The 144,179-nt window shown below is 43.7% G+C and overlaps 2 long non-coding RNA genes across 2 annotated transcripts; both read right to left on the bottom strand.

The window, feature by feature from the left end:
- Window positions 1-5,674: 5,674 nt before the first annotated feature.
- Window positions 5,675-14,157, bottom strand: LOC140191046 (uncharacterized). The gene is made up of 2 exons (XR_011883746.1): window positions 13,545-14,157; window positions 5,675-9,212 (listed from the first exon to the last, which is right to left on the bottom strand). It is a non-coding gene; the product is annotated as an uncharacterized lncRNA (long non-coding RNA).
- Window positions 14,158-29,279: 15,122 nt separating this feature from the next.
- On the bottom strand, window positions 29,280-102,137 carry LOC140191144 (uncharacterized). The gene is made up of 6 exons (XR_011883762.1): window positions 102,109-102,137; window positions 78,147-78,286; window positions 66,572-66,647; window positions 44,401-44,511; window positions 30,384-30,610; window positions 29,280-29,737 (listed from the first exon to the last, which is right to left on the bottom strand). It is a non-coding gene; the product is annotated as an uncharacterized lncRNA (long non-coding RNA).
- Between the last annotated feature and the right edge of the window lie 42,042 nt (window positions 102,138-144,179).

The raw sequence follows: 144,179 nt of genomic DNA, 5'->3' as shown, positions 1-144,179 counted from the left end.
AGGTGTCAGGTCTCTCAGTGGGAGAGCATTTTGGAGATAGTGATCACAATTCTATCTCCTTTACCATAGCATTGGAGAGGGATAGGAACAGACAAGTTAGGGAAATGTTTAATTGGAGTAAGGGGAAATATGAAGTTATCAGGCAGGAACTTGGAAATAAATTGGAAACAGATGTTCTCAGCGAAACATATGGAAGAAATGTGGCAAATGTTCAGGGGATATTTGTGTGGGGTTCTGAGTAGGTACGTTCCAATGAGACATGGAAAGGATGGTAGGGTACAAGATCCGTGGTGTACAAAGGCTGTTGTAAGTCTAGTCAAGAAGAAAAGCTTACGAAAGATTCAAAAAACTAGGTAATGATATGAATCGAGAAGATTATAAGGCTAGCAGGAAGGAGCTTAAGAATGAAATTAGGAGACCCAGAAGGGGCCGTGAGAAGGTCTTGGCAGACAGGATTAAGCAAAGCCCCAAGGCATTCTACAAGTATGTGAAGAGCAAGACGATAAGATTTAAGAGAAAAGGACCAATCAAGTGTGACAGTGGAAAAGTGTGTATGGAACTGGAGGATATAGCTGAGGTACGTAATGAATACCTTGCTTCAGTATTCACCACGGAAAAGGATCTTGGTGATTGTAGGGATGACTTGCAGCGGACTGAAAAGCTTGAGAATGTAGATATTAAGGAAGAGGATGTGCTGGAGCTTTTGGAAAGCATCAAGTTGGATAAGTCACCGGGACCAGACGGGATATAACCATATAACCATATAACAATTACAGCACAGAAACAGGCTATCTTGGCCCTTCTAGTCCGTGCCAACCGCTTACTCTCACCTAGTCCCACCGACCTGCACTCAGCCCATAACACTCCATTCCTTTCCTGTCCATATAGCTATCCAATCTAACTTTAAATGACAATATTGAACCTACCTCAACCACTTCTGCTGGAAGCTCGTTCCACACAGCTACCACTCTCTGAGTAAAGAAGATCCCCCTCATGTTACCCCTAAACCTTTGCCCTTTAACTCTCAGCTCATGTCCTCTTGTTTGAATCTCCCCTACTCTCAATGGAAAAAGCCTATCCACATCAACTCTATCTATCCCCCTCATAATTTTAAATACCTCTATCAAGTCCCCCGTCAACCTTCTACGCTTCAAAGAATAAAGACCCAACTTGTTCGACCTTTCTCTGTAACTTAGGTAATGAAACCCAGGTAACATTCTAGTAAATCTTCTCTGTACTCTCTCTATTTTGTTGACATCTTTCCTATAATTCGGTGACCAGAACTGTACACAATACTCCAAATTTGGCCTCACCAATGCCTTGTACAATTTCAACATTACATTCCAACTCCTATACTCAATGCTCTGATTTATAAAAGCCAGCATACCAAACGCTTTCTTCACCACCCTATCCACATGAGATTCCACCTTCAGGGAACTATGCACCATTATTCCTAGATCCCTCTATTCTACTGCATTCTTCAATGCCCTACCATTTACAATGTATGTCCTATTTTGATTAGTCCTACCAAAATGTTGCACCTCACATTTATCAGCATTAAACTCCATCTGCCATCTTTCAGCGCACTCTTCTAACTGGCCTAAATCTCTCTGCAAGCTTTGAAAACCTACTTCATTATCCACAACTCCACCTAACTTAGTATCATCTGCATACTTACTCATCTAATTTACCACCCCATCATCCGATCATTAATGTATATGACAAACAACATTGGACCCAGAACAGATCCCTGAGGCACACCACTAGTCACCAGCCTCCAATCTGACACACAGTTATCCACCACTACTCTCTGGCATCTCCCATCCAGCCACTGTTGAATCCATTTTACTACTTCAATATTAATACCTAACGATTGAACCTTCCTAACTAGCCTTCCATGTGGAACCTTGTCAAAGGCCTTACTGAGGTCCATATAGACAACACCTACCGCTTTACCCCTGTCAACTTTCCTAGTAACCGCTTCAAAAAATTCTATAAAATTTGTCAAACATGACTTTCCATGCACAAGTCCATGTTGACTATTCCTAATCAGACCCTGTCTATCCAGATACTTATATATACCATCTCTAAGAATAACATCAATTTACCCACCACTGATGTCAAACTCACAGGCCAATAATTGCTAGGTTTACTCTTAGAACCCTTTTTAAACAATGGAACCACATGAGCAATACGCCAATCCTCCGGCACCATCTCCGTTTCTAATGACATTTGAAATATTTCTGTCAGAGCCCCTGCTCTTTCCACACTAACTTCCCTCAAGGTCGTAGGGAATATCCTGTCAGGACCTGGAGACTTATCCACTTTTATATTCCTTAAAAGTGCCAGTACTTCCTCTTCTTTAATCATCATAGTTTCCATAACTTCCCTATCTGTTTCCCTTACCTTACACAATTCAATATCCTTCTCCTTAGTGAATACCGAAGAAAAGAAATTGTTTAAAATCTCCCCCATCTCTTTTGGCTCCACACATAGCTGTCCACTCTGATTCTCTAAGGGACCAATTTTATCCCTCACTATCCTTTTGCTATTAATATAACTGTAGAAGCCCTTGGGATTTATTTTCACCTTATTGCCAAAGCAACCTCAATCTTCTTTTAGCTTTTCTAATTTCTTTCTTAAGATTCTTTTTACATTCTTTATATTCCTCGAGCACCTCATTTACTCCATGCTGCCTATATTTATTGTAGATATCTCTCTTTTTCCGAAGCAAGTTTCCAATGTCCCTTGAAAACCATGGCTCTCTCAAACTTTTAACCTTTCCTTTCAACCATAAAGGAACATATAGATTCTGTACCCTCAAAATTTCACCTTTAAATGACCTCCATTTCTCTATTACAACCTTTCCATGAAACAAATTGTCCCAATCCACTCCTTCTAAATCCTTTCACATCTCCTTAAAGTTAGCCTTTCTCCAATCAAAAATCTCAACCTTGGGTTTAGACCTATCCTTCTCCATTATTATATTGAAACTAATGGCATTGTGATCAATGGACCCGAAGTGCTCACCAACACAAACCTCTGTCACCTGACCTATCTCATTCCCTAACAGGAGATCCAACACTGCCCCTTCTCTAGTTGATAGCTCTATGTATTGCTGCAAAAAACTATCCTGCACACATTTTACAAACTACAAACCATCCAGCCCTTTTTCAGTATGGGCTTCCCAGTCTATGTGTGGAAAATTAAAATGTACCCTAAGCTACTATGGGAGGCAAGGGAGGAGATTGCTGAGCCTCTGGCAATGATCTTTGCATCATCAATGAGGACGGGAGAGGTTCTGGAGGATTGGAGGGTTGTGGACGTTGTTTCCTTATTCAAGAAAGGGAGTAAGGATTGCCCAGGAAATTATAGGCCGGTGAGTTTTACTTCAGTGGTTGGTAAGTTGATGGAGAAGATCCTGAGAGGTAGGATTTATGAACATTTGGAGAGGCATAGCACGATTAGGAATAGTCAGTGTGGCTTTGTCAAAGGCAGGTCGTGCCTTACAAGCCTGATTGAATTTTTTGATGATGTGACTAAACACATTGATGAAGGTAGAGCCATAGATGTAGTGTATGTGGATTTTAGCAAGGCATTTGATAAGGTACCCCATGAAAGGCTTATTGAGAAAGTAAGGAGGCATGGGATCCAAGGTGTCATTGCTTTATGGATTAGAACTGGCTTGGCAACAGAAGGCAGAGTGTGGTTGTAGGTGGGTCATATTCTGCATGGAGGCCAGTGACCAGTGGTGTGCCTCAGGGATCTGTTCTAGGACCCCCAACTCTTTGTGATTTTTATAAATGACCTGGATGAGGAAGTGGAGGGATGGGTTAGTAAATCTGCTGATGACACAAAGGTTGGGGGTGTTGTGGATAGTGTGGAGGACTGTCAGAGGTTACAGCAGGACATTGATATGATGCAAAACTGGGCTGAGAAGTGGCAGATGGAGTTCAACCCAGATAAGTGTGAGGAGGTTCATTTTGGTAGGTCAAATATGATGGCAGAATATAGCATTAATATATTCTGGCAGTGTGGAGGATCAGAGGGATCTTGGGGTCCGAGTCCATAGGACATTCAAAGCTGCTGCACAGGTTGACTCTGTGGTTAAGAAGGCATACAGTGCATTGGCCTTCGTTAATCGTGGGGTTGAGTTGAAGAGCCAAGAGGTAATGTTGCAGCTATATAGGACCCTGGTCAGACCCCACTTGGAGTACTGTGTTCAATTCTGGTTGCCTCACTACAGGATGGACGTGGAAACCATAGAAAGGGCGCAGAGGAGATTTACAAGGATGTTGCCTGGATCGGGGAGCATGCTTTATGAGAATAGGTTGAGTGAACTCGGCCTTTTCTCCTTGGAGCGACGGCGGATGAGAGGTGACCTGATAGAGGTGTACAAGATAATGAGAGACATTGATCGTGTGGATAGTCAGAGGCTATTCCCCTGGGCTGAAACGGCTAGCACAAGAGGGCATGGTTTTAAGATGCTTGGAAGCAGGTACAGAGGAGATGTCAGGGGTAAGTTTTTTTACGCAGTGAGTGGTGAGTGCGTGGAATGGACTGCCAGTGATGGTGGTGGAGGCGGAAATGATAGGGTCTTTTAAGAGACTCCTGGATGGCTGCATGGAGCTCAGAAAAATAAAGGGCTATGGGTAGAGCCTAGGTAGTTCTAAAGTAGGGACATATTCAGCACAGCTTTGTGGGCTGTATTGTGCTGTATGTTTTCTATGTTTCTATGTTCTAACTTGTTGAAGTAGTGAAATTGGTTTATTTTCACTCCTAGCTGTTTCTGGAATCTCCAAGCCTGAATGCTTGAAACTGCAGTGAGCAAAACAGTTCTGAATTGTCTTACTGCTATTTCTTGTGAAATATCAGTGACAAAAATCACTGCTTTTGAACACAAACTCATGCAACTGATACCATTTAAAAACTGTTCACTCTAAGCACGGCGTAGAGTCTAATGGCCATTTAGGTCCACGCTAGTTAGAAACTGCTCCGCAGCAGTCTCCTGCCCCAATTAAGCAGCACAGTGTCCCAGATAAACAAAGGGAATCACAGCCATTTTCTCAATTCATTTTAGTTCTTTAAGAATTGTTCCAAATAAACAGCTGCCTCAAATAACTGATTGCTCAATTAACCAGAATCCACTGTATAAATAAAAAAATAATACAGAGAACTTGAGTTGTAGAGTCCTTAAAGTAAGGGTGTAAGTTGTGGAAGCAGTAGAGCTGAGGTGAATGAAGTTATCCACACTGGTTCAGCAGCCTGTTGGTGGTTGGGTAATAAGTGTTCCTGAACCTGGTGGTGTGGGACCTAAGGCTCCTGTACATCCTACCCAATGGTCAAGATGTGCTGGCAATATTTATATATAGCAATGTTTTACAGGCAGCTCATAAAACTAATAGAAATGCAGTATATCTTCTGAGCTGTTCTTGCTGCAATTGCAACCTAAAATTTCCTGTTAAGAAACATACTTTGGAACTGTCTAAATGCACTAGCAATCTTACCATCTTTTTGGAGGAGTCAGTGAACTTGATTCTCAGGAATGCAAGTATGGCACACCGGATGTCCACCAGAGAAAGCAAGGTCACTGGACCTCTTAATATTCTCTGGAGTGGGGTGTGAACCAACACTCTGTTAACTCAGAGGCAAGAAAACAAAACCAACCCATAGCAAAATGATAAATCAGTTTATTATTGTCACCGGTACCACATATATTGAAAAGGTTGTCTTCAATACTGTTCATACAGGTCAAATCATTACAGTGCATTGAAGTAGTACAAAGGAAAAAACAAGAACAGAATGCAGAATTGAGTGTTATAGTTACAGGGAAATGCAATGCAGACAGATAGTAAGGGGCAATTGATAATTAGGCAGGCTTTGAGGTCAAAAGTCTGTATTGACACACTAGCAGACCATTCAATTGACTTATAACAGTGTGATAGAAGCTATCTTTGAGCCTGGTGATACCTACTTCCACATTTTTGTAGCTTCCGTCTGTTGGGAGAGGAGAGCAGACAGATTGATTCTGGCAAGTGGAACAAATTTAGTCAAAAGACTGATCACTGATTATCTCTAAGCATTTATCACTTTCGGGTTAAGATAGGGGATGGCTAGATCTTACTGTGTTTAATGCTAGTGTAGCAGAGTAACTCAGATGAAGTTACACAATATTTAAAGAACTTTGGCTTATGGTATTGGAAAAAGAAGCTGCATGTGCTGATACAGGGATGATAGATTCTCATAATGGGTTAAAATGTTGGCTTTATTCTACTACACACTGGGTTTATCCAAGGCTCCTTTAATGCTTCAGATGTTAAATTTGTGGAAAAACACCACTGTCACTGTTGGGTGATCAAACAACATCAGTGACACGAGTAGTGTTCCACCAAAACCATCAGCATGGCTTGGATAAGTGTGATTCTGGACAGAACAGATGAGAAAATAGTAATAGATTACTTGGCACCTCAAACCTGCCCTGCCATTGAATGTAGAGTCAGAGTGCACTACAGCACAGAAACAGGCTCTTCAGCCCATCTAGTCTGTGCTGAGTTGTTATTCTGGCAAGTCCTGTCAACCTGCACCTGGACCATAGCCCTTCATATCCCTCCTGCTTATCTAAATGTTGAAATGCAACCTGCATCCACCTCTTCCACTGGCAGCTCATTCCACACTCTCGCCATCTGAGTGAAGATCCCCTTACGTTTCACTTTTCACTCTTAACCTATGACCTCTAGATCTAGTCTTAGCCAACCTCAGTGAAAAAAAGACTGCTTGCATTAACCCTATCTACACCCCACTTTATAGAACAATATGATCTGCCCCAGGTCTCATCTCCACTACGCCAGTTCCTTGTTGTCAGCAATTTGTCCATCCTTCAAAAATGTATTCATCTCTTTTATTACTTCCAGTAATCTGATCACATCTCTTTGGGATAGGGAATTCCAAAGATTCATTACTCTCTATGAAAAGAAGTTCTTAATGCACCTCAGTTTGAAGGACCACCCACTTACAACTATGTCCCCAATGAAACTCCCACCAAAGCAGTCATCTTGAGACCATAGGACATGAGGTTATTTTTCCCATTGAGCCTGCTCTGCCACTTGATCATGGCTGATTTATTATCCCTAAAATGTCAACTGTCTATTTCCCTCCACTAATGCCGCCTGACCTGCTGAGTCCAACATTGTGGGTCGAAACCCTTCATCTGAACTGGGATGCAAAGTCCAGGTGAAGTATATCGATCCCAGGATATTGACTGCCCATTTCCCTCCTCAGATACTGCCTGACACACTCAGTTCCTCTGGAGTTTGTTTCTGGGTCCAGTTGAAAGTTTTGTTGTACTGGCCACGGCCTTGTGGGGCTGTATTGATGCAAATGGTCAATCCCAGTACTGTGACACAGGAAGAGACCATGAGTACGACACAATAACCCGAAGGGACTGGAACTAAGGACAACCCTTGGCAATGGCTGGTCCAACTGCAGTGAATGCATTGCCCCAAGACCTTTCATTGGATGTGGAGCACAAGACTGGAAACTATAGATTCCTTGAAAGTGGTGTCACAGGTAGATAAGGTCCTAAAGAGAGCTTTTGACATATTGGCCTTCATAAATCAGAGTACTGAGTACGGGAGTTGTGCCTGTTTCTGTGCTGTAGAGCTCTATGACATGAAAAGGCAATTCAATCCACTCCGTTTATTCCATTTCATTGTAATACCTGTCCAGTTTCCCTTGCTCATTACGCTGCATGGCTCTGCATGCAGTCTTTATGCAAGCATTTATTCAGCTCCCTTATGAAAGATTTAGCCTTTGCAGATGGAATGAGAGGCATGCAGTGTAATGAGCAAGGGAAACTGGACAGGCAAGGGAAACTGGAAGTAGATGCCCAGTCTCTGAATATAATAAAGGTCCAGATGGGTATTGTTGGACTGTGCAAATGTGGAGATACAAGGATCAGGTGGAAATATCTGCAAAGCTTAGTATTTATTACTTATTGGATGTTAGAACTGTTTTGAAGGGCCAGATAACCTATTCCTGTTAACTTTCTCGCGCATGTGACAACTGAATCTACTTTTATCTTAAATTCAGATAGTGAATTCCAAACCACAACACTTTAGGATGCAGAAAACACTCAATTCTTCTCTTACACACAAGGTTCTACAGATGCTGGAAATCCAGAATAACACACAAAATGTTGGAGGAACCCAGCAGATCGGGCAACATTTATGGAGAGGAATAAAGAGCCAGCATTTCAAGTCGTGACCCTTCATCGGGACTAGAAAAGAGGGGGCAGAAGCCAGAATAATTTTCTCTTTGATTCTTTGGGCACTTATGTAAATTTTTAATTCTCTGGCTACCATGTAAAAGTTATTATAACTTTCGCTATAAAACCCCTGATAATTTTGAGCACCCCCATTTAATCACCCCTAAGCTTTCCTTGCTCTAAGGAGTTAAACCCTGGCTCTGTACTCTCTGATGTAGATAATGTCCGGAGCAGCAGAAGGTCATAAATCACTCTTCACTGGAACGGAATCCTGTTGAAGGTGGGACAAAACTCCTGTTCCTGCTGAACTGAGCCAGTGTTCACTATATCAACTGATTTTCAGCTCAGTAGGCACGGGAGATGGAGTCCAATTACCCCTGAGAGCAGTTTGCATGTGTTGGTGTAGCTATGCTATTGGAACTTGTCGTTGATTAAAGCTGTAACCTGAAAAACAAAATACCCCAAAGCAGTCAGGAGCAACATGATAATCTTGTTACTGTAGTTCCATGGACCATACCTACAATCTTGCAACCACACAGTAGTAGTGCAATCAGATGAGTCGAGTCTGATGTTTCTCCTAAGGGGTTATCTGTTGGTGGGTCCTCAGGTCATTGTAGAGGCTGATCTGGGTTCCACATATTCTGGTGCCGTGTGGGCAAGAGTGAGTGGCAGCTGTGGTTAGTGGTTGATCTTCTGGTTGTTCAGTGTCTCCTTTCACAGTGTTCTCTGCGGCACAGTGGAAGTCGTTCTCACGTAGCACAGCTCCCTCTCGAACAGATTTTCTATAGGTGTATCTATTGAATGCAATGTCTTCTCAGCTTTTAGATGTAACGTTGAATTTCTCCAGGCGATGTTAATCACATAATGGAATTTCATCGTCCATTTCTCCAACTATCCTTAGTCACATATAGCCTCAATCAGAGCTTGGGAAGCACCATTTTACTGTGTGCTGGAAACACACAAGTCAAAGTCAGAGAAAAATCTATTATGAAGGTACAGTATATACTGTGTATACGCATTACCTTGAGATTCATTTTCTTACAGGCATTTAGAAGAAAGTAGAGAAATACAATAAAATTTATGAAAATCTATACAGAAATAGAGATAAACAACAAACCAGTGTGCAAATGAAAACAAATGGTGCAAATAAAAGCAATACTAGGAACATGAGATATATTACGAGTCCTTGAAAGTAAGCCCACAGATCATATAACCAGTTCAGACTTGTGGTGAGTGAGGTTATCCACGCTGGTTCATGGGCCTGAAGGTTGTAGAGTCATAACTGTTACTGAACCTGGTGAGGTGGATCCTGTACCTTCTGCCCAGTGGCAGTAGCGGAGAGCACGGCCTGGATGGTGATGGCACTTGATGATTTCTTGTGGTAGCACTCCTTGCAGATGTGCTCAATGGTGGGGAGGGTTTTGCCTGTGACGGATTGCATTATATCTACCATTTTCTGTAGACTTTTCCATTCCTGGTCATTGGTGTTTCCATACCAGGCCATGACACAACCAGTTAAAACAAAGCCTTCTTTGTGAAAACTTGGGCTGGTCCTAGGGCAGATTTTAAAGACAGGGCTGATCTTTGGAAGTCAAGCTGATTAAACTTTAGTCAGCCTGCAGCTGGAGAATTGTCTACAGTTCTCATCTCCTCAGGATGTGAGGGCTATGGGAAGGGTGCAGAAGAGGTGCACCAGGATGCTGCCTGCATTAGAGGGTATGACCTATAAAAAGAGACATTGGACAAACTTGGGTTGATCTCTCTACAGCACTGGAGGCTTAGGGGCGACCTAACAGGGGCTTTTAAAATCATGAGAGTTAGAATCTTTCCTTCAGAATAGAAATGTTAAACACCAGAGGACACATTTTAAGGTTGGAGGGGGGAAATTTAAAGGTGATGTGAGGGACTTTTCCGTTTTTTAGCAGAGTTTGACAAGTGCCTGGGATGGGTTACTGGGAGTTGTAGTGGAAACAGACAGTTTCCATAAAACCACAAGACCAGAGCCATCAAACACTCCCAGTCTCCTTTCATTCTCTGGATCTTTCTCAGAAACCTCCTCTGGACTTTCTCTATAATGACGGCATCTACTTTCTTAGATAAGTAGCCCAAGTCTGCTCACAATACTCCAAGTGTGGTATGACCATTGTTTTATAAAGGCTCAGCATTACATCCTTGCAATCCTCTCGAAATGAATGCTAACATTGCACTTCCTTACCACTAACTCAATGTAGAAGTTAACCTTTAGGGAATCCTGCACAAGAACTCCCAAGTCCCTCTGTAGCTCTTATCTATTACCTCCTCATTCTCATGTATAAGCTGAAGTTCATCCAGCTGCAGCTCCAGTTCCTTAACACATTCTCTAAGGAGCTGCAGCTCGATGCACTTCATTCAGATGTAGTTATCAGAGAGACTGGAGGTCTCTCAAGTTTCCCATATCTCACACAAAGAACATACCACTACTTCCAGATCCATTCTCAGTGCACTAGCTACGTCTTAACAGAAGAGAAAAATTTATGAGAAACTTACTTACTTACTTTAGAAACTTCACCTGTGTTTACTCAAGCCTATTCTCGCCTAAGCCTGGTGAGCCGATGCCCCACTCCAACAATGACCACTCTAACAATGCCCCACTCCAACAATGACCACTTTAACAATGCTCCACTCCAACAATGACTGCTCCAACAATGCTCGACTCCAACAATGACCACTCTAACAATGCCCCACTCCAACAATGACCACTCTGCTTCAACCACCTTCTTATTAGCCCAGCATTGACTGCCACCTGCTGAAAAAAAACCGAGAAGCACCCAAGCCTTTTTAAACCTTGCGCTGCATCACCAACGAACGACCTGTCGCAGTGATTGCGCCTGCCAAGAACAAAAACAGAAATCACCTGAGCTCATTTTGAACCTTTTGCTGCATGACCAACAAATGACCTCTTGCGCTGATTGCTGCCCACTCTTTTGTGGAGTCTATGACGCTTTAAGATAGACACATGAATGGACGTATGAAATGGAAATATGGGTATTGTGCAGGTAGATGGAATTGGGTGACATCAGCACAACGTTGTGGGCTGAAGGGCCTGTTCCTATGACGATAGTTCTCTCTTCTGTGTTCTACCTTTTAGCTCCTTGAGTCTAGAATCAGGCTGGATTAGATCATTTATGATAGAAGGATTAGGATCTTTTTCTTTAACACCATTACTAAAACTATTTTTTATACCTGATTATGTTCTGTGTTCTAAGGTGACTACCAAAACCATCTCAAAGGCAGGTAGAGTGACCAACAATGGTGGCCTTGCCAACAATACCCCAATTTTGTAAATTAATGGGGAAAACTGTACAATTAAGCTCAGTCTTCTCTTCTTCATATTTCTACCATTTATTGTAATCTCCTTTAGAACATAGATGAATACTAGACAGCCCATTCGGCCCATGATGTTCCAATACTGACACCAATATGCACTAAGTGTCCTCCTCCTGTTTATCCCCCAGATCCCTCAGTTCCATTCAGATTCATGTGTCTATCTGCCTCCACCGTCACCCCAGGGCAGTGCGTTCTAGGCACCCATCACTCCCTGTTAAAAACAAACAGGGCCTGCAAATCTCCTTTCAACTTTCCTCCTCTCATTCACTATAGTACGAGGCATTATGACCCTGAGAAAAAAATATCTGCTGCCTACTCTACCTATGCATCTGATAATTTTATAAAATTCCACCAGGTTCCCCTCAACCCCTGCAACAAACATCCCAAGGTTGTTAACCCTCTCCGCATAGATCAAAAGTTGTCAGGCTCTTGATCAGTCAGGGTTTCAAATGTTACGGGAAGAAGGTAAGAGAATAGTGTTGAGAGGGATAATATCAGTCACAATTGAATGGCGAAGCAGACTTGATGGGCCAAATGGCCTAATTCTGCTCCTGTGTCTTATGGTCTTATACACTCTAATCTAGGGAGCATCCCAGTGAACCTCCTCTACATCCTCTCCAAAGCCTCCACGTCCTTCCTATAATCAGAGGGCCGAAACTGAATGCTATGAACCAGTGCAATCATCCATTGTACTGTGGGGAAGCGAGTTCCACCACTTGGACTCTGTGACATAAAGAGCTGACAACCTATTTCCAGTCCTGGATGCTGTGAAACCTGTGCAAGAGAACCAGCAGAGGGTGGTGTGCCCCCATACCTGCTGCCCTCGTCCTTGGTGGTTGCAGGCTTGGGATTTCCGATGGAAAATCCCTGGCTCACTTCCAATCCCAATGCCAACACAGCATGTGTCTGTGAAAAGAAACTTCTCTTAACTGATGCAACACCTCACGCAGGATCTGGGGATTTATCCATCCTAACGTGCCTCAAGACAGCAAACGGCTCCTCCTCTGTAATCTGATTAGGGATAGTCAGCATGGTTTTGTGCATGGTGAGTCGTGTCTAATCAATCTTTTAGAGTCTTTCAAGGAAGTTACCAGGCCAGGAAAGTTGATGAAGGCAAGGGTCTAGGTCGATTAATTGTTCAGCACAGAGTTTATGGTCCAAAGGGTTTGTCTCCATTCTGTAGTGTTCCATGACTCTATATCTTCTCTCATTCTCCTACGCTCCAGGGAATAAAGTCCAAACCTTCCACGATAACTCAGGTGTTCAGCACTCAGCAACGTCCTTCTACATTTTCTCTGTACTCTCTCAGTCTTACGACCAGAACAGCAAACAAAACTGCAAATTTGGTCTGACCAACATCTTACACAACTTCAACATAACATCCCAGTTCCTGTACTCAATACTTCGTGGAACACTGATCCATACTTCCCAGCCTCTCTAGAGGGAGCTCCCTGTCAATCCCTCCCTACTATAAGAACCCATGCCTTTTCATTGACAGCGGGCGTGAGGGAATAGAGTTGCATCAGCTGGTCGAGAAGGTCAATGGATACAAACTCGCAGTTCAGCTTGGCTCAGTCTTGGATTGTGGGATTTAAATGAACCACAGTGGCTGGATGAAGTGGAGGCAGGAAGCAAATTATAGGAAAATCCACAGGACAAACAGGAAACCCAGAGAGAGAAATGACTCAGAATTATACTGCTGGTGTCTCGCCAGACACAACAATAAGCAGCACAGAGGTACATCAGATTAAGGAAAAAGACCTCTCCCTATCTGATTACTAAGCCCTATTTATACCACACAAGCTGATGTAAGTTCTTCAAACAGCTGTGTTAAATGTAATAAAAGTAAAAATAGAAAATAGTGAAAATTGACATCAGGCCTTTCAGCATCAAGTTTAACCCTTCAGATACTCACTGGACTGTCTCTGTCTAGTCCTGATGTTCAGCCTCTACAATTTTGCTTAATGTTGCTCCATTCTACTTGACCTGGTTAAATTACCAGATCAGCAACACAGCAGACCTGATCCACTAGCGTGAAGTTCAATACACCTGGAATTAAAAATAGCATTAATAATGGCGATAGTGATTTTAAGACACTGCCTGACCTGCTGAATTCCTCCAGCATTTTGCATGTGTTGCTCTGGATTTTCGGCATCTGCAGAACCTCTTGCGTTTAAGATTTAAGATGTGCTTTACTTGTCGCATGTACATCGAAACGTACAATGAAGTGTGCGTTTGTGCCTATGCAACGAAAGTGCTGGAGGCTGCCTGCCGTGTCAGCATGCTTCCGGTGCCAACGTGGCATGCCCACGATTTACTGACCCTAACCACATGTCTTTGGAACGTGGGCAGAAACTAGAGCACCTGAGAAAACCCATGCAGTCACAGAGAGATCTTACAGATTCCTTACGGACAGCGGCAGGAAATGAACCCCAACTGCATTACACTCGCTGCAATGTTACCGTGGCAGCATCCAAGTAAATCAAATAAAAATTTTAAAATTTAAAACTTAAAAAAAATGACTTCCTTATTACTGACTCAATCATGCAAGTCCTTTTGCACCCTTGATTCTGAATTTGCTCCCCGTTTAGAAAATAGTCCGTGTCATTATTCCTTCTACCAAAGTGGCAGACTATACACTTCCCTACACTGTAATCCATCTGTCACTTCTTTGCCTATTCTCCTAATCTGTCTAAGCCCTTCTGCAAACTACCTACTTCTCCTCCAACGCTGGAGGAACGCAGCAGGTCAGGTAGCATCTGTGGAAAGGAATGCACCGTTCATATCTTGGAGCGAAACCCTTCAGGAGGACTGGAAAGGAATGGGGAGGAACCAGAATAAGAAGTTGGGAGGGAAGGGAAGGAGGAGAAGCTGGTAGATGATAGGTGAGACCAGGTGAGGGGGAAGGTGCGTGGATGGGTAAGAGAGCTGATAAGCTGGAAGGTGATAGGTGGGAAAGATAAAGGGTTGAAGAAGGAGGATGCTGATAGGAGAGGACAGTGGACCATGAGAGAAAGGAAATGAGTAGGGATGCCAGAGTGAGGTGATGCACTTCCTACCTGCCCCTTCACCGATCTTGGTATCTTCTGCAAGCATGGCCACAAAGCCATCAATTCTGTCATCCATTTAATATGAAAAGTAGTGGGTCCTGAGGAACATCGCTAGTCACCAGCAGCCAACCAGAAGAGGCCATGGCTGGTTGTTTTGAAGATGATTCCCACTGTGTACAACAATGAAGTACCTCGGTATCAGGTGATGTTTCACCAGCCAAGCATTGAGCTTCTCTTCCCGTTGACTTTTGCCCCAGAGGTGCGGAACTTAGCCACTGTGAACAAGGGGACGAACACAGCTCTGTTCACAAACTAGCTAAGCCCTGTACCCCTGATGGCTGGACTGGGAGAGACAGAGGCAGGACTGCGGCCACGGATCCTGGTCCATCTGATGACGGGAGTACACCACATCCCTGAAGAATCATTTTCAATGCCACAGCCAAGGAGTTCTTTCTGAACCATGCAGATGTGTGCAGCTGTTCCCGTGACTCATCCGTTCTGACACCACATCTCTCCCCCACCCCATGCTGCTGTGTTCCTCCCTGGGTTTTCCTCAGAATGTGAGTGGCCTGGGGCTAGTCTTTTGTTCCTTGCATTAAATGTGGAATAGCACTCTCTGGTTCTTCAGTGTCCCCTCATCACTCCACTGTTGCCATGGAATCGTAGGGCTTCTGTCCCTTTGACCTCAAGGCATTGTGTTGGTTCAACATTGAAGATTGAAGTTTATTAAGCATACACCAAAACATTCAAGAAAATGCATTGTTTGCATTAACAACTAACACGTGCTGGGGGCAGCCCACAAGTGACGCCATACATTCCAGCACCAAAACAGCATTCCCATAAAGCATACCCTTGGCTATATAAGTGTGCTGTCACTGAGCCCTGAAGCATAAACCAGGTACCAGAAGCCTCCCCTCTTTGAGGAAGTCCATCAGGTTAGATGCTCCTGGGCCTCTTGAAGTTTCTGTGATCTGAGCATTGGCCAAATGCTGATCAGCTTTCTCTCTACCTTGCCCGAAGTTCAGATATGGACTTGTCTTAATCAGCCTCTGTCCAATCTTTCAAACACAACTGTGCAGCTCCAAAGAGCGCTATAGGAGGTCATTCTTACTATTGGCCATTAGGCTCCATAATGAGTCAACCTGTAGCCTGGGAAGTGATGACCCCCTCCTGTTAGACTGGTTGAGGTAACTTATTTTTTTATTCTTTCTTACTTCTCTTCTAATATGTGTATACATGTATATCTGTGCACTTGTAATGCTTCTGTGACACTGTAATTTCCTTTGGGATCAGAAAAGTATCTATCAATAGACTACCAATCTCTCAACTCCATCCAGCCACGAACTCCCAGAATCACAATCAGTCAGCTCAGAAGAAATATGCTCAGCCCTCTTGTCTCTGCTGGTCATTTGGAGGGAATGTCCAATCAATGTCAACCTCACTTCTTCTGTCCTACCTACACAGCTCAGCCAATATTTAATTTGTAAATAGAAATGCTTTGAAAAGACACCAAATTTTCTTTTACTATCCTTTCAATAAACATATTCCAGGTTATAGTGCATAAAAAGTCCCCCTTTATCTCCTTTGCAACAACTTATTAACTTCATAAAGCAACAATTTATTCCCAGACAGACTCTTGATTATTGGCTAATCCCCATGTCAATTCTCTCTACCACCCGCAATGCTGTGGGTGACTGACAGGGCATGGATGTACACACTGTGTGACTATGTGAGAGTCTGTAGGGGTGGGACGGTAGTGCAGCAGTTAGTGCATCACCTCACCACACCAGAGATGATTGACCAGGGTTCAATTCCGGCTGCTGTCGGTAAGGGGTGATACACTCTCCCCATGACCGAGTGGGTTTCCTACAGCCGCTCCAGTTTCTTTCCGCATTCCAAAGACATACAGGTTAGGGTGGGCACGCTACATTGGTGATGGAAGTGTAGCAACACTCACGGGTGCCCCGCACAATTCTCGCTGACATGACTTGATCCATAAGATGCATTTCACTGTGCTTCCATGGTTCAATGTACATGTGACAAGTAAAGCTAATCTTATCCTCCATTCAGTCCATTTTTATGGGGAAAACTCACCGCTCTTATTGCGTGGCGTTATGTTATCTGCCAGAAATTCTGCTTCCTCTCTCCTTTGAGTATATACCTTCCTGAGCACGGTTATTATTGCTGAACCTCACCTCTCTGCCCCAAGCCATCAGCAGGCTGAATGGCATTGATGGGCTCCGTACAGTTCAAACTGTGACCTGTTCACTTAGCCTCCTGACAATGGAAACAATTCCATCACGTCCAGTCTATCAGTTACCTGCTGTGAATGAGATGGGACTTAAATATTAGATATGAGGCGAGATAGAGCAACAATATTTGTCACATATACATTGAAACATGAGAACATACAGCAACACTATCTCAAACACGAGGAAATCTGCAGATGCTGGAACTTCAAGAAACTTCTATGTGCAACACTATCTTTATACACTACTTATTGAAATAAATACCTGTTATCTGTATACACATATTGCATACTCATAAATACGATTTCAATGTCTAATTTATACTGTATTTGATGTATTGCCCTGCATTGCCTTCACAAAACAACAGATTCCACGACATACATCAGTGATAGTAAACCTGATTCTGGTATGTCAACAACTAACAGTCCGAGTACGTGTGAGAGGCAGGCCGCCACACTGCGTGCCCTCAACTTACCAACCCGAATGCATGAGGAAACCAGAGCAGCTACGTGGTCCCAGAGGGAACGTACAAACACCTTACAGACTATGGCGGAAATTGAACCTGTGTCACTGGCACTGTAAAGTGAGTCACTAACTACCACTCCACCGTGCCACCGATATTAACCAGAATGCCAGTGTGAGAATAACCGGATGAACTGCTTCTGGTCAGAGTTCTAGCCACCTGAAGAGACTTTATCAGTCGGAGGTACCTTCGAACAGACGATGCATCACTTGTCACCGATTGGTAATCCCTGGCAATGTGATTCCGTGTTTTGTATAAAATCACGTCACCAGGAATCCCCCTCGGCAGCAGTGCGATCAGCCATGCGGCTACGGATGTGAACAGCCATGAACACGTCTCTGATCGTCTTCACTTTGTTCATGAACTAATGGCCTCAGAGTTGTGTTGCATGGGAGTGGGCTCTCCATTCACTGGCCTACAGCCACCCATTGTGTACGAAGGGGCTGGCCAGGTGAGGCTCCTGGTGGACGGCATGTCTCAGTGCCTATAACCCACAACGTTGAGCATTGACTAGCTTGGCCACACAGGCCTCATCCTGCCCTACACCAAGCAAACATTCTGTCAAGGGTCACTAAGAGAAGCTGGGGTTGGAAATTGCTGAATTGCTAATATAGTGTGCCCACAACTTACTAACCCTAACCTATATGTCTTTGGAACATGGGAGGAAACCAGAGCACCTGAAGGAAACCCACGTAGGCTGAACCCCCAATCACTTGTGCTGTAAAGTGTTACACTAGCCGCTACAATACCATGCAGCCATCTATGCAGCGTCCTAGTAAACTCCCTCAGCACCCTTTCCAAAGCTTCCAAATCCATCCTGTAGTGGGGTGACGAGAATGGCACATAGCACTCCACGTGTGGCCTAACCGAAGGTTTCCACAGCTGCACCATGGCTTTACTGACTCGTGCCCTGACCAATGAAGGCAAGAATGCTGTATGTCTTCTTCACTATTCTCTCTAGTTCAGGGAGCTATGGACTTGCACCCCAATATCCCTCTATGTATCAACACTGTTAAGGATCCTGACATTAACTGTACTGTTTCTTTCCAAAGCACGCCACCTTATGCTGGTCTGAATTTCTACATCTACTCCCATCAGTCCCCTCCACTCCAGGGAAAACAACCCCAGCCTATTTACTATCTCCTTAATGAACTAAAATGCTCCAATCCAGACACATCCTGTGGATCTCTTCTATATCCTCTTCAAAATAGTTAAACATTTCTCATGGCAGTATTGTGGCTGGAAAGGAATGTTGGCCACGAAAATCTCCTGATCTCCTTTGAAAGCTGCCCGAGGAAGCACGCAAAGATATAAAAGTCTTGTGTGAAAGATGACTCCCCAACCAGGCTTGACTGGAATGCAAGATGTTTAACCAGCAATTCTACGACCTACAAGAGAGACTGCCAGAGTTAGAACATCTCAGCCAGTCTGCCCGCCACTTCAGTATGTATGGCTCCTTTAAACATAGTAACAAAAGGAATGGAGCCAGATCCTGACAAACAAATACACCAGTCCTTGAATGCACTTAACTTGACCAAATCTCTCCACCCAAATTTGGTCCGCGGCCCATGAAGCACTTTGGTGGGGTTAACCATGGTGCTTTATGAAGGCAGAGCTGTTGTTTAGGAGGTTAATCAAAATAAATCAGATACAAGACAAATGGTTGCCTATCCCATTTTCTGACCTGGGTCTATGGCAGCAGAGTTTGGCCAATTGTAAAGGAGAGTGGTTTGCTCAACCCCAGAGGACCTTGATTAGTTTCGTCTGCTGAGAATGCAGGGGGCTTGGCCATTGGGCAATGGAGTCTTCAACAGGACCTTACTGCAAGTTACAAACCTTAGCTTGGGAATGTGGCCACCTTACTGGCCCCAGAGGACTGTGAATGACACAATGTAGCATCCACCCAGGTCCTGAACTTGGGGCAGTGTCCGTGGTCTTAAATAAGACTAGGGGAAATCCATCTTACTGTGTCATGCAGCAAGGAAATAGGCCCTTCAGCCCAAAGAGTTTATGCTGACCATCAAGCACTTGCATTAATCCAAAACCAAAGCTCATTTTAGATCATAAGACCACAAGATATAGGGGCAGGAATAGGCCATTTGGCCCATTGAGCCTGCTCCACAATTCAATCATGGCTGATTTCTTTTTAATCCTATTCTGCTGCCTTCTCCCTGTAACTCTAAACCCCCCCTACAAATCTAGAACCTATCAGCCTCCCAGTGACTTGATCTCCACAGCCCTCTGCAGCAATGAATTCCACAGGTTTACCACCCTCTGACTGAAGAGATTTCTTATCTCTGTTCTAACAGAACATCTGTTCTGAAGGAGTTTTATTTTCTGTCCCCGTTCTCCTCAACTCCCTTCTGATTTCCATGGGGGAGGGTGTGGGGGTGGGATGGGACTTACAGTGGCCAATTAATCTATCAAGCTGCTTGTCTGGCACGTGGGAGGAAGCTGGAGCATCTGGTGGGAAAATAGAGATTGGGCAAACTCTGCGAAGACAGCAGCAGAGGTCAGGATTAAACAGGAGCCGAGAGGCAGTGTGCCACCCCTAATGCCCTATGAGTAGGACCACCAAGAATATTTAAACCTAATACTGAAAATAAGAGACTTTGAAATGTCTGTGGATCGAAAGGAAGATGAGTAAAATCAGACTTATCTCAGAAACCTCAGTCTAGCAGCACCTGACAACTTGTGATCTCTGTATCATCAGGCAACTTTCAAGAAACCGGCACTACCCATATTCTCCGAATTCTCTGCTGCTCATTGAAGGGGCTTCCGTTCTCTGTTATCTGCGGCTTGATCATTGCTTGGTCACAAAACTCCAATGCTGAGGTTAGTCCGAAAGAAGAGGCTGTTTCCTGGAAATGGCTGGTGCCTTTTGGGTAGAAACCACTGCACGTATTCACTGGAAAAACAGCAACGTCGTTAGTCAGTGAGGGCCTATCCTATATACAAAACTCTGCACACTTCAGTTTTCACTGCTGGTTGGACAAAAGCCACACAGAGACAAATTAACACTCCTGAATGGTTCTCTTGTACGATAAAGATCTAAGTTCAAAGTTCTAAGTAAATTTATTATCAAAGTACCATATACTACCTGGAGATACATTTTCTTGCAGGGATTCATGGTGAAATAAACAAATGCAATTGAATTAATGAAAAACTACACACAAAGACTGACAAACAACCAATGTGCAAAAGACAAACTGCAAAAATAAGTAAATAATATTAAGAACATGAGTTGTAAAGCCTTAAAAGTGACTTCATGAGTCGTGGAATCAGTTCAGAGTTGCGGTGAGTAAAGTTATCCATGCTGGTTTGGGAGCCTGATGGCTGAAGGATAATTAGTGTTCCTGAACCTAGAGGTATGGGACGTAAGGCTCCTGTACCTCCTTCCCAATGGTAGCAGCGGGAAGACTGGTGAACTCTACATCTTCCAGTCTACCTCACATACCCTTTGCATCTAATTGCCCTGAAAATTCTCTGTAACTGTAACACTTAATTCTGCATTTATTTTTCCTTCTGTACCCCAACGATGTACTGTGGAATGATCTATTTAGATGACATGCAATCAAAGGTTTTCACTGTATATCGGAACATGCGACAAACATAAACCAATTAGCAAGTATAACTCACTTGCAGCCCCTTATAATCAACAGCATGCCTGCCAGGTCTGTAGTTTGATGATTACCTCTGCACACCCACATTGGGGCAGCATGGCTGCGTAATGCCTTACAGCACCGGCTGTATGATCAGGGTTCAATTCCCGCCGCTGTCTGTAACAAGTTGGCCAACTCTCCCTGAGACTGCGTGGGCTTCCTCCGATGCTCTCACATTCCAGAGATGCAAAGGGCAGTAAATTGTGGGCATGCTATGTTGGCACGGGAAGAATGGCGCCACTTTGTGGGCTGCCCCCAGCATGCCCTCGGACTGTGTCGGTCGTGGGCACAAATGCCACAAGTGGCTGTATGTTTTGATGTGTGTGTGTCAAATAAAGCTAATCTTTAAATATTATACACAAGGCATTCTGCAGATGCTGGAAACCCAGAGTAACACACACAAAATGCTGGAGGAGCTCAGCAGGTCTGGCAGCATCTATGGAAGACAATAAACAGTCAACATTGCGCGCCGAGACCCTTCATCGGGGCTTCATCTCCACAGATGCTGCTTGACCTGCTGAGCTCCTCCAGCATTTTTATACGTGTATCATTTATTTTATAGGGTTGCTTTGAATGGCTTTGTACACGGCAGAGTTGTCAACACTTCAGAAAGTTTTGGAGTTGTAGGATTCTGAGGAAAGCTTTCAGGAAGGGAAATCCAATGGAGAAGTCAATCATTTTTAAAGTAAGTTTAGATACAGGGGAGAAGTATTGGAACAGTGGAGGGGGAAATGTCTTACAACAACTGATCAACAATCATCCATTGGTGGGCAGTTTGGAGGAACGGGAGGATGAGTCAGAATAGACTACAGAGGCTGGAATTTGAAACAGCACACAATATGACACAGAACAAAGGTACCGACACCTTTCTCCCACAACCACTTCTTCCCACTTTCCTGTTCCTGCCCTCCACTCATTGCTTCCATCAGAGGGGAGGTACAGGAGCCCGAAGACACACGGTCAATGCTTTGGGGACAGCTTCTTCTCCTCCACCATTAGATTTCTGAACAGCCCATTAATCCTTGAACACTACCTCTTTTTACATATTCCTTAGTGTAATCTATAGTATATTTTATCTATTGCACTGCACTGTTGCCACGAAACAACAAATTTCATGACACACACTTAGTGGCTACTTTATTAGCTACACCTGTACACCTGCTCGGTAATGCAAGTACCTAATAAGCCAATCACGTGGCAGCAACTCAATGCATAAAGCATCAGAATGGGGAAGAGATGTGATCTGTGACTATGATCATGCAATGATACAAGCATGCAGACATGATCAAGAGGTTCAGTTGTTGTTCAGACCAAAACATCAGAATGGGGAAGAAAAAGGATCTAAGTAAATTTGATAATTTGATTGTTGGTGCCAGACAGGGTGGTCTGAGTATCTCAGTAACTACTGATAACCTACAGCAGCAGAAGATCACAAACATGTAGAAAATAAACTTACTGGCCACTCTGTTAAGTACCTCCTGCAATGGAGTGGGTCTAGAAGAGGGTTAAGAGAATGATTCCAGGAATGAAAGGGTTAATGCTTGAGGAGTTTTCCAATGCTCTGAGTCTGTACACGTTGGAGTTTTGAAGCATGAGGGGATCTCTTTGAAAATGACCAAATATGGAAAGGCCCAGATAGAGTGGAGGCAGGGGATCTGGTACCAGAGGGGACAGCCTCAGAAATCAAGGGAATCCCTTTAAAACCAGAGATGAAGAGGAATTTCTTTAGCCAGAGGTTTGTAAACCTGTGGAATTTATCGCCACAGAAGGCTAACTCATTAGGTATATTTTAAACTAAGGTTGATAGGCTCTTGATTATTAAGGGTATCAAAGGTTACAGGGAGAAGTTAGGAGAATGGGGCTGAGAGGGAAAATAAATCAGCTATGGTGGAATGATGAAGCAGACTTGATGAGCCGAATGGCCTAATTCTGCTCCCATATATTATGGTCTATGACTGAGAGGGGAGTCAATTATTCTTGCATCAAGATTACACAGTCTCAGTGGGCTGATTGCACTTGTTTCTGCCACAAATATGACTCTCTAATTACATAAGACGAAAAGTTTGGTGATCTGGACAGCAAGTCCCAGCAGCACCCATTCACTGTGTGTGTCCTGTCTCTTCCAGGTTCCAGTGTGTCTGAACATCAGTTCAGAGGCCAAGGAGCCTCTTTCCACTGGGAGACTGAGGGATACAGTCAGGTCCAACCTGGGTGTTCCGATAGTTACCCTGAGACATTAAGGGAATGATTACTTCCTCTAATCAGCACTCCAATAATTAGTGGGAAATTTAAGATAATTAGCAAAGTACTTACAGATAAACTGACAGAGTACGTTAAATAGAAGGGATTGGAGTGAAAAAAAGCTGGCTAGTGGAGGAAATTGAATGCAGGATAGATTTTAAAATGGAAATGAACAAGTGTTTAAAAAATCCACTCAGCAGCCACTTTATTGATACACCTGCACGCCTGCTCATTAATGCAAATATCTAATCAGCCAATCATGTGGCAGAATGCGTAAAAGCATGCAGACGTGGTCAAGGTGTTCAGTTGTTGTTCAGACCAAAACATCAGAATGGGGAAGAGAAGGGATCTAAGAGACTTTGATAATTAAGTGATTGTTGGTGCCAGACAGGGTGGTTTGAGCATCTGAGAAACTGGTGATCTCCTGGGATTTAAATGCCTAGCAGTCTCTAGAGTTTACAAAGAGTGGTGTGAAAAGCAGAAACAAAAACATCCAGTGAGCAGCAGTTCTATGTGTAAAAATGCTGTGCTAGTGAGAAGTCAGAGGAGAATGGCCAGACTAGTTCAAGCTGACAGGAAGGTCACAGTAACTCAGATAACTATGTGATACAAAAGTGGTGCGCAGAACAGCATCTCTGAATGCACACCACGTCAAACCTTGAAGTGGTTGGGCTACAGCAGCAGAAGACCACGAACAGTGGCCAATTTATTCGATACAGGAGTTAAATATAATTACAAGTACAGGGTACCTAATAAAATGGCCACCGAGCGCAACTGACATAGAGATGGAGAGAGGCTGGAGAAAGTATGATGGTCTCTGATATCTGGATTTGTTGATCCGTTCAAATGTGAACCACCAAGTTCAATCATAAAGTTGCCTTTTGACGAAATTGTGAGCTTGATGTGGGTGAGTTTATTCATGCAGTGTTCCTTTGAGGTGTAGAAAATCATGACGTGTGAATGCACAAGGTCTTTTTCCCCACGGAAAGGAAACTAAGTACTGCAAGGCATAGTTTTAAAATGACTGGGGAGAGATTTAAAAGGGGCCCAAGGACAAATTCTTCACCCAAAAGATCGTGCATATATGGAATGCGCTCCCAGAGAAAGTGTGCAAGAACAACCGTCAGAAGACAATTGGGCAGGTCAGGAGAGATATGGGCCAAGTGCAGGCAAATGCCACCATGGTCAGCAAGGACCAACTGGGCAGAAGGGCCTGTTTCCAAACTCTATTTTGCTCCTGGGGATTGTCCCTCAGTCAGGCAGTTCAAAACTGGTTCCCTATTTTTACACATAAATAATCTCACTTACCTCATATAGTTGTAAATCTACATTTTTGTTGGTTTGTGATACCTGTTCCTGTTAAACATGAACTTGCATTTTTACAACACAGCCTTTCAATATTTTTAGGATCGATCCTTGATGCCACCTCGGCTGAACAGAGGAGCTCTTTTAGCAATGGTCTAAGACAACTGCTCTGCTCCAAATTGCGCGATATGAGGTCATTCTTACCCTCAGCCATTAGGCTCTATAATGCGTCAACTTATAGATGGGGAAGTGATGACCCCCTCCTGTTAGACTATTTGAGGTAGCTTATTTTTTATTCTTTCTTACTTCTCTTCTAATATTTGTGTAACGTCCTGGTAAAAATTTCACTGCTAACGTAACGGTCATTCTGTAGAAGCAGTACTGTATTTGGGTTATGGTGAGCGATAACGGGTGCTTTGTAATGTGAGCCATCCAATCAGAAAAGCAGGGGTTTTTTTGTGTGTCTGAGCTAGAGAGGTGAAGAGAGAAGAGACTGGAGGGAACCGGTTTCATTTGCATATCTGTACACTTGTAATGTTACTATGACACTGTAATTTCCTTTGCAATCAATAAGGTATCTATCTATCTATCTCTTGAGAAGCAAATGGGGTACAGAGTACTGGCAAGTATGAGGCAATGCATATCTGAAGGGTACAGTGATTGTTGGTCCTTCCATGAGCGAAGAAAAATGAAACGAGTGAAGATGCTGGAAATCAGAAATCAAAACAGAAAATATTGGAAACATTCAGACACAAGAGATTCTGCAGATGCTGGAAACCTGGAGCAACACACACAAAATTGCAGGGAGAACTCGGCGGGGCAGAGGGCATCAATGGAGGGGATGTTTTAGGCTGAGAATGTTCATCAGGACTGGAAAGGAGTGGGGGAAGAAGCCAGAATAAGGGGGTGTTGGGGAGGGAAGGGAGTTGAAGCCCTGATTCCCCCCTCATCTGGGTTCACATATCATCTTCCAATCTGTTCTCTTCCCTTCCCCACTCCTTTTCATTCCAGCTTCTGCCCTCTGCCTATCTAGTGCTGCTGAGGGCTCAACTGTTCATTTCCCTCCATAGATGCTGCCCGACCCACTGAGTTCCTCCAGCACTTTGTCTGTGAATGCTGGAAACACTCCGCAGTTCAGGCAGCATCTGTGGAGACAGAAACAAGAGTTAATGATTCAAGTCAAGATTGATGGCATTCTGTCGATGGGTTCCCGATCCGAAATGCTTACTGTACTTTTCTTTCCTTTCTCCAGACCATGTTGAGGTGAAATCTCATTTCACTGACTTGTTACTCCCCAGCTTTGAGGAAAGAATGCAGAACAGTGTGGCACAGTAAACAGCCTTTGGCCCACAATTTTGAGCTGGGCTAATTGAGCTCATGATCCCTTCTGCCTGCACATGGTCCATCTCTCTCCATTCTCTGCACACTCACGTGCCTATCTAAGAGCCTCTATTGCATCTGCCTCCATCAGCACATTTCAGGCACCCACCAATCTCAGTGTAAAAAACTTGCTCTGCACAACTTTTTTGAACTTTCTCCCTCTTACTTGATACTTCAACCCTGGGTGAAAGATGCTAGGGCTAGGTGACTACTCTGTCTATGCTTCTGTCAATGCCTTCCAGTGAGGGATAACTTGCCCAGTCTGATGTCCCTGTGACTCCAGACTCACACCAATGAAATTCATTTATTTAGAGATACAGTACCTTTCAGCCCAAGAAAAGCGTGTCGTCCAGTTACACTCACGTGACCTGTAAATCTTTGTAATGGAAACAGGAGCACCCAAAGGAAACCCATGCAGTCATGGGGAAAATGTACAGACTCCTTACAGACATGATAAGAATTGACCCTGGGTTGCCTGTGCTGTAATAGTGTTACACTAACCATTACACTACCGTGACCATCAATTGCTCTGCAGTGGGGCGATCAAGATGAACGTTGAATACTTACCATCAGTATGTGAGAGTTATATAGTAACAAAAGGGTTTGTAAATCTGAATTTAGTCATTTTTGGCAAGTGCAAACAGCAGCTAGGATTGACTATATATCTACACCTAAAGGTCCCTTTAAAAAACCCATCTTTCCTGTATTTCTCCTGCTGCGTTCACCAGCATTTTGTGTGTGTGTTGTCTCCTGTATTTTACAGCCTTTATCATGATCAATTCCCTTTTGAGGCACCGTGTGGAAATATTTTGAAGGTGTTTAACTCTCTTTCACAAGCCTTTCCCAGTTTCCTCTAGAGCTGAAGTGGACTTGGAAGGAGGAACACAGGCATTGAGTCAAAACATCCTGTAAGATTCCCATTGAAGACGGGGCCAGGAAATACACTGAAAGCCAAATAAAGATTCTGGGATTTTGGAAGAATGCATATTTTGCACAAGCATCAATATAATTGCCTTATATTTTAGACACAGATGTATTCATAATCTTTGCAAATCAAAATTATGAATTCAGCCCAGGAGCCTGGCCAACGGAGAACGTTACCCCAACTCTAGTGTTTATTTTCATGTTGAAGTCTAAAGTCAAAGTAAAATTTACTATCAAAGTACATATATGTTACCATATATGAACTTGAGATTCATTTTCTTGCAGGTATTTACAAGAAAATAAAGAAATACGTTAGTATTTATGGAAAAACTACACATAAACAAAGACTGACAAACTACCAATGTGGAAAAGAAGACAAATTGTGCGAATAAGTAATACTGAGAACGTGAGTTGTAGAGATCTTGAAAGTGAGTGTGTAGGTTATGGAATCAATTCGGTGTTGAGGTGAGTGAAGTTATCCATGCTGGTTCAAGAGCCTGATGATTCTAGGGTAATAACTTCCTGAATTGGTGAAGAGGGTGGTACTTAACGCTCCTGTAACTCCTGCCAATCCTCAATCACCCATCTACACCAACTCAATACTAATCCCACATTCCAGTCAAGTTCTGCACTGAGGAACAATCTACAGGTGTCCAATTAACTTTCCAATCCGCACATCTTTGATATGTGGGAGGAAGCTGTGACATCAGCACAAAGCCCACGTGGTGACAGGGTGAGCGTGCAAACTCCACACAGACAGCACCGGAGTTCAGGATTGAACCCAGGTCTCTGGCGCCATGAGGTTGGATTTATCAGATCTGTAAAAGCAAACCTGACCAATCGAGACCGGCATCTGAGAACACAGAACAGTGAGATAAAGATAAACTTTATTCAATTTCTATCGTTGAAACATACGATGCCAAATCTAATCAGCAAGGAGTGTGCTGGGGGCAACCAGCGAGTGTTAGCATGCTTCTGGTGCCAATGTAGCAAGCCTAACCGTACGTCTTTGGAATGTGGGAGGAAACCAGAGTAACTGAAGGAAACCCATGCGGTCATGAGGAGAACACGCAGACTCTTTGCAGCCGGAGGCGGGAATCGAACCACAATTTTACAAGTGGTGTTGTGATAGTATTACACTAACCACTACACCACTGTGCCACCCCCAGTACAGTACAGCAAATACAGGATCTTGGGCCCACGATGTTGTGCTGGCCTAACCTACTCCAAGATCAATCTAACGCTTCTCTCCCTCATAGCCTACCATTTCCCTTTCTTCCATGTGCCTACCTAACAGTTTCTTAAATGCTCCTAATGTGTCTGCCTCTACCACCACCCTTGGCAGGATGCTCCATACTCTCTGTATAAATAACCCACCTCTGACATCTCCCCTATACTTTCCTTCAATCACCTTAAAATTATGCTCCCTTGTATTAGCCATAGGTTAGCACAGACGAATGGGGCTGAAATTTCTTTGAGTATAACTCTCTGACTTGATAACAATGATCCCCTCCTAACACACACAAATCACTGCGGGGGGATCTCAGCAGATCAGGAGGCATTTATGGAGCGAAATAAACATTCAATGTTTCAGGCCAAGACCTGAGTCCTGATGAAGGGTTATGGCTGAAACATCATTGCTTGCTCCCCCTCCATAGATGCTGCCTGACCTACTGAGTTCTAGCATTTTGTGTGTGCTGTTCTGGATTCCTAGCTTCTCTTGTGTTAATGAACTACTGGTCTAATGCATTCAGCAGGGCGAGCAGTTGGATGTTCAGTGGATGTTTCAATTCCTCTAAACTAGAGGGAAGATTTAGACCCATCTACTTCTCTCTGCGGTGATCAGGAGTGCTCAGTCCAGCTGACCATGCAGTCAGCAACAGGCAAAGCCACTGATGTCATTCCTCTTTATAACAGTGGCAGCAACTTTTAATGACACAGCAACTGAAAAATTACAGAAATGTTGGCAAATTTCAGGCTTCATTAAGTCTCCACTTACTTAAGTACACTACGACATCAAGAATAGAAATGGAATAGTGTTCTACTCTCCTCTCATATCAGATTTACTCTTCTTCAGCCCTTTATCTTTTCCACCTACCATCTTCCAACTTCTCTCTTCCTCTCTCCTCTCCCACCCACCCCTTCCCCCTCACCTGGCTTCACCCAGCTTGTACTTCTTCCCCTTCCCCCTCTGCCCCCTTCCTTTCCAGTCCTGATGAAGAGCCTCAGCCGTAAATGTTAACTGTTTATTCCCCTCCATAGATGCTGCTCGACCTACTGAATTTCCCTAGTATTTTGAGTGTATTACTTTGGATTTCCAACATCCACAGTATCTCCTGTGTTTATTGCATTCAGATTCATACAGAAGAAATACATACAGTATTTAAAAAGTTAAGTAGTGCAGAAAGAGAGCAAAAGAGCAAAATAATGTGGTATAATGAATACCTTATCCAACCCAGCTCTTCCTCAATAAGTACCAGATGAACCCTATACAGTGGTCCCTCCCCACCGAGCAGCTGCGGTGGCTGCACCAATCTTTAGTGTTTCCCTCAGCACATACTCCCGCAGTACGGAATGTGCATTCCTCGACGGGCATCTCGATGTGCTGGCAGACCAATGGGAATCTTTCACTGAGTTGATGACCTTCCAGGAGCAGTTGATGTCCGTCTCTGTGCGTTGTCCCTGGAATCAGCCGTAGATCAGCTGCTCGTGGAGAACCACGATAAGCCCCCTTGCATCTTTCTCCACGCCCTCTTTGGGGCTGAGGGTGAGCACTGTATAACGGAGTGAAACAGGCATTGATTTAGGTTCGCAGTCCATGTGGACCACATTCTAACCTGGGGTCCTCCACAGCTTAAACACAATGGTAGCAACTATGACTGTAATTTGCTATACAGACAAATGTGGGAGGGCCTCAAAAGCTCTACAGGAAGTGGTGGAGTCAGCCCAGTCCATCACAGTAAAAGCCCTCCCCACCATTGAACACATCTACAAGGAGCACTGTCACAAGAAAGCAGCATCCATCATCAAGGACCCCCACCATCCTGGCCGTACTCTCTACCCCCTACTAACTCAGGAAGGATGTACAGGAGCTTTAGGCCCCACGTCAGCAGGTCAGGAATAGTTATTACCCTTCAACCATCAGACCCCTGAACTGCCATGGGTAACTTTACTCACCTCAGCTCTGAACCGGTTCTACAACCTACAGACTACTTTCAAGAACTCCTTACAACTCATTTTCTCAATATTATTTTTTGCTTGCACAATTAGTCTTCTTTTCCACATTAGTTATTTGTCGGTCTTTGTTTATCTATAGGCTTTCATAAATGCTATTTTTTTTTCTTTTCCTGTGAATGCCTGCAAGAAAATGAATCTCAAGGTGGCATATGGTGATATGTGTGTACTTTAACTTTGGCTTACCTGGTTGAGTTTCTCCATCCCTTCTATAATTGTTTCAGTATCTGAAGTTTTATTTGTTTGCCATCTTGTGACTGAAGTAAATTTCCTGCTGACTTTGACATGGGTCATCCTGGTTTGGGAAGGTAGAGTGAAGGTTCTTATGCACTGGTCTTCCTGATAGTAACAGGCACATGTTTGCAAGGAGGGTCTCTGGTTTGACTCACATCCGATCTTGGGAGAGGCAGAGCCTAAGGAAAGGGAACTGTGTCAGCAGGGTATAAAATGCAACATTACAAACAAGCTTATCTCATCACAGCTTCAGAAATGTGATCGTTTACTGCTAACATCTGGGAGACTGCGGACTTTTTTGTGGTTAGTGGGACATTTTTTGATCTTATTGACCATAAGACATAGAAGTAGAATTAGACCATCTGGCCCATCGAGTCTGTTCTACTATTCCATCATGGCTGATCTGGATCCCATTCAACCTCATGCACCTGCCTTCTCACCATTTCCTTTGTTCCGCTGACCAGTCAGGAAACTATCAACTTCCGTCTTAAGTACACCTACAGATTTGGCCTCCACCGCGGTCTACGGCAGAGCATTCCACAGATTCACCACTCTCTGGCTAAAAAAAAAAATCCTTTTTACCCACGTTCTAAAAGGTTGCCTCTCAATTTTGATGATGTGCCCTCAAGTTCTGGGTACCCCACCAGAGGAAACGTTCTCTCCATACCCACTTTATTTAGTCCTTTCAACATTCAGTAGGTTTCAATGGGATTCCCCCCACCCCCCAGCATTCTCCTAAATTTCAGTAACGACAGGCCCAAAGTTCCCAAATGCTCCTAATATGTTAACCCCTTCATTCCCAGAATCAGAAGCATTGGAAAGGGTACAGAGGAGATTTACCAGGATGCTGCCTGGTTTAGAGAGTATGCATTATAATCAGAGATTAAGGGAGCTAGGGCTTTACTCTTTGGAGAGAAGGAGGATGAGAGGAGACATGATAGAGGTGTACAAGATAATAAGAGGAATAGATAGAGGGGATAGCCAGTGCCTCTTCCCCAGGGCACCACTGCTCAATACAAGAGGACATGGCTTTAAGGTAAGGGGTGGAAAGTTCAAGGGGGATATTAGAGGAAGGTTTTTTACTCAGAGAGTGGTTGGTGCGTGGAATGCACTGCCTGAGTCAGTGGTGGAGGCAGATACACTAGTGAAGTTTAAGAGACTACTAGACAGGTATATGGAGGAACTTAAGGTGGGGGCTTATATGGCAGGCAAGGTTTGAGGGTCGGCACAACATTGTGGACTGAAGGGCCTGTACTGTGCTGTACTATTCTATGTTCTATGTTCTTGCAAACCTCCTCTGGACTCTCTCCAATGACAACACATCCTTTCTGAGATATGGGGCCCAAAACTGTTGACAATGCTCCAAGTGCTCCTGACTAGTGTCTCATAAAGCCTCAGCATTATCTCCTTGCTTTTACACCCTGTTTCCCTTGAAATAAATGGCAACCTGTAAATTAGTCTAACTTCTTCCCTTAACCTTGGACACCCTTACTAATCAAGAACTTATCAAACTCCGCTTTAGATATACCCAATGACTTGGCTTTCACAGCCAGCTGCGGCAAAGGATTCCACAGATTCACCACCCTCTGTCTTAAAAAAATTCCTCCTCCTCTCTATTCTAAAGGGTTGTCCTTTTATTCGGAGGCTGTGCCCCCTGGTCCACATTGGTATCCTGTTCCTCCAGCATTTTGAGTGTGTTGCTCTGAAATAAACTACTCTTTATAATAGTGTTCTCTAGGTGGCCTGGACATTTTCACCTCTCAACCAAAATCACTAATACAATTTATCAGATTGTTATCACTTCGTTGTTTGTGGGAAATTCCTGTGCGTAAATTGGCTGTTGTCCTTCCCACATTATAACATTAAACGCACTTCAAATGTTTTCCATTATCCGGTGGGTGCTCTGGGAAATCCAGAAGGATGATGGTTAAATGCAAGACTTTTTGTCATATTGCCAAATACATTTCCTCCTTTTTCCCAAAAGGCTGTTTAATTCCTGATGTCATCGAGTCTATGTTAATGAAAATATCAGTGCAATATCAGGAGGACCAGTGTTGGATTGTTCTCCTTTGAATCTTATTTTGGAGAAGTGGTCCGCTCTCAGGTGACAGTGCTTGCTATACACATCAGTTAATCTTTTACCGCCAGCTTTTTATATGGTTTTCATAAAATGCCTGCAGTGTTAGAAAGGATCTATAGTTAGCTTTTAACTGCTGCTCCCTGCTCGTAATAACATTCCTCAGCTGTACGGTATTTGGTGGGGAAATCAGACCATACAAGAACCGCACTTTAACAGGACCATTAAGCAACCCCCTCTTCCCACCATCTTAAATTTTCTGTTTCTGCTTGAGTAAGTTTCATTATGTAGATGCTGGCTGTGGGATGAGGAGCCCAGAGGAAGAATCTCATTATTCCATGGGAATAGATCCTCCTGGGTGTTGTCTCTCTCCCTGATCCGCCCCAGGGCATGACATAAACTCAGCCCAGTGGCCTCCCGATGCGTGTTGCTGCACAGGAAGCTGTTTTATAAGCATGAGAGGCCAATAACATGGTCGGTGCGAGGTGTGAGGGACTGGTCATTCCTCTTCCCACCAGTACAAGCTCCTAATAAAATGATGGAGTTCTTTCTCTTTCCCAGGACAATGTGGTGCATTGTATTCGCTTCTGGGACACACAACTCACAGACCGTCAGAAGAATAACTCATTACAAACTGATCTATAAACACTGTCCAAAACGGAGAACAGAGCAATATTCTCCCTCCCCATCTCTCCTTCTCCTCTTTCCTCTCTTTTCTTCTCTCTCCCTGATTTTTACTCAACCCTTCTCTCCCCTCCCCATTTCCCCTTTCCCCCCATTTCCTTCCCCCCGCCTTTCCCCGACCTTTACTCTGCCCTTCTTTCCCCCTCCATTTCTCACTCCATTTCTTTCCCTCTCCCTTTGCCCTTCTTAACTCTTCCCTCCTCTCTCCCTCCCCTCTCCTTCACTCCTTCCTTTCTGCCCCCTCTCTCCCCTCCACTTTCCCCACTCCCTTTCCCTCTCATGTTCTCACCTCCCTGCCTTTCCCTTTCTCACTCACTGAAGATTAAAGATGTACATTGAGGCTTCGAGACACAGGGAGAAATGCTTCATTTGCGTCAATAACCAACACAGTGCAAAGATGTGCTGGGGGTAGCCCACGAGAGTCACCACGCCTCCAGCACCAACATAGCATGTCCACAACTCACCACCCTAATCCTTACATTTTTAGAATGTGGGATGAAACCGGCGTGATGATGGAGAACATACCGACAATGGCAGAAATTCAACCACAAATTTACAACTGGTGTTGACATGCCAGCCAGAGCACAATGGTGGAACAACAACTATAACTGTACACTGGGTCAGTGAGGCTCAATAACTGTACTCAGACTGGCTGTATGCAGTGTTCCTCTGTGCTTATGGACTGGACACAGAGTTTCTGATCACCACAATCACACTTTGGTGACAGTTTTACATTGGCTGCTCATCTGAGCCCGGATCAGTAGGTACCACTTTGCCCTGACTAGAACCTACGTGTCAGATTAGCATCTGCTGAATGAAAATTCATTGTTTGCCCCAGTGACCTGGCGACAGAGCATTGATACCAATCTCCCATTCCATCGAGCGTGGTCTCCAGAAATATAACATTTAATGAGGAAGATAAAACTAGGTTCCAACTGACTCCACCTGGGTATAAACATCAAGAGATAACGCTTGGATAAATGGAATATTTCAATCAATTATGTCAAGATTGGTATGTCACCAAAGACCAACAAGTCTCTACAGATGCGCCATGGAGAACGTTCTGACTGGTTGCACCTCTGTCTGATGTGGAGGAGCCACCGCACAAGATCAGAAAAGGCTTCAGCAGGTTGTAGGCTTAAACCAGCTGCATCACGGGCACCAAGCTCCCCAAAAGGCGATGCTTCAAAAGGTGCGATCTATCATTAAGGAAGCTCAACAACCAGGACTTGCTTGCTTCCCATTACCACCATCAGAAAGGAGTTACAGGAGCCTGCGACAAACACTCAGCATTTCAGTAACAGCTTCTTCCCTACGCTGTCAGACTTCTCATCGGAAAATGAACCCATGATCACAGACTCACCATTATTGTTCTCTTCTAGTGCTATACAATTTATATATAGGTATTTATAGTATAGTTTACGTCTTGCACTGTACTACTGCTGCAAAACAAATTTCATGACATACATGACAAATAAACTTAATTCTGATTCTGATACTGTTAACCTTAGTGTTAGAATGAATGCAACCAGGAAGGCATTCAGGTACACACGATGTCGGTGTCAGGTTCCCCCATTCCAGGAGGATATGACCAATCAGATATCTGGCTTTAGCTCAGCCTTTCCCGTTTGATATCCATCACTCTAATCTCTTTGAAGATATTTTATGAATTCCGTACCTTCCTGAGTTTCATCAGCTTCAAAGGATACAGATCCGAACAGGATACATGTGATGTGACTACTTAAAACACAAGCGGCACACCGAAACCCTGTGTGTATGCTGACCTTGGAGCTGGAAATCCATGGGAAGAACTTGGTTATGGGGGTAGATTCTTCTCTTGCATTTATTGGGTGTTTTTCTCTTGCTCAGGCGCATCGGTCTCCCTATGCAAATGGTTGTGAGTGTGAGAGGCCAGTGGCTTGGTTGGTGTGGAATGTGAACGTAAATCCAAGTCAAATACTGGACACATCATCACATCCTACCTTCAATACTATCTCAATAGAGATATTTTTGAGATAAAACCCCTCTCTGAAAAGGCCATGAGGCAGTTTACTAATCTGAAACTCAACCCATAAACACGATTTCACCCATAGGCAAAAAGGATTCAAATCATTTCTCCAAGGAGAAACAGATGTCCCTTCTGAACTTCACCCTGTTGGAGATCTCTGTATCTTTTCAGCTGATTAACCTCACTCAATTTACGGTGTTCTATATCACTGTCCGTTCTCTGTCCAACAACAATTTGCATTTGTACAACACTGTCATCAGAGTCAAAGGTCCCAAACTGACTGGGGGAGGTAAAGTTACCAAAATAAATTTGACTCCAAGCCAGATGAAGTTATAATGGGGAGTGGTGATTCATAGCTTGGCCAAACAGACAAAGTTGAAGGAATGGCAAAAGAAGAGATGGTGAGGTTTGAGGAGGGTATTACGGAAGCTGAGACTTGGCTAGGTGAAGGCACAGCTGCCAGGAGCTTTAAGTGAGAAGGAAAAAAAGTTAATAGGAACCTGAGGGCAACTTTTTCAAATAGTCCTGGAGCAAGTGGGGACTCGGAACATGCGCCAGTACTTAAGGAACAGGAGTGGCATGTACTGCTTGAGACTGAAGGTGGAGGAGAGTACACTCCAAACATGTACCTGCATTGGGAGGGCGGGGCGGGGGGGGGGGGGGGAGGCAGTATGAGGCCCGCTGAGCTCGTAGAGGAGCTTCTGGTCTGTTACGACTGAGGCAAAGAGATTGGGTGTGGGAGAGCATGTGGGGGAGAAATTAATTCTCCTCAAACATTTGGTGTGTCCATTTAAGAGGATGCGGTTGAGATAGGTACGCTAACAATGTTTAAAAGACACTTGGACTGGTACATAGATCAGAAAGGTTTAGAGGGAAATGGGCCAAATAACTTAGATGGGAATCTTGGTCAGCATGGATCCATTGGGCCAAAGGGCCTGTTTTCATTGTATATGACTATGATTACTGATCCCCAAGATTGCTCATCTGAAAGAAATTAGCAGATGTAATTAATCATTATTAATCGTTATTTAATTTAAGTTTTATTTTATTTAGAGCTATAGCACGGACCAATGAGACTGCACCACCCAATTATACCCATATAATCAATGAACCTGCTAACTCGTATGTCTTGGAATGTGGGAGGAAACCAGAGTACCCAGAGGAAAGCCACATGGTCATAGGGAGAACATACAAACTCCTTACAGACGGTGGTGGGACTTGAACCCGGATCAACGGCACTGTGATGGTGTTACGCTAACCACTACACTATCGTGCCACCCTTTTGAGGTCTCAGCTGCAAAAACTGATTCTTGAATGTTCAATACCCCAGTACTTATCACTGAATCAACAAAACAATGGAGTACATAAGAATGAGATGGGAAGACTATTTTTTCCTGAGTGGTTTTAGTTTGAATCCAATGACCTGGGAAATAAACACAATAAGCTCCACTGGCCGATATTTTCCACTGCACTGTCCCACCACACTCTGAGCTGGTGATTTGAGAGGGAGAGGCCATTTCTGATCTTCAAAGGAGAAGAAAAGGAAATACTTTGAAAATAATTTTAAACCATAATGTTTATTTTTAAACTGCTGCTTTTTTCCCTCTGCAGAGGACAATTATTAGCGACAATTTTCCTGAATGTTTGTTTTCAAATGCCCTTCTCAATGCATTCATGTTACTCATTCCAATAGCATGGAGGTTCAGAGCTGGATCAGACCACAATTTATCTTTCTCAATCATAGAGAAATGGGCAAACCTCATCATCAACCGCCCACTGACCCATGGTCCCAATCTGGTTTGATATCTGTGTGTTTTCCCCAGTTGTGGAAATATTACTATCAAAGCATTCTTTGAATACATTTGGTCCAGACATTCACTTCCTTTTTCTCAGACCATGACAGAGAAGGCCAGAAATGAACCACCGTAACCCCAAAACAGTTACAGCTGGTGCCTGCTGACTGATGCAGGGCTGTGTGGGAAGTGGTTGTAATAAGGGAAGGCAGCATCAACTGAGTAAAGAAACTTAAATGCAGGGAATCAGGCATAGAGAGAAAGCAGACAGGGAGTCAGACATGTACATAGAGAGAAAGACACACAGGGAGACAGACGTGTACATAGAGAGAAAGACACACAGGGAGACAGTCGTGTACAGAGAAAGACACACAGGGAGAAAGACGTACACTGAATGACACACAGAGCGACAGAGACGTACAGAGAAAGACACGGGGAGACAGACATGTAGAGAGTAAGACGCACAGAGAGATAGACATGTACAGAGACAGACATCTACATACAGAGAAAGACACACAGGGAGCAGACATGTAGCGAGTAAGACGCACAGAGAGATAGACATGTACAGAGAAAGACACGGAGACAGATGTCTACATACAGAGAATGACACACAGGGAGACAGACACATACAGAGAATGACACACAGGGAGACAGACATGTACAAAGACACAACAGAGAGACAGACATGTACACTGAATGACACACAGGGAGACAGACACATACAAAGAAAGACACACAGGAGACAGACATATACAGAGACAAACAGGGAGACAGACATGTACACTGAATGACACACAGGGAGACAGACAGACATGGAAGCAGACACAGCCACACAGAGGCAAATAGGGTGCCAGGCAAATAGAGACAGACACACACAGGGAGATAGAGACACAGAAAATGACAGACCTTTGGGATTTTTTTGAATATTGCAAACTGCAGACATTTCACCTTTGTGCACGATGCTGAAATCTCAGCCAACTGAAAGCAACAGTGCGAGGGAAGGAAAGGGTGAGGAGCCAAAAAGTCTTAATCAGAGAACTGCGTGTGGGAAACCAGGGAGGGATGTGAACTTGAGGGTTTTAAAAGCCCAGGATCAGAAACTCTGAAGTCTGTAGAGTATTGTGAGAATGAACTGCCGGAAGCAGGACGAGCCTGTGCTCTGCACTGCACAGTCTGATCCCAGCTGGGGCCTGCTGCTGGTTGCCGTTGACTGGGGAAGAGGATAAAGAGACAGGACTGGACAATTCAGGCGTGCTCCTGGTCTGACCTTCTCCCTTCCGTCCTTCATGGACGTCAGCTCAGCCAGAATTCTGGAAACAACGCCAGTGACCCCACCTTCTGCTACAATAGTTTTAAAATTCTCATCCTTGTGCTCAACTCCCACCACGGACCCGCCCTCTTTAACCCAGCAACATCCTTAAATCTTGTTGCCCGTTCTGTCCTCTGTATCTTTCCATCCTGCCTGTGTCTTATCTATCAAAGTTTCAAAGGAAAGTTGTTCTATTCCTGAAACTCTGACCTTATCAATCATCTCATCTGTGATTAAACTTTGCTAGGTGTCATAATATTTATTCTAGACTTAGTGTCAGTTATAGTTTGATTAAAGAACAAAATGCTGGAGGAACTCAGTCGGTCAGCCAGCATCTGTGGAGGGAAATGGACAGTTGATGTTTCAGATTGAGATTGTTCATCTCGGCTGAAAAATAGAAGGGAGATAGCCGATCTACAAAGGTGGAGGGAAGGGATGGAGCAAGAGCTGGCAGGTGACAGGCTGATCCGGATGAGCAGGTAGATGGAGGGGGGAAGAGTGGGAACAGTGACTGAGGCTGGGAGGGTTACAGAGGACGGAGTCTGATAGGAGAGGAAGGTGGAACATGTAACCAAGGGAGGGAAGTGTGGAGGGCAGAGAGGAACAGTGGGGGGTGAGGGGTCTGAGTGGGAGGAATGTGGGGGCAAATAGAGTGAGAAGAGGAAGGGAATAAAACAGGGTGATTGTGGCAGTGTAGGAAGAACTGGTGAGCTCAGGAGGAGAGAGAAAGGGGACAGAGGGAGAGCTTTTACCTGGTCAATATTCATGCCATAAGGTTTTATACTACCCTCAAGGCAGTGGCATCCATCATTAAGGACATTCACCACCCCCAGGACGTGCCCTTTTCTAATTACTACCATCAGAGAGGAGGTACAGGAGCCTGAAGACACACACACTCAACATTTTAGGTATAGCTTCTTCAAGATTTCTGAACCCACGGAAACCACCTCACTATTTTGTTGTTTTTTTTTCACTACTTTTTATATATATTTCTTATTGTAATTTATATTTTATATCTGGCACTGTACTCCTGACACAAATCAACAAATTTCACCACATATGAAGTGATAATAAATCTGATTCTGACCCTGAAGGAATAACTTTTGCAGTCTCTTGTGCCTCTATAGTTTAATGTCCTGGGACAAATGACTGCACTAAAAGCTCTACGTCAAGATCAGTTGTTGTTATCCATCCCTGCTGACCTTCGATGCAAAAGTCGGACCAGGCAGCAGATTTTTGAACCCTGGACTTGAGTGTTGCCCAAACCCAGACTCAAAAAGTGTCCCATTAGTAACGGGTCACTGCTGCAAACCTCTAGTCCAAAGTAAGACGAACGGCTGATGAAAGGGCTGTGAAAAAGGCTGGAGAAAGATAGGCATCACTCCCTGAGATGCAGATTTCTGGTGACTTCAGGAATAATAACAGTACAATTACAGAGCTCAAATGCAGTTTGTGAACTTCAGAATCTAAAAGAAAATTGTTGGGAGGCAAATAGATTGAGAAACCTCAACCCATTCCCCATAATTAAACTCTTTTATATCAACTCAGTCATTCCTATGGCCTCTTCCCAACGGAGCCTTGCAGACCCCAAATAATCCCGCTCAAGGACAAAACTACTCTCCGCTCTTGTATCTGTGCAACAGGCAGTCAACACCAACAGGGAGAGTAGGGACTTGAGATATATACACTAAGAGATACTGCAGCTGACAAGGTTGGGGGAATTTATTCTTCACCGACTTCCTCCAGGTGCTCCACTTTCCTCCCACATTAAAAGACGTCCGAATGAGGGTTAGCAGGTTGTGGGTGCCGGAAGCTTACCAACACTTGCGACCCGTGAACACTGCCTTATTTAAAAAAAACATTATTTATTTTTATAATTTATAGTAATTCTAAAGTCTTGGCACTGTTCTGCTGCTGCAAAACAACATATTTCACGTTGTACAAGTCAGAGACAATAAATCTGATTCTGATTCAGCAGGTATGATTTAGCATGCAGTTAATGGTTCATTGCCATCAGCTAGTAAGGCTTACCATCTTTATCAATTATTACAATGGAAATAGTAGATAAAATGAAGACCCCTTCAAATCCTCAACAAATTAAAAAACTCTTAAGTTAGACACTTAGAGGGGGTCCAAGGTCTCTAACAGATTCTTGCCCTACCTGACATCAGCAATGATTTATTTAGAGATACATCATGGTAATGGACCCATCTGACTCAACCAATCAAACCTGCCAAATTACACCATGTGACCAATTAACCTACTGGAATGTGGGAGGAAACTGGGGCACTTGGAGGAAGCCGGGGCACTTGGAGGAAGCCCACGCGGCCATACAAATTCCTTACAGATATAGTGCCTTGAGAAAAAGTATTCATCCCACAACTATTTTCATATTTTACGGTCTCATTTTCTAAATTTTTAAATACATTGAAGTTGGATTTTTTGAGCAAATCTACAAAACATTGTGCATCACGTCAAATCAAATTAAAAATTCCAAAACCTGTCAACAATTTACTAAAAATTAAAAGTCAAAATTGTTTGCTGAAAGAGTGTTCATGCCCTTTGTAACTATGCTAACTTTCCTCAGGTGCAATACTGTATATTACCTTACCAGCTCACCCAGTTTGATGTAGAAAATCAGAGGATCGCCTGAATAAATTCCCCCCCTCTCTATAAGGTCCAACAGTATGGTAGGTTTTCAACAGACCAAACCAAAATGAAGATAAAAGAGCATTCAAGGCAAGTCAGGGAAATAAAGCAGCAGAAATCTGGGGAGGGGTACAAGACCATCTCAAAGGTACTGAACATACCTCAGAGCTCAGTACAATTCATCATGAAAAAGAGGAAAATACATGAAATCACAGCCACACTGCCTAGGTCAGGCTGCGCACCCCCCCCCCCCCACCCCCACCAAGTTGCCGAAGAAAGGTATTTGTAAGAGAGGCTACTGTGACACCAACAGTCACTTTGAGTGAGCTGCAGAAGTCAGTGGCTGAAACTGGAGATGAAGTTCATGGTTCCACAATCTCTAAGGCCTCTAATACAGAAAGAGTATTTATAGAAGAGTGGCAAGGAAGAAGCCCTGGCTAAAAAAAAACATATCCTTGCCCATAAAGATTTTGTAAAGATGTGAAAAGAAGGTCTTGTGGTCGGATAAGACTAAAGTGGAACTTCTTGGCCTCAACACTAAGTAAATCTAATACCGGACATCAGCCAGGTAACACCATCCCTACTGTAAAGTGTGGTGGAAGAAGCATCATGCTACGGGATTGCCTTTCAGCAGCAGAGACTGGAAACCTGGTCGGCATTGATGAGGAGATGAATGTTGCTAAATACAGAGGGATCCTGGATAAAAACTTGCTAGCCTCTGCCAGAAAGCTTACACTAGGGAGGATGTTCCCAGAACAATTTTCAGCAGGACAATGACTGCCAAAGCAAACATGGGGTGGCTTCAAATGAAGAAAATTGATATTCTTGAGTGGCCTAGTCAAAGCCCTGAACTTAATCTGATCGAGCATCTCTGGCAAGGCCTCGGATTGCTGTCCACTGCCACTGCCCAACTAACCTGGCACAGTTTGAGCAATTTTGCAAGGAGGAATGGGCAAATCCTACTCCATCACGTTATGCAAAGCTAATAGAGACTTATCCAAAAAGACTACTGGCTCTAATAGTTGTGAGAAGTGTTTCAACGAAGTCCTGAGCAACGAGTGATAAATACTTTTGGACTGCTGACATTTCAGCTTTTGCATTTTTAGTTTTGTCATGTTTTACAATTTTCCCTTTTTTTTTGTTTCGGCTCTAACTGTGAAAAATGGAGCATGTGACTCACAAATAAGAATTCTCAATTGATTTGATCATAGTTCCTGGCTGTTACACTCATTTATGTGAACAAAGTGTTGAGGGCTGAATACTATTAAAAAGCACTGTAACGGTGAGAATTGAACCCGGCTCACTGGTACTGTAATAGCATTACACTGACCACTGCTCTACCATGCCATCCCTATTGATTGAGAGGGGCTTGAGTTAGGTACAGAGGGGCAGTATCTGCAACCCACATGTCCAGCTTCGTTCACAGCAGCTAACAATCACTTCATGACAATCAGCCTCCCCTCCATGGCCTTTATATACACTTCCTGCTGATTGCAGATGCAGCCAATGCAATCAAAGATTCCCCCACACACCATTCTGCCATCTCGCAGAAGATGCAAATGCTTGAAAGCACGTACCATACCACAAAGCTCAATCCTTCTGAAAAGCAACAAGAAAAATACCTTGAACGCAGAAGCTGACAGAACCTCACCATGATAATTACTGATTTTTTAAAAAACTAGTTTTTATGTTGCCAAAACTAATTACTCAATCAATTTTAGTCACCAGGGTCAGGGGTTAGCATGTAAATATTGGCATCATGGCTAAGATCAGCTGCCTAGTTTGTGCACAGGATTTGTTTTTCTTGCTTATTGAATGTTAGGGAGCTTCAAAGATATATTACTCTAAAATAGCAAAGTATTTGAAAGTCTAAACACTGCAAGTACCTGTGGAGTATTGTCAACAGTTTTGGACCCCATGTCTAAGAAAGGATGTGCTGGCATTGGGGGGTCCAGAGGGGGTTTATGAGAAGAAACCCAGGAATGAAGGAGTTAATGATGGCTCTGGGCCTGTATTTGCTGGAGTTTAGAAGAATGATGGTGGATCTCATTAAAACCTACCTAATATCGAAAGGCCTAGGTAGAGTGGACTTGGAAGAGGATGTTTCCTGTAGTGGGGGAGTCTAGGACCAGAGGCCACAGCCACAGAATAGTAAGACGTCCCTTTAGAACAGAGTTGAGAAATAATTTCTTTAGCCAGAGGGTGGTGAATCTGTGGAATTCATTGCCACAGATAGCTATGGGGGCCAAGTTATTGTGTATATTTGAAGTAGAGGTTGATTAGTAAGGGTGCCAAAGGGTACGCAGAAGGCAGGAGGATAGGGTTGAGAGGGTTAATGTATCAGCCATGATGGAATGGGGCAAATCCAATGGGGAAAATAACCTAAATCTGCTACTACTGTATGTCTATGGTCATGCAGTCGATAACAATCAGGAATAAGTAACTGGGGGCAATCTGGGTTAAGCTCATTTGATCTAGCATCCCACCACAAAGGTCTCCATGCTGGATAAACATTTACTCAGTGTCACATCCATCCACCCAGCAAGATTTTGTCTGGCTGATACAGATTGTGGGGATTTGTTGCAATTTACTACCTAGCTATTGTGAATGGGCAGCTACTGGGTTTGAAGGTCCGGTGTCTGCAAGTCCGAGTCCAATCAGCTGGAGGCCGGAGGTTGAAGATAGCCTGTCCTGTAGTTGCAGGACTGTGTATGTTTTGCTGTTGCTGTTTTACTGCTTGTTGTGTTCTGTGTTGTTCTGACAAGTATCATAGGCATGTTACATTGACACCAGAATGCGTGGAAATGCTTGTGGGTGGCTCCCCAGCACAAACTTGGGTTGTGAACACAAACAACACGTTTCACTGTATGCTTCAATGCACATGTGATAAGTACGTCTGAATCGGAATCTGAAGACAGCGCAGCAATCTGCTGGCGGATCTCGGTAGGCTGCGCACCAGTTTGAAGGGAGCAAATGTACTGTTGACATTTCAGATCAAAACTCTGTATCATTCCTGAAACATCGACATTTGCTTTCCTACCTACAGATGCTGCTCAACCCACTGAATTCCTCCAGCAGATTGTCACTCCAGATTTTGGCGTTTGCGGTTTCTGGTGACTCCAGTAAACAATAGAGCACAGGAGCAGGCCATTCGGCCCACGATATCTGTGCCGGCCACTTAAATTAATTCCATCTACTTGCACATAATCTAAATCCCTGTATCACTTGCTTGTCTAAACGCCTTTTAACTGTTGCTGTCTTATCAGCTTCCACCATCTCTCCTGGCTGCACATTCCAGGCACATAGCACCCTCGGTGTAAAGAATCTTACCTTCTCAATCTCTTTTAAACTTTTCCCCCTTCTCTCCCCACTTCCCAGATTGTCATTGCCAGATTACGGCAAAATTATGTATAAAAGACAAATTCTGATCTGCTTCTGTAGTGAATTACCTTAAAACTGAGTCCTCTAGTTGACATCTCCTGAAAGGTTAACTCAGTGCCTGCTGCTGTGGAATAGATATTGTCAAAGACCATGGAAATAACCAGCATGTCAGGCAGCATCTGTAGAGAGAGAAATAACCAGGGTTAGTGGTTCATAAAAGAGAACTCTCCTCAGTATGACCAGTGACTCAAAATGCCAACCCATAATTGTACCTGAGGTAGAAAGAGCTTAGACTTTTCTGTTATTGTTTCAGGCTTTCTGTACTCACAGATATTTCCACCCTTCTTTGGAATAAATATTGTCCTCTGGATTGATTCTCTTAGTTTCTAATTGAACCGAGGTCTGTTTGGGCTAGGCTCAGGAAACTGGGACAAGTGTTTTTGGGTAGGGTAGAGATACACTCAGTGGCAACTTTATTAGGTATCTCCTGTACCTAATAAAGTGGTCACTGAGCGTGTGTTCGTGGTCTTCTGCTGCTGTAGTCTGTCCACTTCCAGGTTTGACATGCTGTGTAGAGAGTCTCTTCTGCACGCCACTGTTGTAATGTGTGGCTGTTTCAGTTACTGTCACATTCCTGTCAGCTTGAACCAGTCTAGTCAATCCCCTCCTTCCTCTCTCAGTCACCCACAGAACTGCTGCTCACTGGATGTTTATTTTTGTTTTACACGCCATTCTCTGTAAACTCTGTTGTGCATGAGGTACTCGAACCACTCTATCTGGCACCAACACTCATTCAAAAGTCAAAATCACTTAGATCAGATTTCTTCCCCGTTCTACTGTTTGGTCTGAATGCCAACTGAACCTCTTGACCGCATCAGTGTGCTCTTAAGCAACGAGTTGCTGCCTCATTATGGGGTCGTTAAATATTGCATTAACGAGCAGGTGTATAAATAAAGCTTCTGCTGTGTGTGTAACTGTAGCCACAGCTTCTGATGTCCACATCATAATAGCTTATTGAAAATTGATAACATCTGCAGATTGGATGAGGGTAGGATTGGTTTGACCCACAGCTCTCGGCCCTCACTCCCCTCTGTGCCGAGATTAGGGAACAGGTTTGCACATCAAGTCTACTGATTTGAACCACACCCAGTCTGAGTCAGAACCTCCAGGGGAAAGTCAGTGCAGCAAAAGACCAAAAAAGGGAACTCTTTCACAGCAGCAACTTTCCGGACACCACAGTTCAGTCACTTTGTGGCATTGGTGGAAGTTTCAGAACGGATAGGGGCACGACACAACACATCAGAGGCCTGGCTAAGTGAGGCAGCTGATTCATTCCACATAAATAGTTCTCTTAAGAATATCTACCCACCACTGAACTTCCTTTACTGAAAAGAACACCATGAAATTAAATTATCTGAAGCCTCCTCATAATATTTGCATTGCCACAGGTAGAAACTTTGGATAAAGGCACCATGGTCAAAAGACAGGGATGTTCTGAACATCACTGATGAACTAGTTAAGCCACCTTCAGAAAATTGCTTCCAGTTCTGGTAAGAAGCCGGGCTTTTAGGGAAGAGGGCAGAAAATCCAGCATTGTCAAAGACCCCACCATCCTTCCCACAATCTCTTTGACCTCCTGCCATCAGGCATAAAGTATGGCGGCAGAAGAACCAGAACTGACAGGATAGGGGTAGCTTCTTCCCCCAGGCTGTTAGACTTCTTAACACCCTGTTGCCACCCAGCACACACGTACACCCTGTCTGAATGTCCTGCTGCACGTGCACGTCCTCCTCCCACCCAACTCACCTCACTCCCCAGCTCACACACACCCTCACCCTGCACTGGTCACTTGTCATCTTTCATTGCTGCTGTTAACACTCATTTATACAACAGCTTGTTTTACTGTAACAGTGTCAGTAATATTATAATATCTTACATAAACATGCACCTCACACTTACGTACCAACTTGTTAAGGCCATGCCACTCAGGGATTTGTGTGAGTATTGTTTTGTGACTGTATGTGTTGGATCATAACTACATGTACTGTGTGCTCTGTGTGTGACTATATGTGCTGTGTTTTGCACCTCGGCCCCAGAGGTGTGACGTCTCGTTTAGCTGTACATGGTTGAATGACAATAAACTTGAACTTGAAGAGCTGCACGAGAACGGTTCTGGGAGCGAAGGAGTCTGGCTACAAGGTTCACTAGTGAAACTGAGCTTGTCCTTGGAGCAAAGGTTAAAAGGAGATTTAACAAGGTCATGATCATTTAGAAAGGATAAGTAAAGCAATGCTGTTCCCATTAGCAAACCACTGCCTTGAACTGACCTGAATTACCCTCAGATCTATCTTGGACTATATTTCCATCTACTGGCACTAATATTATTATTTGCTTTTCTTTATTTTGTCATGTGACTTTTGTATAACTTATGTTAACTTAGGTTTATTGTAATCTATGCTTGTCGTGTTTGTGTACAGACCAGAGGTCAGAGGTCGGAGGCCTGAGCCCTGAGCCCAGGGCGCGAACCTTGGGATGTGAGACCCTGAGGGGTCTTTGCAGAGAGGATGTAACTTCTTCATGAAGAAACTAAAACTAAGGGGTTACTATTTCAATAACAATCGCCCATTTTAAAGCAGAGGTAAGTTCTTTCCCTCCTCTCAGATGAGTGTGAGTGATTGAACCCCTTTCTCTCAGGGCAGGAGAAACATTGTCTCTGAATATTTTCATGGTAGCAATAGAGAGATACTTGATAAGCAACTGGGAGGTGAAAGGTTACCGTGGCTAGACAGAAATGTGGATTTGGGGTGACACCTCAATCATACACGATCTTCTTATGTCATCAGTTACATCATGGCTTGGCACAGCAATTTGAAGCGAAAGGATGCAAGGAGCTGCAAAGAGTGGCGTGCTTATCACTCCCCACCACCGAGATTACTTATTCTTGTTCTTCAGTACACAGGTGTAAAGGAGAACAAAATGGTCACTACACTGCACCCAGCTCAGCATTAAAAAATACAACAAGCATAAAGAACACAATAAAAACAAATAAACACAATCAACATAACTATAAAAGCAATCTTATAGGATGCAATGTATGTAACTGTTTGAGTATGGCCGTATATACATAACATTAGCTTATATACATAAGGCCATAAGACATAGGAGCAGAATTAGGTCAATCGGCCCAACAAGTCTACTCTGCCATTTGATCATGGCTGATTTATTATCCCTCTCAAGCTCATTCTCGTTCCTTCTCCCCGTATCCCTTGATGCCCTTCCAAATCAGGAAATTATCAGCCTCCACTTTCAATTTTCCCAATGACTTGGCCTCCACAGCTGTCTGTGGCAATAAATTCCACAGATTCACCACTTTCTGGCTAAAGAAATTCCTTCTCATCTCAGTTCTAAAGAGGTGCCCTTCTATTCCGAGGATGTGCCCTCCATTCCCAGACTCTCCCACTATAGGAAACGTCCTCCCTGTGCCCACTTACTCTGGACCTTCCAATAGTAATGGATTTCAGTGAGATTCTTCCTCATTCTTCAAAACCCCAGCAAGTACAGGCCCAGAGGCATCAAACACTCTTCATAGGTTAATCCTTTAACTTCTGGTATGCCCTGGTCTACACATTGATTGTATGTGCAAAATCATCACACATCAGTCATACCTACAAGTGATGTTACCTCAAGAAGGTAACATCCATCAAAGATCCTCACCATCTGGGCCACGACAACTTCTTGGAGCAACCATTGAGCAGGAGGCATAGAAGCCTGAAGGCCCCACACCACCAGGTTCAAGTACAATTCCTTCCCTTTAACCATTTGGTTCTTGAACCAACTTACACAACCCTAATCACTATAGTTTTGCAACATTACAGCCACTTTGCACTAAAATGGGGCTTTTTTGATTTAATTGCTTTTCCTTGTAAAAAAATTGTGTATAATTAACGTTTATATTACGCCATGCATCTACGTTTTTCATTGCACTTGTGCATAGGACAACAAACTGCACATTGACATTAAATTTTGTTGGAACAGACTCAAAGCACCAGATCCCTAATCCCATCCCTCATTTGTGTGTTTCAATGTATATAGAACCATAGAACCTTACAGCACAGAAACAGGCCTTTTGGCCCTTCTTGGCTGTGCCGAACCATTTTTCTGCCCAGTCCCACAGACCTGCGCCTGGATCATATCCCTCCATACACCTCTCATCCACGTACCTGTCCAAGTTTTTCTTAAATGTTAAAAATGAGCTCGCATTTACCACTTCGTCTGGCAGCTCATTCCACATTCCCACCACTCTCTGTGTGAAGACGCCCCCCCTAATGTTCCCTTTAAACTTTTCCCCCCTCAACCTTAACTCATGTCCTCTGGTTTTTTTCTCCCCCAGCCTCAGTGGAAAAAGCCTGCTTGCATTCACTCTATCTATACCCATCATAATTTTATATACCTCTATCAAATCTCCCCTCATTCTTCTACGCTCCAGGGAATAAAGTCCTAACCTATTCAACTTTTCTCTGTAACTCAGTTTCTCAAGTCCCAGCAACATCCTTGTAAACCTTCTCTGCACTCTTTCAAACTTATTAATATCCTTCCTGTAATTTGGTGACCAAAACTGAACACAATACTCCAGATTCGGCCTCACCAATGCCTTATACAACCTCATCATAACATTCCAGCTCTTATACTCAATACTTTGATTTATAAAGGCCAATGTACCAAAAGCTCTCTTTACCACCCTATCCACCTGTGACGCCACTTTTAGGGAATTTTGTATCTGTATTCCCAGATCCCTCTGTTCTACTGTACTCCTCAGTGCCCTACCATTTACCTTGTATGTTCTACCTTGGTTTGTCCTTCCAATGTGCAATACCTCACACTTGTCTGTATTAAACTCCATCTGCCATTTTTCAGCCCATTTTTCCAGCTGGTCCAAGTCCCTCTGCTAGCTTTGAAAACCTTCCTCACTGTCCACTACACCTCCAATCTTTGTATCATCAGCAAATTTGCTGATCCAATTTACCACATTATCATCCAGATCATTAATATAGATGACAAATAACAATGGACCCAGCACTGATCCCTGTGGCACACCACTAGTCACAGGCCTCCATTCAGAGAAGCAATCCTCCACTACCACTCTTTGGCTTCTTCCATTGAGCCAATACCTAATCCAATTTACTACCTCTCCATGTACACCTAGCGACTGAATCTTCCTACTAACCTCCCATGCGGGACTTTGTCAAAGGCCTTACTGAAGTCCATGTAGACAACATCCACTGCCTTCCCTTCATCCACTTTCCTGGTAACCACCTCGAAAAACTCTAATAGGTTGCTTAAACATGATCTACCACACACAAAGCCATGTTGGCTCTCCCTAATAAGTCCCAGTCTATCCAAATACTTGTAGATCCTATCTCTCAGTACTCTTTCCAATAACTTACCTACTATCGACATCAAATTTACTGGCCTATAATTTCCCGGATTACTTTTAGAGCCTTTTTTAAACAACGGAACAACATGAGCTATCCTCCAATCCTCTGGCACCTCACCTGTAGATACCGACATTTTAAATATTTCTGCCAGGGCCCCTGCAATTTCAACACTAGTTTCCTTCAAGGTCCGAGGGAATACCCTGTCAGGTCCTGGGGATTTACCTACTCTGATTTGCCTCAAGATAGCAAGCACCTCCTCCTCCTCAATCTGTATAGGTTCCATGACCTCACTACTTGTTTGCCTTATTTCCATAGACTCCATGCCAGTTTCCTTAGTAAATACAGATGCAAAAAAAGAAAACATTTAAGATCTCCCCATTATTTTTTGGTTCCATACATAGCCAACCACTCTGATCTTCAAGAGGACCAATTTTATCCCTCACTATCCTTTTGCTCTTAATATACCAGTAGAAGCTCTTTGAATTATTCATCACCTTGACCGCCAAAGCAACCTCATGTCTTCTTTTAGGCCTTCTGATTTCCTTCTTAAGTTTTTTTGCACTTTTTATACTCCTCAAGCACCTTATTTGCTTCCTGTTTCCTATACATGTCATGCATCTCTCTCTTCTTCTTTATCAGAGTTCCAATATCCCTTGAGAACCAAGGTTCCTTATTCTTATTCACTTTGCCTTTAATCCTGACAGGAACATACAAACTCTGCACTCTCAAAATTTCTCCTTTGAAGGCCTCCCACTTACCAATCACATCCTTGCCAGAGAACAACCTGTCCCAATCCATGCTTTTGATCCTTTCTCAGTTCTTCAAATTTGGCCTTTTTCCAGTTTAGAACCTCAACCCGAGGACCAGATCTATCTTTATCTATGATCAAGCTGAAACTAACGGTGTTATGATCACTGGAACCAAAGTGTTCCCCTACACACACTTCCATCACCTGTCCTAACTCGTTTCCTAACAGGAGATCTAATACTGCAACCTCTCTAGTTGGTCCCTCTATATATTGATTTAGAAAACTTTCCTGAACACATTTTACAAATTCTAAACCATCCAGACCCCTAACAGTATGAGAGTCCTAATCAATATGTGGAAAATTAAAATCCCCTACTATCACAACTTTATGTTTCCTGCAGTTGTCTGCTATTTCCCTGCAGATTTGCTCCTCCAATTCTCACTGACTATTGGGTGGTCTGTAATACAATCCCACTAATGTGGCCATACCTTTCCTGTTTCTCAGCTCCACCCATATGGCCTCGGTAGACAAGCCCTCTAATCTGTCCTGCCTGAGCACTGCTGTAACACTTTCCCTGACTAGCAATCCCACCCCCACCCCCACCCCCACCCTTCATTCCTCTGCCTCTATCGCGTCTGAAACATTGGAACCCTGGAACTTAAAACTGCCAGTCCTGCCCCTCCTGTAGCCAAGTTTCACTAATTGCTATAATGTCATAATTCCATGCGTCAATCCACACCCTCAGCTCATCTGCCTTCCCCACAATATTCCTTGCATTGAAATAGACACACCTCAGAAGATTATTACCATCACACACAACCCTTCTAATTTGTGACTTTGCATGAACTTTTAACATCATTTATTTTCACCCCTGCTCCACTGTCAGCTCTGGCACTCTGGTTCTCATCCCCCTGCAAATCTAGTTTAAACCCTCCCCAACAGCACTAACAAACCTCCCTGCAAGGATATTGGTCCCCTTGTAGTTCAGGTGTAACCCGTCTCTCTTGTACAGGTCCCACCTGCCCCAGAAGAGGTCCCAATGATCCTGAAATCTGGAACCCTGCCCCCTACACCAGCTCCTCAGCCACATGTTCATCCGCCAGAGCATCCTATTCTTACCCTCACTGGCACGTGGCACAGGTAGCACACCTGAGATTACCACCCTCGAGGTCCTGCTTTTTAACTTCCTACCAAGCCCTCTATATTCACTCTTCAGGACCTCCTCACTCTTCCTTGCTATGTCATTGGTACCGATGTGTACCATGACATCTGGCTGATCAGCCCCCCACTTCAGAACGCTGTGCACGCGATCAGGGACATCCCTGACCCTGGCACCCGGGAGGCAAGAAACCACATAAGAACGTGTGCATCACCAAAGGGACCAGTAATTCCCAGCCAAAGTGGTAGATGTAGGTTCAATTACATAGACATAGATATACTTTATTGATCCCGAGGGAAATTGAGTTTCATTACAGCTGCACCAACCAAGAATAGAGCATAAATATAGCAATACAAAAACCACAAACAATCAAACAACAATATGCAAGCTATGCCAGATGGAAATAAGTCCAGGACCAGCCTATTGACTCAGAGTGTCTGACCCTCCACGGGAGGAGCAACTTTTAAGAGAGGTTTGCATGGGCACATAGATGAGAAGGTAGGGAAGATTATGTCTGAGGTGCAGGTAGATGGGACTAGGCAGAAAATCAGGCTGGCATGAACTAAGTGGGCCATAGGGATAGCTTCTGAGCTACACTCACAACAAGCTCAGGACGAAGGGCTCCAGCCCGAAACATTGACTGATCATTTCCACGGATGCTGCGAGACCTGCTGAGTTCCTCCAGCATATTGTGAGTGTTGCTTTGACCCCGGCACCTGCAGAGTATTTTGTGTTTAGCTTCTGAGCTGTAGTGCTCTATAAATCGGGATTGGTGAAAAAGTAAATTTAGAACTTATCACTTCAGTTAGTTGGTGATAAATGTTTGGAACATTCTATCATGCAGAAAACAACTGTATTCAAACATTCTGATGAAGGAACAATGATTGGGAGCCTGTGGGCTCTTTAATGGATTATTGTATTTTGGGTGGGTGTGCTACTTTGTTAAAGAATGTACTCAGGAACTTCTTTGAGAGGTAATAAATTAACATACATGTAGGTGCTATCACAATGGAGGCACGACAGCACCTCCACTTTCTTAGAAGTTGCGCTGATTTGGCACGTCAACTAAAACTTTTACAAACCTCTACGGATGCACAGTGGAGAGTATCTTAACTGGCTGCAATAACCAGAAACAAAAAGAAGACTACAGAAAGTGGTGGATATCCAGTCCATCACAAGCAAATCCCTCCCCACCAATGAGCACATCTACAAGATCAGTGCCACAAGAAAGCAGCACCCGTCATCTAGGGCCCCTGCTATCCAGGGCATATCCTATTCTAGCTACTACCATTGGGAGGAGGTACTTGCCTTAGGCCCCACACTGCCAGGTTCAGGAACAGGTATTACTTTACAACCATCAGGCTCCTGAACCAGCGTGGATAACTTCACTCACCTCAACTCTGAACCGATTCCATGACCTACAGGCTTTCTTTCAAGGACTCTACAACTCATGTTCTCAGTAGGGTTTCATTTCAATTTGAACAGTTTGTCCTCTTTTACATATTGGTTATTTTTCACTTTATTATGTATAGTTTTTTCATAAATTTTATTGCATTTCTTTATTTTTCCTTTAAATGCCTGCAAATAAATGAATCTCAAGGTAGCATATGGTGTCACATATGTACTTTAATAATAACTTTACTTTGACTTCGAATGCATTAAAGGAATAGGCTTCAATATACTATAATATATTCGGACTTGAATGGCCTGGAGAGAGTAAAAGCATGGGTTTGTTGTAAATGTAAGGATCTGAACTTTAGTGGGAGACAAAGTACAGGAGAGATGAACCAATTAGTCTCTATTTTAGTAAGGGACTGTTCATTTGGATTGAAATGAGAAATTTGAAACCTATACTGAGTGGTCACTTTATTAAGTACTTTACCTAAAAAGTGGCCATTTTATGTTAGTGGTCCTTTGCTGCTGTAGATCATTCAAGGTACAATGTGTGTTTAGAGATGATCTTCTGCACTCCATTGCTGTAACATTTTGTTATTTGAGTTACTGTCACCTTTCTATCAGCATGAACCAGTCTGGCCATTCTCCTCTGACCTCTCTCATTAATAAGGTCTTTTTACCCGCAGCACTGGGTGTTTCTTCTTCTCACCATTCCCTACAGACTGCTGCGCGTGAAGATCGCAGGGAATCAATAGTTTCTGAGATACTCAAACCACCCTGACTGGCACTAATATTCATTCCACAGTCAAACTCACTTAGATCACATTTCTTCCCCACTCCGATGAACAACAACTAAACCTCTTGACCGTGTCTGCATGGCTTCGTGCATTGAGTTGCTGCCACATGATTGGCTGATTAGATATTTGCGTTAATGCGCAGGTGCACACATTTGCCTAACAAAGTGGCCACTGAGTATATCCTCTAGATTCATACACAGAGGTATCCTAGAGCATGTTATTTTGTGACAAAGGAACTAATTAACCTGTTACAGCTGCCTTGGTTTACAGCCTGTTCGCCAACTCTTGCACAGTGGGAGAAGAAATATTCTTCTGATCTCCTGTCTTCTTGGATTATGAGAATTTTGCACCTCTCTGTATTGAGTATTTGCCAAATATTCATTCACCTCAATCACATGACAGCGGCGCCTCACTCAGATGACTAGTAGCTGGCATGGCACCGCGGTCAGGACTACTAATTGGTACGCTTTGTTCTTTCCATTCCAACTGAAGAAATGAAAGGATTATCCACCCATTATTTTTGTGGAGCACTGCCACAAGAAAGCAGCATCCATTACCAAGGACCAAAATAAGAACCTACTAACCGGTACCGCTTTGGAATTACGTAACCTGCTAATAAAGTAAAGCTGGAACACGACCCTTGTGATCGCATCTACATGCTGGGCCCAGGACAGGCCACACAATATGTTAACATCCAGGAATTTAAAGCTGTTGGCTCTCGTCTCTAATACTTTCAAAGCATCATACATGTAAAAGCATTTCAAGATTCGAAAATGAAGATTCAAGTTTATTTATCACATGTACATTGAAACATACAGTGAAATGCATCATTTGCATTAACAGCCAACGCAGCCAAGGATGCGCTGGTGGCAACCCACAAGTGCTGCCCCACATTCCAGCACCAACAGAGCATGCCCACAGTGCTCGGCAGAATGACATAGAGCACAACAAAACAGAACAGAACAAGCAACAAAACAACAACAGCAAAACATGAACCATTATAAAATGGTGGCAGCGAGGGATGGACCAAAAGCTGGTGACTGAATTGCGGGCAGAGAGGCGGGGGTGAGGGAGGTTGAGAGGGAGGAGAGAGAGGGGGCAGGTAGAAGCCTTAGTTTCCAAGCTACCAGGTACAGAAGAAGTTATTACCCTTCGACTATTAAGCAGCTAAACCAGTGTAGATAACTTCACTCATCTCAATGCTGAACTGATTCCGCGTCTTTAAGGACTCTGGAATCCAGTATTTTTTATTTACTTGTTTATTTATTTATTATTATTATTGTTGTATTTGCACATTGTCTTTTGCACATTGTGTAGTTTTTCATTGATTATTTTGTATTTCTTTGTCCTGTGTATGCCTGCAAGAAAATGAATCTCAGGGTAGTATATGGTAACAGATACATACTTTGAAAATAAAGTTACTTCGAACTTTAAAACCAGTGTCTTGAAAAGGAAGGAACAATGATTTTCTTCATGCGATCGACAGGGGAGGGTAACTAATAATGTGCTGAGGGTGAAGGAGTTGGAAGAGTTAATGTGTGGGTTTGGTTACGTTGACATGTTCCTGATCCATTCCAACTCTGAATCACATGGTGTCTGCTTCTCCATTAGATGCCACTTGGCACAAATTCACTCAGAGGCTGCATACTGCACATGACCAGAAAAGGGCATGAAATGGAAATTGCAAATTTCTGTTCTTTTTAACCAAATTAGTAAAACTCAAGAACATCAATTATTGTGTGTGTTGTTTTTTAAATATTATGATCAGCACATAGCCTAATATGCAGTGGTATGTGAACTGGCTTTCACTTTCGGACCCAAGGCTACACAGAGTTCATGCTTGCTGGTCTGCCTAATGAAGGCAAGCACTCTACTCCCTTGTCTATCACAGCCCCTCCCCACCACTGAGCACATCTGCAAGGAACTCTGCCTCAGGAAAGCACCATCCATTACCAAGAACCCCCACCATCCAGGCCATGCTCTCTTCTCACTGCTGCCATAAGGAAAGAGATACAGGAGCCTCAGGTCCCACAACACCAGGTTAAGAAACGGTTATTATCCTTTAACCATCAGGCTCCTGAACAAGCATAGATAGCTTCATTCACCTCAACGGTGAACTGATTCCACAATCTACAAGGCCTCTGCAACTCATGTTCTCAATATTTATTTACTTAGTAATACAGTTTGTCTTTTGCATATTGGCTGCTTTTCCAATCTTTCTGTGTAGTTTTTCACTGATTTTATTATCTTTTGTTTTACGGTGAATGCCTGCAATAAAATGAATTTCAAGGCAGCATCTGGAAACACGCATAGTTTGATAAGAAATTTACTTTGAACTTCATAATAGATGGCGTTAGGTATGGAGAGTGCTTGTCCGTGCCTCTGGATCCAATTCCACTGTTATTCAGTTCACTGGAGGTAAAGCCATTAGGGGTAAAGGCTGTATGATAATGGTGCCCTTTATAATTTAAAGTAATCCAAATGTGCTTTAAAGCCAGAGAAATACTCTTTGATGTCAATTTATATATTTTTTTAAATTTAGAGATACATCTCAGAACAGGCTCTTCTGGCCCAGTGAGCCATATCCCCCAGCAACCCACTGATTTAACCCTAGCCTAACCACAGGACAATTTCCAATGACCAACTAACCTACTAACCGGTACATCTTTGGACTGAAGGAAACCGGAGCACCTGGAGGAATCCCATGCGTTCACAGGGAGGAACATACAAACTGTTTACGGCGCATGCCAGAGTTGAACTCTGAAATCTCCCCGAACTGTAACAGCATTGCGCTAACCGCTATAATACTGTGGCACCCCGCCTGGTCACTGTTGTCATGGAGGGAACTCAGCAAGTTCTAATGGACAGCATTGTGATCACCTTTTTTACTGATGCTGCTTGAAGGATGACGATTGTCAGGAAACCATGTGGAATTTCCTTCGAAGGAATGTCCCAGGGCTTGTTTTTCCCATGTCTATATTATTTTTCATTAGCTCCAAAAACTCTCATTAGACCCATACTTGGAATATTGTGATCAGTTCTGGTCGCCTCATTATAAGGAGGATGTGGAATCTTTAGAGAAGGTACAGAGGAGAATTACCAGGATTCTGTCTGGATTGGACAGCAAATCTTATGAGGATAGGTTGAGTGAGCTAGAACTTTTCTGTATGGAGCAAAGGAGGATGAGAGGTGACTTGATAGAGGTGCACAAGATGATAAGAGGCATAGACTGAGTGGACAACTAAAAAACATTTTCCCAGGGCAGAAATCTCTAATACGAGGGGACATAATTTTAAAGTGATTGGAAGAAAGTATAGGGAGGATGTAGAGTTAAGTATTTTTACACAGAGAGTGGTGGGTACATGGAATTCATGGAGGTGGAGGTAGATACATTCAGGAGATTTAAGATACTCTTAGATAGGCACATGGATGATAGGAAAATGGAGGGCTGCAACCACCACTCTGTATGAAAATACAATCACCTTAAACTGCTGCACCCTGGTATTAGCCATTTCCACCCTGAGGAAGTCTCTGGCTATCCACTCAATCTCTGCCTCATATTGTTAAGTTGATGTTTCAGGCTGAGACCCTACAACATGACTGGAAAGGAAATTTATCCCCTTCCATGGATGCTGCCTGACTTGTTGAGTTCCTCCCACAGTCTGTGTGCGTTGCTTAAGATCTCAAGCGTCCACAGAATCTCGCGCTCACCAACTCTCAGATTGTTTGTTTTCCTGACCTCCATAATGCAGCCTCTCCCAAGAAAAGAAGCCAAAAGCCCATATCTGGAAATCTCTAACACTAATTCTCTGTAGAACTAAATGTGACTGACAACAGTGATGAAGGTTAGTAGGATTGCATTTGCCCTTATACAGATGTCCTCATTGAAAGATCTCACAAGTTCCAAGCATGGTGATTTGGATTACACTTTCCTCAACTCTCGGTCAGAATTAGAATCAGGTTTAATACCACAGGCATATGTCGTAAAATTTGTTAACTTTAAGGTAGCAGTACAATTAAATACATGATAAATAAATATAGAAAAAAGACTCAATTACAGAAAGTATATGTCTATTAAACAGTTCAGTTCAAAATTAGTGTTAAAAAACAGAAATAAAAGTAGTCAGGAGGTGTTCATGGTGCAATGTCCATTTAGAAATCGGATGGCAGAAGGGAAGAAGCTGTTCTTGAATCGTTGAGTGTGTCTCAGGCTTCTTTACCTCCTTCCCAATGGTAACAATGTAAAGAAGACATGTCCTGGGTTGTGGAGGTACTTAGTAATAGACAGCACATTACTAAGGCACCGCTCCGTGAGGTTGTCTTGGATACAACAGAGGCTAGCTGACTAATTTACACATTTCTGCAACTTAATTTGATCTTGTGCAGTAGTCCCCGCTTCCCATACTAGACGGTGATGCAGCCAGTCAGAATGCTGTCCACAGTACATCTGTAGTATTTTAAGCGCTTTACTTGACAAACCAAATTTCCTCAGATTCCAAATGAAATATAGCCACTGTCTTGCCTTCTTTATAGCTGTATCAGTATGTAGCGTTCAGGTTAAGTCCTCGGAGATATTGGCACCCAGGAGCTTGAAATTGCTCACTCTGCACTTTTGATCCCTCCATGAGGATTGCTTTGTCAGTTTTATGCCCTGAGATTATTTCCCATTGGTCCATCGTCACCCAAAAGCACAACAAACTTAGCGCATTATTCTTGAACAGTAATGCAGTAACAGTGGCAACCAATTTTCTCTCGCTAAGAGCAATAGAGCTGTCACCAAATAAAGTTCTTAAACATTAGTCAGGGCCGTGGAAAAGATTGTCTTTCTCTTAACAAAGCTCAAAGATTAGCAAAGTTCAAAGAAAATTGATTATCAGAGTACATTTATGTCACCATGCACAACTTTGAAATTCATTTTCTTGAAGCTTATTGATTAGTTTTTGAGCTGATGATAGTACTGTATTGAATGTCAATCTGTAGTCGATAAAGAGCATCCTGATGTATGCATCTTTACTGTTTGGATGCTCCAGGGTTCTGCGAAGAACCAATGAAACAGCATCTGCTGTTGACCTGTTGTGACAGTAGGCACGTTGGAGTGGATCCAAGTTGCTTCTTAGGCGGGAGTTCATCACCAAACTCTCAAAGTACTTCATCCCAGTAGATGTAAGTGCTAGTGCACGATAATCATTGAGGCAGGTGACCCTGTTCTTTGTAGGTACCTCTATAATGAAGCCTGCTTGAAGCAGGTGAATACCTCCGACTGCTGAAGCAGGAAGTTAAAGATGCTGGGGAACACTCCGGCCAGCTTATCAGCACAGGTCCTTAGTACTTGGCGAGGTACCCACCTGGGCCAAATACTTTCCTTTTGTTCCACTCATGAAGGATGCTCTCACGTCAGCCTCAGTGACTGAAGTCACAGGGTCATTGAGAACTGTGAGAGTCCGCGAAGGTGCCTTCATGTTTTAACGGTCAAAGTGAGCATAAGAAGGCATTTGGGAGTGAAGCCTTGTTGTCACCTATTGTATGTCGCTCGGTTTCACTCTGCCACAGCTGTCCAGCATTCTTGCATGATTCAAGTTTGGTCCTGAATTGCCACTTCACATGGAAGATGGCTTTCTGGAGATCGTACCGGCACCTCTCGCATGTCACTTGATCACCAGACCTGATCGCCACTGATCTGGCCCTCAGCAAATTCCAGTCTCATGGTTCATCCAGGGTATCTGGTTGGGAAGACTTTGAATGATATTGTGGGGGGATACACACGTCTATGACAGCTTTTAACCCATTGTGGTGCTGATTGGTTTCTGATGACACTGCCGGCCTAAGCAGATATTCAGATTTCTACAGATGTACTATAGAAAGCATTCCATCTGGTTGTAATACCGTCTGGTACGGGGAGGGCCGCTGCACAGGATCGGAAAATTCTGCAGAGGGTTGTAAATTCAGCCAGGTCTGTCATGGGCATGCGCCTTCCCAGCATTGAGGGTATCTTCAAAAGGCAATTCTCAAAAAGGTGATATCCATCATTAAGAACCCCAGCGCCCAGGACACGCTCTCTTCTCATTGCTTCCATCAGGGAGGAGGTACAGGAGACTGACGACACACTCTCAATATTTCAGGAACGGCTTACTCCCCTTGGTTATCTGATTGCTGAACGGACAATCAACCCCAGCAGCACTACCTCACTATTTTTGCACTACCTTTTTTGCAATATGTATGTACATACTCTATCTCATATAGTGCACAGATATACATTTCTCATTGTAATTTATAGTATATTTTGTGTGTGCACTGTATTGCTGCACAAAAAAAGACAAATTTCATGCTTGTATGGACAGAGCAAAGGTGTAATCTGTGTCTTTGAAAGAGAATTAGGCAAGCATTTGAGAGAACAATTTGCACAGAGGAAGAGGAAGTATGAGAGCATGGCATTGGGATTATTTTCTCAGGAGTTAGCACGGACTCAGGGGCCTGAATAGTCTCCTTTTGGACTACAGCATGGTAACAGGAGCACGAACTCGAGAGCAGATCAGTCTCTAATTCTAACTCTAGCAAATTGATTTACTGTCCCATATTTTTGCGTCCTACTTCAAATCAGAAATGAAGGAGATTCCGTTGTCTCCTTCACTCCCTCCCCAGCTGCTGTCTCCCACATCACAGATGGCTTCTCTGAAATTAGGAGCCAATTTGTAAGGAAGTGGAGCTAACAGACAGAAGAATGTGTTGTAGTTGCCAAAACTCCAGCTTTAGTAATGGAATAAAAATATCATACGCTTTATATTCCGTACTTTAGTAGCAACACAACAACTCCTTTCAAAAGATGCTGATTGCTACAGAAGTTATCACCATGGCTGCATTCTTATGCTCATCTTGAAGTTACAATGGTAGAGATGCTTTAAGAGTTGGAATTACTTTATGAAAGGCTTTGCTGCTTGTGTCTGTTTCTGGTCATCGTACCCACCCCCAGTGGAGGCGTACCTGTACAAGCAAGATACAAATCAAATCATAGATGTTCATAAATAATTTGAGTCTTGATGAAGGGTCTTGGCCTTTTGCAGTGAGAAAGCATGCGAGGTGACTTGATAGAGGTGTGCAAGATGATAACAGGCATAGACTGAATGGACACCCAGAGACTTTTTCCCAGGGCAGAAATGGCTAATACAAGGGAGCATAATTTTAAGGTGATTGGAGGAAAGTATGGGTGGGGGGGTGGAATGTCAGGTAGGGATTTTTTTTAAAACACAGAGAACGGTCGGTGTGTGGAACACCCTTCTGGGTGGTGATAGAGATAGATACATTAGGTGCTTTAAGAGACTTAGTTAGGTACATAGATAATAGAAAAATGGAAGGCTATCTTTTACGTTAAAAGGTTGATACAACATCATGGCCAATACAGTATTATAATGTCCTGTTCTGTGGAACTGTGACAGCTTATTCCTCTCCATTGATGCTGACTGACCTGTTGAGTTATTCCAGCATATTGTGTGTGTTGTTCATAGACGTTTATGCTACACAACAGCGCATAACACAGATGAGGTTAGCAGACTCAATGGGCCGAATGGCCGAATCCTCTGTCTGATGGACATTACTCAGTAATTGCTTTTTTGTCGGTTCAGTGCTTTCATGGTTAACAATACCAACACGGCTTCTTCAATTTCCAGACATGCGTACTGCTTGAATTCAATTTCGCCAGCATCTGTGATGGGATTGGAACTTGCGTCAATGGTCCAGATCTCTGACTACTAATCCAGTAACCCAAGCGCAATGCTACCATATCCAATTCTAATGGGAAGTGAGAATGTAACATGAATTTCATTCCCATTAAAATGGTGGCGGGTGGGATAGCAGGGTGGGTGGTGGGACCAGTTGTAAAGAGAGCTCTGATTCTCCTCACACACAGACCCAAGGAAGATTTCAGATCCAGAAAACTGTTGTCGCGGGACAAGATCATGAGGCACGGGAGCGGAATTAGACCATTCGGCCCATCGAGCCTCCTCTGCCATTTCATCATTCAGTATGTTACCCCTCTCAATCCCATTCGCCTGTCTTCTCCCTGTAACTTTTGATGCCCTTAGTAATTAAGAAAGTATCAACCTTTGCTTTAAATATACCCAGACATCCCACCCTGCAAAAACTCATTTCAGGGAGGTAGCACCCCCACCTCCCCCGCAACATCATATACCGCCCCCACCCCTCGCCTGTCGACTTCCAAGGGTGTATGTAATACTTTGTTTAGTGATTTTGTCTAATCTGTAAACCAAGTTGGGTATATGCAGAAAATGGGATATTAAAATATGTACTTATATTATATTATCATGTTTATTCTATTACAACTTTAAGCAAGTCTACAGGGAGTTTGGCCTCATCACGTAGGACATCAATAGAGCAGCTCCTTAGCAGCCAGCCAGCTAGTTTAAATAACGTTAGCTATGCTGTAATGACACCCGTTAAACTCACCTCAACACGTCTTTTACATTTTAACCCACCATGGGCAATAGAAAAGTCACTGTTGCAAACAGTGCAGCGAGCAACACTGTCATTATTTTTGAGGTCGACCGTAAAGCCCGGCCACAGAGAAAACTGATAACCGCAGACCGGTTTAATGTTGACGATATTCTTGCGGACCGGCCGACCAGGGGCGGGGGGGGGGGGGGGGCGGGGTGTTAATCACGACTGGAATATAGGTGATAAGTCAATAGCATCATAACATTTTAAGTAACGTTTGGATATTAAACACACAGCGCATATTTTCCCCGCATGAACATATAAACTCATTGCAACACATCAGTGCGAGCCCTGGGCTTGTTTTCCTGCAACAAGACGGTCCTATCGAGGGGTGATGGGAGACAGCGATAATTGAAGGGGGTTCCTTATATCCAGTCTATTCTGCAAATTAGTTTTTGTTGCATTCATTGCAGAAAATTCCACTTCGCAGCAATATGATGTTGGAAATGGAAGCAACGTTTTCAGTGCTTTCGTGGCTACCTCAGGATATTTAGCCTTGACTTTGATCCAGAATGCCAGCAGAGATGTTATGTCAAACATACTTTTCAGCCCGCCGTCATTTACAAGCTCGAGGAGTTGATATTCTTCCCGCGCTGACATGGATGACGCGTGCATAATGACCTCGCGTGCGTTCAAATTCAACAGTGCGTGACAGGGAATGAGGAAAGGTGCAAATGACTCATATCGTTTCATATCACCAAATCATATTGTTTCCTCACGGCCCGGTGGTTGGGGACCACTCTTAGCACAAAGAGAGACCAATCAGGATGCTCGCTATCCCTCTCCCTCTCAAAAAAATCTATTTCTGGGGTATTGCATATAATTTCCGGGTGTCAGGGAGCCACTATTGACATGCGGGAGACTCCCGGATCTTCCGGGAGAGGTGGGATGTCTGATATACCGAATGAATTGGCTTCCACAGTTGTCTATGGCAATGAATTTCACAGATTCACCAACCTCTGGCTAAGAAATTCCTCCTCATCTCTGTTCTAAAGGGACATCCTTCTATTCTGAGGCCGTGTCCCCTGGTCCCAGACCCTCCAACTATAGGATCATCCTCTCCACATCCACTCTACCTATGCCAGGGTTACCAACCCGGGGTCCATGGACCCCCTTGGTTAATGGTAGGTGTCCATGGCATAACAAAGTTTGGGAACCCTTGATCGAGATTATTCAATAGGTTTCAATGAGATCCCCCCACCACCCCCTTATTCTTCTAGACTCCGGTGAGCATAGGCCCAGAGCCATCAAATGTTCCTCTTAGTTTTAGCCTTGCATTCCTGGAATCATTGTCTTAAGGGGCCCAAAGCTGTTCACAGTAATCCAAGTGCTGTCTGACCAATGTCTTACACAGCCTCAGCATTACTTAAGGGATCTGCCATTTAGAAAAAATAATACTGCTCAGAGGGAATTGAATCTGGAATTCTCTGCCCAGGAGAGATGGGAGATTTAGACTCTTGAGTCCTTTCAATGGATTGTAACAAATACAAAATGCTGGAGGAACTCAGTAGGTCAGGCAGCACTTGAGGAAAGGAATGCACAGTATTTATTTTTCCAGCCCGACCTGCTGCGTTCCTCCAGCATTTTGGGTGTGTTACTCTGGATTTCCAGCATCTGCAGAATCTCTTGTGTTTGTCATTCAGTATATGCAACCCACAAAATGCTGGAGGAACTCAGCAGGTCAGGCAGCATCCATGGAGGGGAATAAAGAGCCTGCATTTCGGGCCAAGACCCTTCATCACAACTGGAGAGAAACGGGGGAACAGCCAGAATAGGAAGGTGGAGAGAGGGCAGGGGTCCAGATTGGTAGGTGGCAGGTGAAACCAGGTGAGGGGAAGGTGATGGATGCAGAAGGGATATTAAGTAAGAAGGGTAGATGGAAAAGGTAAAGAGATGAAGAGGAGTGTGATAGGAGAGGAGAGAGGACCACAGGAGAAAGGGAAGGAGGAGGATAGAGGAGGGAGGTGATGGGCAAGTGAGCAGAAGAGAACAGTTAAGAGGGAAGTCGATGTTACGTCTATTATTTTTTTTAAAACAGCTGCATGAACCAACCATTGCTCTGAGCAGGAAATATGGCCCGTAAACTGTGCAGCACTTCAAATGTTTAAATGCAAAAAAAAATTCCAGCTGTGCGGCAACAAACTCTGTGCGCACGGCAGCGTTCCAGTTATTGTGTGGCTGTGCACACGCGCAGCTTCAAGGGAATAGTTGGCAAATGGGAAAAGAGGGAATGGAGAGGAGAGGAGAAATTCCTAGAGGTTAGAGAAATCGATGTTCATGCCGTCAGGCTGCCGGCTACCCAATAGGAATATGCAGTGTTGCTCCACATCAGTATAGTAGAGGAGGCCATGGGCCGCCATTCAGTGTATTTCTGGATATTAAGGGATATCTGGAAGAAAACGGAGCTGAGGTGATCATCTTGATAAATGGTGGATCAGGTTTGAACAATTATTCTTACTTTCTACAACGCTTCTGCAGCGCAGATGGGTAGACTTATTGTGTGTGGGTTACGCTATAAACAACTTGAGTGATCAGCACATTAAGGGAAATGCATCATGGCGTGAGCTGTCTGTGGGCACCTTGCTTGTATTCGTTTTTTTTCTCTATTTCTCTGAAATGAGATGCCTGCTATGAGAAAAAAAAACTCCACAAGCCTTCTGTTGGAAAATCCTACTCGTGTCTGAAAGAAATTCTTTCTGGAGGAAGCCAGGGGAGTAACTGGCACAGAAATCGGTCAGACCCTCACTGACACTAAGAAAATATTTTCTCTTTACCATGTTGTCTGGGTAACCAGGTTACTATGTACACAAAATACATGTGGCAATTTAATGTTGGGTCCTGTCACACACGATTCACAAGCCAATTATTCTTGGAGAGTCAGGGATCATTTCATTTAAAAGTTCTGACCTGAATCTCTATTTTTGAAAGTTTTGGACCTGTGTTGGTCACCTGGCCATTGACTTTTTAAAAAATCTTCATAACATTCACTGTTGATTTTGTGCAGTCTTGCTGCTGTGTTGAAATTAAATTTTTGCCAACTCTCCAGAATCTCTGTGTTACTCTAATTCTCTCTTCTGTCCACTCTCAGATTTTTCTTTATAAGGCATTAATCAGATGGCATTTGGAGTGCGGTGAGCAATTTTGGGCTCCACATCCAAGGAAAGATGTGCTGGCCCTGGAGACCGTCCAGAGAAGGTTCACAAGAATGATCCCAGGAATGAAAGGCATAATGTATGAGCAGTATTTGATGTCTCTTGGCTTGTTTAGACGGACGAAGTGGGGATCTCATTGAAACCTACCTGATACTGAAATGCCTGGATATGGAGTGGACATGGAGAGAAGGCTTCCATTAGTAAGAGGACCTAGGATCTGTGGGCCCAGCCTCAGATTAAAGGTAGAAGGGGAGGCAACGGTGGCCAGTCTGTGGAATTCATTGTTATAGAGGGCTGTGGAGACCAAGTTATTGGGTGGATTTAAGGCAGAGATTGATAAGCTCTTGGTAAGAAGGTTAAGGGTTATGGGGAGAAGGGGAGAGAATAAGGTTTTAAAAATTTAATGGCAAAACAGATTAGATAGTATTAATTCTGTTCCTAAGGTGTTATGGTCCAAGTTCTCAGAAGATCCCTATCAGCAATAGTTTACTTGACTCTGTCTTTAACCTCTGGAACAGCTTCCAAATGGAAATGGAAAGTTGATGCTTCTGCTTGGCTTGAGACCATCCATCTGGGCCACTCAAGGACAACGTAATGCTGGAAAGGCCAAAGCTTGAAGGTACTAATCTGAGGTCCCAGATATCCGGTTGGGTGGATGTGAAGGACCCCATGACTCTTTCATCAAGGGAGACCAAAAAATTCTCTAGGCAATATTCCCCACAACATTGATGAGTGAATGGGGTCTACAGTCTCGGGGAGAGTTAATACAGTCAGAATCGGGTTCACTAGACAGTATTATCATAAAACAGTAATGCTCTGTGTGGGTCCTCCAGCCTCATTGTTATGCTAGCCAATATAAACCAATTCCGTGATCAATCTAACCGCTCCCTCCCACATAGTACTCCATTTTTCTATCATCAGTATACCTATCTACTAAGTAACTTAAACATCCCAAATTTATTAGCCTCTATCACCATCCCTGGAGTGCATTCCACACAATCACCACTCTGTGAGAAAAAGTCTACCTCTGACAACCCCCTCCACTCACCTTAAGTGGAGGTCCACTGGCGTAGGTCACTGCTGCCCCGGGGAAAAGGTGCTGACTGTTCACTCCGTCGCTGCTTCTGGGGGTAGATGAAAATATGGGCAGTTTGAGAAGAATTAATGTAAGATCTGGCCATTCATCGTCACTGTGGACTCAGTAAGATATAGGTCCTGCTTAGTTGCTGTGATCTACACTCAGTGGTCCCTTTATCAACTGTACCTAATAAAGTGGCCAGTGAGTGTATTTTCATGGCCTTCTGCTGTTAGAACCCATCCACTTCAAGGTTTGACTTGTCATACATTCAGAGATGCTCTTCAACACAATCATGCCCCCAGTTCTAATACTCCAAAACCTGGGCCTTTGTATCTCCCTCTGCAATTTAATCCTTGACTTCCTCACCAGGAGACCACAGTCAGAGCAGATAACATCTCCTCTGCACTGACAATCAACACTGGTGCACCTCAGCCATCCATGCTTAGCCCACTGTTCTGCTCTCTCCATGCCAATGACTGTGTGAGAAGGCATAACTCAAATGTCATCTATAAATCTGCCAATGACACAGCTATTCTTGGCAGAATTTCAGGTGGTGACAAGGAGGCATACTGGATCAAAAGAGACAGCTGGCTGAATTGTGTTGAGTGCAAGGAATTGATTGTGGACTTCAGGAGAAGTCGAGGGAGCACACACCAGTCATCGTTGAGGGATCAGGGAAATGGAAAGGGTGAGCAGCTTTAAGATCCTCGATGTCAACATCTCTTAAAATCTATCCTGGACCCAACATATTGATGCAATTATAAATATGATAATAACTATATTTCATGAGGGATTTGAGGAGACTTGGTACGTCTGTCACTAAAGACACTGGCAAATTTCTACAGATGTACCATGGAGCATACTCTAACTGTTTGCATCACTGTCTGGTATGGAGGGGCCATTGCACAGGATCAGAAAAAGCTGCAGAAAGTTGTAAACACAGCCAGCACTAGGCGATGCCTCAAATAAGCGGCATCCATCATTAAGGACCCTCATCACCCAGGACATGCCCTCTTCTCATTTCTAACTTCAAGGTGGTGGTGGAGCCTGAAGATACCACTTAACATTTCAGAAACAGCTTCTTCCCCTCTGCCATCCGATTTCTGAATGGGCATTGAATCCATGAACACCAGCTCACTAATTTATCCTCTCTTTTTGCATTATTTATATAATTTAATTTTTAATATACTAATTGTAATTTATAGTTTTTAAAATTACATATTTTAATGTTCTGCTGCAAAACAACACATTTCATGACATATGCCAATGATATTAAACCTGTTTCTGATTCTAATGCATGATTATTTGAGTCACTGTCACCTTCCTGTCAGCCTGAACCAGTCTGGCCGTTCTCCTCTGACCCCTCTCATTAACAACGCATTTTTTGTCCCCAGAACTGCTGCTCACTGGTTGTTTTTTGTTTCTGCACCATTCTCTGTAATCCCAAGAGACTATTATACATGAAAATGCCAGGAGATCAGCGGTTTCTGAGATAATCAAACAATCGTTCCACAGTCAACGTCATGAAGATACAAATTCAAAATCTGAAGTTTAACTAAGGAGAGGTGAGCCTCAAGTAGCCACTAAATGTATTTTGCAGCAATAATAGTGACTGCCTTCAGAGTAACACAAGATAGCTTATTTTCCAGCCTCCCTTCCTCAGTGAAGTTCTACAACTTTATTTAGAGTAGCTACAGTCCAAATTCGTGTTTATTTTGTGAGCAGCATGTGCACACATCTAGAACAAACTCTGCCCTTTACCATTTTATACCATCCAGAACTGAACAGGAAATTACTCTGGGCTTTCAAAGAGCCATAACAAATGCTTAAACGGGAAGTGATGTTCCCATTATAGAAGGAAACAACTTTATTTCTAGACTTTTTGAAGTACTTACTTGAACCATGGGAAAATTAAACTTGGGAACCAGTATTCAAGTAAATGAGAAGGTTTGAGAATACTGTAAGTGTTATTTGGATAAACAGATCAGCTTGATTTTATATCTGCCAACAGAGCAGGCATAATTATAAGGTGATTGGAAGAAAGTATAGGGAATATGTCAGAGGTATTTTTTTTTAATATAAATAGACTGGTGGTTGCGTGGAATGAGCTGCCACGGATAGTGGTAGAGACAGATATATTTGAGAGATTTAAGAGATCCTGAGAAGTAGGTGATGAAAGAAAGGTTATGTAGGAGAGAATGGTTAAGGTAAGCTGAAAGGTCAGCACAACATCGTGCACCAAAGGGCCAGCACTGTTTACTCTATGTTCTAACAGTCCTTGCATATTTTGACCGACTGCATTTTAAGCCACTGGCTGGTCAGGAGTGAGCAAGGCCTAACCTGGTAACAGAGAGTTTGTGAATGGTTGGAGAAGAATTGGGCACTTAGTAAAGAATGTACCACAAGTGAAATCGAGTTTTAGGATCTATTTTAAATAATCTAGGACAAAGCAGCCTGATTAATTGGTATCTCATTCACCACACAGCTTCCCACCATCACCAATATGTGTGGTGTGTACTATCTATCACATGTCTGACACTAATAGCTGATCGTATCATGGTCTAGTGCAGCAATTAGAATATGGAGGCAGGTAAGAAGCTGCAGAGGCTAGTGAACTCAGTCTAATACTTTACTGGCACATTTCTTCCCACCACTGGTAGTATCTGCAAGACCGACTGCCTCAAGAAGGCAACATCCATTAGACATCCCCACCATCCAGGCCACGCCATCTTCTGGCAGCCTCCATGGTGTGGGAAGTACAGAAGCCTGAAGTCTGACAGCAACAAGTTTTAAAACAACTACTTCCCTTCAACTCTTCAGTTCATGAACCGACAAAACCCCAATCACAATAGTTTATCAACACTATGATCACCTTGCATTAAAATGGACTGTTTCCTTCTATTCTACTTCTTTCTTTAAAAATTGTATATAATTTATGTTTAACTTATAATCACAAGTATGAACAGGAAACTCAGTGTTGATTTCAACTTTCCCAAACCTGCAATCTCTTCAAACAAGAAAAACTAAAGTTTTGGGTGCATGGTACACCGCCACTTGCAGGCTCTTCAAGTCAGGCACCATCCCAACTGGAAATGTGTCATGGTTCTTTCATCGTCACACGTCCTGAACCCTGGGACTCCCTTCCCAACTGCACTGTGGGAGCAGCTTCATGAGGGGGAGGATAGCTCAGGGCTAACTCAAGATGGGCGATATATTCTGGTCTTGCTGGCAACACTTCTTCCTGAACAAAAATGAACAAACTAGTATTTCTACAGCATCTTCTTATCCACAAGGGTTTTTACAGAAAATGGAAAGCTTTTTAAATGTGGCCGCTGATGTTTCACGAGCCCTTGTGACTCACTCTTAACTAGTGGGGTCTAAACAGGGGTGTAAGTGCAGGACTGGCCCATCGTTGCTGCTTCAGATATTCAATGGAATAGTTTGAACATCTCGGCCAAAGCTCAGCACTGGGACCAAAACGGGGCTCCCTCAGTCCTGCTCAGGTCAACCAATCATCTTCCAAACCAGAGGGTGGCGAGTCACTCCTGGGGCAAGTCAACACTTAAAGCAGTGTCTATGTCTGAGCAATGATATCTGAGTAACGGCCTGCAAGCAAACAAATCTCAAGACTGTATAATTTGTTCATTCGTTGATAATAAACGCAATTTGAAACTTTAATATAAAATGACCCTTGAGATGACCTGAAGAGGGGATAGAGATAAATATGAATCTCTGCTTATACAAAGTGCACAATTTTTTCTCAACAATAGACCTTGCATGTTTTGATTGTCTGCCATTCAAACCACAGGCTTATCGTTAATGTATGAAGATGAGTTTCATTAAAGATTAGCTTTATTTGTCACACGTAGAGTGAAATGTGTCACTTGCATCAATGAGAACACAGACCAAGGTTGCACCAGGTGCAGCAAGTGCTGACAAGCCTCCAGTTCCAACATAGCTTGCCTCGTGACTTCTAAACTTGCGTCTTTGGAATATGGGAGGAAATCCACACAGTTGCAAGGACAACTAAGTACAAGTCACACCATCATCTGTGTCCTCTGTTAAGAGGACATGACATGTTCAGATATTTCACCGTTTGTGAGTTATTAAAGGAATCAGAATCAGGTTTACTATTACTGCCATGTTGCTTTGTGGTAGCTGTACAATGTAGTGCATTAAAAATACTACAAATTACAATACAGTGTATATTAAAAAAATAAATACCACAAAAAGAGAGCAAAATGTGAGGCAGTGTTCATGGACCAGTCAGAAATCTGATGGTGCAGCAGAAGTTGTACCTATAACGTTGAATATGTGTCTTCAGACTCCTGTACCTCCTGCTTGATGGTAGTAATGAGAAGGAGGCATGTCATTAATGATAAGGGTCCTTCATGATGAATTGAATTTACAGTAAAAATTCTTGGCAAAATAATCATATCCATAACCATTAAGCACAGGAACAGATTAGGCCTTTTGGCCCATCGATTCTGCTTTCCCATTCCATCACAGCTGATTTATTATCCCTCTAAACCCCCTTCTCCTGCCTTCTCCACATAACCTTTGAAGCTCTGACCTCTGCTTTAAATACACCCAATGAGTTAGCCTCCACAATTATCCGTGGCAATATATTCCATAGATTCACTACTCTCTGGCTAAAGAAATTCCTCTTCATCTGCTCTAAAGGGACATCCTTGTATTCTGAGGCTGTGCACTCTTGCCTAGACTTCACCACTACAGGAAACATCCTTCCCATGTCTACTCTATCTAACCTGGTAACCATACCAGTTTTCTCTATGCCATAGTCAAATGTCACATGAAACCTTACCCCAATTTAAACTGGACTTGGAGAGGACCATCTTAATACTGGAGAGTGGTGTTAGTGGGCTGATTCCAGAACAGCTGATCTCATCTCATCTGCCAGGTGGGGCCAGGTTAGAATGAAACTTCCAGTCTAGACCAGGAAGTATTGAAAAATTTGCTATTTCTGTCAAAAAGTCTCATTCCAGTAAAAAGCAGTGCCTCTTATAGATTGGGCTGCTCAATTGAAGAAGTCTACTTTACTGTTAGATTGAGTTTCTGCCAGTTCTGCCTGGCAATTCTGTTGTCCCTAAGTCTATTCACGGGTCTGATAATGGTGGGGTAGAAGCTGGTGGTACATGTCCTGAAGCTCATGTACTGTCTGCCCACTGGGAGGAGTGAGAAGAGACAATGTCTAAGGTGGGAGGTGTCCTTGATGATGTTGGCTTTCTTCCTGAGGAGGTGGGAAAAGTAGACAAATTCTGTGCAGGAGAATCTGCCTACTAAACTCGTCCAACAACTGAGCTGAGATGATGCATCTGAATGTCCATCCATCCATCCAAACCACCATCTTCGCATCCAACTGCCTGGCTATAAAATGCCCCTCTGCTAATAACTCTGCACTGTCCATTGAAGGGTATGCACTAAAAAGAGAGGCTGGACAATCCTGGACCGCTTTCTCTGGAATGGCAAAAGCGGAGGAAAGACCAATAGAAGTTTATAAAGTTACAAGAGGCATGGAGAGGATATTCAGTAAATATCTTCACCAACGCTCCCCCAGCAACCACCATAATCTGATAATGTGCCGGAGGCAACCCACAAGTGGCGAGCTTCCAGTGCCAACAAAGCATGCCCACAACTTACTATCCCAAAACCATACACCTAAGGAATGTGGGAGAAAACTGGAGTACAGTATCCAGAGGAAACCCACATGGTCACAGGGAGAACGTACAAACTTCTTACAGACAGCAGCGGGAATCTCGATCAGTGTTCACCGGCACTGTAAAGCAATTGTACTAATGGCTATACTACTGTGCTGCCCGAATGTAATGTGCTGAGCTATGACAGGTTGCGTACAGCTTCAGTCTGCTCTTGGTAAGAAATGGCTGCACATATTATTCTTGGCTGCCCCATTATCAGGTCTCAGTAAGTTTATGTGTTAAAAAAAAATCCTTGGACTTGGATGCATTATCACATCCAGAGCTAACCTTTAGAGATTTGAACATCCTTTGTAGCCACTCAGCAAATGTGTTTCTTTTTAAACGACATCTGCAAAAAGGAGACTGAAAGTTCATAATACGTCAATATCACAAAGTCATCTGGTACTCTGCAGTTAACAAGTGTGTTGTTCATGGAAACACTGGTAAACACCATATTCACTGTGGTGTCCTGGGGTAGATAGACTGGTTATGGAGAGGATGTTTCCTATAGTGAGGGAGTCCAGGACCACAGGGCACAGCCTCAGAATAGAAGATGTCCCTTTAGAACAGAGATGAGGAGGAAATTCTTTAGCCAGAGAGTGGTGAATATGTGGAATTCATTACTATAGATGGCTTGGAGGCCAAGGAATGTTGGTTGATAAGTTCTTGATTCGTAAGGGTGTCAAAGGTTACGGGGAGAAGGCAAGAGAGTGGAGTTGAGGGGGATAATAAATCAGACGCAATGGAATGGGAGAGCAGATTTAATCAGCCAAATGGCCTAACTCTTCTCCTATGCCTAACGGTCTTATAATCACAGCTTGCTGGGCTTCCCTCATCATTTCTTCAGACTGGAGAGATGATTGGTAATATTGTTAATGTAACCATATTGTCACAGTACAATTGTCACACATACTGGGATAGAGTGTGTGCCATCCATACTCAAGGTAGTATAAAGTGAAAAACAACAAAATGTAGAATAAAGTGTTATAGTTACAGAGGAAGGGCAGTGTCAGGAGACAATAAAGTTACGGTGGGACATTGATAGGATGCAAAACTGGGCTGAGATGTGGCAGATGGAATTCAACCCAGATAAGTGTGAGGTGGTTCATTTTGGTAGGTCAAATATGATGGCAGAATATAGTATTAATGGTAAGACTCTTGACAGTGTGGAGGATCAGAGGGATCTTGGGGCCCGAGTCCATAGGACACTCAAAGCTGCTGGATTGAGTTCAAGAGCTGAGAGGTAACGTTACAGCTATATAGGACCCCAGTCAGACCCCACTTGGAGTACTGTGCTCAGTTCTGGTCACCTCACTACAGGAAGGATGTGGAAACCATAGAAAGGTTGCAGATGAGATTTACAAGGATGTTGCCTGGATTAGGCAGCATGCCCTATGAGAATAGGTTGAGTGAACTTGCCCTTTTCTCCTTGGAGCGACGGAGGATGAGAGGTGACCTGATAGAGGTGTATAAGATGATGAGAGGCATTGATCGTGCGGATAGTCAGAGGCTTTTTCCCAGGGCTGAAATGGCTAACATGAGAGGGCACAGTTTTAAGGTGTTTGGGAGTAGGTACAGAGGAGATGTCAGGGGTAAGTTTTTTTTCTTTTTCTTTACTCAGAGGCTGGTTTGTGCGTGGAATGAGCTGCTGGTGACGGTGGTGGAGGCGGATATGATAGAGTCTTTTAAGAGACTCCTGGACAGGTACATGGAACTTACAAAAATAGAGGGCTATGGGTAACCCTAGGTCATTTCTGAGGTACATGTTCGGCATAGCATCGTGGACCAAAAGGCCTGTATTATGCTGTAGATCTTCCATGTTTCTATCTATTGGAATTGGTTTATTATTGTCACATGTAGCAGGATGCGGTGAAAAGCCTGCCTTGCATACTGTTCATACAGATCTATCTATACCCAGAGCATTGTGGTAGAGCGAGGTTAAACTGCAACATTCCAACAGGTAACACTTTGTGGCCAAGTAACCCAGGATGGAGAGAGATTTTATTGATGACAGTTCAATGGGCTTGTTACTTCAGTAACAAAAGGCACATAGAGATTTTCCAAATTGGAACCAGGTTCTGAATGTTATTTTGGGTAAGTTCAGGTGACTAAGCCAGTATAAATCTCTGATAACAGGTAATGCATTACAAGAACACAAATTCACCAACAATACCCTGAGCTTTCAATAGCTAATCTGATACTTTGAATAGTTGCTGCCAAATTCTACTGTCCCATCAAAAATATGATTATGGCCAGATCATCCACATTTGAGATCTGCAGGCATGGCTTCAGAATAAAGGGAACACTCCTTTCGAACTGAAATGAGGAAGAATTTCTTCAGCTGAAGGGTGGGGACTGTGGAATTCATTGCACCAGAGGGCTGTGGAGGCCAAGCCATTGGGTGCAATTAGGGCAGAAATTGACAGGTTCTTGATTGATTAAGGGTTACAGGAAGTAGGCAGGTGAATGGGGCTGAAGCCATGATGGAATAGAAGAGCAAATTTGATGGGCTGAGTGGCCTAATTCTGCTCCTATATTTTATAGCCTTATCTTTGCCTCATTGAAAGACCCATGGGCCTGCAAGATTATGAACAGATTTAAAGCTATGTGTGTTATCTTGATGATCCAACCTTTTGGTATGTTTTAGTCAGATAAAGTTTACACAGTGAGCCATTTCTGTGAGCTTGTCTCATCTCTCTCACATTTGCAGTCATATATTACATTTCTTTTTAGTAAATAGGGAAAATTCTAGACATACGTGAATCATGGCAAAGACTTGCGTAATTTGAATAATCCAAACTAGGTTGCAAGTTTATTTTAATTGGGTTAATGCTGCTTCTTAAGATATCTTAATTCACAAATAATGACTGAAGTTCCTTTATAAGGTGTTTCAATACTCTGTCGTAAATTAACTGTATGGTAAATAAAATGGCCTTAAGTACAGGATGTGAAAAATCTAATTTTTATTTAATCTTATTTTTCTTTTACCTCCTCATTAGTTTAGCGAACTGCAGCATCTTTTTGGGATGCTTCATGCTAGCGTACTGGTTAGCAGAACGCTTCACAGCACCAGCTGTAAGATCGGTGTTTTGGGTTCAGTTCCCACTGCTGTCTGTAAGGAGTTTGTACATTCTCCCCGTGACTGCGCGAGTTTCCTCTCAGTACTCTGGTTTCCTCCAACATTCCGAGACACGCGGTTAGAGTTAGTGAGTAGTGGACGCACTATGTTGGCAGCGGAATCGCAGTGAAACTTGCAAATTGGTCTGCACAATCCTGGCCAATTTAATGCAAAGGACACATTTCACTGCATGTTTCAATATACAGTATATGCGGCAAATCTAAGGAATCTGAAGGTACACTGGACTGTGTCAGTGCACGAGTCCAAGGTACTGAGAACTGTTGTTACAGGAACTGACATCAGGGGGCAGCACTCAGAAGATAAACTGTGGGTTCAATCTTTGCTCCCATCTTAATCTAGGCCACGTGCAGTGATAGTCCACATTTATTTTGCCTACAGAGAAATTAGGAAAGAAAGAGAAAAGACAGAATAAAAAAAGAAAAAAAAGACTGGCAATTACTGAGCTGCTTTCATAAACACAAGCAACAATGAGCTGGATGAACTCAGTAGGTCAGGCAGCAACTGTGGGGGATAATGGTCAGTCCGCTTAAAAAAAAGAGGGCATTTTGAATGTCCCAGAGTGGAAGGCCTCGTCTTGAACACAGAGGTGGCAGGGACATAGGAAATAACCAAAGGAATAGTGTCCTTACAACTGACCAGGGGTGAGGAGGGAGCGGGGAAAGGTTATAATCAAAGTAGTTGAGGGTAAATTGGTAAATTATTGTCACATGTACCGAGGTACAGTGAAAAACTTTGTTCTGCATGCCATCCACACAGATCTTTACATCACATTAGTAATTTGTGGGCATGCCATGTTGGCGCTGGAAGCATGTGACACACCCCCAGTAATTCCTCGGACTATGTTGGTTGTTGATGCAAAATGACGCCTTTCACTGTATGTTTCGATGTACATGTAACAAATAAAGCTAATCTTTAACCTGATCCTGAGGTCTGTCCAACAAGGGGAGTCTTAAATCTGTCTAGCACCTACCTCAAGCAAAATTATTTTTCAAATCTTCCCCGTAACAAGATAGTTTGCTGATCCAAGGCAATAATTTCAACTAAATATTGGTGTGTTTTATAACCCTAATTTACCTCCAAAAGGTTTAAGGCCACTTCACTTATGGGTTGGTTATGCAATCAACTCTGAAAGAAGCGATGCTGTTGGAACAAGTCTTTTCTTCCCTCCAGGTCTGCTACCGAACAAAACCAAGCAGTCTGTGCCCACAAACAAGAAGATACTTCCAGACTTGACTTAATATGGGCACAAGGGCATTCTGGCTTTGCGTCTTCTCTAACCAGTCCAACAGCAAACTTTGCTGTGAACTTTGGGAGACTGTACTTCATAAAATAAATAAAAATAAAATTGTAATGTTTACAGCAATAATAAGATCAGGGACTTAGGGACTGGAACATTTTCCCAAATCTGCCTTCAGAATCCACTTTGCTACTTTAACTCCATTAGAGATGTGGAGGATTCAGAAATGAATCTGAATCAGGCTTGTTATCACTGAGATTTGTTGTGAAATTTATTGGTTTACAGCAGCAATGCAGTGCAATACAGAAGTACTATAAATTACAGTAAGATATATAAACTCAGTGGCCACTTTATTAGACACAGGAGGTACCTAATAAAGTGGCCACTGAGTGTATTTCTTTATGTTTGTAGTCTTTTGCAGCTGTAACCCATTCACCTCAAGGTTTAACAAGTTCTGTATTCAGAGATGCTCTTCTGCACATTGGTATTACATGTAGTTATTTGAATTACTGTCACAGCTTGAACTAGTTCTTCCTAGATCACTCACATTAACAAGGCATTTTCATCCACAGTACTACCACACACTGGAATTTTTGTTTCTCGCACCTTTCTCTGTCAACATTAGAGACTGTTGTATGTGAAAATCCCAGAAGATCAGCAGTTTCTGAGATACTCAAACCACCCCATCTGGCACCAACAATCATCCCACAGTCAAAGTCACTTAGATCCTTTTTCTTCCCCATTCTGATGCTTGGTCTGAACAACAACTGAACCTCTTGACCATGTCTACATGCTGTTACACATTTGAGTTGCTGCCAGATGATTGGCTGATTAGATATTTCCATTAATGAGCAGGTGTACAGGTGTATCTAATAAAGTGGCCACTCAGCGTATGTCATGAAATTTGTTACTTTGTGCGAGCAGTACCATGCAATACATAAAAAACTGTAAATCACAAAAAGAAATATAAAAAATTAAATTAAATAAATTTTGCAAAAAAGCGAATAATAATAGAGGCACTTTAATAGTGGTTCATTGTCCATTCAATAATCTCATGGCAGAAGGAAAGATGCTGTTCCTAAAAAGTTGAGTGTGTGCCTTCAGGCTCCTGTACATCTTCCCTGATGGTAGTAATGATAAGAGGGCATACTCTGGGCGATGAGGGTCCTGGAAACCACATTTTTGAGGCATTGCCTTTTGAAGATGCATTTTTACCTGAGGTATTCTGCACACTTTAGAGCAAGGTAAACTTCTTAAAGCCAGCAGATGCCAATCTGCCAATCTCAGACAGAATGTCGCAAATAGTGGCTCTGTATTCCTTGCTACGAGACCTCAATTACCACAAAGCAGATTCAGGTGCCCAGAGAAACACTATCAAATTCAAGCCACAGAAGATATGAGATAATTCAGGTGATAAATTAAGATTGTAATCTTACAGACAATGGCACTTACAGCGCCAGCCATCAGGGATTAATTCACACCGTTGTCTGTCTAGACTTTGAACATTCTCCCCATAACTGTGTTGGTTTCCTCCGGGTGCTCCAATTTCCTCCCACATTCCAAAGACATATGGGTTATCGTTAGCAAGTTGGCTGTTGATGCAAATGACACATTTCACTGTGTTTCAATTGATATGTGACAAAGTTAATCTTTTTAAATTTTTACAAATCTTTTAAAAAACCATTTTAATCATCTGAGGTTAGAATGTCTGAGGGCCAGTTGGTTAGGGGACCTATTCTATACTTTATTGATAATAGGCTGGATAAATACAGTGCCAGTGCTTAAATGAGGTTAACCAAACCAGCCCATTTTAAGCATTGAAGAGTGAAGCTTGCTGTGAGGCAGATCGAAGAGACAAGTGGACTATGAACTATTTGTTGTGTTTATCACACTATTAATGGGTTGGCATGCTTTAATTTAGGAATCAGAGGAACAAGCATAAATTTCCTGGGTCTACAAACTATTTTAAAGTTGACTTCAATCTTTATTTGTTGAGTTGCTTGAGTTGGTTAAAGGAGGTGGGTCTGAAAGGCAGGCATGTCACAGAGGAAGATAAAGAGGTTTAGTGCAGGAATTCCTGAATTTAGGAACGTGGCCAAAGATAGAGTGACTAAGTTCTGGAATGAGCAAGAGTTCAAAAATAAATGGGCAAGGATGTCTAGTTGATGGATGGGTGAAGAAAATTGGTCTACATCACCACAGCCCTGAGCAGCAAGCCAGTGAACTGACTCTGGTTCAAAGTTAAGTCATGGGGAGAGAGACTGCACTAGAATCCTGCACCTTCTCTGTGGCCTAGAGAGTGGGTGAGCTGGATGGAGTTTCAGTGAGCTAATGTTCCATTGCTCACGGCAGCTCAGAGCATGGTGGGCATGGGTACCCATCGGGACACCCACAAATCCAGAGGCACCAATGGGGAGTACAGTACAGCCTCAGCATGGTCACCTGACCAGGAAAAAAAGTGAAGGCAACTTAAAAGTTAACAGCAAGAGAATATGAAACACTACAACATAGTACAGGCCCTTCAGCCCACAATGTTCTGCCGACCTATTAACCTATTTCAAGATCAATCTAAGCCCTCCCTCCCACACAGCTTATCCGAGTTGCTTAAATGTCCCTAAAGTATCTGCCTGTATCACTCCTGCCAGCATGTCCCACACACCCACGACTCTAAGACATATAGCTGACATCCCTCTATAATTTATCCAAAGAGTGAAAAAACCTAACTCTGACATCACCCATACACACTCCTCTGATCACCATAAAATTATGCCCTGCTGACCTGGGGGAAAAGGAGCTGGCAACCCACTCGACCAATGTCTCTGATCTCATACACCTCTATCAAATAACCTCTCGTCCTCCTTTACCCAAAGAGAAAAGCCCTAGTTTGATCAACCTTTCAACATGTACAAAGCTTCCACTGGCCGGGGTGGACCATGGAAATTTTGTCCTAGCTGTATACATGGTTCGTGAGCAAGGGCAGTACAACTTGGAGAGCAAGCTGTTACCCATGTGGCAAGCCCCCTCTCCATACAGCTGATGAATGCAAAGGAACAACAAGAGTGATACCGTTTGGCAGCAGCGGTGTTACAGGAGTTGCCAGTCAGCATTGAGACTGGCTTAGTGACTCCAGCTTCAGATTCCTCCCTCGGGGTTTACTCCTGAAGCTTTCCCCAGGAGCGGCTCCAGCCACAAAACAGCGGAGGTTTGAGATCAGAGTTTTCCTTCTCCTAGATAAGCTGCCAACCACAGCTGATGAGCCCCATCCCCACAAAGCGACTGGTTTTAAAGCGCCAGTGATCCGCCTTTGCCCCTTCTCCTGTCAGCAGGAACGGGTCTACTGGGCTTAGAAGCTAAATGCACGTGGAGGTCAGGAGTTGGACTTGGTTGCCAGAGGCTGTTTGAGAAGCACACCATTGGGAACATTTAATAGGTTGTCCCCATTACCTCCCCCAGGCCTTGACAACCTTAAAGGAGCCTGTCAACATCTGACATGCTCACTAGTCCAAAGAGCATCCTGACAAATCCCCCTAAAGTTTCCACATAATGAGCTGACTGGAACTGAACACAAGACTCCAAGTGTCATCTAACCAGGGGTTTAGAGAGATGCAACATTGCCTCACAATGAACGTAATCTCCTAGATTACTCTATACGCCTAGAACATCGAAGAGTATAGGAACAGGCCCTGCAGCCCACTGTGTTGTAGAACCATGCAGTACCGCTTGGTTTCTTTAAAAAAAAATTAATTTAGTGATAGAGCATGTAACGGGTCCTTTCGGCCCAGCGAGTCTGTTCTACCCAGTTGCGCATATGACCAATTAGCCTGCTGACCTGTACACCTTTGAAATGTGGGAAGAAACTGGAGCAGCTGGGTGGAATCGCACATAGTCACAGGGGTGGGGGGGTATGTAAAGACTCATTAGAGAATTGAACCCGGGTTACTGGTGCTGCTGTAGCATTATGCTAACCTCTACACTACTGTGTCAGCCTAATTTACAAGCTCCAAGCTGTGACCATTTATCCTCCGTGAGCTTGTTTGCACTGCTGATAACTTATCACCACGTCTGCTGGAGGAAGTTGGCGGATTGGCGCTGAGGAGCGGGTTTATTCTTTTGACCCTTAAATCAAAACCTGACAACCATTAATGGTGTGATGAACAGAGCAAATAGCGCATTGTCTCCGTGTCACCTGCATCCGTCACGCTGCAACAGCTTCGCCTTTCAATGAGCAGGTTAGAGTAACGTGATTTAAGCAGAGTACTTATCCAGACAATCACCAATAAAGCACAGAAGTCTCCTTAACCCACCCACCCTCAGAATAATTTACACAGCAGAGATTAAAATAAATCGTTGTTAAAAACAGTCTATTCAGGAAAAGAACCTCAGACAATCACGCCCCCCTTCCCCCACGCTTAAACTGATGATTGAGCCATGGAAAGGAAACTTGATTCATTTTATTGGCAAACCTCCTGTGACGTTGGTCAGGGAGGACAATTGACGTCTGGTGTTGGGAATGTTGCTGGGCGATGGGGTGGATCCCAGATGCCGTCGTTGCATTCCAAGCCCCGGGAGCTTTCCTGTAATGGCTGAACCTCGCATTTCCTGATTACAAAATATTTTTTCCATCCTTATACAGACCCAAAGCACACACTGTGCCTTTCAGAATGGAGTTCAAATTACTTCCATTTATAGCAGTGGTAATGGAAAAGCTTACAGAACTGAAATCAGACAGTTGCGTTTATAATACCACATCCCTGGATCATTCAGTTAATGGCTCACACGTTAAAAATCCACCTACGGATTGTGTTTTGCCCTGTACCTGAAAAATGCAGAGTGCCAGCACAATTCTAACCCTTCAATCATGAGGGTCCTCAACCAACATAGATAACTTGTCATCTTAACTCTGAACTAATTCCACAACAAATGGGCTTGTTTTCAACAATTCTACTACTATTATTTATTGTTATCTTCAATTACACAGATTGTCCCATTTTTGCATTTTTTTTTTGTCAGTCTTTGTGTAGTTTCTTTCATGGATTCTATTGACTTTCTTGGATCTACTGTGAATGCCTGCAAGAAACTGGAGACATTACTTACCTCTACAATACATTTACTTTGACCTTAGTAAGGATTTAGTCTATTTGGTGAGAACTGTGCTGTGACAGTGGCAATAACGGATTGCTTCTGAAGAGAATATCATTGATTCAAGTCTCTCAGCCAAAGGCATGAGCAGGTAACCTCTAGACTGGGGCTGCAGTGCAGTGGTGAGGGAGTGCCACAGGCAGAAGAGCTGACCTTCATACAAGGTCTTATCCAGCCATCCCAGCCTTGACCGGAGCCAAGCTGAGACTGACCCTGTGTGAGGTTACCCACTGGGAAGAAACAACGCGATTTGCATTGCTGCGGCAGCAAGCAAGAGGCTAGAGAAACTCAGTGGATCAAGCAGCACCTGTGAAAGGAAATAAATGCACCATGAAGATCCTTCATCTGGACTTGCACTTTTATAGTGCCGTTTATAAATTAGTGCATCCCGAGCCAGAATGGGAGTTGCAGACGTCACTGAAACTGGTCTCCCCTCCATGGACCGCGTCTACACTTCTAAACAGCCAGTACAACCAAAGATTTCATCCACCCTGGTCATTATCTCCTCCCCCCCCCCCCCCACCATAGGGCAGAAGATACGAAAGTCTGAAAGCACATTAACATCAGACTCAAGGACAGCTTTGAATGGTCCTATAGTGATGGACCCTTGACCTCACAACCTATCTCATTATAGCCTTACGCCTTAGCTGCACTCTCTGTAACTGTAACACTTAATTTGGCAGTGTCATTGCTGTATGTTGTACTACTTCACTGCACTGTAATGAATTCATCTGTACAAACAGAATGCAAGATAAGATTTTCTCTGTACCTTGGTACACACGGCAATAATAAACCAATTCCAACTGGGCGTCGCTACTACTGTCTGGAAAATAGCGCATTATCACAGAGCAGAGATCCACAAACAGTGATGAGAAACTGACCAAATTCACCTCTTCTGGCAATGCTAGTTGGGGGATAGATGTTGGCAGAGATTCCAGAGCAACTATTTCTACTCTCTGTCCGCAGACTTGGAAGTAGTTTCTTTGCAAATGCACATCCAATTCTTTTCCAAATGTCATTGTACCATTGAATGTTGTTTGTACCAGTCTGGCGGGAGGGTGAGGGTCACACACCATTCAATCTGGTGGCACTAGCGAACACAGTCATACTTCATTTCAAAAGGTGGTGTCTCAAGAGGGACACCTAAACAGGACATGCCCCCTTCTAATTTTTACCATCCGAGAGGATGTACAGGAGCCTGAAGGCATACACTCAACATTAAGGAACAGTGCCTTCTCTTCTGTCACCAGATTTCTGATCTGTGCATGAACATCTTCACATCAATTTCTGCACTACTTATTTACACACACACACACACACACATATATATATATATATATGATTTGTGTATATATATATATATATATACAAATATAAAATATAATAATATATATATGTATTATTATATTTTATAGTTTATGTAATGCCACCATAAAAAAAACAAATATTATAAGGTGTGAGTGATAATAAACCTGATTCTGATGACTTGATATGTATGAACAGAATGCAAGTTTTTTTACTCTACTCTACCTCAATTTTTGCACTTTAAAAAAATCTAACTCTTACTGCAATTTATTGTATGTGTTGCACTGTACTGCACTCGCAAAACGAACTTCGTAACATATCGTATACCGGTGATAATAACCCTGATGCTGAAAATTTGAAAAACAAATCATCTGAATCCTAAAAAAAAATTTATCCCTTATATCTGTACGGACAATTTATGTTAGATTTTAGAATGTCTTGAGGGCAAGATTGGACGGATACATCAGAGGAAACACTGAGATTGGATGTGTATGTGGAAAGGATTCATCTGCATGTCAATGGACAGAGGACAGAAGTAGTTTGCTCTGGTGCATCTACCAACATGTATTTCTCAATTAAGGCTGCTATAATTGGTCAATTTCTCAATGCCAAGGTCATGGGTGGTGTAAAAGTTAGCATAATACTTTTTAGTACCAGCAATCGGGGTTTGATTCCTGCTACTGTCTGTAAGGGGTTTATACATTCTCCCCATGACCCCATGGACTCCCTCCAGGTGCTCCAGTTTCCTCCCACATTCCAAAGATCTATGGGTTAGCAGGTTAATTGGTCACGTGCATAATTTGCCTGGAAAAGCCTGTTCCTGTGCTGTATCTCTGATTAAATAAACCTCATTGGAGTGAACCTGGAATCACAGGGACATCAATCTGGGCAAGTTTCTCTCACTGGAAGGTACTGACAGCATCATAGAAAGAGTAGAAAGCCAATATCTTTCTCCCAGAGTCAAAATATCAAATACTAAAGGACACAGGTTTAAAGCATGATCCAGGTTCTCCCCACAATCAGTTAGTAAGCTTTGGTCATGCCATGTTGGCGCTGAAAGTGTGGCAACTCTTGTGGGTTGTCCCCAGAACAAACTTGGACTGTTAAGCAAATGATGCATTTCATTCTGTTTCGATGCACATGTGACAAAGCTAATCTCTTCGAAGAAACGATGTGGTCCAGTGGCCTTCATTAGTCATGAAGGCATGGGCAGGGTGGTTATGTTCTAGTTTCATAAAACATTGGTCAGACCTCGTCTGGAGTACTGCACAGAGTCTGGCCATCCTAGGAAGGATGGGATAATGCTGGAGCGGGTGCAGAGGAGATTCTCCTGTATATTGACTGGGATGGAGTGTTTCGGTTATGAGGAGAAACCGAAGGAGGTGGTTTTGTACTGGGCAGCCCGAAGGCATTGCCACACTTCTGACACCAACATAGCATGCCTACAACTCACTATCCCTAACCCTAGGTCTTTGGAATGGGCCTGGAAACCAGTGTACCTGGAGGAAACCCATACAGTCACGGGAGAGTTTAGAAACCCATTGCAGACAGCAGCGTGAATTGAACCCCAACTGGTGACCATGATGCTGCCCCCGAGGTAAAGAGTAAGAGTAAGAGATTGAATGGGAATATGAAGGAATGCACGTGAGTGGAAAATAGTGGGTACAGCCCATTCCATCACAGGAAAACCCTCCCCACCTTTGGGCACATCTACAAAGAGCGCTGCCATAAGACAGCAGCATCCATCTTCAACAACCCCACCTTCCAGGCCAAGCTCTCTTCTCATTGCTGCCATCAAGGAGGTGGTACAGGAACGCTGGACCCCACATCACCAAGTTCAGGAACAGTTATTATCCTACAACCATTAGGCTCCTGAACCAGTGTGGATAACGTCACTCACATCGGCACTGAACTGATTCCACAACCTGTGAGTCACTTTCAAGGACTCTACAACTCATGTTCTCAATTTTATCTATTTACGTTTGTACATCCAGTTTGTCTTCTTTTGTACTTTGTCTTTTTGGCTAGCTTTGTTTGTGTGTAGGTTTCTCATTGATGTCATTGCATTTCTTTGTATCTACTGTGAATGCCTGCAACAGAATGAATCTCAGTCGTATATGGTGACATACACATACGTTGACAATAAATTTACTTCGAACTTTTCAAGGCTCTAACCAGACAATAACAGCCCACAAACTGACTTCTTGCATGTATTATGTTTTACACCAATATTTCATTCTCCTTTCTGCTCTGTAGTCAAATTAGTACAACGACTCAACATTATCTAGGTCATGTTACCCACTCTAAGTGTTCCTTGTAGAAAAGCCAGTCTAATTACAGGTTAATACAATAATCTTTGGTCAGATCTCTATTACATATTAACGTCAGATTAAAAGGGAGAACCATACATTTATGGACAATTTAGAGAAACAACTTTGTTTCACTAGAAGATTCATGCTAATCCTTGGTTCACCATATGACATTCTGAAAACCACATTTAGATTTCAAACTAATGCATTAAGAGGTATTATTAACTGACTGCATCTGAGGTATCTGCAACCCACATTAATTTTGATTACCCCTTGGGGTGTGGGTGTCAGCCAAGACCGCATAGCTGTCCACCCCTAACTGATTGTGGTGTTGAGTGGCATCAAGGTCAAACCAGCTAAAGATCATAAGATATAGGAGTAGAATTAGGCCAACTGGCCCATCAAGTCTGCTCTGCCATTCCATCATGGTTGATTTATTATCCCTGTCAACCCCACTCTCCTGCCTTCTCCCCGTAACCTTCGTCATTTTTACTAATTGAGAACCTATCAACCTCTGTTTTAAATTTACCCAATGATTTGGCCTCCATAGGCATCTGTGGCAATGAATTCCACAGATTCACCACCCTCTGGATAAAGAAATTCCTCCTCATCTCTGTGTTCAAAAGGGATGTCCTTCTATTCTGAGGCTGTGCCAATGGTTATTAGATTTATTAAGTATGTCACAAAAAATGAATCTCAGGGTTGCATACAGTGACACAGCTACATTGATAATAAATTTACTTTGAACTTTGGTCTGAGATTCCACCACTGGAAACATCCTCTCCATGTCCACTCTATCCAGGCTGTTCAATATTTCATAGGTCTCAGTGAGATTCCCCATCCCTTCTTTTATTTCAGGATTATTCTCATGAAGATGCCCTGATGAAGAGTCTCAGCCTGAAACGTTAACTGTTCACTCTTTTCCATAGATGCTGCCTGACCTGCTGAGTTCCGAAAGTACTTTATGCCTGTTGCTTTGGATTTCCGGCATCTGCAGAGTTTTTTTTTCATGTCTGTTATTCTCGTAAACCTCCTCTGGACCCTCTCCAATGCACATCTTTTTCCTAGGTAAGGGGGCCAAAACTGCTCCCAATACTCCAAATGCCAGTGACGGGAGATCCTTGTTAGTGAATCAAGCACAAGTTTATAAGAGCATCACACAAAATGCTGGAAGAACTCAGCAGGTCAGGCAGCATCTATGGAGGGAAATGGACAGTCAGTGTAACAGGTTGAGACCCATCATGAAGTACTGATAACATGGCCCTGCTCTGTGTTGTGAGACCTTTTTTTTGCATCTGGTTGGAATAGGTAGATAAGATCTTTTGAGAAGTACAGCACCTCAAACTGCGGAGAACTCTGTCACCACTGCACCACAGCACTTGTCTGGATTGTGCTTATATCTTTTGGGAAGAGATGAGAATCAGTGATCGCAGCACAACTCTCACCTAATAGGATAAACCCTCAAGCAAAGTAAATTTATTATCCAAAGTACACAGACGTCACCATATACTACCTTGAGGTTCATTTTCTTGCCGGTATTTACAGTAAAATAAATACAATAGTATTTATGAAAACTATACATAAACAAAGACAGGGATCTAACCAATGTGCAAAAAGTAAATTAATAAATATGAGAACATGAGTTATAGAGTTCGTGAAAATGAGTCTATAGGTTGTGGAATCAGTTCAGCATTGAGATTATTGAAGTTGTCCTTGGCAGTTCAAGAGCCTGATGGTTGTAGGGTAATAACTGTTTCTGAACCTGGTGGTGTGGAAACCAAGGCTCCTCTACCGCTTCCCAGGTGATAGTAGCGAGAAAAGAGCAAGGCCTGGATTGTGGGGGCCCCCGAAGGATGCTGCTTGCTTGCGTCTGCGCTCCTTGTAAATGTGCCTGTGATGGACTGGGCATATTACAATACAAAATATTATCCTTTTCCTTCTTTTTCATGTGATTGTTATTTTCAGCTCACTGACTGAAAAATATCATGTGAAATGACAAATAGTGCAAGTTAATGTAAATAAATAATTCTGAGCACGAGTTGTAAAGCCTTTGTAAGAGGATCTGTACGTTGTGGAATCAGTTCAAAGCGAAATTGTCCGCAATGGTTCAGCAAGCATCAAATAAAGATTTCAAAACATGGAGCAGCAGGATTCTGGGAGGCCTACCAGAAACGTCAGGTGGAGCTTGTACTGTGATGGGTATTCACTATGCAGGGCCTGGGGGGGGGGCCTTTCTGCCCAGCTCAGCTTTCTAACACAGCAGCTGGCTCTTCCACGGTTAAAAAAGAGTTGTTTATGAGTAAGTTAAACAGCCAACCAGTATTCTTTGCTCAGCCTCTTGTCATAAACAGGAGAATAATAGGGTCCTTGTTGGTCCATTATTTAATCAAGGGAATATACTTCAGCTTAATCAAACAATGCATTCACCTGGCCTGACAAACCTAACGAAACTGAAAAACATCAGATGCATGTGAAGTCACCAAGCAGCAAAAAAACAGTATAAGTGTTAGAGATAGGTCTATTTTTTTTAAGGAATGGTCAAGGAAAGACAAGAAGAATGACAGAAAGAGAGAGTGACTAGAATCCATTCCAATCGTCTCTGTGATGGACGATTCATTCATCTGCAACCAGTAAGTATAACCATATAACAATTACAGAATGGAAACAAGCCATCTCAGCCCTTCTAGTCCGTGCTGGACTAGAAGGCATTCTAGGTATGTCTTTTTAGTTTATAGAAATTGTACCGATGTTTCAGAAATCCTTTGCGCTTTAGAAATCTTTTATAAGATAGAAATCCTCTGTGAGGTTTAAATGTGTTTTAAAAGTTTTATCTATATTTATGTGTGTACCACTGAAAATAAATTAACCTTGTTTAAACTACTTTGTTAGTTGGGAATAGCTCGCCCTTTTTAGCGAGGGACCACTGCTCAAATAGTGGGTACTGGCAGCTAAACTTGCCATGGGGGATAAACAGGGAAGTGATCTAGGCTTTGAAGAGTAGGTAGCTACAGTATAGCTTCCCTTTAGTGAGGATACCTATAGCAAACTATATCAGGTAAGGGTCTTTGTTTGAGTCCAGACCTTTGTGGACAACATCACAGTATGGTGCAGGGACCCGTGGCATGGAACCCACAATATTTTTCGCTGCTAATCTAATCTACCTGTGACTGCAGAGGTGACACTGTTGGAACTGCATCAAATTTCATTTGAATGAAGCAAATAGTTTTCCCTGAAATTGATTATATACAAAAGAAGTCAACGGAAGAAATTGGTGATGTACATCTGCACAAAACAGGTATAATCGCATTAGTTGATTGTCACGTCTCAGTATTATGCAGAGTGTTGTAAGTAATTTGGTGTTAATGCGCAGAGAAACAGACAATGGGAGAACTGATCCCAAGGACAAACTCATGACAGCTATTGCATTCTTATTTACATTCTTGGGTAACAGATCTTCTGGGTAACAATAAGGGCATCATGTAGCATGGTGGAACAGAGGAACCTTGCATGGGCTAGGGCTTTTCTCCGGAGCAAATGAGGAGGACAGGTGGCTTGAAAGAGGCATAGATGGAGAGGACCAATGCACACACATGCCGGAGGCCAGACAAAGGATTCAAAGTACAATTATTATCGAAGTATGGATGCACGTATGGTGTCAAAATGGTTGTGATGCATCTAGTCTAGAGGTTAGTGCCTGTCGCTCTCACTTTCAGCTTCCACCGCTGGCCAGCAGTCTCGTGAAAAGGTGAGCTGAATGTGTCAGTCTCTCCCTGCCAGTACATCGTCTCTCCAGCAGCAAGCCTCATGTGGTGCCTCCTCGCTGGCCACACACGGAAGCTGAACTCAGCCTGAACTACAGTGGACAGGGAGGAGGTCTGGCCCCTGCACATGTAGCACACAGGTCCACTGGTGTGTGGACACGCCCTGGTGCTCGCAAACCAGATCCCCAGCTATGGGTAAGTAGCCCCACTGCCTTGCGGGCAGCATCAGGAAAGACGAAGGCTACGGGAGTAAACCCAGATAGCAAATCCGAAGTGGAGCCCCTAAAGTGGCTGTACACCATTGAACATCCATCCAGCAGTTCCTGCAGCCAAGCTGGTACCAAACGTACTGCTTCGTAAGCTTTCCTTTGGACTTACGTGGCTGAAGCAGAGAGGGGGATAGTGCCGACTGGGCATCTCAAGATCTCCATACCTTCCGCCCAGGCTTGTGATGATGATCATCGACACCCATTGTCCATCCAGACAGACAGATGGACGTATGCAGAATACAACACTGAGGTTTGCCTTCTCCTCAGACAGTACCAGTGGGGAGGGAAAAATAGACAGCAACACAACAATATGAAGATAAGAGTTGTGATGAAGGGCCTGAGTCCAAAACCACAACTGATAACTCTATTTTCATCAAGAAAATAGCCAGAGACTTTTCCCCCCAGGACAAAATCTGCTAATACAAGGGGGTATAATTTTAAGGTGATTGGATTACAGTGTAGGGAGGATGTCAGGGGTAGTTCTTTTTTTTAAAAAAACAGAGTGGTGAATGTGTGAAATGTGTTGCCAGGGGTGGTGGTAGAGGCAGATGTATTAGGGGTAATAAACACTTAGATAGACACATGGATGAAAGAAAAATGGTGGGTGATGTGGGAGGGAAGGGGTAAATTGATCTTCGAGTAGATTAAAGCGTCAGCACAATATCATGGGCCGAAGGGCTTGTCCTTTGCTCTAGTGTTTTCCAGATCTCAGGTATATGTTCCAAATGCACGTTCTCTCTGTGATTGCACGATTTCCCCTGGGTGCTCCAGATTCCTCCCATACCCCAAAATGCACTGGCTGAATGATAGACTAGCTGCTGCAAACTGACCCAGAGACTCGAAATAGAAGTCATGGGTTAAGGGTGAAAGGTAAAATGTTTATGGGGATCATGAGCAGAAACTTTTTCACTCAGAGGGTGGCGAGAGTGTGGAATGAGCTGCCGGCAGAAGTGGTGGACGCGGGTTTGATTTCAACATTTAAGAGAAGTTTGTCTAGGTACATGGTTGGGAAGGGTCTGGGTGCAGGTCTATGGGACTAGGTAGAATAATAGTTCAACACAAAATAGATAGGCCAGGGGCCTGATTCTGCACAGTAGTGCTCTACAACTCTGTTTAGGGGATGGTAGAGTCTGAGGTGGGAAAGACAGGACTATACGAAGTACAAATTGGGATCAGCGTCAGATGAGAGTAAATTGGTGTTTGGTGGTCAGCGTGGACTCTCTGTGCCACAAGGCTCTATAACTCCAATAACCTTTCACTGTTCGTTTTACTTGGAGATACAGCCCTGGTAGCAGCACCTTCCCGCCCAACAGGCCCACACCGCCCAGTGACACCCATATGACAAATTAATTTACTAATCTGCAAGTCTTTGGAATGCGGGATGAAATCAGACCACCTTGAGGAAACCCACACGGTCATAGGACAAATGTACAAATTCGTTACAGACAGTGGCAGACTTGAACCTCAGTCACTGGCTCTGTAATAGTATTACACTAACTACGATGTTATTGTGTCACCATATGGACTCCTCAGAATTCCAGACACCAGCAGCCTCATGTAAGGATGTTCAGCCCCTGAGCCAGAACGAGAAGCACTTCCAATATCCTTTCCTCAAGCAACATTCCCCCAAACAGCTTCTCTGTTCCGTCACTACGACTTGTGGGATCTTGATTGCGAACTTCAGGAAGGCGAAGTCCAGGGAACACACACCAGTCCTCAAGGGGTGAGCGCACTCTCAACGTCTCTGAAGATCTATCCTGGGCCCAACGTATTGATGAAAACACGAAGGAGGCATGAGGAGATTTGCCACGTCACTAAAAACTAGCAGATCTCTACAGATGTACCATGGAGAGCATTCTGACTTGTTGTGGCACTGTCTGATCTATAGGGGCCACTGTACAGGATTGGAAAAAACTGCAGAGTGTTGTAAACTCAGCCAGCTCCATCGTGACCACTAGCCTCCCCAGCATCAAGGAAATCTTCAAAAGATGATGCCACAAATAGGTGGCATCCATGATAAGGACCCTCACCATCCACAACATTCCTTCTCATTGCTGCCATCAGCTACAGGATCCTGAAGACCTACACTCAAACTGGTTTTGAAGGCTTCTTCCTTTCCACCATCAGATTTCTGAACGGTCGATGTACCCATGTACGCTATCTCACTATTTTTACACTACTTTTTTTTTAATACATTTCTTAATACAGTTTATAGTATTATGTTTTGTATTGTACTTCTGTCCTGAACCGGAACATTTCATGACATACAGTACTGTGAAAAAGTCTAGGGCACATATACAGTGAGGGTGCCCAAAACCTTTGCACATGTTTTCGTCCATGCGGAGCGGAGAGCGAGTTTGTAAATCTGGCAGCAGCGAAGGATGTTGGGTATTGTGCGGGTGGAGCGACACGGGAAGGGTGTGGGAAAGGCGGCAGAGAAGTACTGCAAGGGGCAGGGAATGGCGTGGGTACAGACACACCCAGCCTTGGAGACACCTGGCAAGGTCATTTGATTCCAAACAATTGGTTTATTGATCATTACAGAATGTCTCTCTGGTACTTCCTGTTGCCTCCCTTCCTCTTTTCCCAACCACAATTCCCCTCTCCCTGCCCCTTTCCCACTCTCAGTCCACAATAGAGACCTATATGAGAATCACTCACATATGTCATGATTTTTTTTTGTGGCAGCAGTACAGTGCAATACATAAAATCACTTCAGTACTGTGTAAAAGTTTTAGGAAGACAGACAGACTTCTGCACAGGTAGTGTACATCAGTGATAATAAAACTGATTCTGAAGTGTGCGAACTGCCAGCATGGGGCCTTGCTGCCTGTCGAAGTTTGCATAAACTACCCAAATTAATACAACAGCTTTTGTGCGAAATGCTTCAAAACTTCTTAACACAAGCCCCATGAATGTGCAACTTTGTGGAAGTCACTGTATTATATATTTCCCCCAGCTGTAAAAAGAAACTCTCAGCCCCTGCATTACATCTGCCAAAATATAAAGCTTCAAGACTTTCCTGATTTACTGAGAGCTATCCGCTGCCCAGTCCTGTATGGGGAGGGGATTTTATAATGGGACTAGATATTTGCTCGAAACCACGGTTTCCAGTTCAGAAACCATATACAAATAAATACAACTTTCCTACGAGTGTTCAACAGCTTCCAAAAAAGGAAAAAAACACAACATTTTCACTGTATTGGAAGATTTTCCAGACTCAATAAATTGGGACACCTTCCTTTGAAGGTATGCAAGGAGCTGGATGGGGGCTTTTACTCATGATGGTCTTTCCAGTGCTGGGGCAGAGATGATAGATAGGTAGATAGATAGATAGATAGATAGATATACTTTATTGATCCCGAGGAGGTGTTTCCCCATCTAGAAGAGCTCCAAAATAGAGGTGTTTGCGTCATCTGGTCACTGACAAATCCAGTTGGAATTCCATAATTAGTTCACAATCAGGTTTATTATCACTGACAAAACTTTGGCCTGAACAACAACTGAACCTCCTGACCATGTCTGCATGCTTTTATGCATTGAGTTTTTGCCACACAGTTGGCTGATTAGATATTAGCATTAACCAGCAGGCATACAAGTGTACCTAACAGAGTATGTCGTGAACTTTGTTGCTTCATGGCAGCAGCACAGCGCAAGACAAAACATCACAATAATAAATAAATAGTGCGAAAGCAGATGTTAATGGGCCATTCAGAAATCTGGCAGCAGAGGGGAAGAAGCTGTTCCTACCCAGGCAGTGTGATACAAAGGGCAGTTCACCAACAGTTTGTACATACATAGCATTGTCAAGGTAGCAAGTACCGGCTACTATCAGCAACAGTTGATGCAATGGTATAGATGAGTTTAAGGAGAAGCTAAACTCACTTCCAAGAGATCAATGAATAAAACATCACCAATAGCCAAGATTGTATATTTATTGTCCGTTATTAATTCCCCCAGCATGGAGTGGCACGTTGCCTCTTCTCGGACTGCGGTTAAGAATGAACCTCACTGGTGCATGTGGGATCACACATGTTCAGGGGGCAGTGGTATCCAGCATAAAGGACCCTCTCCATCCCGGGCACGCCATCTAGGAGGACGTACAGGGGACTGAAGGTCTGCACTCTCGTTCAGCGACAGCTTCTTCCCTTCTGACATCAGCTTTCTGTACGGTCCATGAACACCACCTCACTATTCCTTTACTCGCACCATTATAGTTATTTTATGCCTTTGCACTCCACTGCTGCCGCAATTCAATAAACTTCAAATCATATAAGCCAGTGATAACAAACCTGATTGGGACAGGTAAGCACTGCAGATTTCCTTCCACATAGGAATGGGTTATTTTGACAGTCTGGTAGATTCACGGCAAGTTTCCAAATCTGTGCTTAAACTCCCCGGTGTTTATGGTTGGGATTTAATATCCTATTTCTAAACCAATAATCCGGGCTTCTGGTTGCTCATTCAGATACTAGCAATGCATGTGATGGAACATAGAGAGCTAGGAGACGTCTGAAAGAGGATGTAGTGCTTTCCTGGCATACATGACAAATAAACTCTTCTCAGATTTCCACAACTGGAAGCCCGACAAGAGTTTATTCGTAGGGTACATCTCTTACTTTGAATAGTCGGGGTTGTAGATCCCACACAAGATTCTTATTCAAAAGCAGATGACATAAGCACAGTATAGGCCCTTCGGCCCATGATGTTGTGCCAAAGTCTTAGCCTGCTCTAAGATCAATCTAATCCTTCCCTCCCACGTAGCCCTCCATTTTTCTATTATCTATATGCCTAACAAAAAGACTCTTAAATGTGTCTAATGTTCTATGCAGGGCATTCCACACAGCCGTCACTCTGACGCCTACCTCTGACACCTCCCCTAAAATGATGTCCTGATGAAGAGCCTCAGCCTGAAATATCAACTTTTTATTTCTCTCCACTGACGCTGCCTGACCTGTTGATGAGTTCTTCCAGCATCTGCAGAATCTCTTGTGTTTCTGATAGTAGCCCCCTGCAAAACTTTCCTCCAAGCACCTTAAAATTATACCCCCACGAATTAGCCATTTCTGCCTTGGGAAATGTCTCTGCTTGTCCAATCAATCCACGCCTCTTATCTTACACACCTCTGTCAAGTCATCTCTCATCCTGCTTCGCGCCAGAGAGAAAATCTCTTGCTCATTCAACCTACCCTCATAATGCATGTTCCCTAGCCCAGGCTGCATCCTGGTAAATCTCCTCCGCACCTTCTCTATAAAGCTTCCACACCCTAAAGACGGACAAGTCAATGGATCTCTCAAAAGCTGTGGATCTGGATTCCAGAAAATGAATGTCTGCATTTTCTTTAGTACTTTGGATTGATTATAAAAATATTCTGATATATTGAAACAAAACATACAGAGTATACTGATGTCCAATGCTTTCTTTTAATGCCTAGCAGGTGGTGTACCTCCAATCCTTGTCCACACCAACATCCTGATTCAGATTTATTTTACATCAAAGTGTACAGTAAAATGTGTCACTTGTGTTAATAGCCAACACACCAGAGGGTCGACACAAGTGTCGCTGGACATTCTGGTGCCAACATAGCGCGCCCATCAGAACACAAAACACAAGTTACAGAGCAACAACAGCAAAACAAACCCCCATTCCTCCTTCCCACCCACGCCATCCTCAAACCACAGGACAGGCTGCTTTCAGCCTCCAGCTGCCTCATGGATTTGCCAGCCGTCCCACTGCAATGATGCTAAATCCATTTAAAGCTGAGTGGTAAACAACGGCTCCAGTTATCATTGTCACATTCCCCTTGGGTCTCCGGCGTAAAATTACCCAGTTATGGACACTCCTACATATGAACCAGCTTCTTTAGCATCATTAAATTCAGAAGTTTGATGTATGTACAGCGCTGTGCAAAAGTCTTAGGTGCATATATAATTCTGCTAGGGTGCCTCAGCCTGTTGCACAGTACTGCATTTGTCAATGTGGAGCCGAGAGCGAGTTTTGTAAATCCGGCTGAAGAAAAGGGTGTTGGGAATGGAGAGGGTGGAGTGCCATGGGAGGGAGTGTGGAACAGATGACAGAGGAGTGTCCGGGGGGAGGGGAAATCAGGTGACACGTATGCAGCCATACCCAGCTCTGAGACACCAGGCAGGGTCATTTGATTCCAAACAATTGATTTCTTGATCAGTACAGAATGTCTCTCTGGTGCTTCCCTTCTCCCTTCCTCTTCTCCCAACCATATTCCCCTCTCCCTGCCCCATTCCCACTCTCAGCCCTATAGAACTAGTTTCCTCTCAAAGGTCAAAGTTTATTGTTACTTATACACGTATATTTGTGCGGAAGTGCAACAAAACACTTACCTACAGCAGCACAGACACACATATTAACAGTTATCAAAAAAAGATAAAAATTAAACAATGTTTATAAAAGAGAACATAATTAGAGAGAAGAAAGTCCTCTTAGCACAAGTAGTCAATGTGTTGTAAACTGTAGTGATTAGGGTAACGCACACAAGATGCTGGAGGAACTCGGCAGGTCAGGCAGCATCTATGGAGAGGAATAAAAAGTTGACATTTTGGGCCGAGACTTTTTAAATCAGGATTAGGGTTGCGTCAATTGGTTCAACAACCTCACTATTTTTTGCTTGTTTTTAGCACAGCTTTTTCATATTTCTTATTGAAATTTATAGTTAAAAAAACAAATTTCTCGCCATACGTCAATGATATTAAACTGGATTCTGAATCAAATGGTTGAAGGGAAGTAGCTGTTCTTCAATCGATTGCCTCTGTCCACCTTTAGTAATTGTCCTTTCTAATCATTTTTAAGTACTTTTGATGGCATCAGCTCAACACTGGTGAGGTATGGTTATCATGTCAAGTATTTGTGTTTCCAACTTACAGACAAAAGTCGACTTATGGATGAAACCTTGTTCATTGCCCATGGATGAGCCACATTAGAATTCGTTGGATTCCAATTTGGTGACAGTTAGCAGCTGGATATTTATAACCTTTTAAAAGTGCGTGCGAGTGAAATTCAGCAACCCTGATCACTACTTTCATATCAATCCAAACAAAAAGTCCATCTGCGGCAGACACACCCAACAACTCAGTGCCCATTTGGCTGGTGTGGAGCTTAGCCACACTGACATCAGAGTCTTTCAGGACCACCACCCTCTTACAGGGTGAGGTAAGAGGGTGGGAGTCGATTCGTGTTTCTGTGAGAACTACCAAGCCTATGGAATTTGCCCACGCAACGCAATCGCTCATGGCTGACCCACACCCTGTTTTCACCAGTTCTGACAAGAGGTGGGTTTGAGTCACATAATGACAGGAGCGACAAAAATCAGCCAGTCAGCAGAAAATATCGATCAAATGGAAACAGTCAAAAAGGATGAAGCTATTAGAATTTTAAGTTATATTGTAATACGCCCAGTCCATCACAGGTAAAACCCACCCCACCGTTGGACATATTTACAAGGACTGCTGTCACAAGAAGGCAACATCCAAAGACTCTTACCAACCAGGCCATGCTCTCTTCTCACTACTACCATTTGGCAGGAGGTACAGGAGCCTTAGGTTTCACACAAGTAGGTTCAGGAACAGTTATTACCCTACAACCATCAGGCTCCTCAACCAGTATGGATAACTCTACTCACCTCAACTCTATAGATTCCATACCCAATAGATTCACTATCCAGGACTCTACAACTCATGTTCTCAGTATTACTTATTTACTTTTATTTTTATTTAGACAAATTATCTTCTTTTGCACATTGGTTGTCTATGTACAGTTTTTCATAAATTCCATTATTTTATTTTCCTGTAAAAGACTGCAAGAAAATTAATCTCAAACCCATACGTACTTTGATAATAAAGTTACTTTGAATTGAAAGCATTGAAATAAGAAAAACAGATAAAACATTCTGCCACGCATGGGAGAAAGATATTTCGTGGCCCTTTAAGTAAATTGTAATTTTAGACACACTGTCACTCCAGTGTTAGTAAAGGAATGCTTCCCTCTATGAATTGGCAGGTTCCTAATCTGTTCAGGGAGTCTGAGTTACTCAGGGATTTCCTCTAGCCCTTGGTTTAGTTTTTGGATTAAGACGGCATACCCCACAGTCGATTAATAAGGTCTTCGCTCATGGAGAAGGGATAAGAACTGCAGCTAATCAAATATTAAGTTTTCTGCTGAAACTACTTGAAGTTAATGAACTACATTTTCAAATAATTACAGCAAAATGCTCCAACATTCCTGAATATTTAGTTTATATTTCACTTGCAGTTAATCCTAAAACTGATCAACATTAATTAAATATTGCCAGAGATCTATTATTTATTATCCCCACAAACATTTAATCATTTCAATTATTTATACAAGGGGAAATATGTTTTATTTCTTTTTTATTTAGAGATACAGTGTGGAACAGGCATGCTCAACAATACATGTCACCCTGTAATGCACCTATTTAACCCTAGCTTAATCACAAGACAATTTACAGCAACCAGTTAATATACTAACTGATACGTCTTTGGACTATGGGAGGAAAACCGGATCACTCACAGAAAACCCACACAGTCACGAAGAGAGCGTACAAAATCCTTACACATAGCATTGGAATTGAGTTCTGAACTCTGATGCCCTGATGTGAAATAGCTTTGCACTAACCGCTCCACCCATTTTCTGTTGTGATTTTCCTTTTAATTTAATCATATTTTAAGTATGAGCTGCTTTAGCCTCTTTCTCAGTTTAAGATAAGACATTGTGTGATCATGACATAAAACCTTCCTCTCTCTCGTTCTTAAGTTGTTAAAATTGCACTTATGATCATCCGATATGGTTAGCCAGTGCAATATAGACAATATTTATTCTCAGTCACTCAAATCTGCTGTCCTTGATGTTTGCAGTTAACATGTCTGTGCTTTATACTCTATGGAAATTTGTTTCTACAATGGAAACCAATTTTTCCGAATATAATACAGCACATAGCCAGAACTATAATGCATAGGCTACTAGCGACGAATTTCACATTCATTATTACCGTGTTTATCGTTTCACATTGGGGCGCATTAAGGTCGTGAAAAGCTCGACAGAAATCAAAGCCATTAAAAAAAAACTACTAATCCAACAGGTAAAATCTCTCACAGAGTGTTCTGGGAATTTTACGTAAAAATGTGGAAAATGTGAATAAAATTCAGGCATCTCTCCTTACCCAACCGCTTTTGAAAAATCACATTTTCATTTCAGAACCCTGCTCATTTTTCACTCTGTGCCTCTTTCACAGCTAAACGTCAAATAGATTTTGTACTGATCACCTGACTCCACAACTAACAGAAGAGATTAAAGTATTTCACGATGAAGAGCAAGCAGACTGCTTAATAAATACAGACAGTCACACCCTTCTTCAAAAATCCTGGAATGGAACCAACTGCTCTTAAAATAACATGAATTAATCTAAAGTAACACACACAAAATACTGGAGGAACTCAGTAAATCAGACAACATCGATGGAAAGGAATAAAGAGTCAACATTTAATGGGTTAATCTAAATCGACTCTCAGTGAAAATGGATTTTTCTCTCCTCACATATCCTTGGGTTAAATGAATTGAAGTTCAAATATTACTTCAAATTAACGTTACTCAATTCATACCCATTTCATTTAATTATAATTTTATTTTATATAATTCTTTATAATTGCTGGATGCCGTTTTGTTGTACGTCACAACACACCGCAGCAAATTCCTAACACGTAAATGCGTACGGCGAATAAAGTTGATTTTTGTACCTCTTGCTCATACAAGTATAACACTCTCAGAATGCACTGTTTCACCCTTCATACTTCAAAAAAATTCCAAATATTAACTTGTACCAAAAATTAGATTTTAAAATCAGTTTGAAACTACGGAAATATGCTTACTTTTTTTCTCTGGAAATTCAACCCAATTGCACTTGAGTGATTTTACTCCTTTTAGAACAGACTTTTCAGTTATTTTACCCATTTTGCTTTTTCTTAATCTCTTAATTCTCCCTCTCTCTGGTTTTATTCGATTTGTATCAGTTGCTCTGTGAAAATAATGCCACAACTCCTCAATTTGCTGATTGGTTCTACAAATATTAAATAATTCTCTATTTTAAGCTATTTTAATCAACTTCCGTTACCAGTACGCTTATTTTGTTTATCTTTCCCTTAGACTTTGCCCTTTTAACCTAATTCCCTCCTAATTTCCCATTCCTCTAATACTTTCTCCATTTAGGGGAAAATCTCTCTCTTTTAAATTACTCTGTGATTTGCATTAGAACGAGGGAATGTGGCTCTGGATGTTAATATGTCCCCTGGTTCTCTCCTCAAGGGTCTAAAGTCGTCGTCCATGCCACTCCTGTCGGTGGCTGGATTGAAACACGGCGCCGAACATTCGTCCAGCCAGTTATCTCCAGTTACCGTCGGGCTACATTTGCGGGTCTATTTGCAAAAGTTACCTCAAATGAGCGCTCGGGTGCCACCCGCCCCTCTCCCTCAGAAAGTATCAGGGCTCTTTTAAAGGAAATGATTTACACAGATTCGGTCTAAAACCGGGCTAAGCTCTCAGCTCTGCCGCTGCCAGTCCGCGAAAGTGCGGCTCTGGTTCCAGGCGCTTTATACAAAACTTTCCCAGACTTTCTTGGGGTGTCTTCCAGAGCACATAGTACAAAGCAATGCTCCCTCAAACTGGACGGGGTTAAATGTAAAGAGATTACAGTAGCAAAATAACCGGTTAGAAATCTTACTTCGGACTGGAGGTGAGAGGTGGAGCAGGTCACCGCGGGTGTCCCTTCTTCTCCTCCCCAAGGTCTTGGAGTCACCCCAAACTGGTTTTGGCTTTCCATAGGCAGAGGGAGAGAGCGCTTCCCTCTCTTCCCCTTCAGCCCTGCTATCACAGAGCTCCCACCCAAACCGGGAGCTGTAATCCGCTCCTCCATCTGAGAGCTTGGGGAATTCCCCCACCAGTTTCTCGGCTCCTCCTTTGGTTCTTGAAGAGGGGAGAGGGGGGAAGGCGGTCTTGGGTTTAAAGAAGTGGGTACATACATCACCCCAGCCATCCTTACCCTCGCACGCACCCCATATTTCAACCCACACCACTGCGCGCCCACGCACCCCACATCCCCAATCACACATATCCACTACTCGCCACATCCCCATATGCACTAACACCCTCACCATACCCCTCGCACAGACCCCAACACCACGCGCGCGCACACACACACACACACACGTACGCGCATATACACAGGCACACCCCTATAGTCACACGCATATAATCCACGCACACACATGCAAACGCCCATCCATACAGCAACACGCACACACACACACCCTCATACCTACGCATGCGTTCACACACACCCCAACATCCACACTCACATGTACATACATCCACGCACACGTCAACATGCACATACGAGCCACACCCATACTTCACTCGTGTACGCGCACACACAGCCGACAAATTGGATGCAGGATAGCTTCTTAATCAGTTAAGGGCGTCAAACGTTACGGGAGAATGGGGTTGAGAGGGATAGTAAATCAACCATGATGGAATGGCGGAGAAGGCTCGACGGGCCTAATGGCCCAATTCTGCTCCTATGCCTTATGGTCTAAACTAATCTGTGCAGATGAGCGGACAAGTGTAACGCCCCGTTAGCCGTTCCCCATCACAGAGCTGGTCCAGGTGCCACAGAAACTCCTCCGCAGATCTCAAGTAAATGGCTACCGCCCTCAACCTTCCCAATGGAGACAAGAAACCACTTTGGGAGTTGAACCATAGACTGGAGACGTTGAAGCTGTGAACCCACAAGCTGCTGGAAATCCAGTGTAACACACACAAAATACCGGAGATTCTGGCGAGAGGTCTCGGCTCAAAGAGTCGACTGTTATTCCTCTCCACAGACGCTGCCTGACCTGTTGAGTTACTCCAGCATTTCGTGCGTGTTACGGTGGAAGTTGTGATTCCTAATTTAACAACGCTTCAATTTGAATTTCTTTGAAATTCTATTGCATTGATGCCCAAGCAAAACAATCTAATCTCTGTGGTATAAAGGAAACAGTTAAATTCATTTGGTGAGGTGTTGTATCTTTCCAGGTTGAGCAGTTATCTAATGTTTGACTTTCACGCTTGTTTGCTAATTTCTATTTTCTGTTTAAATTTCCTCCCTTTTTGTTTCTCTCGCTTTATTTTTCTTTTGTATGTAATCTGGCTCTAATTCACCACACCCTGCTCTCTGTTAGTCGTCGTTTATTCCTTCCCCCACCCCCGTCTTCGTCTATTCTCCCGCCCCCCAGTCCTGGCAAGACGAACTGGCTATAAGAGCCGGGTGTGCACAAATGTCCCAATGCTGCTGCTCTCTGTCACACGGCCATCAGCTCCCGGCCACAGCAAGGTGGAATCAGAAAATATCCCGAGTTCAGCGAATTCAACTCACGGGATGCTCCGCTCCCAAAAATTCTGGCCCATAATGTCATATCAGCTCTCTCCTTCAAAGAGCGAGGTAAATGCACTTATAATCAAATACCTGGCCCATCAGAAGTAGATATTAACTTCTCTGATTCTATTCACTGACAAAAAGTAGTAGATCTTTGCGAAATAAAATTTTCCTTACCTTCTGCTATGCTGCCGTATTAGTTGAAGGAGACAGCTCTAATTCCCAGTTCAGGACAGTAACTTATATAACCAGAGTCAAACTTCTGTTAATCTTATGAGGCTAGTCGCCTCCCACTTGCTTTCGATAGGGCAGAGACGATCGTGTGGGCTGTGCTACGAGGCGGGTACTGTAATCCCGTGTGTATACGTCGAGCATTAACGCCCAGAGCAACACATACACATAACACACACAATGCGACAGGTCAAGCAGCGTCTATGGAGGGGAATGAACAGTCAGCATTTCAGGACCCTTCATCAGGATTGGAAAAGAAGGGGGCGGAACTCAGAGCGGGGGCAAGAGTACAAACTGGAACGTGATAGGGGAGAATAAATGAGGGGGAAGATGGGTGGCTGGCTGGCTGGGGGAGTGAGGGATGAAGTAAGAAGGCGGCAGATAATAGGTAAAGGACTGAGGAAGAAGGAATCTGAGCAGAGAGGAGAGTGGACCATGGGAGAAAGGGAAGGAGGAAAGGCTTCAGTGGGACTTGATGGGCAGATGCGGAGAGGAGAAGCAGGTAAAAGAGGAGCCAGAATGGGGAATGGATAAAGAGGGAAGGTGGGAGGAGGGAGGAATTACCAGACGTTAGGGAAGTTGATGCTCACACCATCAGATTGACGGTTATGGAATATAAGATGTTGTTCTTCCAACCTAAGAATGGCTTCAGCAATTCCATTTCCCATTGATGTTTCAGACTGAGAACCCTCATATTCTTCTACTAATTGTATTCTCTCTTTGTTCCTCTCTGCACTCCCCAGCACCCATTGCTCCTGGTTCAACACTCGTTCTCTAGTTACGTAACAAAGAGGCCGTTCCTCGCCTGTGACTCCAGGTTTTTGCCATTTAGGCTGCCAGATGCTGAAAGGTCCTTGAGGCTGACCTGAACTTAGTCCATTTGAACACATTGCAAAACACAACTATATTCCAAAACACACTCAAACCAAGAAACACACAGACACAGACATATACACAGACACACACACACACACACACACACACACACACACAAATATACACATACACAGACACACACACATATACATATACACAGGCACACACACAGATACACACACACACACACACACACACACACACACACACAAATATACACATACACAGACACACACACATATACATATACACAGGCACGCACAAAAATGCATACACATATACACACACATATATACGCATACACACAAATATACACATACACAGATACACACACAAGCGCATATACACATACACAGATACACATACATATACACATACACAGACATACACACATATACACACACAAACACATATACACATACACAAATACACACACACATAGAAAAACACACACACACACATTCACACACATACACACACACACACACACACACACACACACACACACACACACACACACACACACACACCCAGAAACACACACACACACACACACAAACACACACACACGCGCGCACACACACACACACTTTTAAAGAATATAGTCCGGGACAACTGCTTAATTATTGTGACTGTATAGTTTCCCTGCTTCCCTGTCAACTCAAATTGATGGAGAGATTGGTCTCGTTACTATGGCTCAGAATGTCTTTTATCAGCACATCTAACCACCAAACCACAGGCAGGGTGCCTTTGGTTCTTTCCTCAATGAAGGGCTGCTGCTGGCCGTTAGAAGAAAGGACAGCCTTCTGTTCTCAGCAGCCACACCCAAGGTGTAGCAAGCATCCATTTTACACACTGTTAACAAATGGCCCACATACACATTTTGTTGTGGCTATTGTGGGAGGTCTTATGATCTAGATAGCATTATACTTTATCAGCTTACACTCTAACACATTATCTTTCATGACTCAAATAGGTACGAGTTAGCACAGGAAAATGAGAAGACTGTTTTCTGCCATTGGATAAGATTATGGCTAGGTTAAAGCTAAAACCATAGTTTCCACATCCTTTATTTCTTTATCTCCAAAATCTGCCAATCACAGATTTAAAACTTAAACTTCCTCTTGCATTAGATATCCTTTCCTGTGACGGAAAACTTGTAATTAGTGACTCTTTCAAGTCAAGTGTGGAGCAGATTACTGCTTGTCATTAAATTTTCTTCTGTCTTGCGTGGGATGTTGTACCTTGCTATGATCTCATATATGTGTATCCATGTGTGTGTGTGTGTGTGGACACACACATACAGGTTTCTCTGTGTGTGCTTGCATTGTACATACTATCTGTACAAACCTGTTGATGAAGCATAGGATCCTCCCCTGAGCTGGCACCCAATTCACTTACAGTAAAGATCAAGTAAACACACGAGGAACTTTCGGAACATCGCACAAATTCTTCCTGTTAAGAAGGAAAATTTGGCACCCAGAACTGCACAGTAACAGAAGGAAGACACACTAGATGCGCACATACACTGACAAAATTGTGCATGCATGCATGCACACACCCGGCAGTAACTAGTCAGAGTTGCAAGAGAATTACATAAGTGAAAACACAAGAAATTCTGCAGATGCTGGAAGTCCAAAGCAACGCACACCAACTGCTGGAGGAACTGAACAGGTCAGGCGGCATCTATGGAAATGAACTAACAATCGATGTTTTGGGCTGAGACCCTTCTCAAAGACTGGAAAGGAAGGGGAAGACGCCAGAATAAAAAGGTGCGCTGGGGTAAGGTAAAGGAGCATAGCTAGAAGGTGATAGTTGAAGCCAGGTGGGTGGGAAAGGTAAAGGGCTAGAGAGGAAAGAATCTGATAAGGGAGAAGAGTGGACCATAGGAGAAAGGGAAGGAGGAGGGAAGCTAGGAAGGGGTGATAGCCAAATAGAGAAGAGGTAAGAGGCCAGAGTGGGGAATAGAAGAAGAGGGGAGGGGAAGGGAATTTTTTTTTACTGGAAGGAGAAATCAAAATTCATGTTGGAGGCTACCTAGACAAAATATAAGGTATTGCTCCTCCATCCTGAAGGTGGCCTCATCATGGCACAAGAGAAGGTCATGTCGGAATGAGAATAAGAATGGTAATTAAAATGTTGGACACCAGGAAGTTCCACTTTTGGCGAATGGAGCAGAGGTGCTCGACAAAGCAGTCTCACCAATGCAGAGGAGCACTTGATATAATGGATGACCTCAGCAGATCGACAGACCTGGAAGGACTATTTGGGTTCCTGAAAGGAGGTGAAGGAAGAGGTAAGTGGGCTGCTTGCAGGGATAAGTGCTGGCAGCAAGATTAGTGGGGACGGATGAGTGGACAAGGCAATCACAGAGGAAGTGATCCCTGTGGAAAACGGAGAGTGGGGAGGGGGAGATAAAGATGTGTTTGGTGGTAGGATCGCTTTGGAGATGGCAGAAATTGTGGAGGATGAAGTGTTGGATGTGGAGACACATAGGGCAGTGGGTAAGGACAAGAGGAATTCTTAAGATGGCAGGAAGATGGGGTGAGCACAGATGTCCAGGAAATAGAGGAGATGTGGGTGAGAGCAGCATTAGTAGTGGAGGAAGTGAAAACCCATCCAATGATGAAGGACATCTCTGATGGTCTGGGAAGGAAAATCTTATCCTGGGAACAGACATACTGAAGATGAAGGAACTGAGAAAGAGGAATAGCATTATTTACAAGAGACAAGTTGGGAAGAGGTATAGTCAAAATAACGGTGGGAATCTTTAGGTTTATAAAAGATGTTGGTTGACAGTTTGTCTCCAGAGATGCAGACTGAGAGATTGAAAAAGACGAGGGACGTGTCAAAAATAGACCAAATGAATTTAAGCACAGGGTAGAAGTCAGAGTCAAAGTTGAGGAAATTGACGAGCTCAGTATGGATGCTTGAAGTAGCACCAATATATGTAGTGCTACATAGCCAATGTAGCAGATGACTGTTGGGAAACATTACTGGCGAAGGCTTGAAACGTGGACTGTCCTACGTAGCCAACAAAAAGACAGGCACAGCTGGGGCCCCTAGCTACTTACTCCTCGAGTCTGGGAAAAGTGGGAGGTGCAAAGGAAAAATTGTTGCTCAATCAATAGGAGAGAGAAAAGGGACAGAAGGGGAGTAAGTTGCCTGAAAGAGAGGATTCAATATTCAGTATTCAGCTCTCCTAAAAGATTCTTTCATCACCTATTGACTGCCAGTTCTTGCTCCACCCTTCTCTTCACCTCCTTACACTGGTTATCTTCCCTCTATCTTTCAGTCCAGATGAAGGGCCCACCTCTGAAATATTGACTGTCCATCTTCCTCCATAGATGCTGCCTGACCTGCTGAGTTATCTCCTCAGGATGGAGATACACCGTTAGTAATATCGCATCATTTTAATCTTAAGTGACCTACGTCCATTTTAATACTTTGAACCTTCTCAGATTTACAGTGGATTCAGATGAGTTTATTGTCACATGCACCAGAGTGCAAAGGGATTGAAGACTGAAGCTTGAATATTGAAGACCGAAGATTCAAGATTGCTTATTGTCATTCTGCGACACACGAGTGTAAAGGAGAACGAAATAATTGTTACTCCAGATCCGATGCACCATAAATAAGCACAGCAAGCATAAAGAATACAATATAAACAAACAAAACACAATAAATATAAATATAAAAGCGATCCCTATAAAACTCAGTGTACAAGTAACTGCTCTATATACATAAAGGGATGCTAGGTGACATATATGTAGTGGTGGTGGGGTGGGTTAACGGGTGGAGGTGTGGTCAGCCTTATGGCTCTGGGAAAGTTACTGTTTTTGAGTCTAGTGGTCCTGGTGTGGGTGCTGTGCACCCCCTTTTCTGATGGGAGTGGGACAAAGTCCAACAGCAGGGTGGGTGGGATCCTTCATGATATTGCTAGTCCTTTTCCCCGAACCTTTCAGTATATATGTTCTTGATGGCAGGTAGACTGGTGCTGGTGATGCGCTGGGCAGACCCTTCCTCGCATGAAACCCACAGTGTAAACAATGCGCGTGGTAATAATGATTACCATTATGGTTATTAATCACAATAATAAATTGTATGTATTGCATTGCACTGCTGCCACAAAACAACAAATTTCATGACATATGTCAGTGATATTAAAACCTGATCCTGATTCTAATGCTTCGGGCCAAGACCCTTCGTCAGGACGGGGAGGAGAGAGGTGAGATACATAGTATGAAAGGGATGGAACAAGAACTGGGGGATGGGAACAATGGATGGGGCTGTTGAAAGCTAAAGGGCACACTGTAGGTTGAAGGTGAGAGGAACAAAATATGAAGGAGATCTGAGGAGCAAGATGTTCACACAGAGAGTGGTGTGTATATGGAGCGAGCTGGTACAGGACAGTACCATCTAATAGGAAAGGTTTAGAATGGGGGTGCCCAATCTGAGGTCCACAAAACCCTTGCTTAATGATAATGGTCCATGGCATAAAAAAACTGGGAACCCCTGGTTGAGAGGAATATGAGACAAACACAAAAATAGGAACTGCAACGGGCAAGAAATTTCAGACAGTTGTGTTACTGTCCAGCCTATCGTGGAAACCATCCTCCAATCTATTGACACTGCCTACACTTCCTGCTGACTCAGGAAAGCAGTCAACATAATCACGGACCCATCCTACACTAGTCGTTCTTTCTTCTCCCCCTCAGATAGGAGATATGAAATCTAGAGGGCATATACTACAAGACTCGAGGACATCTTCTATCCCATTGATATCAGATTCCCAAATGGACCTCTCATATTCTAAAAGTTGAACTCTTGATCTCCCAATCCACCTGGTCATGGGGAATAACACACACAAAATGCTGGAGGAACTTAGCAGGTGAGGTAGCATTTACAGAAATAAATAAGCGTGTCAGGTCAAGATCCTTCATCAGGATGGAAAGGAAAGGGGAAGAAACCATATTGGCTTCTTTATTCCTCTCCGTATCTGCTGAGCTCCTCCAGCATTTTGTGTGTCTTACTCAGGATTTTGAGCATCTGCAGAATCTCTTGCATTTACCATCTCGGCAGGGCCCTTGCACTTTATCCGTCCACCTGTGGCTCCCTTCCTCTGTAAGTGTTAGCACTCTGTTTCCCTTTCATACTGCCTAGCTGTACTCATGTATGAAGCGATATGTCTGGATGGCACGCAAACAAAAGCTTTTCATTGTATCCTGATACATGTGACAATAATTAACCAAGTGTTCGGGCAGGCACCTGGGTCAGCATGGATGAGTTGGACCAAAGGGCCTATTTATTTATTGAGATACAGCCCAGGATAGGCCCTTCGAGCCGCACCCCCAATTTAATCCTCCCCTGATCACAGGACAACCAGAGCACATGGAGGAAACCCAAATGGTCACATGGAGAACGTACAAATTCCTTTCAGGCAGTGGCAGGAATTGAACCCCGGTCACCTGTACAATAAAGCATTGTGCTAACCACTACACTACTGTGCCATCCATGCTATAACTCTAAGACCATAAGACATGGGAGCGGACTTAGGTCATTCGGCCCATCAAGTCTGCCCCACCATCTGATCATGGTTGATTTATTACCCCTGCCAATCCCATTCTCCTGCCTTCTCCCCAGAACTTCTGACACCTCTACTAATCAAGAAACTAACAACCTGTGCTTTAACTATATCCAGTGCCTTCACAGCTGTCTGGCAATGAATTCCACAGATTCCTTTCCCTCTGGCTAAAGAAATTTCTTCTCACCTCTGTTCTAAAGGGGCATTTTCTATTCTGAGGCTATGTCCTCTAGTCCAAAACTCTCCCACTATAGCAAACATCCTCTATCTAGGCCTTTCAGTATTCTATAGGTTCCAATGAGAATCCTTCTCATTCTCTTCAACTGTAGTTGGAACACATCCAGGGGCATCAACCACTACTCATACATTAACCCTTTCATTCCTGGGTATGCTCCCAGGATTATTCTCGTGAACCTCCTCTGGACACTCTCCAATGCCAGCATATCCCTTCTTAGGGGTCCACAATGGCTTACAGTACTCGAAAATGCTGTTTGTCCAATGCCTTATAAAACCTCACAACTCTATGACTGGAATATTCAGCGGTCAAGATTCCAAATAGAAAATTCTTTGCTGCACGAATTTGGGATAAAGACCCGAAAAGACTTGGGACTTGGGATAAAGAGTCGGAAAAGTTGAGCAGAAGAACTCAGTGAGATAAAGAAACAAAAGCTGGATGGGCAGTACAAGGCAGCATGTAATGGATGGGCCGAATCACCTGCTTTGCTGCTCCCTTAAGTTTCTATGGTTGAAAACACCAAGTTTTATTGTGACTGGCTGTTGCCAGGGCAACACGAACACATCTGTGTTGGCATTTGTTGTCAACCCAGCAACTCTTCACTGGGAGGTGGAGCAAAAAGTGAATCCCTAATTATAATGAAATACCATAATACAGCATATATATGTTGCTTCCAGCACATCAACACTCCACATATCAGGAATAATTTTTTTTTACTTATCATATGTACATCAAAACATACAGTGAAATGCACAATTTGTGTTTACAATCATCACACCTAAGGATGCACTGGGGGCAGTCTGCAAGTGTCACCACACATTCCGTCACCAACATAGCACTCCCACAATGATCAGCAGAACAACACAGAACACACATACATACACACTCATACACACACGCATACACACACACACACATACACACACACACACACACACACACACACAGACACACACACACACACACACACACACAACTCCAAACTGACAGGCTGTCTCCAGTCTGCAATGGACTCACAGATTCAGGGCCTTGACTTCCAATCGACCCTCAGGCTTCAATCTTTGGTATCGACCACAGGACTCGCAGATTAGATTATGAGGACATTCAGTCCTCGTTTATTGTCATTTAGAAATGCATGCATTAAAAAATGATACAATGTTTTTCAAGAATGACATCACAAGAAAAACAGGACAAACCAAGACTAAAACTGACAAAACCACATAATTATAACATATAGTTACAACAGTGCAAAGCAATACCATAATTTGATAAAGAACAGACCATGGGCAGGATAAAAAAAAGTCTCAAAGTCCCAATACACCCATCATCTCACGCAGACGGTAGAAGGGAGAAGCTCTCCCTGCCATGAACCTCCAGGCGCCGCAAACTTGCCAATGCAGCACCATTGGAAGCATCCGACCACAGTGGACTCTGAGTCCGTCCGAAAACTTCGAGCCTCCAACCAGCCCTCCGACACCGAGCACCATCCTCTGCTGAGCGCTTCGACCCCGCCCCAGCCGCCGAGCGACAAGGAAAGCCGAGGACTCGGGACCTTCCCCTCCGGAGATTCTGGATCACACAGTAGCAGCAGCAGCGAAGCAGGCATTTCAGAAGTTTCACCAGATGTTCCTCCGTGCTCTCACGTCCATCTCCATCAAATCAGGATTGTGCACGGCACCCTACTTGACAGATAACAGACATCACCACCGCAGCGGACCGGAGTGGCCGCTGCGAGCTGCGTCGCGTTGCCATCTTCTCCTCTCCTCCAATGTCAAGTGAGGACACTGGATGAGGATCCTGAGCACTAGGCCTTGAGCTCCGGTCTCAACGATTCCTATACCTCAGTGGTTATCACGCATCGTGCCTCCAACCAGCACAGAATTCCAATCCCGGAACCCGATGATGGCTCTGACTTGGGCGTGCGGTCCACCAGTCTTCTCTCTCACTGGTTTGCTGGCCACAAATGTCTCACATCTGCGACCCTGGCCTCCAAACCACCTGATCTCTCTCTCCCCGCTCTGTCCCCAAAACCATTCCTACGAATTAAAAAAAAGCAACAGAGGTTTTTTGCAGCTTATAATTGCTTCTGTGGCATCTGGAAGCTTTTCCTCAGTTCTGGACACAATAGCTTATTCCCTCCCAGCCTTTGCCACCACACCAGTGATGTACTGTGCCAAGGTTTCCCGCAATGCTGTGTCCTCTCACTGAGAGAAGGATGGAGCCTTGAGTCTGCAGGTTCACTGGGGAAATTGAAGGCCTGTGTCCAAGTCCTCTGGAAACGGGAGGCCAAAGAGTATGGCCTGCCCTGGAGTTGGACAATTGTGCATGTGCATAGGAGAGAAGGAGGAATGGGACTACTTTTGCAGTCCTGATGAAGGATCTTGACCTAAAACATGAACTGTTTGCTCTTTTCCATAGATGCTGCCTGGCCTGCTGAGTTCCTCCAGCATTTTGTGCGTGTTGCTTGTTTTGCTATTGTTGTTTAGTTCTTGTTGCATCCTGCTTTTTTTGTGTTCTGTGTTTGTTCTTCTCAGCGTTGTGGTGCCGGATTGTGTGGCGACACTTCCGGGCTGCCCCCAGCGCATCCTTGTGTGTATTGGTTGTTAATGCAAATGATGCAGTCCACTGTATGTTTCAACGTACGTGTGATAAAGAAACTTGCACCTTGAGCTAAGCCACCGCAGAGTATATCATTGCCCTCTGTTTCCCTGCTTCCAGGAAATCTCTATATATGCATATCGATCCAATATTTAACTCTGTTCACATGCAAACCAGCACAGGTGCACCACAAGTCTGTTGGCTTAGACCCCAGCTCTATTTACTTCACACTTATGACTGTGGCTAAGCACAGCTCCAATGTGATCTTCAAGTATGCTGACAACACCACTGTCATAGGCTGAATCAAAGGTGATGAAACAGCATATAGAAGTGAGATTGAGAATCTGGCCACGTGATGCCATAACCACAACCTCTTACTCAATGTCAGCAAGACCAAGGAGTTGATTATTAACTTCAGGTGGAGGAAACCAGAGATCCATCAGCCAGTCCTCATCGGAAGATCAGAGCTGGAGAGTGTCAACAACTTTAAATCCCTCTGTCTTATTATTTCAGAGGACCTGTCTTGGGCCCAGCATGTAAGCCAATTACAAAGAAAGCGTGGCAGCACGTCTGCTTTTTTAGGAGCTTGCAAAGTTCGGCATGACATCTAAAACTTTGACAAATTTCTATCGGTGTGTGGTGGAGAGTATATTGACTGGCTGCATCAGAGCCTGGTACGGAAGCACCAATGACCTTGAGTGGAAAACCCTACAAAAAGTAATGGACATAGCCCAGTCCATCGGGGTAAAGCCCTCCCCACCATTGAGCACGTCTGCACAGAGAGTTGTTACAGAAAAGCAGCATCCTTCATCAGGGACCCCCTCCCCCCCACCACCCAGGTCATGCAGTCTTCTTGCTGCTGCCATCAGGAAGAAGCTACAGGAACCTCAAGTCTTGCACACCAAGTTCAGGAACAATTATTACCCTTCAACCATCAGGCCACTGAACCAAAGAGTATAACTTCACTCAACTTCACTTGCCCCATCATGGAAAAGTTCCCACAGCCTATGGACTCACTTTCAAAGACTCTTCATCTCATAGTCTTGATATTTATTGCTTATTTATTATTATTATTATTAATGCTGTTATTATTTCTTTCATTTTGTATTTGCACAGCTTTTTGTCTTTTGCACGTTGGTTGAACATCCGAGTTGATGCAGTCTATCATGGTCATTATCCTGCTTTGGATTTATTATGTCCATAAGGAAATGAATCTCAGGGTTGCATATGGTGACATATATGTAACTTGATAATAAATTTACTCTGAACTTTGAACCAGGGTGGAACTATCGGACATTTGGTTTAATTAAGTTTGAGGTGGTAGTAAGGAATGTAAGTGCAATGTTATCATTTGTTTCAAGTAACAATGTACTGCTGGGGCTTTCTAGGGTCTTGACAGACTGCAATTGGAATATTTTGAGCAATTTTGGGCCCCGTATCTCGGGAAGGATGTGCTGGCCCCAGAAAGGGTCCAGATTAGGTTCACAAGAACGATCCCAGAAATGAAAGACGTAATGTACGATGAATGTTTGATGTCTCTGGGCCTGTACTCGTTAGAGTTTAAAAGAATGAGGGGGGGATCTTATTCAAAACTGCTGGATACTGCATAGAGTGGACTTGGGCAGCCTCAGATTAAAGGGCTGCTTCTTGAAAAGCGAGAAGAGGAGGAATTTCTTCAGCCAGACGGTGGTAAATTTATGGAATTCATTGCCACAGAGGGCTATGAAGGCCAAGTAATTGGGTGTACTTAAGGAAGACTGATAAGGTTCTTGATTGGTAAGAAATTTAAGGATTACAGAGAGAATGGTGTTTAAAGAAAAAACCATAATTGAATTACAGAGAAGACTCAATGGGCCGAATAGCCTACTCCTCTTCCTGTTGTTTTAAGGTCAAATATTGCATCTATTGTGAAGTCTTCCTACAGTTATTGCCTCAGTTTGAACGAGCTTGGGTGTGTCAGTGTCCTGGCCAAACCCTCTGTTAACAAATCTTTCATTATTGTCATTAAAACATCTCCTTTCTTATCCTTCCTGTTGCTGAAACCCTTTTCCAGTTCTTATTCACCTGCTGAAATATTCAAATATACTTGCCATCTGCCTCAGTTATTTTGACCTTTACTGATTTCCCTGTGCTGGTGGCTGTTTCATAAGTATTCCTGGTGTCCAAGTGCAACCTCTGTTTTGGCTCCTTCCCTTTCTCCTGTAGTCCGCCATCTTCTCCCATCAGATTCCTTCTCTCCAGTCTTTTACTTTTACTGCCCACCTGGCTTCATCTGTCACCTTCCAGCTATCCCCCTTCACCTTACCCCACCTTTTTATTCTGGCATTTCCCCCCTTCGTTTCCGGTCCTGAAGAAGGGGTTTGGCCCAAAATGTCAACTGTTTATTCATTTCCATAGATGCTGCCTGACCTGCTGAGTCCCTACAGCATTGTGTGTGTGTTGCTCTGGATTTCCAGCATCTACGGTCTTCCTCGTCTTTATTATCTGTAGCACTTCCTGCACCCGGCCCAGACTCCATTACTCTGTTTCCTTTCCCTCCCCTACCCACTCCATCCACCCATTACCCACAGAAATGTCTCAGTGTGTCCCGTTCCTCAACATTCCCAGCTGCTGTCCAATTAAGGCCTTGAGTATCAACTCCAAGCCCTTCTCCGATTCAGATTCATATTGAGATTCAGGTGAGTTTATTGTCACATACACCAAATGCAATGAAATGACAGAGTAAATGGTGCACACAGCAATAATAAGCTCAACAATAAATACGGAGCCGAGACCAAAACAGAGTGGTGCAGTGAAAACTGAAATAGTGCAAAAGGAAATGCTAAAGTGACTACAGTATACTGGAAAACAGTCTAAGAACGTTGACCCACCACCATGAAGGGATGTGTAAGAGGTAACTGATCCTGCCTGACATCTGTGGGGAAGAAGCTGTCCTTAAGTCTGGTAGTTGGACCAAAAGGCCATCTCCCATGCTGTACAACTCTGTGACTCTATGGCCCTAATTTCCCAATGAAACTGACACGGTAAAATTATGTTCACTGACTCCAGTCAAGAGTTAACACAGAACAATACAGGATTATTTATAAGAACGCCCTATTTCATCATGCAAATTTGAAACGGTGCCCAGTTTGTTCAGATAAGTGCTACCCATTTATAAGTGGTCTTCTCAAGTGTCAGAGTATCCAACTATCAGAGCCATTGTGACTTCTCTTTCAACTGTAGCACCCCTTTAGACAGCACAGTAGCATAGGGGTGTCAATGAGTGTAACGGTTAGCATAGTGCTTTTACAGTGCCAGTGGCCCGGGTTCAATTCCCGCTGCTGTCTGTAAGGAGTGCTTATGTTCTCCCTGTGACCGTGTGGGTTTCTTCCAGCAGCTTCAGTTGTCTCCCACATTCCAGAGACATAGTTGTCAGTAAAGGCTGGTAAGGTGTGGACGTGCTTTGTTTGCTCAGCACGTTAAGCAGCGACTGTGGAGACAGAAACAGAGTACATTGATTTATTTTTTACAGATAACAGATGGTAACAGGCCCTCTGGCACAATAACCAATGTTGCCCAATTATACTCATGTGATGAATTAACCTACTAACCTGTAGGTCTTTGAAATGTGCGAGGAAACCAAGTAATAAAGTCCTAATCTATTCAACCTATCATGTAATTCAAGTCCAGGCAACATCAGTGTAAATTTTCTCTTCACTCTTTCTAGATTATTGCTGTCTTTCCTGTAGGTAGGTGACCAGAACTGTACTCAATATTCTAAATTTGGTCTCACCACTGTCTTATACAACTTCAACATAACATCCCAACTCCTGTACACACTGCCCTGTCTAATGAAGGACAATGTGCCAAAAGCTCCCTTTATGACCCTATCTACAGGTGATGCCATGTTCAAGCAATTATGGATCTGTATTCACAGATCCCTCTGCTCTACCGCACTCCTCAGAACTTAGAGGCCCAGAGGAGGTATACAAGAGTGATCCTGGGATGAAAGGGTTAATATGCGAGGAACGCTTGATGGCTCTGGGCTTGGTACTCACTGAAGTTTAAAAGAATAGGGGAGGGGTCTTATTGACAACTACCGAAGCCTGGACAGCGCAGACATGGAGAGGATAGTTCCAATAGTGGGATAGTCTAGGACCAGAGGGCACAGTCTCAGAATACAAGGATGCCCTCCTAGCACAGCAATAAAGAGGAGTTTCTTTAGCCAGGAGGAGGTGAATCTATGGAATTCATTGCCACAGATGGTTATGGATGCCAAATCATTGGATATACAGTATTTAAAGTGGAGTTTGATATGTTCTTAATTAGTAAGGGCATCAAAGGTTATGGGGAGAATGGGGCTGAGAGGGAAAGTATATCAGCCATAATTGTGGAGAGAACTGAATAGCTGAATGGTCTAATTTCTGGTCTTACACCGACTGTCCTCCCAAAGTGGAACATCTCACACTTGCCTGCATTCAATTTCACCTGTCATTCTTCAGCCCATTTACCTAGCCTGTCCAGATCACTTTGCAGTCTCTTGTGTTCCTGAGCTATTTTGGTGCTATAGTTTAACCACGTCAGCAGAGCCCTCCCTACCATCCAGCACTGCCCTTCGGTCACCACAAAGGGAGTACAGCGTCTCAGCCCTCAGCCCAAAGCTCTACAGATGCACCATGGAGATCTAACTGATTGCATCACAGCCTGGTCTGGAGAGGGTACTACACAGGACTGGAAAAAGCTGCAGAAAGTGGCAAACTCAGCCAGCTTCAACAGGGACGCTAGCCACCCCAGCATCGAGGACATGGCCTCTTCTCATTACTACCATCAGGGAGGAGGTACAGGAGCCTGAAGACATGCACACAGCACTTTAGAACAGCTTCTTCCCCTCTGCCATAAGATTTCATTTCTGAATGGACAATAAAACAACCCATGAACAAAACATCACTATTACCTGGATGTGGGCCGTACCCTCCAAATATCCGGACCTGCCTCTTGGTTTGTTTGCACTACCTTACTTTCCCTTTTCTATTTTCTATTTATGATTTATAATTTAAATTTTTAATATTTACTATTGATTTGTACTCCAGGGAGCGCGAAGGGCAGAATCAAATATCGCTGTGATGATTGTACGCTCTAGTATCAATTGTTTGGCGACAATAAAGTATAAAGTATTATCTCTCTCTCTCTCTATATATATATATAATTTATTTATATATCGATAGATATAGAATTCTATGCTGTCTAGTCTTGTCCATCAATGGTTTGTTCTGGTAGCCAATTTATCATCAGGTGGTTTTGGTTCCCCAGTCATGGGCACGGACCTTGTTAATCTGAGTTACGCCCAACCCAGCATGGCTCTTCTTGTTCTTGTGACTCTCATGGGAAGTTTTAGTGAGCAGATGTTGTGTAAACATGAGGAGTCCAACCCAAGACCCCAACCACCGGGACCCAAACCCCAGACCACCACACTGCGGTGGATGGCAGGGCAGAGCCCAGTAGGTTCCCGGTGTCGGCCTCCGCTCCCGGTGGCAACCTTCTGATTGTTGCACCCAGCGTCCTTGCAGCACCTGTGCTACTTGTGCCACCTGCATGGCTGGCAGTTCAAATGAACCAGGTGCTTAAAGCATCTGACTGGCTAACTCAAGGAAGGATGGTACTCATAATGAAGGAGCAACACTCACAAAGGAGCAACATCATCAAACTACCAGAACAACTTGTTCAGCAACATGGAAGCTTCTAACAGGCATCATAGCCACCAAGCCGAAGGAACATGCATGTAAGTTGCTGAGCCCAGCCCAGAGAGGGATTAGTAACAGAACCAGAGGCTCCAAGCACCAACTACTGGTAAACAAAGCAGTCATATGAGACTCTAGGACTTGGCAAGCCAACAGTCTAGATCGACTTCCAGAAAGCATTCGACTCAATGCCCTACACATGGATCCTGGAGTGCCTGTCTCGGTACAAGGTCAACAAGACACTAAGGACCTTCAGAAGAAGTCAATGGGCTTTTATAGAACAATGCTAGAAGTTAACTCAAAGCGAATAGCTCAAGTGTGTCCATTAGGTGTGGAATATACCAGGGCGATGCACTATTCCCCACTACTATTCTGCATAGGCTTGAACCCCCTCAGCCAGATCATCTCAAAGAGTGGGTATGGGTACAGGTTCAAGAGTGGAGTGACCATCAATCACCTCTTGTACATGAATGACATCAAGCTGCATGCCAGAAGTGAAGGAGACGTTGTCTCACTGATCCACCTGACAAGGTACAGTAGAGGCATCAGGGATGTCGTTTGGACTGGAAAGGTGCAGCCGGCTAACAATGAAAAGAGGCAAACTCGGGATTGAAGGAGTTGAGTTACATGAAGGTCACATACCAGGTGGACAGGACAGTTACAAATACCTGGGGATCCTGCAGGCTCATGGAAGCCATGATGAGGACATTCGGTAGGCTGCGATGTCCAAGTACCTCCAAAGAGTGAGACAGCTGAAAGGGAAGAACAAGATCAGAGCCATCAATACATTTGCCCTACCAATAGTGTGCTGGCAAGGAACACCCTGGAAGCTGCTGAGATCAAAACTTGGAAACTATACACAAAGTCAAACCTTGAGTCACTGTACACCTGCCAGCATAAAGAAGGACGGGGACTTGGAAGTGTCAAGGCCACAGTCTTGAAAGGAATGCAAAACATCCATGAGTATGTCAAGTAGGTGTCAGGATGACCTGCTAGGAGAATACCTCTGATAGCAAGCAGGGGATATGGAAGTGGGTGAAGTAGAGCCAGAGCACCAGAGCCATGGCAGGACCAGCCACTGCACAGGATTTACCATCACCAGATATCAGAGGTGGCTGACAGACAAAAGTCCTACCAATGGCCCGAAATGGCTGGGCAGAGGGGCAGCACAGAAGCACTGCTCATGGCTGCACAAGAACAGCAACTGAGCACAAGAGCAGTAGGAGCAAGGGTCTATCACACCAGACAAGACCCGAGATGCAGACTGTGCAAGGAATCATCTGGAACCATCCAGGACATAGTAACAGGGCAAGATGCAGGCAGGGAGAGCGCAGACTGAACGGCACAACAAAGCTGCTGGATTGTGTACAGGAATATCTACGCTGAGTATGGATCAAACACTCCCAAATCTAAATGGGAAACACCCGAGAAGATAGTGGAGAATGACAGAGCCAAGATCCTGTGGGACTTCCAAATGCAGACTGAGAAGCAGGCACTGGCCAACCAACCCGGCACAGTAATACTGGACAAGGAACAGAAGAAACCAATAGTAATAGATTTGGCAATCTCAAATGACGGTAACATCAAGAAGAGAGAATATGAGAAGCTGGAGGAATAACAGGGCAAGAAGGAGCAGATAGAAAGGATGTGGAAGGTTAAAGCCAGAGTAATCTCAGTGGTGATAGGAGCACTTGGAGTTGTGACACCTGGACTGGGAGAGTGGCTCCGACAAATCCCAGGAACAGCATCCGAGATCTTGGTCCAGAAGAGCACTCTACTAGCCACAGCAAGGATTCTGTGCCAAACACTCAAGTTTCCAGGCCTCTAGTAGAGGACCCAAGATGAGGTTAAAATACACAGTCACACCACCTGTAAGGGGTCAGAAAAACAAATCCATGCAATCCACTCACCAGGGCTCGCACTCCAGCTTGGCTCATTTATGACTCTGCCTACAGCCACGCGACTCTGTGGTGAGAAGACCGCCTTTCATAAGCAATACACATCTAGAGTCAGTAAGATTTGCGGCTCAACCAGCCACCTTCCAATTAACAGAACCTCAATATGAGCGAATGCTGTGGAAATACTGCCCATACACAGTTATTGGTAGCCCAGAAATGACAGATCGTACACCAGCATAAAATTATAAAGAAAGTATATTTACCTATTTTCAACTTCATCAAACAGTTAGCAGAGAAAGATAAAAGTTAAACCAGTCTAAGTGTGCACATAAACATTACAGCTCATTTCTCTAGTAGCTGTGAGTTGCTTCACTCACAGCACTGAATTCTCCTCACCAACTACAGGCAGAAATTCCCTTTCTGGGATTCTCCACCTTGTGAAGCACTCCTTGCATCGGGTCTCCCCTTCAGATCGGATCCTCCAGGCGCTCCTCTGGTATTCTTCTCTCCGCATCTCCCACCGTAAGACCCCAACCAGACTACTACCCTTCAGAAAACTCTCTCCGACCAGCTCCTGAGAATATTCCGCGTTATCCCACTCCTGACTGGCTGACATAACATTCCTAAATTGGACAACATGGCTCCTTATCTTTCGCCAAGGCCAAAACACTCTTTCCACCAGGACACATTGCTTTTACAGAAAACTGCTCAAATATAATACCTCATAGTATAGCAATAGAAATCTTAACCAGAGCATTATATGTCCCCCCAACCAGAACATTATATTCCCCCCACCCACAAAAAATAGCTATGACCACATGACTTTGGAGCTTATTAAACCTTTAGTAATAACACAGTATTTAAATGAATTTTGTGATTCAGGACCCCCAAACCATTTGTAAGTGGCAATAACATATCTCGCTATTGGGATGGATGCACTACTCTGATTCCCCAGTGCATCATATGCCAGCCTATCTGGGGGTTTCCTGACCCTCTGAGACCTTATCTCATCAACAGCTGTTCCTGTTTACTTTAGAATGCCTCCCCCAGTCTCTCACTCATACCTTCTGGCGACTCAGGCCCCCAATTATATTGGAGCCCTGTTTCCCCTCACTGTCTATTATCATGTCTACCTGTCCAGTGGTAGTCCTCCTCGTGACACCTGTGTCAGGACTGGGAGATTCAGAAATTTCTTAGTCAATTCTTGGGGAGTTTGCATAAACCACACTCCCATTTCCTCATCCTCTGAGTCTGTACAGAACCCAGTGGTCGGCCCCTCTGTAGGTCTTTCCACTGAAATCAGTGGAAAGACCTACAGTGGCAACCTGTTGTCAGCTGGTTGCCTTTCTGTTCTCCTCCTTCGTGCAGTGTTCTCCTACTACGTGTAGGTTCCGTGTCAGGCTGTGCGTCAACACATACTTCCTGCTCTCGGTGTAGAATTGAATTGAATTGACTTTATTTCTTACATCCTTCACATACATGAGGAGTAAAGATCTTTATGTTACGTCTCTGTCTGGATGTGCAATGTGCAAATTATAGTCACTTGTAGTAAGTAGTACGTACAAAAAGATACAGAACAGTCAATATAGCTTAGAAATACAATTGTGTCAGCATGAATTAATCAGTCTGACGGCCTGGTGGAAGAAGCTGGCCTGGAGCCTGTTGGTCCTGGCTTTTATGCTGCGGTACCATTTCCCGGATGGTTGTAGCTGGAACAGTTTGTGGTTGGGGTGATTTGGGTCCCCAATGATCCTTTGGGCCCATTTTACACATCTGTCACTGTAGATATCCTGAATAGTGGGAAGTTCACATCTACAGATGCGCTGGGCTGTCCGCACCACTCTCTGCAGAGTCCTGCGATGGAGGAAACTACAGTTCCCACACCAGGCAGTGATGCAGCTAGTCAGGATTGTGCCCCTGTAGAAAGTCCTTGGGATCTGGGGACTCATGCCGAACTTCTTCAACTGTCTGAGGTGAAAGAGGCGCTGTTGTGTACAGATCAAGTGAGGTCCTCGGTGATGTGTATACCAAGGAACTTATTAATCCTCTCAATCCCAGATCCATTGATGTCAATAGGAGTTAGCCTGTCTCCATTTCTCCTATAGTACACAACCAGCTCCTTTGTTTTTGCGACATTGAGGGAGAGGTTGTTTTCTTGACACCGCTGTGTCAGGGTGATAACTTCTTCTCTGTAGGTTGCCTCATTATTATTTGAGATAAGGCCAATCAGTGTAGTCTCATCTACAAATTTAGTTAGCAGATTGGAGCTGTGGGTAGCGACACAGTCATGGGTGTACAGAGAGTAAAGGAGGGGGTTTAGGACACAGCCCTAAGGGGTTCCTGTGTCAAAGGGACAGAGGTGAGGGAGCCCACTCTTACCACCTGCTGGTGATCTAACAGGAGGTCCGGGATCCAGCTGCATAAGGCAGGGTGAAGGCCGAGGTATCTGAGCTTCTTGTCGAGACTGGAGAATGCTGAACTATAGTCCAAGAACAACATTCCCACATAGGCATCCGTCCTCTCCAGGTGTGTAAGGACAGCGTGTAGATCTGTGGCTATTGCATCATCTGTTGATCAGTTGTGTTGGTAGGTGAATTGTAGGGGGTCCAGTGTGGGTAGTAGCAAGCTGCAGATGTAGTCCTTGACCAGCCTCTCAAAGTATTTGCTTATTATTGAGATGAGCGTGATAGGACGCCAGTCGTTCAGACATGTTACCTTGGTCTTTTTTAGGTACAGGGACAATGGTGGATGGTTTGAAGCAGGAGGGCACTCTACACTAGGAGAGGGAGAGAATAAAAATGTCTGTAAACACACCTGTCAGTTGTACCATCCACTCTCTGAGTACCCGCCCTGGGATGCCGTCCGGTCTCGCAGCCTTGCGGCTGTCCGCTCAATGGAAACATCTGCATACTTCGGCCTCAGTGATGGCCAAGGAGCAGGTCGCATCAGTGGCTCTCCTCGGAGGCTTGGGGTTGGCGACATCGAACCGAGCAGAAAAAGATTTAGCTCATCTGAGAGCACCACTGCATTTAGCTTTGAAGTCTGTGATGATGTCCAGAACTTGCCATAAGCTGTGTGTGTTGTTGGTGAAGAGTTGTATCTGGATCTTGTCCCTGTATTGTCGTTTCGCTGTCTTGATGACTTTGCATAGATTGTAGCTGCATTTCTTGAGTTCCTGGTGGCTACCAGTGGTGAAAGCTCGTTTCACGCAGTGAGTGCAGCACGCACGGAACTGTTGATCCAGGGTTTCTGATTTGGATAAACTCTGATCGATTTTTGGGGACAATGTCCTCGATGCACTTCCGGATAAATCTCGTGACCCGATGAAGAATTTTGACAGGACCATTCCCATTCTCTGGCTTCACCTGGTAAACTGGCAAATTTGGCATCTAGTCTCCACTATGTAAAGATTAGACACCCAGTGGTTGGCCAGCTTATGCTTCCCTGGTAGCCCCAAATTTCTTATTAAAATTCTATCTCCAGACATCAGTTGAGAGAGCCTAATCTTTTGATCATATCTCCTCTTGTTTCCTTGGTTTTGTTTGGTAGCGGAAACCGCTGCTAGCTCATGAGCTTTTTGCAGTTCTTTCCTCATGTCAGACACATACTTGAGATACGTCTTTTCTGGCAAATCTTCACCGCCAGTTCCAAAGTGGAGATCTATAGGTAATCTCACTTCTCTCCTGAACATTAAATAGTATGGCGAGAAGCCAGTAGCTTCATTCTGTTGTAGCAGCTACCAAACGCCCAATATGCTGACTCCACTTGTTCTTTTTGTTTGCATCCAGGGTTCCAAGCATGTCTAGCAATGTCTGGTTGAACCCTCTAGGCTCTGGGTCACCCTGCAGGTGATATGGCATGGCCTTTGACTTCTGACACCCAGTAACTCATGTATGAGCTAACTGTCAAAATCTCTCCCCAGTCGCTGTGTTTCCTTCATGGGAAGCCATAATGAACAAAATACTTCTCTCATAACACTTTGGCAACTGTGAATGCCCTCTGATCCTTTGTGAAGAAGGCTTGAGTGTATCTGATGTAGTGATCAGTGATGACCAAGATATTTGCAACATTGATGGAATCAGGCTCTATGGAGTGGAAGTCCATACACACTAAATCAAGTGGTCCTGTACTTTGTAAATGAGATAATGGAGTAACTCTCATGGGTAGCGTCTTCCCCTGAATACATTAGATGCATGACCTACAGTACACTTCAACCTCAGGCTTCATTTGGTGACCAGTCTGTAGGTCTTGCCAAAGCCCAAATGACCAGAGTCATCATAAAGTGACTTTAGTCCAATCCTCCGGTACTTCCCAGGCAAAACCAATTGGGAATGCTGAGATCTGTCTGGAGGAATCGTGCCATTGTGTAAAACTTTGTTCCTCAACTCCAGTTTCTCTCATTCTCTCATCAATAAGGGTATGGTAGGGTGTTTTGTCTTCTGAACTTCAGCCATATCCCCTTTGGCAACAGATGACCAAATGGCACCTATACACGGGTCATCTCGCTGGGTTGTTGCCAATTCCGCAGGACTCGAGGCAGGCAACTGCTTCATATCCAGAGCGGTCAAGTTGCAATATGCTTGGGGAATAGCTAGAAGCTCCTAAATAATCCATAGCTCTATCGGGATATAGTGTTGCCTCTAGTTCCCCCAATATGGAAAATTGGCACATTGCTTTAACACCAGAGGTAGAAATGCCCTCCCACTCTCCGTCCATTTCCAACACCTCATGTAAATGTCAGGACAACATATCTGCATCAATGATTCGACTCCCTGGCCGATATTTAAGGTTGAAATCATAAGCAGACAATGCTGCCCACCAGCAATGACCTGTGGCATCCAACTTTGCCAAAGTTAGGATATAAGTCCTCACCTTGAACTTGGCACCATATAAATAGTCGCTTAACATCCACCACGGCCCATTTCAATGGCAGAAACTCCAATTTGTGTAAAGGTAGTTTCACTTGGATGGCAACAGATTCTGGTTAATGAGAGCAACAGGTCTCAACCCTTTACCCTGGTCCTAATGTAGAACTCCGCCTAATCCCTCACCACTGACATCTGTGTGTAGCACGTGGGGCAACTGGGGGGTCTGCAAAGGTCAGCACAGGTGCTTTAGTCAGCAACTGAAAAGCCTCTTCACATTTTGCATCCCATCTTTCCCCAAAAGTTTCTGAAGGGCTAAGGTAAACTTTGCCTTCTACTTTTGTTCTCTCTTTCTTCCCAAGGGTGAGTAACTACACAGAAGCTGATTCAAAGGGTGGCTGTCATTGGAGTAGTTCTTCACAAATCCCCGGTAGTACCCATAGAGACCTGTTCTACACACGAGATGGGGTCCCAGAACAGATCCCTGAGGCACACCACTGGTCACCAACCCCCATGCGGAATATAACCCATCTACGACCACTCTTTGCCTTCTGTGGGCAAGCCAGTTCCGGATCCACAAAGCAATGTCTCCTTGGATCCCATTCCTCCTTACTTTCTCAATAAGCCTTGCATGGGGTACCTTATCAAATGCCTTGCTAAAATCCATATACACTACATCTACTGCTCTACCTTCTATCAATGTCTTTAGGCACATCCTCAAAAAAATTCAATCAGGCTTGTAAGGCACGACCTGACTTTGACAAAGCCATGCTGAATATTACTAATCATATGCCTCTCCAAATGTTCATAAATCCTGCCTCTCAGGATCTTTTCCATCAACTTACCAACCACTGAAGTAAGTCTCACTGGTCTATAATTTCCTGGACTATCTCTACTCCCTTTCCTGAATAAGGGAACAACCCTCCAATCCTCCGGAGCCCCTCCTGTCCCCATTGATGATGCAAAGATCATTGCCAGAGGCTCAGCAATCTCCTCCCTCGCCTCTCACGGTAGCTTGGAATACATCTTGTCTGGTCCTGTGGCTTATCCAACTTGATGCTTTCCAAAAGCTCCAGCACATCTTCTTTCTTATTGTCTATATGCTTAAGCTTTACAATCCACTGTAAGTCATCCCTACAATCGCCAAGATCCTTTTCTGTAGTGAATACTGAAGCAAAGTATTCATTAAGTACCTCTGCTATCTCCTCCGGTTCCATACACACTTTTCCACAGTCACACTTTTTTGGTCCTATTCTCTTACGTCTTATCCTTTTGCTCTTCACATACTTGTAGAATGCCTTGGGGTTTTCCTTAATCTTGCTCACCAAGGCCTTCTCATGGCCCCTTCTGGCTCTCCTAATTTCATTCCTGCTAGCCTTATAATCTTCTAGATCTCTATCAATACCTATGATAGGTAAACATTCTCTATGAACTTTAGACAGTCTCTTGAGTTTACAGAGAATGCTGCAAAAAAATCCCCCAAAAACATACAGTAAATTGGAGTTCTGCGGCTGAAAGCATCTTGATCCGGGAATTCTGAGAAGAATTTCTGGACTGTTTCAAGCTGACAGGAAGGTGACAATAACTCAAATAAACATTCATTATATCAGTGGTGAGCAGAAAAGCATCTCTAAATGCTCAACATGTCAAACCTTGAAGTAGATAGACCACAGGAACAGAAGAGTATAAATGTGCACCCAGCGGCCATTTTATTAGGTACCTCCAGTATGTCTGTTATCGGAATCAGAATCAGGTTTATTATCACAGATGTGTCATGAAATTTGTTGCAGCAACAATACAGTGCAATACATAAAAATTAGTATAAGTTGTAAAAATAAATAAATAGTTCACAAGAAAGGAATAATGAGGTGGTGTTCATGGGTTCATAGATCAATCAGAAACTTAATGGCAGAGGAGAAGAAGCTGTACCTGATGGTAGTAACGAATAGAGGACATGTCCTGGATTGGACCCTGAGGTCAGAGCCAGGGTCATGACCAGAAACACAAGGGGTCAGGAATTTAGGTAGGTGCTCTGACAACTCTGCCATTCACTCTCTCAGTAGCAAGCACGTACCACAGTTGCCACGGACAACAAGGAATTCTCAAATCCTCCTCTCTCCTCCTAGTGAGGACGTAGGAAATCGAAATCAAATGGTGCTTGTTTTGAGAAGCTCAAAATCAGAATCGGGTTTATTGTTATTGACATATGATGTGAAACTTATTTTATAGATAATACAGATAAAAATTACTGTAAGTTACAAAATAAATACATAGTGCAAAACGGCAGTAGCGTGGTAGTGTTCATGGGTTCAATGATTGTTCAGAAATCAGATGGCGGAGGGGAAGAAGCTGTTCTTAAACTTTGAGTGTGGGTCTTCAGGATCTTGTACCTCCTCCCTGATGGGAGTAATGTGAAGAAAGCACAGAATTTATTTGTCCACTATGTCATTGTCAGTGGATTTAGAGGTCCTGTCGTGGCTATCCCTCGAGGTCGAAGATGATGGTCTTCGTTCTGAAGAACTGGCCCACAGAGTGAAGACACCTGTGTGTATATTTGTTTAATGTGTACTTGATGTTGCACTCCAAGAAGCACACGATACTTCACAAATCAACCAACTGATTCCAATGGCATGGAAACCACGATGATTGGAGCTGATGGATTTGTTGCAGCCTTCATCCGCCTTCACAGCCATTGAGTTTGAAGTAACTTTGTCCACCTGTTCCACTGTTGAGGTCTTGGTTGGATTGTTCTTTGTCAGGGACCTCACCCTCGGCCTTATCGCCATGGGTGACCCTACCAGGAGCATAGCTCCAGACAGCATTGCTCTCGGGATCACAGGACCACACAAGCTTCTCCACCACGACAAGGTGACAATCCACGGAGAAGAGAGGTCCTAATGAAGGGCCTTGGCCAGAAAATATCATCTGCTTATTCTTCTCCAAAATGCTGCCTGACCTGCTGAGTTCCTCTGGCATTTTGTGTGTGCTGTTACTTATGTGAATTCGTATCCCTTTTCCTTGCAGGTTGTGAGAATACATTGTATTAGCCAAAGTATATCACCAAGGGTTTCCACAGCATAGTTGAAGGAAATTTTCTCTCCCTGTTCTCCATTTCATTCACTCAGCCTCACTTTATACCTTTCTTGAACCCCCTCCCACTCTCGACTCACTCATCTACTCATCTCTCTCTACTCCTCCCCCACCCCCTCAGTCTCCCACACATGTGACTGCACCCACCTCGGTATGTGGTTAATGTGCCAGCAAGCCTGTGTCTGTCGCGGTTAAAGTGCCTCCACGTGTGGTTAGCATGTTAGGAGGCATCTGTGTTTGGGCCCATGTATGTATTGAAATTTGGTCTCCTTTTATCTTGGATCTCTGTCACCACAGGACAAGGAATTTGCCCTGTCAATCTGAAACATTGGGCACTGACTGACTGAGGTTAGAGGAATTCATGCGCACCCCTCATTGAAGGGCCATAGAGATGACAGTCCCCTGTTTCATTTCTGGAAGAACAGAGGCCATTGAACCGTACAGCACAGGATCAGGCCATTCGGCCCACAATTTCTGTACTGAACAAGGTCAAAGTCAGTTCAGTCACTCTGACTTTCGAGACACCATGTTTACTGAGATGGCACTGAGCTGTGATGCCTGTCAAGGTCGTGACTCTGACTTACCTGTTCTTTAGTTTCATAGGGGTGGTTTTGGGGACAGTGCAGGGAGTTGGGAGTCAGTTTAGGTTGTAGGGACAGGGGTGAGGAGGAGTGACAGGTCAGGCTAGAGTCCAGGTTAGGGCATTCCATGCTCTGGATGAACGTCCACCCCGCATACACCCACACACACTCACATCCTCACACTCAGACACACTCACACTCAGACCATTCCCACTCACGCTCAGACACACTCACACTCACACCCATACCCACTCACATTCACACCCATACCCACTCACACTCACACCCACACACACTCACACCCACACCCACACCACACCCACACTCACACCCACACTCACACACAGCCCAACGCAGTGTTTTTTCCCACACATTCGCTCCTTACTCACCTTCCCCTACCCCTAACATGCCCCAGGTCTGATTCTCCATACTCAGTCCATAATGTCTGTACCGAACACAATGCCAAAATCTCTTCTGCCTGTATATCAAAGTCGCAAACAAAGTAAATTTATTGTCAAAGTAGATATCTGCATATGTTGCATATACAGCTTCAAGCTTCATTATCTTGCAGGCATTTACAGGAAAATAAAGAAATGTAGTTTGAAAAAAAAGACTGAAAAGCAACCAATGTGTAAATAACTAAACAAATAATACTGAGAACATGAGAGACAGAGTCCTTAAAGGTGAGTCCGTTGGTTGTGGAATCGGTTCAGCGTTGTGATGATTGAAATTATCCACACTGGCTCAGGAGCCTAATGGTTGTAGGCTAATAACTGTTCCTGAACCTGGTGCTGTGGGACCTCACACTCCTCTCGGACGGTCGTAATGAGAAGAGAGCGTGGCCTGGATGGTGGGGGTCCTTGTTAATTGTTACTGTTTTCTTGTGGCAATGCTCTATGTAAAATCCGTAACCTTACAGTTCCTGCATATTCGTGTGTCTGTTTAACACCTCTGTGAACACCACTATCATCTTTGCTTCCAACATGACCCCGGCAGCCCACTCCAGGCATCCGCTACTCTCTGTGTGAAACAACCTGTCCCACACATCTCCTTTAGTCTCTCTCACCCTCACCTTGACACTTCTACACTGGGTAAAAGATTCTGACTATCTTATGATGCCTCTTATAACATTATAATTTTATAAACTTGCAAAACAGAATCTCTGATTATTGTATTTACCCTATCCATATCTTTCATAATTTTGTATGCCTCTATAAGGTATCCACTAATTCTCCTGTGCTCCACGTGACAATAATAAACCAATTCCAACACCAATCTGCTCCCAACAGTCTTCCAGGGTTGTGTTGTATTTATCCTGTCAAACCATATACAGCCCGTCCTAAATATGAGACATTCTGCAGGTGCTGGAGATTCAGAACAACACACAAATGCTGGAAAAACTCATCAGATCAGACAGCATCTATGGAGGGGAATAAGTACTCGAAGTTGTGAGCTGAGAACCTTCATCATGACATATTGAGGGTCTAATGTCCTAATGAAGGATCTAGGGCCAAAGCATCGACTGTTTATTCCTCACCATAAATACAGCATGTCCTCTACCACCTTCCAGCTAATCCTTCCAGTAACATCACCAGGAACCGACAAGAAATTAGTAAAATACACCCAGTGGCCACTTTATTAGATACCTGCTGTACCTGGTAAAGTGGCCACTGAGTGTATGTTCATGATCTTCTGCTGCCATAACCTATTCACTTCGAGAGTCGATATTCTGTGTGTTCAAAGATGCTCTTCTGTACACTGCTGTCGTAACACATGATTATTTGAGTTACTATTGCCTTCCTGTTAGCTTGAACCAGTTTGGCCATTTTCTTCTGACCGCTCTCATTAACAAGGCATTTTTGCCCATAGAACTACCACTCATTGGATGTTTCTGTTGTTTCTCGCATCATTCTCTGTAAACTCTGGAGATTGTTATGTGTGAAAATCCGAGGAGATCGGCAGTTTCTGAGATACTCAAACCATCCCACCTGGAACCATCAATCATTCCATGGTCAAAGTCACTTAGATCACATTTTAAGTTACTGTGACTTTGGAGACACCATGTTTACTGAGCTGGCACTGAGCTGCAATGTCCATCAAGGTTGTGACTCTGACATATTTGTTCTTTAGTTTCATAGGGATGGTTTTGGGGACAGTGCAGGGAGTTGGGAATCAGATTAGGTTGTAGGGACAGGGATGGGGGGGTAGCCAGAGGTCAGGTTGAACTGCTCCATAGTTGAAGGTCAGTGATCCCCATGGATGGATGGTGGATCAGCAAGTGCTTGGGATGAACACCCACACACAAACCAAAGCAGTGTTTTACCCATACACTCACTCCTTGCTCACCCTCCCCTATCCCTAACATTCTCCAATTCTGATTATACAGATTCAGTCCCTCCCTGAACCCTAAAGTTGCCCAACCCTGATCACCCCACACTTGCCTCCACCCTTCACCCCTAACCCTGATGTTGGCATAACTTGCCCTTACCCTCTCACACATAACCATGGTGTCCACCAACCTTGCTGCCCCTAAAACAAGTTTCCACCATTTTGCCCTTAACTTCCGTGCCCAACAAACCTAACAGTTGACACTTCTGCCGAAATACTTCATTAGGACATCAAACCCTTCATGTGTCCTGATGAAGGGTCTCAGCCCGAAATGTTGTCTGTTTACTTATTTTCATTGATGCTTCCTAACTTGCTGAGCTCCTCCAGCATTTGTGTGTATTGCTTTAGATTTGCATCAGCAGAATCTTTTGTGTTCATCAAACCTGACGCCCACAAAATCTACCCTCACCCCGTGCCCACAACACAACTGTTCCACAATCTGGCCCCCGTCAAATGCCTGGTCCACCCTCCCCCTAGTCCTATCATTTACTAATTCTGACTACTCCCTCACACTTGCCACACCTGTGCCCCCTCCCCTGATCCTAACATCCACCAGCTAGCTGAGGACCTTTCAATAGAATTGGGAGAAAGGAAATAACAAGTTTATTATTCTGTTTTAGGAACATTAATCTCTGATACAGGCATCTTCTGCTCTTGGTTCCAAATTCCGGCATATGCAGTTTGTTGATATCTAACCTCTGAGATTTTTGACAGGGTTCTCCTTTCCACAAGACATCAAGATGGTTACATTGCTGGTTTAGTGATCAGTACTAACAGATCTGCAGATGTGATTTCCAATCCACAATGGAAAACTGAGGGATTTAAATTAAATCGGGGATTAAGAAAACTGTATTTATGTCAACAAATCTACCAGATTGTTGTAAAGATACAGACTGATAATGAACATGAGAAAGAAGGTGTAGTATATTCAATATTTCAGTAATATTTGAGTAGTATTGTAAATATATTGTTTGATTAAGCATTCTTTGTTCACATAGTTCATTGAGAGTCATATGTAAGAAGTAGTTGAATAGCATATGTCATTATGCCACCATGTCATGTGTGAGTGCCTCATTAAAATAAAATAAAAACTATGTAGACAAGTTTTACCTGTATTTTTCTTTTGATTAGTTTCTGGAGTACAAAACATAATGGAAGTCTCTCATTATTACTCACTTTGGCTTATGTTTGACCCTTACTGCAACACATCAGCAACTATCCAGCTGAGAGACAATTCATCTGGCAAGTACAGTGCAGAGCGTTCTAAATGGCTGCATCACCGTCTAGTATGCAGAGGTCACTGCTCAGGATTGGAAAGCTGCAAACTCAGCCAGCTCTATCATGGGCACTAGCCACCCCAGTATCAAGGACATCTTCAAAATGCGATGCCTCAAGGAGTCGGCATCCATCGTTATGGACCTCTGTCACCTAGCACATGCCCTCTTCTCATCATGGAGGAAGTATAGGAGCCTGAAGCACACAATCACCATTTTAGGAACATCTTCTTCCTCTCTGTCTTCAGCTTTCTGAACGGGCAATGAACCATCCCATGAACACTACCTCGCCATTTTTGCTCTGGTTTTACACAACTTATTATAATTGTAATTTATCGTATATGTATTGCACTGCACTGCAGCTGCAAGGCAACAAATTTCACAACATATATCAGTGATAATAAAATCTGATTCTTATCCCGAGCCTAGTGAGTGATGCCCACATCCCATCAACAAATTAGCATGAGGAAAACTTCAGGGACTGACTGGGAGGAGTCGGGCTTGCTTTGTCAACATGTAATTTGTATCTATATTTCAGAAGGATTTGAAGTGATGTGTTAAAATCACTTTAAGTACTTTACAAGGCTTTATGAGGTATTGGTCAGACCACACTTGCAGTACTGTCAGCAGTTTTGGGCCCCTTTTCAAAGAAAGGATGTGCTGGCATTGGAGAGGGTCCAGACGGTGATTCTGGTGATGACAAGTTTAATGTATGAGGAGCATTTAATGGCTCTGAGCCTGGAGTTTAGAAGAATAAGGGGTGGATTTCATTGAAGCCTGTCGAATATTGAAAGGCCAAGATAGAGTGGACTTGGAAAGGATGTTTTCTATAGCGTGGAGGTCTAGGACCAGAGGGCGCAGCCTCCGAATAGAAGGACATTCCTTTAGAACAGAGATGTAGAGATATTGCTCCAGGCAGAGGGTAGTGATTCTGTGGAATTTATTGCCAGAAGCAGCCGTGGAGTCCATAAGACACAGGAGCACAATTAGCCACTTGGCCCATCGAGTCTGCTCTGCCTTTCTGTCATGGCTGATTTATTATCCCTCTCAACCTCATTCTCCTGCTTTCTCCTTGTAACCTTTGATGCCCTGATTAATCAATAACCTATCAACCTCCATCTTAAATATGCCCAAGAACTGGCCTGCTCACTTGGCCCATCGACTCTGCTCTGCCATTCCATCATGGCTGATTTATTATCCCTCTCATCCCCATTGCTCTGTCTTCTCCATTAACCTTTGATGCCCTTTCTAATCAAAAGCATGTCAAACTCTATTTTAAATATACCCATGACTTGGCCTCCACAGCAGTCTGTGGCAATGAATTCCACAGATTCATCACCCGCTGGCCAAAGAAATTTTTCCTCATCTCTGTTCTAAGTGGACGTCCCTCATTTCCGAGGCTGTGCCTCTAGTCATTTACTCCTCCACTATAGGAAACATCCTCTCCATATCCATTCTATCTAGGCCTTTCATTATTAGATACATTTCAATGAGATGCCCCCTCATTCTTCTGAACTCCAGTGAACACAAGCCCAGAGCCATCAAACGCTCCTCATGTGTTAACCCTTTCATTTCTGGGATCATTCCCAGGAACTTCCTCTGGACTCTCTCCAAGGCCAGCACATCTTTTCTTAGATAAGGGTCCCAAAACTGCTCACAATACTCCAAATGTGGTCTGACCAATGCCTGATAAAGCCTCAGCATTACATCCTTGCTCTTGTATCCTAATCCTCTTGAAATGAATGCTAACACTGCATTTGCCTTCCTTACAACCAACTCAACCTGCAAGTTAAACCTTACAGAATCCTGTGCAAGTACTCCCAAATCCCTTTGCACCTCTCATTTTCTCCTCATTTAGAAAATAGTCCACACCTTTATTCTTTCTGCCAAAGTGCATGACAATACACTTCTCTACATTATATTCCACCTTCCACTTCTTTGCCCATTCTTCCAATCTGTCGAAGTCCTCCCGCGGATACCATGTTTCCTCAACACTACCCTCTCCTCCACTTATCCTTGTACCGTCAACAAAGATGGCCACAAGTCCATCAATTTCTTCATCCAAATCAATGACATATAACGTAAACGGAAGCGATCCCAACAGCGTCCCCTGCACTAATCATGGGCAGCCAGCAAGAAAAGGCCCCCTTTATTCCCACTCTGCCTGATGACGTGAAATTTGTTAATTTGAAGCAGCAGTTCAGTGAAAAACATAAAAAATGACAAATCATTTCAAAAAGAGCAAAAAGAAGAAATAATTAGGTAGTGTTTATGGGTCTATGCATGATTCAAAAATCTGATGGTGGAGGAGAAGATGTATCTGAATTATTGAGTGTGGATCTTCAGGCTCCTGTACCTCCTCCTTGATGGTAGTAATGAAAACAGGGCATACCCCAGATGTTGAGGGTCCTTAATGATGGATGCTGCCTTTTTGAGGCAGTGCCTCTTGAAAATGCCCTTGTTGTTGAGGGGATTGTGTCCTTGATCGAGCTGGCTGTGTGTACAACTACACACGGTCTCTTGCATTGGAAGCTCCATACCAGACTTGCTGCAACCAGTCCGTCCGTAGAAATTCGTAAGAGTGTCTGGTAAGACTCTTGGTAAGCAGTTATAATACTTTTATTTAAGTTTGATAATAACTACAAAGGGGCATGATTTTAAGGTGATTGACTGAAAGTATAGTGGGGGTGTTAGATGCAAGTTTTTTACACAGAGAACGGTGGGTGTATGGAATATGCTGCCAGGGCGGTAGAAGAGGAAGATGCATTAGGGATGTTTAAGAGGCACTCAGATAAGCACGTGGATATGAGAAAAATGAGGGCAATATGGGAGAGAAGTGTTTGATTTGACCTTGGATTAAGTTAAAGGGTAGGCACAACATTGTGGGATAAGGGGCCTGTACTGTTCTATATTCTATACTCTATGACTTCATGAATACATTCCACTCCAGTTTGCAAAGTGCAACAGAAATGTCCTTGATCGCATTTATTTGTAAACCAAAATAAATACTACTTATGAATACAGTGCTATTTGTGGGATCTTACTACACACAACTTTGTAGTTGCTATAGAAAATTGGTTTTCACATTCCTGATTACAATCTTTTTGTGTTTACTTTAGGTTGTAAAGTACATTGGAATGGTTAACAACAAGAAAGGTTATTTACAAATGAAGCACAGACCTTCCAAACTACGTTACTCTTTATGATATCAATGTTTAAGACTGAAGCTTCATCCCAAAGAAGCCACTTCTTGAAATTACATAGGCAAGGCACAAAGTGCTGGAGGAGCCTAGCGGGTCAGACAGCAACTATGGAGGGAAATGGATGTTTGGTGTCTGAGATCGAGATACTTCAGCAGGACTCATTTCTGACCTGATTCATCGCAGATGAAGGATCTCAGCCTGAAAGGTTGACTGTTCATTTCAAGCCCAAGTTCAAGTTTATTGTCATCCAACCATGTACATGTTTACCCCCAAATGAAAACAACATTCCTCTGGACCGAGGTGCACAGCAGAGTACATATATCTCACACACAACGCACAAAGTAATAATACCACAAATAAATTAACAAATAATAAGAAGTATTCCAGAAGATTGATATTTGGCATTTCTTTCCCTTCATAGATGCTGCCTGAGCTGCTGTGTTCCTACAGTATTTTGTGTGTCTCCAGATTTCCAGCATTTGTAGTCTCTCCTGTCAGCAGGTTGAGACCATGTCCATTCTTTGATTTACAAGGATCTGTTCCTTTTTGTATCGTGTTAGAGCTAAATGATGTAAATCAAAACAATGGGACAAAGTTCATTAGAAGTCATAGAGTCATAGAGCACAACAGCACAGAAACAGGCTCTTCGGCCCATCTAGTTCATGCCAAACCCATTCTGCCAAGTCCCATCCACCTGCATTTGGACTATAGCCCTCAATGCCCTCGAATCTATTTACTTATCCAAACTTCTCTTAGATGTTTCAGTTGAACCCCCATCCACCACTTCCAGTGGCAGCTCATTCCACATTTGTACCACCCTCTGAGTGAAGACATTCCTCTTTATGTTCCCCTTAAATATTTCACCTTTCACCCTTAGCCCATGACCTCTAGTTCTAGTCTCACCCAACCTCAGAGGAAAAAGCCTGCTCATACCCCTCATTTTCCTAGACTCCAGGGAATAAAGTCTTAACCTATTCAAACTTGGGTCTTCAGGTCCCAACAACATCCTTATAAATTTCCTCTGCACTCTTTCAAACTTATTGGTATCTTTCCTGAAGGTAGGTGACCAGAACTGTACATAATTTTCCAAATTAGGCCTCACCAACTTCAACAGAACATCCCAACTGCTGTACTCAATACATTGATTTATGAAGGCCAATGTGCCAAAAGCTCTCTTAACTGCCCTATCTACTTGTGACGACACTCTAACAGAATTATGGATCTGTATTCCTAGATCCCTGGGACCTAACGCACTCCTAAGTGCTCCACCATTCACAGTGTAAGTCTAAGGGCAATTTTGGATCATTGTACTGGGTTGTGCCAGTACTCGTGATAATAAAAGAACAGCTTTATAAATCATAGCTCGAACAGTTGATGGCATAGGAGCAGAAATTCATAAACTGAACATTTATTTAGATAGGCACATGAACACACAGTGAATGTACAGTAAGTACATGGATCATGTGCATGCAGATAGGTTTAGCATCATGGGTCAGCACAGACATCATGGGCTGAGTGGCCTTTTCCTGGGCTGTATTGTTCTACGTTCCAAGATGAATACCTGTTTTGATCTCATCTGCTGTCGTGCCAATTGTTAGCAACCTCATTTTGGAATCAACGGCTGTGAGTTGAAGTTTCATTCTTGACACTTGAACATATTGGTAATGGGTAATGGCGATAGTTTATTACGTACAGTGAAAAGCCTGTCTTGCATACTGTTCACTCAGATCAAATCACTACACAGTGCACTGGGGTAGAGCAAGGTAAACTAATTACAGAATGCAAAAATAAAGTGTAGCAGCTGCAGAGAAGGTGCAGAAAAGACTGACAATCTGATGGAAGTTTATTATGAGGTGAATTGTGAGATTGAGTCAATCTTATTGTCCCAGAGGTTTCATTCACAAACAAGAGAAAGTCTGCAGATGCTGGAAACCCAAGCAATGCACACAAAATGCTGGAGGAACTCAGCAGATCAGGAAAAGAGTACAGCCAATGTTTCGAGTTATGAACTTTCAGCAGGATTGGAGAAAAAAAAAGATGAAGAGTAAAGTTAAAGGTTGGGGGAGGGGAGGGAGAAACGCAAGGTGACAGGTGAAACTTGGGGGGGGAGAGGCACAGTAGGAGAATTTGACTGGTGAAAGAGATATAGGGCAGGAAAAGGGGGAATCTAATAGGGGAGGACAGAAGGCCATGGAAGAAAGAAGAGGGGGGAGGAACAACAGAGGGAGGCGATGGACAGGCAAGGGGATAAGGTGAGAGAGGGAAAAGGGGATGGGTATTGGTGAAAGACAGAGTGGGGACATTACCGGAAGGTTAAGAAGTTGATGTTCATGCCATCACGTTGGAGGCTACCCAGACGGAATATTAAGTGTTGTTCTCCAACCTGAGTGTGGCCTCATCCTGACAAAGAAGGAGGCCATGGATAAACATATTGGAATGGGAATGGGAAGTGGAATTAAAATGGGTGGCCACTGGGAGATCCCATTTTTTCTGGCAGACGGAGCACAGGTGCTTGGCGAAGCAGTCTCCCAATCTACGAGTGCCCGTGGCTACACCTTTTGTGATCAAGATTTTCAAGGCAGAGTTTTGCTGCAGTTTTTCTGAGTTAGAACATAGAACATAGAACATAGAATAGTACAGCGCAGTACAGGCCCTTCGGCCCACAATGTTGTGCCGACCCTCAAACCCTGCCTCCCATATAACCCCCCATCTTAAATTCCTCCATATACCTGTCTAGTAGTCTCTTAAATTTCACTAGTGTATCTGCCTCCACCACTGACTCAGGCAATGCATTCCACGCACCAACCACTCTCTGAGTAAAAAACCTTCCTCTAATATCCCCCTTGAACTTCCCACCCCTTACCTTAAAGCCATGTCCTCTTGTATTGAGCAGTGGTGCCCTGGGGAAGAGGTGCTGGCTATCCACTCTATCTATTCCTCTTATTATCTTGTACACCTCTATCATATCTCCTCTCATCCTCCTTCTCTCCAAAGAGTGAAGCCCTAGCTCCCTAATCTCTGATCATAATGCATACTCTCTAAACCAGGGAGCATCCTGGTAAATCTCCTCTGTACCCTTTCCAATGCTTCCACATCCTTCCTATAGTGAGGCGACCAGAACTGGACACAGTACTCCAAGTGTGGCCTAACCAAAGTTTTATAGAGCTGCATCATTACCTCACGACTCTTAACTCTATCCCTTGACTTATGAAAGCTAACACCCCATAAGCTTTCTTAACTACCCTATCTACCTGTGAGGCAACTTTCAGGGGTCTGTGGACATGTACCCCCAGATCCCTCTGCTCCTCCACACTACCAAGTATTCTGCCATTTACTTTGTACTCTGCCTTGGAATTTGTCCTTCCAAAGTGTACCATCTCACACTTCTCTGGGTTGAACTCCATCTGCCACTTCTCAGCCCACTTCTGCATCCTATCAATGTCCCTCTGCAATCTTCGACAATCCTCTACACTATCTACAACACCACCGACATTTCTGTCATCTGCAAACTTGCCAACCCACCCTTCTATCCCCACATCCAGGTTGTTAATAAAAATCACGAAAAGTAGAGGTCCCAGAACCGATCCTTGTGGGACACCACTAGTCACAACCCTCCAATCCGAATGTACTCCCTCCACCACCACCCTCTGCCTTCTGCAGGCAAGCCAATTCTGAATCCACCTGGCCAAACTTCCCTGGATCCCATGCCTTCTGACTTTCTGAATAAGCCTACTGTGTGGAACCTTGTCAAATGCCTTACTAAAATCCATATAGATCACATCCACTGCACTACCCTTATCTATATGCCTGGTCACCTCCTCAAAAACTCCATCAGGCTTGTTAGACACGATCTGCCCTTCACAAAGCCATGCTGACTGTCCCTGATCAGACCATGATTCTCTAAATGCCCATAGATCCTATCTCTAAGAACCTTTTCCAACAGCTTTCCCACCACAGACATAAAGCTCACTGGTCTATAATTACCCGGGCTATCCCTACTACCTTTTTTGAACAAGGGGACAACATTCGCCTCCCTCCAATCCTCCGGTACCATTCTCGTAGACAAGGAGGACACAAAGATCCTAGCCAGAGGCTCAGCATTTTCTTCCCTTGTCTCGTGGAGCAGCCTGGGGAATATTCCGTCAGGCCCCAGGGACTAATCCATCCTAATGTATATTAGCAACTCCAACACCTCCTCTCCCTTAATATCAACCTCACTCATATTGTCCTCACCGTCATCAAGTTCGCTCTCATTGGTGAATACCGAAGAGAAGTATTCATTGAGGACCTCGCTCACTTCCACAGCCTCCAGGCACATCTTGCCACCTTTATCTCTAATCGGTCCTACCTTCACTCCTGTTATCCTTTTGTTCTTCACATTATTGAAGAATGCCTTGGGGTTTTCATTTGTCCTACTCACCAAGGCCTTGTCATGCACCCTTCTTGCTCTTCTCAACCCCTTCTTAAGTTCCTTTCTTGCTACCCTATATTCCTCAATAGACCCATCTGATCCTTGCTTCCTAAACCTCATGTATGCTGCCTTCTTCCACCTGACTAGATCTTCCACCTCACTTGTCACCCATGGTTCCTTCACCCTACCATTCTTCGTCTTCCTCACCGGGACAAATTTATCCCTAACATCCTGCAAGAGATCCCTAAACATCGACCACATGTCCACAGTACATTTCCCTGCAAAAACATCATCCCAATTCACACCCACAAGTTCTAGCCTTATAGTTTCATAATTTGCCCTTCCCCAATTAAAAATTTTCCTGTCCTCTCTGATTCTATCCTTTTCCATGATAATATTAAAGGCCTGGGAGCGGTGGTCACTGTCCCCCAGATGCTCACCCACTGAGAGATCTGTGACCTGACCCGGTTCATTACCTAGTACTAGATCTAGTATGGCATTCCCCCTAGTCAGCCTGTCCACATACTGTGACAGGAATCTGCCCTGGACGCACTTAACAACTCTGCCCCGTCCAAACCCTTGGAACCAATCAGATGCCAATCAATATTAGGGAAGTTAAAGTCACCCATGATAACAACCCTGTTATTTTTGCACCTTTCCAAAATCTGCCTCCCAATCTGCTCCTCTGTATCTCTGCTGCTACCAGGGGGCCTATAGAATACCCCCAACAGAGTAACTGCTCCCTTCCTGTTCCTGACTTCCACCCATACTGACTCAAAAGAGGATCCTGCTACATTACACACCCTTTCTGTAGCTGTAATAGTATCCCTGACCAGTAATGCCACCCCTCCTCCCCTTTTTCACCCCTCTCTATCCCTTTTAAAGCACTGAAATCCAGGAATATTGAGAATCCATTCCTGCCCTGGTGCCAGCCAAGTCTCTGTAATGGCCACTACATCATAATTCCTTGTATGTATCCAAGCTCTCAGTTCATCACTTTTGTTCCTGATGCTTCTTGCATTGAAGTACACACACTTTAGCCCTTCTACCTTACTACCTTTACACCCTTTATTCTGCTTCTCTTTCCTCAAAGCCTCTCTATATGTTAGATCTGGCTTTACTCCATGCACTTCTTTCACTGCTCTATCGCTCCAGATCCCATCCCCCTTGCAAATTATTTTAAACCACCCCGAACCATGCTAGCAAACCTACCTGCAAGGATATTGCTCCCCCTCGAGTTCAGGTGCAACCCATCCAATCTGTACAGGTCCCACCTTCTCCAGAAGAGATCCCAATGATCCAAAAACCTAAAACCCTGCCCCCTGCACCAACTCCTCAGCCATGCATTCAACTGCCATCTCCTCCAATTCTTACCATCATTATCACGTAGCACTGGCAGCAATCCTGAGAACGCCACCCTTGAGACCCTGTTCTTCAGCCTTCTGCCTAGTTCCCGAAACTCACACTTCAGGACCTCATCCCTCTTCCTGCCTATGTCGTTGGTGCCAACACGACTTCTGGTTGCTTTCCCTCTCGTACAAGGATGTCGTGCACCCGGTCAGAGACATCCCAGACCCGGGCACCCAGGAGGCAACAAACCATGCGGGTGTCCTTCTCACGTCCACAAAATCTCCTGTCTGCTCCCCTAACTATAGAGTCTCCAATGACAACAGTTCTCCTCTTCTCCATCCCACGCTTCTGCACCACAGGGTCGAGGTCCTGCCAACGTGGCTCACACCTGGTCAGTTGTCCCCGCCAACAGGGGTGCTCTGCACTACCTGTCTACTCACCTTCGCTTTCCCCCCTCTGACTGTCACCCAACGACCTGCTTCCGGCAGCCTAGGTGTGACTACCTCCCTGTAGCTCTCATCTATGACTGCCTCATTCTCCCTTATGAGTCAAAGGTCATCCAGCTGCTGCTCCAGATTCCTCATACGGTCTTCCAGGTCGCCCAGCCGCATGCACTTCTAGCAAATGTGACTCTGCGGGAGAGGGACGTTCCCCCAAGACTGCCGCATCTCACAAGAGAGGCACATCACCGTCTCAGGAGGCATTGTAAAGACTAACTGGGAACAAGCTCATCCTCTGCCTCTTCTCGTCAAAGCCTCTTGAGTCAAAGCCTCAAAGCTCCACTCCTTCACTGGCCGCTCCGCTCGAGCTACCCCTCCATTTGTTTGAGCTTTTCAAACTGCTTGGTCACCTAACCTCGATTGCCCAATCAGCTGCTTTCTGCTGAGTCTGAGCTATTCAAATCTTGATTGTCTAATCAACTGCTTTCTGCTGAGTCTGAGCTATTCAGATCTTGATTGAGTTGATTGCACAGTCCAACTGTCAAAACTGCCAGAATCTCTCGAGGCAAAGCCTCAAAGCTCCACTCCTTCACTGTCCCACTCACTTACTGGCTGCTTTTTGAGGAGCAACCAATCAGCAAGCAGCAATGTATACGTTCTCATTTGTTCATTCCTCATTTATCAGGGCGTGGTATTGTGAGAATGGCTCTAGGGGCAGTGTTTTGTATTGTGCATTGGATGTGGAAAGTCTGGGAGATGTCCAGTCTCCCAGATAAACACATCTGCACCAGGAACACCAAGCTGCAGATCCTGAGAGAATGTACGGAGGAATTGGAGCTGCAGCTCGATGACCTTCAATTCATATGGGAGAGTGAGATAGGAGCTATAGGTAGTCACCCATAGGCTGCAGGAGACAGGTAACTGGGTGACTGTCAGGAGAAGAAAGGGAACTTCACAGCCAGTGCAGAGTAAGTACATCTGTGGCCGTTCCCCTCAATAATAAGTATTCAACTTTAGATATTATTAAGGAGAACGACCTACCGGGGGGAGCCACAGCGACCATGGCACTGAGTCTGGTGCTGTGGCTCAGAAGAACAGAGAGGTGAAGAGGACTGCAGTGTTGATAGGAGATTTCTTCATCAGAGGATCAGAGACAAGACTCTGCGGGCACAATAGAGAAACCCAGATGGTATGTTGCCTCCCTGGTGCCAGTATCAAGGATGTCTTAGATCATGTCCATGGCATTCTCAGGGTGAGAGTGAACAGCCAGAAGTCTTGTTACATATTGGCACCAATAATATAGGCACACAATGTGAGAAGGTCCTGAAAAGAGATCTTAGGGAGCTAAGTAGAAACTCAGGAACCAGACCTCAGGGTAATAACCTCTGGATTGCTTCCTGTGCCATGTGCCAGTGAGGGTAAGAATAAGATGATCTGGCAGGTGACTGCGTGGCTGAGGAACAGATGCAGGGGGCAGTTGGTTTACAAACAGAGGCAGAGTGTAGTGAGACTCCTAGCAAGGAGAGGCTGATGATAGGGCAAAATTACAATCAACAGGATGAGTTGCAATGTAAAAGACTGTCAAAATCGAAAAAGATGAATACAGGACAGAAGGTGTTATATTTGAATGCGCGCAGTATACGGAATAGAATCGATGAACTTTTAGCACAATTACAGAATGGAAAGTATGACGTTGTAGGAATTGTGGCTGGAACTGAATGTCCAAGGATACACATTAGAAAGAGGTGACATAGGGTCAAAAGAGCTAAGGATCTGCAAGGGTAAAAAGACCCTGATGGGAGTTGTATACAGACCCCCAAACAGTAGAAAGGGTGTGGTCTACAAGTTAAAATGGGAGATCGAAAATGCATGCCAAGACGGCAATGTTACAATAGTCATGGGGGATTTCAATATGCAGATAGATTGAGAAAATCAGGTTGGTGCGGGATTCCAAGAGGGGGAATTTATAGAATGCTTATGAGATTTCTTTTTGGAACAGCTCATGGTAGAGCAAACTAGGGGATCAGCTCTTCTGGAATGGGTGCTGTGCAATGAATCAGAATTGATTAGAGAGCTTAATATAAAAGATCCTTTAAGGGCAAGTGATCATAATATAATCAAATTCACCTTGAAATTTTAGAGGGAGAAGCTAAAGTCAGATGTATCAGTATTACAGTGGAGCAAAGGGAAGTACAGAGGCATGAGTGAGGAAATGCCCAAAATTGATTGGAAAACAACACTGGCAGGGATGACGGCAGAGCAACAATGGCTGGAATTTCCGGAAGCAATTCAGAAGACTCAGGAAAGATACATCCCTAAGATGAAGAAGTATTCTAAAGGCAGGATGACACAACCATAGTTAGCAAGAAAAATCAAAGCCAACATAAAAGCCAAAGAGAGGGCATATAATAGAGCAAATATTAGTGGGAGGTTAGGGGATTGGGAAGATTTTAAAGGCAGAAAGCAACTGAAAAAAAAGTCATTAAGAAGGTAAAGATGGAATATGAAAGTAAGCTGGCCAATAATTTTAAAGAGAATACCAGAAGTTCCTTCAGTTACATAAAGTGCAAAAAAGGCAAGAGTGGGACACTGGACCACTGGAAAACAATGCCGGGAAGATAGTAATGGGGGACAAGGAAATGGCAGATCAGAAGTGGAGAGAGTGAGCAGCTTCAATTTCCTGGGTGTCAAGATCTCTGAGGATCTAACCTGGTCCCAACACATTGATGTAGTCATAAAGAAGGCAAGACAGCGGCTATACTTTATTAGGAGTTTGAAGCGATTTGGCATGTCAACAAATACACTCTAAAACTTCTATAGTTGTACCATGGAGAGCATTCTGACAGGCTGCATCACTGTCTGGTATGGAGGGGCTACTGAACAGGACTGAAAGAAGCTGCAGAAGGTTGTAAATCTAGTCAGCTCCATCTTGGGCACTAGCCTACAAAGTACCCAGGACATCTTTAGAGAGCGGTGTCTCAGAAAGGCAGCGTCCATTATTAAAAATCTCCAGCACCCTGGGCATGTCCTTTTCTCACTGTTACCACCAGGCAGGAGATACAGAAGCCTAAAGGCACACACTCAGCGATTCAGGAACAGCTTCTTCCCCTCTGCCATCCAATTCCTAAATGGACAGTGAAGCTTTGGACACTACCTCATTTTTTTTAATATACAGTATTTCTGTTTTTGCACATTTTTAAATAATCTATTCAATATACCTAATTGATTTACTTGTTTATTTATCATTATGTTTTATTTTACTTATTATTATTATTTTTTTCTCTCCCTGCTAGATTATGAATTGTGGCCATCAAACTTTACAACTCCTTCCTTGGAGGGTCAGATACTCTGAGCCAATAGGCTGGTCCTGGACTTATTTCCTGGCATAATTTACACATTACTATTTAATTATTTATAGTTTTATTACTATTTAATTATTTATGGTGCAACTGTAATGAAAACCAATTTCCCTTGGGATCAATAAAGTATGACTATGACTATAGATAG

Source organism: Mobula birostris, chromosome 32, assembly GCF_030028105.1.
Source record: "Mobula birostris isolate sMobBir1 chromosome 32, sMobBir1.hap1, whole genome shotgun sequence".
NCBI classification, from domain to species: domain Eukaryota; kingdom Metazoa; phylum Chordata; class Chondrichthyes; order Myliobatiformes; family Myliobatidae; genus Mobula; species Mobula birostris.
This window is presented reverse-complemented; position numbering and strand designations above follow the sequence as displayed.